Below are 143,631 nucleotides of genomic sequence, written 5' to 3'. Positions count from 1 at the left end.
TCCAGAAAGACCAGGTCAGCAATTCACTGAGTGTTTTCAAACATCAGTGCCACAAGTCACATTTTAATCATATTCCTGTCTTTTATTTATTATTATTATTATTATTATTATTATTATTATTATTATTATTATTATTATTATTATTATTATTATTATTATTATTATTATTATTATTATTATTTTATGTTTTTACCAGAAACCAAAGCAACCCTGACACACATGTTTAAGTTCCAACAAATGAATGCCATAATTTCCTTTTTTTTTTTTTTAGAAAACAAGAAAAATACATTTCATTTCATGAAATTTCTTCTACTTTGTTTTGATCTGTGACAAAACATCCAAATAACATACAAGACTGCTAAACGTGGAACAGTTTGAGTGGTATAAATGCTTCTGTATTTATACCACCATTAGTGCCATTAGTAAAGTCGGCACTATGGTGCCTGAAGCCAATGAAAAGGGAGGACAATCACAAAACCTCAATCAAAACAAAACTCCAAGCTTGTCCAAACCAGGTCACACAAAAGAGCCTGGTTAAGATGGTGTGTAACTGGATATTTCAGCAGATTGGCAGAATAAAAGAAAATAACCTGACTTGACACTTTTTCATGCTACTGGCGTTTAAATTGACTAAGGACAAAACTTTGACACAGCCCATTTGCTGAAAATAGAGGATGAGTTTCCAGCCTTCCATTCCTTGAGTGAAGAGATGTTTGCTTTTCTGACGCTCATAATAGAACCCCCCACACAAGAGACTCGGGTGTCACTGTATTTGTTGGGTTTATGTTGTTGTAATGGAGCGTTGTTGTTTTGTTTTCCTAAACCAAATACAAGAATGAACATAAAGCAAGAGGGCAATCACCATCTAACAAGAGAGATGTGTTTACGAAGATATCATTCTCATAATATTACCTGTTACTTTACCCTTGGGTGGGGTGGGGGGAAGAAGCAAACAAAGGATTTTGCCCCACAGCGAATGACCTTCGACCCCCCTCACACCCGTCGTCATGGTCCTGCCAAGAGGCGGCATTGTTAATGGCTCTCCACTGGTATGCGGAGCATGAACGGAGAGAATCTTGCCAGCATGTTATGAAGAAACATCAGGCACCAGGTCTTAAAAACACCTAGGTGGTCCTGAAAAGGCTTTTGGTGGAGAAAGAAATAGTAAGACGCCGTGGTGGACAGGAGGACGGGAGTTATGTGGGAGGGGAAATGTTTGGCTGTCTGTGTCAACAATAAGAAAATACTTGGCCTCTGCGGCCGGTGGGCCCAGTTGTGATGGGCCCCCAAGGAGGTGGGGACACCTTGGATTGGGTGGGGTATAGCCCTGACATTACACACAAATTAAGGAAACAAGGAGGTCAAATAGAGAGGCAGGGGAGGTTCCTGCCCTGTCACTCATGAAAAGGGTTTTCTGCCTTGGGCTAACCTAATGCAGGGCCTGGATTACAGAGAGGCCCTGATCCGGTAGATGAAAGCACCATGTACCTATTTTGCTGATATGAGGCCAGGTGGATGGTGCAAATTACAGAGTAGGGATAGAAATTGGTTGGTTAATAGCAAACTGAGTCTATTAGGAGATAAATAATTGTTAGGGGGATTGGACTGACTGAAGAGCTGGCATTACTCGACATTAGAAATTTGATATTTCTTGTTGCCTTTTTCTCCTTTGTGTATTATTCTTTCCATCTTTCCCCAATGCCAATTAATCACAAACATGTTCTACCCCATTCACTAATATCCCCAAGCCTGTGGTCAGGTTCTGGACAGTATCATTACCCAGACTACCCAGGGTAGCAACCCGCAAGCCCCGCTCTGACTTGACCCCCTCCTTGACCTCTCTCTAATGTGATAAACATTCCCAATCAATGGAGGAAGCAGGGTGGAAGTGGCTGGGGATGCGAACATGACCTCTCTGGTTGGCTTCAAACAACCAGCGGCTCTCTGTTTACACCTAAATCCTCAGCTCTTTCTTCTGATTGGCTGAGCTCTGCCAAGCGACGGAGGAAGGTCAGGTAGTTCAAACAGGAGAATTTTACAAAGTGGAACCCACTTGTTAATTTGTTCACTGAAAACTGACAAAAGCATCTGTCAGTTTGCTGAGACAGCTTCGCCTGCCTCCATTTTGAATCAGCTCCTTCTTAGAACTATTTACTCCGTAAATACTGGATTATTCATATCTATCTATCTATCTATCTATCTATCTATCTATCTATCTATCTATCTATCTATCTATCTATCTATCTATCTATCTATCTATCTATCTATCTATCTATCTATCTATCTATCTATCTATCTATCTATCTATCTATCTATCTATCTATCTATCTATCTATCTATCTATCTATCTATCTATCTATCTATATTCATGAGTATTAAAGTAAAGCAATAAAATAAATGAATAAAATTGTATTATTCCTTCCTTATTCATGAAATCGGCGCATGTGAATATCCACACACCAAATGTTCTCCCTCAAGAGCTTCTTATGCTTATTGTTATATTTATGAGGTTATCCAAATTCCATTTAAAATTTGTGCTTTAAGTTCAAAGGTCATTCATCATTCACTCCAACAGTGGAATACCCCCTTGAATGCATAGCTAGACTTGATGTCTCTTCAATGCAGTCACTCATCACAAGCCTTGCGCTGACACGCATGTCAAGGGACGTGGACCCACACCATGCGGACAAGATTTTACAACTTTCTACATATCTTCAAACGATATATATCCAGCAGTGTGTCACTTTCCCTCAGGAGTGAGCTGGAGAGGGCTGTGGCGTTCCACACTGATGACTTCATGTAACAGGAGAAGAGAAAGAACGGGTGAGTGAAGGATCTGCTCTAATAGCAGCCTTTCAGCGTTACACGTCCAAGACTCCTCGTCATTTTTTTTTTTTCTCCGAGGGGAAGTGCTGGATCAATTGAACGTCAAAACAAACCGCGGAGCGCGGCCTGTCTACTGTTTATATCTCTTTAGCTACATTTCTGTTCAGTTTTTAACACTAACACAAAATGCTACAATCATTTTTGAGCTGCTGAGCTTCCGAATTTATAATATCCGAAATCAACAACAATGAGTGTGCGCTTAGCTTTTTATAAGTAATTTAAGAGAGTTGACACATTTGACACATTTCCATAGCGGAAGTTATATTTTTACAAGTATTATTTCTTTATTATTATTATTATTTTTTAGGGGCGGGGGAGTTACACAATATAAACTCTGGAAACTAATTCTAATTTTTAAATCCTTTAAGAAACTGTAATCTGATAATTCATAAAGACCATTTATTATAAAAAGAAATAAAACCAGATCAGTGCACTTTTTTTTATGAATAATGGTTCGTGTAACAGATTGAGACAAATAAGGAGGTGCGTCTTCCAGGAACTAGCAAGCTAAACACAAACATTAGAACAGCTTAGATGAAAGCAGATTCATGGGTTGAAATGACCTAGTCAAAGTCAAGACCTAGATCCAGTTGAGAATCCTTGAACCAAATGTGAGAAATTATTTCTTATTACATGTCATAATTAAATAATAGTTTCTGTTTATTACATAGAAAGCAACAAAAATACACTATTTAGTTTTGTCATGAAAAAAGTGCTGTAAATCAATTTATATAAATTTAAACATAGAAATGTATATAATTTTTAATATACCACTCAATTATTTGATTTAAAAAATAATAATAAATCAACTAATCAATGAACATGCAGGTCTTTTATGACAGGGTGATTTCCACCACTACTAATTTTGAGGTATTACTAACAAATGCCATTAATCGTTGGTATTCAAGTTGTTTAGTTTAGGTCTGAGTGACTGTCCACTGTACTGGACAGCATGCATGGAGGGTCTGTAGCTCCTCACATCTTACATTCTCCCTGTGACAGCCTTGTTGCTCTAGCTGACAGCCACACTTACTGCAGGCATTCACAAGTAATGATATGTCAGGGCACTAATTTTACTGAGGCCCTTCCGCTGCCTCCCCTTACAGTTTAGGACATGATCAAACAAGACAGAACGGGACAGTAAGGGTAGCATTAAGGGTTGTGTTCACTGGGGGCCGTTCAAACTGTGTGTGTGTGTGTGTGTGTCTGGATGAGAAGTGGATGTGGGGGGGATTGTATCGGTTTCTCAGATCCCCGTCTCATTTGGCCCCCAGGAAACAGGCAGGTCTGCCGGGCTCAAGTTTTGTCAACGGACATCAATCTCTCTTGTCTGTCAACCCTGTAACTTCCAACCCCTGACCCGAACCCCACCCTCTGATGGCATGGCTTACAAGGCCTCCTGGATGGAGGATTCCTTGTCAGAGGGGTCCAGCTGAGTGGCACTGGAGACAGTAATCTGGTCTGAGATGACGCTCTGTCCCAAAAGGATGGATCTCGTATTCCTCTGGGCTCAGTTTAAACCCCAAAATTTATGCAACATCTTTTCAGTATTCTTTCCTTGAGTCTCTCTTTTCATCTTGGTGTTCTTCTCTTTTCCACCACTTCCCATATTGTACTGATTTCAATAGCAAAATTAGTGTCAATTAGGTCAATGTACAAACAAATCAGCCTTGAAATCATACAAATGAAGTCTGAAGGATGAAACGTGATGAAACAACTGAGTAATATGCATCCCACCTGAAAAGAACAAGTGGATTTCCACTTCATCACTCTCAGAATACAAAAGTTATACATGCACATAAGAAAATGTGTTTCTGCAGTCAAGCAGATTCCAAGTTAAGTAGGGATTGTTTGAAATTAGCACATGCAGTAGATATAAATTAAAATCAAAATTTAGATATGAAACAATTTACAATCATCAGTCATAGCGGCAAAATAGCAATTAAATTTTCCAGCCTCTTGTGTATAAATTATATGCTGCTACAAGTCTTTCAAGTTGAATTACTATATAACTTTTTGCACAGTCCACTCTGGTTTGTCCTCACAAAAAAAAACAAAAAAAAAAAAACATCTTACAGCTACGCTACATAACTTTCAGAAACAAAATACACACACACACACACACACACACACACACACACACACATATATATATATACATATTTATTTATTTATTTATTTTTTTTACAATAATTGATACATGAACACTGGAGAGAGAATTTTTTGCGAATTTTTCTAAACTTCAATAATTGGAAATAAAATCTATACATCCATGTAAGACAAACTTGTAGATATTTTTGGATGACACCTAAGTTAATGAGAAGTTTATTATGACTAAATTTAATGTCCTGCAAGGACATTTTGAAGGAATCTTGAGAAAAACTTTACTTGTGTAGGTGAAAGGTCAAATCTGAGGCATTCTTGTCCTGTGCGCTCTTGAGCACAAAGTGTTTTCATCCATCTTTTTTGTGACAGCGGAACAGTCTGTCAGTGAGTTACTTGTATAAGGAAGAACAGTGTTGTCGCTGAACAAAGAGCACAACCTGTCCTCCACACGTCCACTAAGTCTCACCTAAGGGCTCAGCGTCTAGGATCCGGGGAATCGGGGCTGTGATGTGACCGTGTGTGGGAGAAAGACAAACTGGAGAGAACATGACAAACCACTCGCGGCTCGGTTGACTTGCTGAATCTCCCGGAACCATCAATCCTGGTGAAGCGGTGCCTGGCTCCCTCAGAGCCTCTCTGTCACCTGGCAGCTGAGGTCAACAATTCACACTGCATCCTTATTCCTTGAGCTGCCAGATTTCATCTCTCTCTTTCATCCACTACATTTTGGGGCATTAGCAAGGAGACAGTAACTGCGTTTTTTTGCTGGGGGTTGAGTTAGTTGGGCATGAGGGCAAACAGAAGGCAGACAGGGGTTATGGGGTGAGAGGTGGGAGGCTTTGAGACACTCCAGCTGCAGCTCTCCTCGATCTTCTTCCCTTTATCTTTGTCATTCTTCCCTTCTCCCCGTCTTTCCCCCCAACCCCTTTTCCATCAGCATCCTGGGGTTTTGATTAAAGGGAAAATCTTTTTAATGCCCCCTTCTTGCAGCTCCGCTCACTCCATCTCTGTCTGTCCTCTCCCTCATTTTTCATTTCTCCTCCTGTCCTGTGTGTAGGAGCCTGGCTCGCTTCCATCAGCTTGCCTTTGGAATCTGTGAGCTGAGCCCCGGTATGCGCTCAGCATGCTCAAACCGAATGCTTTGCCCTTACCTCTCCTTTCCCTTTATCCCCTTTTGGATTTGGGAATGCTTGTGCTGAACATTGTTTTCCTACGAAACAGGTGGCGAGCAGTGGTGCTCATATGGGGGCCCTGGCTGAAACCTGCTGGGACGGCAAAGCAGAAAAGGAAATAAATCTCATTTTCGTGTTGCTTTCATCTTCAGTTCCTCTGTTGAAATGGATTCAGATCATGACAAGTAGGTAAACCAGGCACCACATTAAAATGAAGGCTTCAGTCAAAGACAAAAGGCACCTCTATGATGAACGCACATCTTTCTGAAGCGAGAGGCCCTACCCTTATGGTGGGACCAACAACCATCATCAAATCATCATTGGCCGCTTTGATATGCCGCTCGGATGATGGACCATTGTCATAACTCCTTATTCAGCAGCACCTGGGCAGGGCCGCACTTTTAAGCACGTCGGTGCGCTCCGAAAACAAATGTGACCTCATTTCAAGGGAAATTTAGATGAGAAAGAAGACAAGTTGGCAAAGAGGGAAATTCTCAACCTTATATCTGATGGTTTTTCACGTTCTTATTTATGGAAACAAATAAGCTCAACAAGTACACAAATGATATTTAGAGAGCTACTTGTCATCATCTGCAAAATTCAACCACTATAATGGTTATTTTCTCATGTCCTAACAGCACATTTCAACTCAAATAACTTCACTTCAATGTGAAACGCCAATACAATGTTGCCTTAAGAAAATGATGCTCCGTGTCTTTAGGGACATTGTCTCTAAACTGATATTTCCCGAATAGAGTTTCCAAATTTCCTCATGCTTGTAACATGAGGAAATTTGGTAAAGTTCAGGAACACCTTTTCAGGAAAAGTAAATCCTGAGATTTCCGTGAAGAGATGGAGCTGGTTAATTTTAGCTGACAGCTGCAGAGCAAGCTTATTGGCAGAAGGAGATGAGACATGCTGGCACCATCCCACTCTGAACACCCAAACACGCTCTCTGAGTTGTGTGAATGTAACCATAGAGTCCAGCCAACGCGTCCCCTGGGTGCCTCCTCACCTCTGCAGACATGGGTGAAGGAAGGGTTACAGGGGACAGACTCTTCCTTCATCACCTCGGTGCTAGGTTGGAACTGGCGCCCAGAGTGGCAGTGCCCGGCCAAGTCCACATCCAGCTGAGCCAGGGTCCCGGGCTGACCAAGTAGGGGTTGACTGGCTGTTGCAAAACTGACTCCAAACCTGCATGAGCAAACACACGGGGAGCTATGAAAAGGTGTCTGCCTCGCAACAAAGTACACACACAGGTTTTCATACCAGCTCTCTAAAATAATTCTCTCCCTCGGAAAATTGCTGTTTGGAAATGATAGCAACAATGATAGAGTTTGTGGCGTTTGCTCTTGTGTTTGTCTTTCTGAAAATAGACGCGAGCTTCAGAGGTGGAGAGGCGTGGGGATGAGGTTGGTGGACAAACTTGGCGCCTTTGATGCAGCGTTGTTCCGCTGGACCATCCTCCCTGCGGCTTGGCCTCGGCTGCACGACCCTCTTCACAGTCCTTTGGCCCAGCTCCTCCACCGCAGGTGAACTTCTTTAGCATGTGTCAATATTGGTTTAGGATTATTTCTAGAAATCCAGAGGGATAAGTCCCTGCGGAGATTACAGAGCTGACACAAAGTAATGAGGAAGCATTTCAGGAACCATAGAAGAACCATTAATGAATATTTAGTATTTGTATAACAAGCACAAATTATATAACCTAAGCATTCTGTGGGCAGCTAAATCTGGTTGTAGTCACATGGTGTCCAGGGTAACCTCAACCCAAAAGGGTCCGCCATGAAAACAGGAGTAAAAGTGGTGACTTCTTTGCTTACAGATGAGGATGGGATTTACTGAAACAGGCTGAACAGAACTAAGTGTTTCCACCCAGGGATTATCCCTGATAAAAGGCTTCATGTCAGGCTCAGTAGGAACAGCCAAATGAAGTTTGACATTTCTCGTCTGGAGAGAATTATCCAGGACTCCCGCCTAGGTGGTCGATTCATTCACACGCGCACCAAACCCAGAAGATTTCACTCACTCTCCTGTTGCCATTTCCTGGAAAAATGACAGACGTATTAATAGGAGTGTGCTGTGCTGGGGATGAGCTGTGTTTCCATAACCTCCGAATGATTCCCAGGTGGGACACCTTCATGGCAGGCCACAAGTTTGAGCAAGATTTTCTAATTACTGTGCAGCAATCGATGATTAGTCACAAAATCCCGATTAAAGTTGATTTCCTATCGCCATGTCAACTTTGAGGATATAAGTTTTCTTTTTTTGCTTGCGTTGTCCTTCTCTTGTACAAAATCCAAAAAGACACAGGTCCACAGAGGTAGTCAAAGTAAATGAAACTACCTCAGCTCAGTGCTGTGCAGCATTTAATTTTGCTTCCAAAAACACATTTGGATATCATCCTTAAATTAAAGTATTTCTAAATCCCAGTACTGATGATAGAGTCAGTAATTAAAATCAAGGCATTTTAATTACCAATAAGTAGCTTGTTAATCACTAATCACAGCAAAGGTTGTTGGATAATCATTATAAATAAAATCAGAAATGGTTTACATATTTTTCTGTCTCTCCAAACATAATCCACATCTCTGGTTAAAAGTTGAGATCTAAATGAAGTGAAGTCTTTAGATATTTTGTGAAATAATTGAGTTTCATGTATCATTAGTATGTCATTCCCAATCACACAGAGCTATATTAAATAACACACAATAAAATACAATGAAGTATGAATACTTTGTGAAGCATTGTAGATGCATATGTAAGAGAAAAAAAATAATCCTCTTTTATTCTGATTGCCTTGAGAAAATATGGATATTAATATGCTATGTTGATATGAAATAAGCCACTGAATTTTTTAAAAATAAATTACATCAGGACAAGGGTTCACCTCCTGTGTATTTTACATAAAATACAATATTGTTCATATCAAAAGTTCTTAAAAATGGTTAAATTGAGACATACATAGCATAGGTCATTGACTATTTCTGGACTTTTTGTAAAACTAGTTTTAATGATAATAATGTCAATCCATGTTATCTTCATCAAATGAAGCATTTCAGGTTTCCTGTTTAAAATGATAGCACAATATGACACGGATTGTTTGAAAGAATAACTTTTTTTTTTTCTGTTTGACACCAACAGAACAGCCACCAAAACGCTCAGACTGAGGCATTTCTGTGAATGTCTGAGAACGGGTGGCGTTTCATTAAAGAACAGCTTAATTGTTACCTCGCTCTCCCTCCTTACTTTCCTCGTCTGCTGTTCGAAAGATGAGTGGAAAGTCCATAAGCACAATTTGGAAACTGCAACCACAACCAGCAAATGTACAGGACACTCATTCATTGCGCTGCACACACTCAAACACACACACACATTCGGGGTAGAGGGGAAGGAGCAGCAGCAGTGGCAGTAGCAGTAAATTGGTACAGGCATCTGTCAGAAGCCCCATGAGTCACCCACTGGAAAACGTGCAGCTCTCCAAAGCCAGAGTAGATATCCATCAAAAGTGACTGCGGCCAGCACGAGCTCCTGCAAAAACACAGCTTGATATATATATACACACACAATTATGTCACTTACACATATGCCAGCCTGCACACATGACAGCACATGCTAAATGCACATCCACGCATGCACACAGTCGCACAGGAGAGGGGGACTTTTGTGGGGCTGTTGGTAAGATGGTAGCGGGATAACGAGGGGGTGCTTTCCGGAGAAGCAGGGAGGTTTGGGAAGCCATGTGTAACCACTGCAATGCCTTTGAAGGTTTTTAGTTTTAACCAGTTTGGTATGTGAGGTCACCTGACAATATATACACAACATTAAGGACATACTTCCAATAAATCACATTACTCTTTGATATTTTAGTGAGCTCAGGTTGCTAATTGAGAACACAGACAGTACAGCCTGTGGGAAGTATGTGTGCAGCATAGTGTTTCATAACAGAAAGGCTGAAAAAAATGTCTTTTGCACAGGTCAGCAGATTTAGTTCGTTTTTAATCTGAAAGATTTTGACTATTTCTTCAGGACCCTATCCCTTCTTCAAACATATATGAGGTTGCACTTACAGCATAGCTGCTACCGTTGCACATGTTAATGCAGATAACATTTGCATCTCCAGGAAGCTTTGATCTGCTTTGATCTACAACTGCGCTAGTAGGTTGTGCATCTCAGTAATTTAGCATATTGTCGTAAAGTTAATTTATTGCGGTGCTTAAATTCAACAAGTCAAATTTATGATCTGAAAGTCATATAAAAGGTCCAAATTTTGTTTCTCGTAAAATAGTGAAAGCCCAAAAAAGACAAATACAAATTATTTTTCAAGTGGAAATGTTGATCTGCTGAGTGTCGTCCAAGAAGTGTACAGTATAAGAACTCAATAATAAAAAACGACAAAGTGCAAACGCTGATAAAATTTCAAACTGCAACCATTACCTTTCCTTTGTTTTTGTTTTTTTTTTCTAATGTATGCATGATGTCCTGTGTTGTTCCTGTGTGGTCAGGCAGAACGAGGCAGCTTAGATTCCTCAAACGTCACACATTCTGGTGCTGGTGGGCGCAGCGGCTGTAGGCCTCGTCTCACACATGACCTCCCCACAGTCAGCAGGTCAGATTCCAATATTCCTGTCTCAAAGCTGCATGGCGTGCATGCATTTGTCTCCCAGTGACACAGGTTCAAGTTGTTGAACTCTTGTGTGTGTTTTTTTGTGTTATTCTTACCCAGTTAGTCATGGAATGGTTAATGAAGATGTTTTTATTTTATTTTTCCAAAGATGGAAAACACGCTTCTTGTTTCATCAGACAGATGGCTTCCTACCTCATTTCTCCTGCAGTACGTGCACATGCTGCAGCCTTCATGTGGGCGTTTGAGAGGGGATAAATGTGCAATTTGTCTCAAAGGGGTTTGGAAGGCCCACACCTGCAGGAGATCTGCAGAGAGCATCACTGTCATGTGAAAAAGCAAGAACAGAGAGAGGAGAGATGAAACAGAGAGCAGAGGGTCTTCCTCCTCCCTCAGACGTTGTTATTTCAAGCTTTTCTCATCATATGGAGGAAGAGGGGAACAATGCACGACAGACAAGCTCACATGGAGCTCACACAAAAGACCAGCGCTCTTAGCTCTTTAAGGAGGCAGAAGAAAGAGAGAAATCAAAGAGCGGGAGAGTAAGAGGGAGGAGGGACGGGGTGGAAGATATAGACTGCACAGAGATAAAGTAGCTTATCCATACAGGCTTTACTCTTGCCTACTTCTCTAGGAACCAGGATTCAACACATGTATCGACACGACATGACCTAGAGGCATCTTTTAAGGAGTCTCTCTTTAGCATTTGATTTTTTTTTTTTTTCATTTTTACATTAACCAGTTCTTCTCCACAGAGCATACGAGAAACTAGACAGACTGAGAAACTGGATCTTACAAAAAGAATTACTTGCCCACAGCCATAGAAAAATAAACAGACAAGAAATTTTCACTCCAGGGTTATTCTTAGCTAAACTAACTTTTCTCTTTTGTTTAGAATAAAAACATGCCCCTTTCCAGTCACACACATATTTCTCTTTCCAGCCTTAAGGAATGTATCTCCTGGATATCTAATAGCAGCTGTGACAATTGATCAAGCAGTACAGTCACTGCAGTCACGATGACCAACAGTGCAAACATGTAAGCATCTGTGATTGCATGTGCAGTACGCATGTCACACATGTCTTTAGCTGTGGTTACACCGTGCCTGTGTGCAGGTTGTTTGCATGTTGAACTTCTCTGTGCATGTGTTGCTACCACCAGAATATTTGGCCCCAGTCACCCAAGTGTTGGGCCCCAGTCACCAACTTAATGGTCTCACTTAAGAGATGACAGATAGAGCAAGGAATGAGGATGTGGCTCTTTGCTAAAGAAGCTAAAGCTCTCTCAAAGTGCTGCCAGGTTTAATCCTGTCTTGAAAAAGTATTCCAATCTTCCAGGGTACAACTACAATTTTCAGTCCATTTTAAGTAATAAATCAAATCAGAGTTGTGCATGATCATAGTTTTCTTTTAAAAAATACACTTTTTTCACATTTCACTCAAGTTTTAACTGCAACTCCAGTGGCGTCTCTTTCTACCAGCCAAATATACAGAGAAAAGTTCTGACGGTTCTTTTTGGAAAAACAGCTCAACCCAAGTCAAGTGTGATGGAGATTGTCTGTGATGAGCAATTTTCAAGTGCTGCCCCTGATTTTCAGCTGATTTTAGGACTGGACTTTGACTATGCAACTCTAACGCAAACATGATCAAAACCACTCTATTGTGTCTCTGGCTGCAAAATCTTTGTCCGAGTCTAAAGTTTTTGCAGCCTCTAAATATTCTGGCTCTGGTCAAAGCTTTTCTTGTCTGGCCTCTTAGTTTAGGTGTCCTGAGTTTGCAGTAGCATTTTTTAAATGGTTAAAGGTGGGATATAATTTTCGAACCTTTAACCAGCAATTTCCTCACATCTTTATCCTTGAGCATATTTCATTTTCCTTCCACTTTACAATTCTATCAATCTGTCATAAAATCCAAAAGATTATAAATTGAACTGTGTTGCTGCAACGTGTCAGAATTGAGTCTTTTGGTGCGTTTTTGCTTTCACACTGGTGATCTCCTCAGACCTGACAGGTGTCAAAGAAACAGGAGGAGAAACACTTTAAAACACCTTCAGGCCCTTGTGTCCAAAACTACAGGATGAAACATGATAGTAATATAGATGTTCCTCCTGAGAACAAGTTAAAGTGTTACTGCTTCTACATTGGTATTTGATTAAAAAAAAAACATGTAACAATAAGTGTTTTATTTTAAAAAACTAAGTTAAAGCACTTGTCACATTTGTAATTGTTTTCAAGTTTTTAGAGTGGGGGATATTATACATTTTTGATGTTTTGCTTTCCATAAAGAAACACAAGGATATAAAGTTTATATTAGCTGCTTAGTTGCTCAGGTCAGGGTAGAGACTGCAGTCAGATACTTAACAATTATGTTAACAATAAGAGTAATGGGTGGAGCATTTGTCTTTGTTGTTTGGAAAGGTATATGTTTAAAAGTTTCATGTAAGTTAACACATGTTTTATTGATACATGAAACAAGTCTTCAAACTATGCTTTCCTTCATCACTGCTGCCCTTGAGACATCAGAAGCATTCAGTCCAAACATGATGGTGTTGAGATGATTACCTCTGTACCTTCAGTGCTGCAACAATTTAAGGACAATTAGAACCAGTTAGTTGTTGGGTTTGCTATCTGGTACAGCAAATCCAACAACTCCAAGAGCTTTCCCCTTTGTGTTAATTTCAGATTTTAATATCCTGCTTATGATATTATAATTAGTGGCCAAGCTGCATCTGTCAACAAAGAAGTTTAACCTCTAAGGGCTGATTTCTTGCACTACAGCTGGTTTTGACTCTTCTGTAAGGAGCATTACTCTGAGCTTTAATAGCGGTAGAGGCACATTAATTTGCTGTTTCCCCATCCTCACTCTTTCCCTTTCTTGTTTAATTGCTCCTTTTTAGTTCCTGTTATTTTTGAACCTTTGGGCGGTTAAGCTGGGTCAGCAAGTCAATGTGACGAGCCATCAGCCGAAGGGCCGGTGGTTACAGACAAAAGCTTTATGACTCAGGTGCATCCCACCCACAAGCCCACAGCTGATGAGAGCTCATTTGTCTAGCGTGGGTGGGAGGCCTTTTGGACACCAAGAGCTGTTCTTCAGGACGTTGTGATTGGCTCACAGTCAAAGAGGCCCAGTCTGTGATCCCCACCTCGACTCCGGCTGAGGGCTTTTATTGCATGTCATGTACGTATTTCAAATGCCCCTGAACATAGGTAGTTGACCAACTTGGAGCCAGAAGGACTAACTATAAAGGTGCAAAGAAGTGACTGTGGGCAAAGCAATGTTGAGAACAAAATGTTCTTTTGTTTTATCTACGTGGAAATCTTCAAGAAAGGAACAAAATCCTGAAATTCTAGCAAAAAAGCAACAAAACGACTCCGTAGCATCTAAGTATTTTTATCTGGCACGCTCGCCTGTCTCTTCATGCCTCACATGTTAGTCAATATCTGTTAAAATGTAAAGGCAGTTTGGCCTGGAAAAGAAGGGACAGGTAGGCACCATGAGGCCACTCGCTCACGCTTAAACAAGAAGAGACTCGTGTGCTGGAACTACAAACATTGGCGCTTTCCATTTGTAGATTCTGCTGTGTTTTCATGGTTCTGGTGGTGAGATCTAGGCCAGGTTGGACGAATTCCTGAAGGAGCACATCTCCTAGGCCGAGACACTCTGTGCTTTAATGGCCTCGTACCTTCCTCTCACGCTATCTTATTTAGTTTTCCAGCCTGCGAATGTGGAAACTGAATCAATTGGTTGCTCTTCCTTGTGGTTGTTGCTCTGTTTGAGTAGGAGTTGGTAGAAGGATACCAGAGTAGCCAGTAGAGTCTCCACTAACACTGCAGCTCCACATTGAAACAGCCAGAGAGGAGCTCCCACAGTCAGATATAGCTTTAATATGTTTGCACTGGGAAGATAGAAATCATTTAGCCATCACTGGAGGCTGCGTGTACACAAACTGCTGAGGGGAAACGTGCGCAGTCTTGTCTATGTTAATGTCAACGTGTACAAATATCTAAAGGTAATAGGCGCCTACTTTACTGTAGTTCGACTTTATTTTATTTTAATCAGTCTCTTTAATGACCGTTTGTTTGAAATAGAAATACAATTTCACTTACAAGCAATGTGCGACAAATAAAATGGGTTCATTACATTAATTTCAGAAGTGAAACATATATTACTTTGCTATAACCTTTTGCTATGCTAGCAGGGATGACTCCAGAAAGGGGTAAACAAATGGATGTTAGCAGAAAAAGCTATAATAGAGGTGGCTAATGACTTGTCATGAAGGACCAAACTAATTATGTAGTCATAAATTTTGAATTTGAATTGATTAATTTATGCTATATTAATAACATTTTTGTAAATATGCCAGTTAGCTCGAAGGCTATTTTCAGCTGCAATCCCTAGACAGATAATAAAAGTCACCCTAAAGCAATAGCAGTAAAACTACATAACAGTTATTATCCCTAATAACTGAGTAACTGCCGTATTTGATCAACTAACACCGCTCATCAAAAATGATGATGGCGGTGTCAAGCAGAGGCAACGCTTGTCTTCAGTAGAAACAGGGAAGCTGATCATTTGTGAGGAAGCATGGCATCACGAAAAGACAGCCATACAAAAACATTTAAATTTGACTGATGTCCTTTAAATTTGGACATCAGTCATGCAGCGTACACATCAAATATGAGAAAGAAGGTGGTGGCATCATCATGCTGTGGGACGAATTGTTCGATACGGATAGAGAAGCTGGATAAAATGAAATGGCATATAACTGTCTGATCTTAGGCGACAATTCAAATTTGCTGTCTGCAGAGGTTCTGCAGTTTGAGTTTGAACAGTTTTACAAAGAAGTGTGGAAAAAAGAAACCTTTGGTTAACAGAATTGCAGAACTTGTTGACAAACCCCCCGCCCAATAACTTCCAGCTGTAATTCCTGGAAAATGTGTCAAAATGAACCTTTAAACTAAATGCCATACCTCACTTACTTACATGCAGACACACAAGCAAATTGCACATTTACTGTCAGGCTTAAGTTTTCAAATGAAGTATTGGTTAATGACTGGTTATCTTGCGCCATCTGTTGGTCATAAATGCTGACCTCTTCTTACATTTATTGCTTCCCCTGTACAGGTGCTGGTCATAAAATTAGAATATTGTGATAAAGTTCATTATTTTCCATAATGTCATGATAAAAATTAAATTGTCATATATTTTAGATTCATTGCACACCAACTGAAATATTTCAGGTCTTTTATTGTTTTAATTTTGATGATTTTGGCAAACAGCTCATGAAAACCCAAAATCCCTGTCTCAAAAAATTAGAATATTATGAAAAGGTTCTCTGAACGAGCAATAAAAATAATCATCTGAATCAACAAAGTAACTCTAAACACCTGAAAAAGATTCCTGAGGCCTTTAAAAACTCCCAGCCTGGTTCATTACTCAAAACCGCAATCATGGGTCAGACTGCTGACCTGACTGCTGTCCAGAAGGCCATCACTGACATCCTCAAGCAAGAGGGTGAGAAACGGAAAGAAATTTCTGAACGAATCGGCTGTTTGCAGAGTGTTATATCAAGGCACCTCAGTGGGAAGTCAGTAGGAAGGAAAAAGTGTGGCAGAAAACGCTACACAATGAGAAGAGGTGACCGGACCCTGAGGAAGATTGTGGAGAAGGGCCGATTCCAGACCAAATTAAATTTTCATCTCCATAAAACTTTTCAGCAGATGGAAGCATGAAGTGCTCCAAAATCTTCTGATAGCTGCTGCATTGACCTGCCCTTGATAAAACCCAGTGGACCAACACCAGCAGCTGACATGGCACCCAGACCATCACTGACTGTGGGTACTTGATACTGGACTTCTGGCATTTTGGCATTTCCTTCTCCCCAGTCTTCCTCCAGAGTCTGGCACTTTGATTTCCGAATGACATGCAAAGTTTGCTTTCATCCGAAAAAAGTACTTTGGACCACTGAACAACAGTGGTCCAAAGTGCTGCTTCTCTGTAGCCCAGGTCAGGCGCTTCTGCCGCCGTTTCTGGTTCAAAAGTGGCTTGACCTTTGACCTGGGGAATGCGGCACCTGTAGCCCATTTCCTGCACACGCCTGTGCACAGTGGCTCTGGATGTTTCTACTCCAGACTCAGTCCACTGCTTCCCCCAAGGTCTGGAATCGGCCCTTCTCCACAATCTTCCTCAGGGTCCGGTCACCTCTTCTCGTTGTGCAGCGTTTTCTGCCACACTTTTTCCTTCCTACTGACTTCCCACTGAGGTGCCTTGATATAACACTCTGCAAACAGCCGATTCGTTCAGAAATTTCTTTCTGTTTCTCACCCTCTTGCTTGAGGATGTCAGTGATGGCCTTCTGGACAGCAGTCAGGTCAGCAGTCTGACCCATGATTGCGGTTTTGAGTAATGAACCAGGCTGGGAGTTTTTAAAGGCCTCAGGAATCTTTTTCAGGTGTTTAGAGTTACTTTGTTGATTCAGATGATTATTTTTATTGCTCGTTCAGAGAACCTTTTCATAATATTCTAATTTTTTGAGACAGGGATTTTGGGTTTTCAAGAGCTGTTTGCCAAAATCATCAAAATTAAAACAATAAAAGACCTGAAATATTTCAGTTGGTGTGCAATGAATCTAAAATATATGACAATTTAATTTTTATCATGCCATTATGGAAAATAATGAACTTTATCACAATATTCTAATTTTATGACCAGCACCTGTATGTTTCCAAGTGGCTCTGATTAGAATTAAATCCTATTTTTCTTGTGCATGGACACAAAAAACAAGCACACATAGAGGAGCAGCATGAGCTACATGTGACTCTTTATTATAAATGCCTCTGCAAGTTTTCCCTTTTGTCTGTTGAAGTTTTGCATGAAGTAGGGAGAGAAAATGAATGCTGGTTCCTCCCAGCCATCTGCATTTACACCTTTAATAATTCACAGCAAGTTTTCATTTTTCCTAAAACATGCAGCAGGCCCATCGGAAAGTTTTAAATAAAGTAAATGAATGCAAACACAGCCTCGCCCACAAAACGAGGATTTCTCGGAGAGCACTGAAGCCAACATATTGTATTTTGTGTGCTGCATCCAGCAGTAAAGTTCCATATGGCCCGCGTTTATGTTTTCCCACTGAATAGTTTTGGATTAGTTTTCTGTGTTAATGGCAGGAGGAAAGGAATGACAAGAGACGGGGTGGCGGGGGGAAAGGTCAGACCATGAATAGGCCTCTCAAATACTTTGCACCGCTAATAATAAAATGTGTTCTCTCGCCCCATAAAAGCATGTTTTTACTTTGGTGGGTTTACGTATTTTAATAGCCCGTAATAACGTGTCTCATTTTGATTATGAGGAAAATAACTCTGCCTTCTCTCCTTCCCAGTCCCTCCAACTTTCCCTCCATCCATGTGTGCCAAAGGTGCAGAATAAAAAACCCATCTCTCAAGAAGGCTCAGAGAGACGGGCTACGTTGGCAAGTGAAGGTTTCAGACTGAGGAGGACAGATTCAGATCAAGGGCAATGCACCAATATTTTACTGGGGTTTTATGTGTCTGACCAACACTGTAGGAAAAAAAGATGGATGGTTTTCATGTTTTTTTTTTTTTGCTCAATACAAATCTAAACGGTGGCACATATATAGATCCATCCCATTTACTCTGATACCCCTAAATACAATTCGGTGCCACCTTTAGAAGTCACTTAATTATTGAACAATGCTGATCTGTGTTTAGTTTATTTCCAGTTAAAAAATACAGCATTTCTGCAAAGAGGCCAGAAAGAAAAGAAATGTATCATTCCAGGTTGCGAAAAAATGGGTACAGTGACAAGCTGGAATGATACAATGAAGGATAATGGTATAATTATTTGTGTGAGTGATGTTTGTTTACCTTCATACAACATTTTTATCTGATCTAATCTGTACAACTAACCCAGTCTCTGCGGGATTCTCAAAAAAAAATCAACTGAAGAAGATGTAAGAGGAAAAAAAAAAATCCATGCTTCACAGGATCAAATCAAATCTACTCTTGATTTTAAGAAGGATAAATTAAGCTCAACAGGAATCGAATTTTCCATAAATTGGAAGACAACAGTTTAACCTACTTGTTATGCTGAGGTAAAAGTTAAAATTATTCCTTGGGGAATTCTTACTGCAGACTAAAAAATCAAAGTGAAGTATTACTTTGATCCTCTTTTGATGTTGAAAAGACAACATAATGATTGGTGTGGAAGGCATTTTCGTAATTAAGAGCAGTTATGCAGCGACTTTACATCAGTGATGGCAGGATAAGTGGTTGGTCTTCAAAAAGCATGAATGAAAGGATGTGATTCCACGCCTTAGATGAGTGGCGGTCCTCTCTGCCTGGAAGTTTAAAGTAATGAACAAATACAAGATAAATCATAGCTGTGTAATGCTATGTATTGTAATGTAAGATAGGATGGATCCTGATGTTCTGCCAAACACAGGATGTCTGAAACCTGTTGCTAAAATAATCCGGTGCCAGGCTGACCCATTAAGAGAGGAGGAATTTTGTTTTTATAAGGCAACAAGGACTCTCAGTACAAACCTGACAGCTGATGAAACTACTGAAAGTGGTGGGTGTGAGAGGAGATTAACAAGGTATTCTTAGGAAGGCCATAATGGTGCCTATAATCATGTAGATTCAGTATAAATGGAGGCCACTGACTAAGCTTTTAGACTGAATCATGGCTAAATACTGGAATAATGTTAGAAAGATGCACATAAACTCAACTCAACTTTATTTCTACAGAACCAGTTACTGACTAGAAGAGAAAAGAGCCTAAAAGCTTAAGTTCTGGGAACAACTAAGAGGCTATGACAAGGAAAACCCTCTTACCTGGTTGAAGGACATAACATCTTTAAAACAGATGTTATTTTAAAGACGTTAAAGGAGCGGTGCCATTAATAACTTAATAATAAGCCATTGGAAGAACTTTAAATTTGCCAGAGTGCGTCTCTAAACACGAGACAAATTGATGTTTGCTGTTGATTCAGCATTAGTACATAATCTAATATCTCCCAGAGAAGCTTATAAACCATCAGATCTACCTTTGCTTTGCCAGGTTCTGAATACAAATAAATCTGAATATCATCAGCATAGCATCACAACAAATATGGGAGACATATAAAAAGAGAAAACAAGAAATTTTATTCCATAGATGAAAAACCTTAAAAGTCTTGACTAAGGCTTTAAAACCTTTGTTATCCAATATATTGAGCATATAATGATGTGGAAGTGGGGAGGAAAACTCTTTTTAAAAGGAATATTCCTCCAACAGAACTTGGCTCAGAGTGAGGGGTCATCTGCTGTGACCAACTATGAGTTTAAGAAGTTTATGAAGGACTTTTCATATTAAAATGCCAGAAAGTCTCACATACGACACATCCAGCAGCATATATGTAAATGAAGAAAGGCCGCTGATATTTATGGCAATGGTGATGAGGCTACCAGTAGCGGCTGGATGTGGGTTAGGAAAGGAAAGATGTGGAAGGAAAGAAGGGATGGAAGAAGAGCTTTCAGGAGCAAAGGGGACATTGTTAATGGTCCCAGAGTCCCGCAGAGTTGTGGGACAGCCGCGGCTCCATCAACATTTGTTAATGTGTGGGTGCGGATGTGTGTTTTCCCTGTGTGTTCAGAGCTGGCTTTTCCATGCAGTGAAACACTGGCTGTCAACAGAGCTGCTCTCACTTCACGCCCGGCCAGATTTATTAGAGCGAGTAGTTTTCGATTCCACTCAGAATAATAAAGTCTAGCAGGACTCTCTGTTTATGTGTTTATGTATTAATTGCGACATAAAATATGCCTGAACTGTCAACGATGCATAACCCAATAGTTTTTTGTATGTTTTAATTGTGACTGAGCTGCACATTTGGCAGGTGGATAAAAATAAGTTATGGCTGTCAAAATGAACTTTAAACATTTGAAAAAAAAAAAAAAGTTTGGAAAGTTATATATTTGGTTTTCATGAGAGGAAAACATCACCAGGTTTTATCAGCGAGAAAGTGATTATGGCTGCAGAGTCTGACTGATGGGACCCCTGGCGCGTTTGGGTTTGGTTGTTAAGGAGCAGTTTGTCAAACACCGTAAAAATACAGCAGCGTTACTATGTCTGCATCTGACGACAAGGGAGGGGATCCGGGAAACAGGAGGATGTGGTGCTTTAACGCAGCAGGAGAGGGGCTTTCCCTCATGCTGTCATCTCTGAATGAACCTGAAGAGTGAAGCTGCAGCGCGCTGCGCCCCAGAAGCCTGTTCATTCAGAAGATCCACTGCAGTTCGTTAAACAGCATGCCTGCCTTTTACGGCCTGATAGGAGAGGAAGAACGTTGAGAATGTATGTTTTCTTTTCCTCCTCCTGACAGTTTGACCAGCTGGATTTGGTTACCAGCTCGCAACAAGAGATGCCATCTAATTTATTTGGATCCTACAAGGAGCCTCCTAAGTTATTCTCATCTTCTTAGTTTATTAAAGCATCATTCCATGGATGCCTCAGTCGAACGCTGGCATCCTCCACTGTATCTCTTCCAAACAGTTCCCAGACCCTCTTGTGCTGCTCTTGGATCTAAATACATTCAGCTACTTAAAGTGCTCTACGCCCGGCCAAGATTTGTATTTCCTCCAGTTGCCATGTACAAATCTCAACCGAGACATCCTTCTTGGCTGAATGCAGTGTTTACCTGGTGCAAGAAGACAGACGCAGTCGTGCAAATGTCTGCTCACACACGAGCGCGCACACACCTACACACACACACACACACGCACACACACACACACACGGCCGTTTGTTTCTGTATCCCCATGGTAACAATCCAAAGACACGATGCCTTCTCAAGCCTCTTATCTTTATTCACACAAACTCAACTTAAAACCCAAGACTTTTTCCCAAACGTTTAAGGTAGAACCAAATCATGGTTGGAAGTCACTTAAAGCACATTGGACAGACATCTGGTTCCTGCTAGTTGCTGTTCTATGTGACATGAAATGTTGAACTGCTGTTGAACCGTCACTAAAAATACGGAAGAGGAATATCAAAGAAAATAAAGAAACAAAAAAGAACACAGGGTACATGTTTTCTTTCTTACTAAATCATTTTCATTCCTATATTTCTTTATGTCAGTGTTTGTTCACTAATGTTTTCTAATAAACCTCTAAGGCCTTCACAGACCAGCGGTATTTATTCTGAGATTTCAGACTTCATTTACTCATTAGATTATGTCTGAAGACAATTGGCTTCACTTTATTTCAGAGGATTAGAGTAAACGGGCTTAATCAAACCCCAGCTGGTGGTTGCAGATGGCCACTCTCACTATGGCAGATTCTGATGGATATTTCCTCCTCTTAAAACAGAGTTTGTCTTTTTGCAGTTTGCTTTGATGGAAACCATTTTAATCAGATTGAATAGTGAACAAAGCTTGACTGCATTGTTTAATAGTTGGAACGAATTTATTTGACTTTGACCATTTTTATAATGTGATAATTTCCTGTACTGCAGATGAACATGAGTAAAGGTATTTAGAAAATAATGCTAACAATTTAAGGCATTTCTATAAGTATTTTAAAGAATCTCTTTTAAAACCTGTCCTTGTATTTGTTCACCCAGAGATTTAAACTGTAATACCGTACTCAAATTGTTTATAGACTTGACATGAACAATGGCCTAATTCAATCACAGTGGCTCAGAAAAGCAGTGCTGCTTATGTTACTTTGATTAATATTCAGGTGATGATAGCCAGAGCAGCATTACTTAAGATTTGGGAAGGATAAGATGAGAGTAATTTAATTGGTAAATTAAATCATTGAGATAAAAATCAACATTAAATTTGGGTTTGGTTTCTTATTGCTTACAGCAGTTCTTAATAAGTCGTGCTCTGAAAATGACCTTTGCTGAGAGGGAGTCCAGGAGGAGAACAAGCACACACACACACTGACTGAACCGGACAAACAGCAAACACTGTTTAAATTTAGCATATTGCTTTTTTTAATTCCACTTGTGCTTTCTGTTTATCGTAACTTAACTTTTATGGATTTCCAGCATCACCTTGCTCCCCAATGACTTTTGCCTCCACAGGGTGAAGGTGGCCTCTTATGTTTTTCTATCCTTTCCAATGTTTGAGAATTAACCTGACAACAGGAAAATACCCTCTCTGCTCAGCAAACTACAAATATAGTCCATGGAAATGCAGGGAAATGAGGTAAAATGAGGTAAACAGGTGGCACATAGAGGAGCTCTTGTGTTGCGGGAGCATGACACACCTGGGTGGCTGCTGCCGAGTCAGCGCCTCATCACGATCTGGCTTGGCTGAATGTCTGCCTTGGGGGACGTGGTCTTGAAGGAACCATTGTCCGGCTGGTTCTGAGGAGGTGTGCTGTTCCGCATTGGTTGTGTACGGCTGTCACCGCCGAGCAGGTTCATGGAAAGGTCTGGTCAGCTGGGCTCGGTCAGTGAGGACAGGTGAACAGAGGCGCTCATACGCAGAGTCACACTGAAGTTTCAGTATGTCGGTGCTGATTAATACAGCTGGTCTGTGAGGCTGAGAGCATCAGACTGAAACTACCAAGAGGTAAACAAAATATAAAACCAAGGTCAAATGCAATGTTTGATTTCAAAACCTCTGTGTGAAGTTATGAACAGGGATGTTATAAAATTTCAAAGCATGCTATGATGTTCTATCACGGCTAATGAGTCGGTGAGCAAGTAAATAAGTAAGTACCTCATAATAAATGTTGATGACAGTGTAAACATTTCACAACCTTACCAAGACCAGCAGACTGTAATGATCATCAGACAGTTTAATCATGTTCAAATGCTAGATCTATTAACTGTTATGACAAGAAATTTCCGCAGGTGAATACGTGTCAAACATGGCTCTTTAGGTGAATAATCTTGTTCTATTTTTAATGCATGTCGGTAACTTTGAGTTCGATTCCTGCCTCCAGTCAGTGCTAACATTAACATGGAACAATCCCCTCTAAAGCATAAATAGAAAAGTTTTAATGAGCGTGAGATTTATTTTAAGCCACGGTATGACAAACAAGTTCTAAACTCCTCTACATCTGCAGGGACAATGATGCTCTGTTTGTGCTCCTGAATCAGATGAAGAGGGTTGGATGGAGTTACATTGTTTTACAAATGGTCATGTTTTGTTATTTTACAAAGTTTAATATTCTTGAAATTTGAACTTTCAACTCAGTTCCCTTTAGAAGCAATTACACTTGATATTTGTGCCTTTTGACTGATTCACTGAAACTGGTTTTAATAAACATATTACTAAGTAATTTAGCAATTGTTGCATATAATGGTTCACAGTGAATGGAGTCATTATCACAGTGAATGGGATCACCAATATCCCCACATATTGGTGATCCCAGTTATAAGCCTTAGAGAAGCCTTACATTACATGAAGGCTTCTCATTCCTTCATGTATGAAGGAATGACGTCATTTAACCTAATGACGTCATTAGGTTAAAATAAAAACAAATACTGGTTGATCTGTTTCTTCTCCTTCTTTAGTATATTTTTCTTTTGTTAAATAATAAAAATGTTTATAATAACGCTCTTAACGTGTAAAACTAAATGTAGCTGGTCAGTTTCTCAAGTCAGCTGTTGATTACTGCTGCCCCCTAGTGTCCAGAGTAAAAAAGTGGATGCTTGTGTTTTAACGGCCTCGTAAATAGACTGCTGTATTGTTGTACTCATGGAGTGAATCTGCCATTAAAAATCTAAGGTATTTTAGTCATATTGGTGCCACTGATTAGTACAAAGGTATAGTCAGAGATTAAAATATACATATAACATTTGGGCAACTTCTATTTTTCTGTTCTTGCAGAAACATTTAACATGCAATGCTGCTGTCTCTGCTGTAGCAGAAAAATATGCTGCTGTATCACAAGACCTCCAGCAGCATATTTTTCTGCTGAACAAATCTTGAAAACCATGTCATTTTCACCCACGACTTTGTGTTGATCAGAAACACTCCAAACAAAAATACATTAAAGAGGCTAACTGTAATGTTACAGGGGGGTAGCTTTGCAAAACACTACAGCTAGATAAATTACTGCTTCAAATTTGTGTAATTCAATTGAAAAAAGTGCTTGACACACATATTATTTGATTTAAACAAGATTCAGAACCACAAATTTCACTCTGTATTTTCTTGGTTGCATGAAGAAAGGATTTTTGAATGATAACAAGGCAGATATAAACTTAGAAGAAGAAAACAACATCCTGAACAACTTCATTCAAATATCTGTCCTATTTAAAGCATTTTTATGTAATGTTCAGTATAAAACAGGACATCAAATATTATTTTTGTAAATGGAGGAAACAATGCACCACCCAAAATACTTTATACTTAATTATGTTTATCTGTTATGTTTATTGTCTTTCATCTTGGCATGAGGTAATTTTTCCATAGCTGATTGAAAAAAATATTCATATTTTGGCTGCTATTTAAACGCCATCTGATGATTTCTCAACAATGAATGTCACTAGATGGGGTGCTGAGTGGAAATGTTCAGTTGATGTTTCCGTTTTGCTTCGCTTCTCTGATTTGTTTTTCAAAACTCCAGCAGATGCAGACAAAAAAGAGAAAGTGAAAGCTTTGAATAACACAATCGGTTTACATTATTTGTATTGTTTACTCTCTTGTTTAAATAAGTGATGCATATTATATTATGAAACATTTAGTTACATGTGTATAATTATACGCCATCTATACTCTGCAAAGTGTTTCTTTGTCAAGAAAACATAATTTAAAGAGGTTATATTAGAGCACATTTTAAAGATGTTATGCAAATGATTAACTAGGAAAAAAGATCAGGACAGCAAAACTTATCCTTATAAACTCTTAAAAACATTGACAGCTTAGTAATTTTATCTTTGTTGGAAAGAATAAGCACTCAGCTACACTTCGGTATTATGAAGCCACTCCTCTAATGTTTCCTCTCCTTTGTTGTCAGAAATCTTCCACACCTTCCTTCTCTGTTTTCAGAAACAGTGAACAGCCTCTTTACAAATCATCTGGTGAAATTCCACTTCAGATTTTAAATTGTTTTCAAAACTTACCTCCTTTTTGACCTAAAATCTTTTGTCTTCGTCAGTTTCAGTAACAGGTAGGACTTTTCCTTTTTAAGTTTTAAATTGGAGTTTTGTACAGATTGTTCTAACTACATGAAAATATGTTAAGCTGCTGATTAAGACATCACGGTTTCTCTTGCAGTTTCTTGTTTACATCATGGATGACTTTGTTTGCAAGATATTAAATGACTGGGGCCTAAGCGATTGGATAGAAACATTTAGAGGTTAAGTATAGCATTTCTTTAGTGTTTTAAGGAAATGCAACATCTTTATATTGCAAAAGAAATTCAATCTATGTCAATCCACTTAACCAGCTGTTATATAATTTTTTATGCATAAATGTGGCACTTAAAGCTGTAGTTATTACAACAAATACTTTACACCTCATTATACCCTGAAAGTAAAGCAAGATTCTGACATAAATGTGCTTATTAAGCAAGACAATACAATAATCACAGAAAAGTCAGCGTGCAACACACCAGACCTAAAACAGAAAGATTCAAGATGCCAAACGACTTCACATGAATTACATCAACAGTGTCAGGTCTCCTAGACATAAAAGCTTGTGGTTATGAATTGTAGATTACATGAAATACAAAGGGACCATAAAAGGTAAAACAAAAAAGTTGTTTTAGGGATAATAATAGTTGTGGAATCAGTAAATTTGTAAAAATTAATTATGTCTTGATGTAGGATTTTCTGTTTCTATTCATTAAATGTACATAAAGTAGTGCACCTCCCACATTTTAGGAATAAAATGTTGCTATAGCAACAACAGGTTAATTTCTTCCTTTAAAAAAAATGTGGATGCATCATTAGCATGTAAATGACTAAGTGTGAACATCATGGACCATACCAGAAGTATTGTTTACTGGCTGCAAACTATGACATTACAAACAATCTTAGTGTTAAGCGCTGAATGTCGCTGTGTTATCAAAGATGTTACAACAATATCAATGGATTTTGCTGTTAAAAAATCAATTAAATTCAGCGCAAATTCAAATGTAACGTTTGGCCCTGACAAAATCATTGACACGCCCTTTTGGGCAAACAGAAACATCCAATTTCAAATAATATATTTCTTGAACTACTGATGTTGTAAAGACCAACTACGGCCTTTATTATTTTGAGTCTAAGACATTTGTAACCCTGCTCTTTATGAAACATCTTATTCAACTTAAAATTTAATTTTCATCACTTGTTAACAAACCACTTTTTTTAATTAAAGAACACGGCATTGACAAGGAATATCTGTACTGCCTCGAGGATCAAGACATTCAAAATTTGTTTTTCAAAGTGGGACCAAGAGCACATTTCAGAAAGAAACTGAAACTGTTGAAGGTAATTTGCTGCACTACATGACATGCAGGCTTGTTTTAGTAACACCATTCACTTTCTATGCAAATATATTGAATTTCACCCAAACTTTTAGATTGTGCTTATAAGTAAAACTAAATACTTATAAGCACAATTAGTAGTCACAGCACTGACTATAATCTTATGGATTCTTGGACATTTGTAAATGACATCAATGTCCTTGTCTCCAGGAAGGATAAAACAGAAATGAGGAGACATTGCCCTTACTTTACCAATAAGATCAACAGATTGCGCTAAATGTTATGTCATTAACACAAACATTTAGAATTGGATTGAAATTGTAACATTCATGTTTTATCTGTATATCACTACATTATTTCATTTAGATTGAACAGGAGCAGAAAAACACAACTGTTCAGGCTGAGGTAAGTGTGACATTTAATTAAATTTAATTTATCCATGTTAAATGGACAACTGGCAACTTTGTACAGTGTTCTTAATCAAATATGTCATCCGTGGTCTTTGCACATCACACCAACTAAATAAAAGGAGAATGAATGAATTAATCATGAATTTCAACTATCCCTACACTGTTCCTTAATATTGCTCCACTGCAGCTGAGCCTAAACTACATGCTGTCAACGTCTCTCTTTTCAGAACCTGCATAACTTGTAAGTGAAAGGAAATCTAGGCCAAAGAATGTATGAAAGTGAATTATTTTACAGTATTAGTGGATACAATAATAATAATAATAATAATAATAATAATAATAATAATAATAAAACTAGTGTGAGGCTTAAGTAAGAACAAACTAGATCCTTTCATTAGATAGGCATTGATTTCACCCTGTCTCCATGCAGGAACATGAAGGTTTAGAGTGCCACTGTAAACCGAGGCTGTTTGATAAATTACTTGGTCACAACAAGCTTTAGCAAACTTGATCCATTAGCAATAGACCAAGTTTGCACATCAATCACACATCAATTTGCAGCTTTCGTTGACGTCTTGCTGCTAGGCAAATATTCTTCTGTTCACAGGAAATGAAACCTTGTCACTCGTCTTAAGTGCTTTGATCTAAGGGTTTTGGCAGTTGTGAAACTTTGAGGACGATATGCTGCATTGTTACCTGAGAACAAAAGACATTGTATGAGTTGTTAAGGTCACTTCTGCCTTTTAACTAATTATGATCACTGAAGCCTTTTTAAAGCTCCAGTGATCTAGTTTTTAAAAGCATTACTAGAGATACTCTTCACCGTCTACTAAAGGGTGGTTTGTTTACTACAATGCAAGTCATTAAAAAGTGTTTGTCCCATTGAAGACAGTTAAATAAATGTGTTCATTCTCAGGCAGAGCCATCCACAAATGATAGAGGTGAGAATTACAGTTTCTTACATGTTTCTTACATATGTAACTTGTTGCAAAAATAAATCCTAGTCCGAAATCCAATAAACAGATTTTCTCTTTTTTTGTCTGAAGATACAAAAAAAGGAAAGCGAAAGCTGGATCAGGGGGAGTTTCACAAAGGAGAACCAACAGCAAAACGGTTTCGCAGGAGTATGTCAGCGTCTTCGTCTTCGTCATCGTCAGGTAATGCATCTTAAAAATGGCAACAGGCAATTGAAAGAATAAAAGCCTGTCACAACCCAACTTACAAAACAGTAAAACTGAGTTATAAGACACACACATGTTAATTGTCATTTAAATTATTTTGATGGGTGTTTTGATGTATAATTTTGTGGTCATCAATAAATTATAGTTGTAGTTTTATTTAGAAACACATCTATTACAAATAAAAGACGCTTCAAACCACAGAAATTTGAGCAAGTAGGAAGAATGTCATTAGAAAGGAGCATCCTGTCCGGATCGCATGCAGAATTCAATATTAAACAACTCATCACGGGGTTTATGATGCATTCATTATCAAAACAATATTCTTTGCCTCAAAAAATATCACATTATTAAAAAGATTGTGTAATTTTTCTCTTCTTTTTTGCTTTCAGAATTAATGATGCTGTGTGATGTGAAAAATATAATGAGACATGTTCTTGCTAAACTACACAATCAGGAAACAAAGCTGAGTGCTTTCCTACAGTGAGTACATTTGGTGACTTCTTACATAAGTTTTATTTCAAAATCATGAAAAGTTCTGTTTCTTTCTATTGAAATTACCTTATTCATTTTTAGGGGCAATGATTTCCTAAGACTTGCAGGTCTTAAAATGAAAATGACTCACAGCTAACAAAAATTATATAGTTATTTTGTCTCATAGAGTCACTGGCCATTCATTTCAGATTAAGCCTCCCACTGCACAGCAGTGTAGAAGGCACTGCTGTGCAGGTGGTGTGGACAGTACAAACTTTGAGATTTGCATATCAAATAGGAACAGATACGGCATTCAAGAAATTTTAAAATACAGAAAATTTTTAGTTCAAGAAGAAAAAGCATCCATGGTACACAGCATTAATCATACACTTTATTCAACCTACCCTCAACTCCTGAAGAATACAAACATATCTGTAATGTACTTGCTTAAATTCTCATGATTTTATCCACCCTTATAAAAAACTACTTCTATCTGAAGAACTGTTACGTGCCCCACGGCATTATACTTACTCCACCATGTTTAATTTAACTTTTGGAAATGAGGCCAAATGTTCTTGTTTAGCTTAATCAGACTATATCCAAGAATACAGAATCCTGGAATTTTACTTAGATTTTTGTGATTTTTCAATTCAAGCATATTACATTAAAAGGTGAAAAAAGTCAGGCAAAAAAAGAAAGCAAGCTACCACATTAACTTTTATCTTCTTACCGTCCATCCATCTATCCAAATTTGGATGGATGGATGGATGGATGGATGGATGGATGGATGGATGGATGGATGGATGGATGGATGGATGGATGGATGGATGGATGGATGGATGGATGGATGGATGGATTTCACAGAAAGCCCTGAAAACATGCTGCTGGCTATATGCAGAAAAGGCTTAAAAATGTAATGTTTTCAGGTTCAGTTTCTGTTACAGCACAACTTTTAAATACAAACACGCATGTTTGTTAAAGTTATAAATCTGACATCAGTCGTTATATTTTACAAGTGAATAAATTCATATACCTTTAATTTTAATTTTTTCATAGGAATAAAATCAAGGATCTGGAGACCGACAGAAGAGAACTGGTTGGTGTTTTTGGTAAAACTGGAGCTGGAAAGACCAGTTTGATTAACGCTGTCATTGAAGAGAAGAAACTTTTGCCATCTGGAGATGTTGATGCATGTACTTCAGTCATGATTAAGGTGGAGGCCAACATGTGCAACACAAAGTATGAGGCACATATTGAATTCATCCCAAAAGAGGTAAAAGAACTGTAGAAATATTCCCTCCTATTTCACATACTGAAGAATCACGGTTTCTCATATGATGTGAACTAATCAAACTTATTTTTTATGTTTAGGAATGGAAAGATGAGTTGTGGTCAATGAGTCAGTATCTAGGAAATACTCTGAAAAAAGATGATGAGGATGATGATTATCAGGATGTTGTTGAAAAGCTGTCGGCACTCTATGGAGAGGAATGGAAAGGGAGATCTTCTGAACAACTAATGGACCCGAAATATTTCAAAGAAATACCAGAATTTCTTCAATCCACAATAAAGAAACTGTCATGTGAAACAGTAAGAGTGAAATTGTGTATGGATTGTTGAAAGTGTTACTATGGAAAACCAGGACAGACAAAATCAGGAATAACTAGAAATATATAAGTGGTTTCATTTAATCATTTATATGCCACAAATAATAAAAGCGAATGGTATTTTAGTTATATTTTATTAATCTATGAAGTTAAAACACTTGAAAATGGCCAAAAATGACTAATTTATTTGCTTTGAGTTTTCAATTAAAATGTAATTGATCGCCGTTAATTAATTACAGACCCTGCAATTAGCTCAATCAAAAATGTTAATTGAGCGCAACCACTAAATTCTATATTATTTCTGGATTTGGAAGTCTTTTGCCTCCATACTTTCTGAAGAGGGGCACTTCTCAATGAAAATTAACTTTGTCTTGTAAGATTAAATAAACTTAAACTAAACAAGCACTTTTGATTTAAAATAAAATTTCCCCATGTTTCCCATCTTTCCTAGGTTAAAGAGCTATCTGCTAAAATGATTAAATACACAAGAACTGAATCAAATCATGGAGGAGAAAGAGGCATAAAGAGGTGGTATTGGCCTCTTGTGAAGTGTGTGACTGCCAAAGTGCCACATGATTTTCCCCAACACATCACTCTTGTGGATCTTCCTGGAAATGGAGACCGTAACAAGAGCAGAGATACAATGTGGAAAGGGGTAACGTATTGCTACATAAAGAAAACAGAAACATATCAACACATATTATTGATCATTATATCTTTATATCTGTTCCAGATTGTTGGAAACTGCTCTACTGTGTGGATTGTCACTGAAATCAACAGAGCAGCATCAGATAAAGAATCCTGGGAAATCTTGAAGAGTGTCAGTAGTCTCCTAGGAAACGGTGGGGAGTGCAGAGACATTCACTTTATCTGCACAAAATCTGATGTTATTGACTCGACTGATCAGTAAGTGAGATGAGGTTATAAAAGTGAGCAATTAAATTGAATATGTATGTAACTGGAAAACTCAACAGGAGCCTGTGCTCAAAATTCTTCATACTCTTTCCACTAAGCTCTATAAACCTTTAAATTGTGAATAAATAGGATTTGTGATGGACCAGTATTCTGTAGAGAAGCAGAAGTCTTAAGCTGAAGCAACTCTAAGAATCAATATGTCGTTGCCATCAGCTCGTCTGACCTTCAGGGCTCAATCCTAAGAAGAAACAACATAGCAAAGGAAGCAGTGCGCAGACAATTCAACAAGCTAAAAAACATTAAGGTGAGCTTTGCATGTCAAGACAACAACTAAAAGAAATATGTCTAAATAAGTAAATTAATAAAAAGAACAAAATCTGTTTTATCTAGAAACACTTCAGTGATGACTCTTTCAAAGTGTACACAGTGAGCTCCAAGGAGTTTCTGAAACCAAAGGTTCTCAGTGCAGAGAACACTGGTATGTTAAATTTCTCATTTCTCTGAATGCTTTGTTGGTAACTAAGATCCTCTCAGCAATATAGTTGTGACACTGTTGAAATAAAAGTTAATAATGGTTTTGCTTTCACAGAAATCCCCAAGCTTCAAGATTTTTTGCAAAATCTCAATGACAGTCACTCAGAGACGCTGAACTATGTTTCTGGAGCTCATGGGATTCTCTCTTTGATTCATGGAGCCAGGTTAAGAAAAGAGGTAAACTTATACAGAAAAACTTTTTCTCTCTTTTATTTCATTACATTTTTACAGAACATTAATTAAAACAATGTGATCCCTAAAAGGTGATTGCTATTGTAGCCAAAATTTCTGAACTACTGTATCTGGTCTACTTTCACTTTAAAACATTCTTGAAAGAAATGTTCCTGCACAATGATTTACTATCACCTTTCTGTAATCTAAACAGATTGGAAAGAGAGAGCTGGTTAAAAATACAAATGATTTAATGACTCTGGACTGTTACTTCTATTATTAATAAAAGTTGCGTCTTTGAATGATATGGAATAAATTGATGTTATCGCCTCATTTTAATCATTTCAGACCATTTCTGTTTCCCAGCATGTCTTAGGCACACTTGAGTTTATTAACCATCTTTAACCTCTTGACTACATTTTTTGGTAAACCTACTATGTACTTTTATTCCTGTGCTCACAATCCATCCATCCATTTTCTTTACACTCTTGTCCCTTAGTGGGGTTGGGAGGTGCTGGAGCCTATCTCCAGCTAACGTTCTGGGCGAGAGGCGGGGTCACCCTGGACAGGTCGCCAGTCTGTCGCAGGGCAACACAGAGACACACAGAACAAACAACCATGCACACACACACTCACACCTAGGGGCAATTTGGAGAGACCAATTAACCTGACAGTCATGTTTTTGGACTGTGGGAGGAAACCGGAGTACCCGGAGAAAACCCACACATGCACAGGGAGAACATGCAAACTCCATGCAGAAAGACCGGGGCCGGGAATCGAACCCAGAACCTTCTTGCTACAAGGCAACAGCTCTACCAATCCACAATCCATCTCACATTTTTAGCTGGCAATACTGTTATTTGCAAATGTCATTGGGATGAATCTTGGATTGGGTCAGAGCAGAGGCCAGCTGAATTATTCTAAAAACAGATTCTAGGCTTCACAGTAAGTACTAGCATGGTGTTTACTTTTCTTTTTCAGCCTGGAAGAAACAAAGAACTGTGTGAAAAGCTTGAGAGAGACATAGTCCTTCGTCTTGATCCAGTCCAAAGAACAATTCAAAAAGCTTGCCAGGTTTTTGAGACATGCCTGCGTGAAGGGGTTGAAAAATCTATAAGCTCATGTGAAGAAAAGCTGCATAACTTCCTGTTTCCTCGGGTATGTTACATGGCAATAACCATGAAGTTAATTTATATTTGCATGTGTTTTAAATAATGCATTATTTTTAAGGGAAACAAGGGGGGTTATCATGGAACATTGAAGAGTGTTTTCAAAAATGGTGGAGTGTCCAAAACCAGAAAGGGAAAACAAATTAACCTCAACATGAAACTCTCTTCGTTCCTGACTGACAGCATTGATGAGGAATTCAGGAAGACCTTCCCGTAAGAACTTAATAAAAATATAAAATACTATGCAACATTGATGAAAGTGTAAAATTTCTAAATCTACAATTTAAAGATTTATTAAAAGAAAGTAATCATAAAGTATGATTTTTGAATGACTTCAACATATCAAAATGTTACAGAAATGAACAAAAACATGGTCCATTCAATGGTGTCATTGACAAGTTTTCACTTGACACTGAAAGTCTGAAGGAAAAGTACAAAGATGTGAAACTGCAGCTGATTTTTCTGCAGACAGAGGTAAATGATGAGAAAATATTAATCTTCTTCATTAAAAATTAAATCCAACCATTTATCCTCCTGACTACCAGTAGTTCATTTTTGTCCTCTGTAGAGGACATTTCTAAACTTGAATATCTCCCACCCCCTGCATTCTACTGAATTAATTCCTTTTGGTATCTGGAGAGGACATTTGGGGCTTTTCAATGATACCACATGTGAAGGGGTGGGACTTTTGTACGTACCTTTTTCTAATTCATAAAAATGCTGTTCATCAGTAATAACACATTTTATGGGAAGAGACAAAGTAAGTGCATAAAACCTTTTATTACCTTACAAAGACTGTGGTATTTAAAAAAAATGGTGATTGGACAATATTTTTTTTTCTCCTGGTGGTCAGGATTATGATAGATTTTAATAAAAGCAATTCAGTTTCTTTAGTTGCTTTGGACTGCAAAAAATCAAAAGATGACATTGTGGTGAAATTATTTTTGCTACATTTCTCAAAGGAGGAAAGAATGAAGAAGAAGCTCAACAAACGCATCAGAGACCAAAAGAAAATTATGTACAACAACCTGACAGAGACAATTGAGAAGTCTATGCAAGAGTGCTACAAGAGTGAGATTTTCTATCATCACATAATTTATTTTACAGTAAAACATATTTATAATCTTTCTTACCATTTGTTATTTTATCTTTGTGTTGCAGCTGCAGCAGGATACTCGGGTCCTGGTATGCTGGAGAAAATGAGAGAAACGGTCTCAAGACATGTTCATGAATCAAAGGGCACCATGTTTGCCAAGGCTAAAAATGCCATGCTGAGCCACCTGCTGAGTTTACGGGTTTGTCCTTTTATTGAAATTTAAACAGTACCTATGTTGGTCATCCAGAGCAAAATCTGAACTGAAACAAAGTCCTCCACAATTACTCTGACTCTAATAACCTACTCAAGGTTTACAGTAGGAGAAACAGGCCCACAGCATTACAAATCCTGCACCGTACCTAAAAGTGGGTAAGAGGTGCTTGTGTACACAGTGTGGCACTGTGTTAGATTGCACATAATTTATTCAAATTGATTTCATACATCTACGAGTAATTGCAGAGGGCATTGTATGTGCAAACTAGTTTGTCTTGAATCCAGCTTTAGACTTCTACCTAAAAATAAAGATTTTACTTCTAAATTAGGTGGAAATTTTGAAAACAATGAAGGACACATTGAACAACTCCATTGACCTCTCCCTCAGGACAAACTGTCAAGCAATTCCAGGTAAATCAAGACTTATTTGTGTTTAAAATGTGGCCTGAAAGGCATTCTATAAATATTTGATGCTACATCTCATTAAAAACTGCTTTCTTAGATGTTTCAGCAGAGTTAGCAATGGTAAAGAAAATCTACAAGAACCTTAAGAACAGCTCAAATTAGGAAAGCTCATGAAAAAGGTAAAGTATTGAATTTTATTTTCAACCTTCTCTGTAAACATACAGTATGTATTGGTATTGATCAATGGTGTATATGATTTAAATAAAACATCTCCCTGTCTTTCAAATTAACAGCTCATCTGATGCCATGACAAGGATCATCATAAGGAATACTGAAACAACTTTGCTCCAAGATTATTCATTTAAAAACAAATGTATTACTATTACAACTCCTTGCGTGTTCGTTAACCATTTTCTGATAAATGAATGCTTGTATAGAAATCATTATATTAATTATAAAAAGTTTTGGTTTTTTACTCTAAAAGACATGAGTTTTGATTTTTGTAGCAAATGACTTCTGAATGTTAGACTGGAGAAAGAAACATGTCACAAGTGAAGTTTTAGATAAGAAGAGAGAACCTTTCTACTGTGTAATAAAAATAACATAGATATAGATGGTTTTAAGTGTTCCACAAGTGATTATCAAGATTTTCTTCGATCAATGTGGAATAATTTACTCAAGGTTTGACTTGTCGAATTCACATTTTATGCATGTTTGAAATTAGTCTCAATGTCTGAAAATCAATAACATGCACCATTTTTGTGTTTAACAAATAATATTATGAATGTTTTTATATTTTGCTGTTTGTTGTTGGTGCTAAAAGTTGGAAAAAATAATATGAATGGATTTTTTTTTTCACACTGAATGATGGACACACCCAAACAAATCTGATCAAACCCTAAATCTCCATCCTTGAAATTGTTCCTTAAATACTTAGTTCTCACTTATACCTTAAAATATCACACCTCAAAGTATATGCTTGACAATTGTATGGAGAAGGGCTTCAGGGACAGTAGAAATGAGCATCTATCTTTAATGGGACAATTAATCAGATGGAGGTGTAGGGAATTTGTCATTAATAGCTGTGGCAATACATTTTGGAGATAGGTGCTTCACACATGGAATGCAACAACATCCACATAAGAATAATACTTTTACTGAAACAATAAAGAGTTATCTAAACCTGAATATTGTGTAGTTCTTCAGACTTTGTTTTGAGAGCAGTGTTGTGGGTCTGTGTTGTTAGGAATAACACAGCCCACTTTACCATTTTTCAAGGAAAAGCAAGGAAATCTCAATTTCTTTGCTTTTCCTCTTCACATCCATCCATCCATCCATCCAAAGTCCCCTTTCAAAAACTAGAAAAAAAAGTACAAAAATAGGGTATAATTTTCTTAAAATAAGAAAAATTATCTGTCAACAGAACAAGAAAATTTATTTTCAAGATTTTCCAAAACAAGAAAAAATATCTAACCAAGATGTACCTACAAATATCTTAAAATTAGTGTAAGTTTACTTAAAACAAGCCAATTTTACTTATACGAGTAAGATATATTATCTTATTTTAAGAAAAATAATCTCAAGTAAAGAAAATGTTACTTGACATTGAATTTCTTGAAATCAGCATATATGCCTAAAACTAGTTTACTTTTATTGTTGCATAGGATTAAAATATATAGTTTGTCATTGCTTTACTCAAGGTTCTTATGCTAAGGCAAAAAGCCAACAATTGATCCTATCAATACTGGAATAAGAGATGTTATTGGTTTGCTGAAATGAAGACATGAGTTAAATTACTTTTAACCTCTTTATTACATTTAAGTTTCACATAAACACAATAAAACATGACTCCTGGTCAGAATTTAAAGTCTGGATGGGCATCTGATTCTGAAACAATCCCGTAAAATGACAGAACAATGAAGATCTGACACATCTGCCACACTCGTAAGATTCCCTAAGAGTCAAGCAAACCAAACTGTCCAAAGCAAAACAAATCTTGGGATTAGATGTCAACAATAGGAGCTTACTCCGCAATGAATTTCTTCCAATGAGCCATAGCCTTTTATATGTGGAAGTCTTTTCGCAGTTACAGACGGCGTTCTCAAGATATCTGTCAGTAGCACAGAGAGGAGTGGCCACACACATGCATGCTGAAAGGTGTAGTAGCTGTGATGTACATCACGCTATCAGTCCTCCTTTCAGAAGATCAGGGCAGGCATGGTTCCAATGGCCAGTAGAAAGTTGGTTTCACGATCAACACAGAGCTGAAAAGTGGTCTTGTTTGATTGAAGTTGTTGGGTCATCTGCAAATTGGAGCACAGACAGAAAAAAAAAAATCACAAAATAAACCACGTTTTAGGGACTAATCAGTGTAATGATGAATGTCCGACGATCCAACTCGACATGTTTTCACAAACACTGCCTATGTGACTCAGAGAGGGAATGGGGTTTTAATTAACATTTAAAGCTCAATGCATGTTTTCAATGTTTACCCTTGTCGAGAAAAGTCGAGCTCAGCCCACTTCCCCATGCTGGAGATTTTAGTTTAATAGTAACAATAAATAAAGTTATCTTTAAAACTAATTAAACAGGTGACATCAAGACCCAACAGTAGAGTCAGACGGTAATAAAATTAATCTGGTTGTGTGGGTTGTTATTGTGTCCTGCAAACTTTGCTTTAATTCTACTTTTTTCTATTTAATCATAAAAAATCATAGTCAGGCAGAAAGAGAGTCATGTAACAGGAAAAGAGGAACCGAAAGGGGAGCAGAGGTAACCAAGGCATTAGGTCATTAGAACAGACATCAGCAATCCAAGATGGTGATGGATATGAGATCATCTGTCCAAGCAGTCAGTACAGAGGAAACAGGTGCAGAATTCAGACAGGGATCTGAAAGTGCAGCTCAGGAGAAATAAAGTTCATCTGTAGTCTGAGGCTAACTAAAGAACAGTTGACGTCAAGTAAAAACGTCCATGAGGAAAGAAAGTGTGTGGCTGCTGATAAGAATAAAAAGACACCAGACAGGAGGATCGAGGTTCTTTGTTCCGCAGCGTTCGAGTCGAGCACATATTGAGAAGCAAAGTCAACGGAGGGCTGCGTGATGATACCCCGGGACGACTACGCGCTGCACAAGAAAGGGACAAGATCCATTTACCCACAACCCGGGACTCTGATTCGACCGCGGCCCTGCACTCAACCCAAAGGATTACAACGATGCTGCAGTGGACATGGGGAATATACCAAGATCTTTTGTGGATAAAGAACTGAGTTTGTTGAGGATTCTCACCAGTTCAACTTTGGATTTATTCTGAAAGGATCCTGCCAAGACAAAGACAGGACTCCATCCATGGACATTAAAGTATCTGCTGCCAAAGATCGTCTCTGCATCTGGGTTTGAGTCACTGCCTCCCCCCAAAGCCTCTATTTAGATTAAGTCACAGTGTAGGGTTAGAAGTAGGAGTAATTACTGTTGATTCTTAAATAGTTTTAATTTCTTAAATTTTTTTATTGAAATGCTGTATGTCTTTTCCCTTGCTTAAGCTTGCTAATAAAATTACTAAAGTCTAATTTGATGTTGTGGACAGTTAAATTAATTGAGTCATCTAGATTTAATTTCTCTGATCATTGTAAAATCAATGCTTATGGTCCTAGTAACTTAGGGTGGCTTTGTACGTTCTTTAGTTCAGATAAATAATGTCCCTGGGACTTATTCCTAGTCGCTAAAATTATCCAAGTCGGTTACCAAGTGCACGTTAATTGTAGGGGAAGAGCTACCGTTAACAGATGTGGTTTATGAGTTCGGACACCGGCGGGGCTGCTCCGATGTCCGGGTCATGAACTGAAGCGGGGCATAACGTCTGGATGAAGGTAGTTAGAACTTGGACGAATCATCCCCGTTCCCAGCTTAAATAAAAGTTCTCTAAATTCTTATCTGCGGTAATACCCGGGAATTAGAGTCTTTTCGGACCCGTGAGACGGAGAGCTGGTCAGTAGTCAGTCTGCTAGAGTTGGGAGGAGTTAAGGGCGTGGCTGAGTACTGAGAATTAACACCCTCAAAAACCAAAAACATTTTATTAAATGAAAGAAGGACAGATACCACAGAAATAAAAAGACAATTTTATGGGGTGGGTTTTCAAACATCCAAGGATCCACTCCAATGCCCTTGTTTAACATCAGTGCCCCACACTTATATATAGATAAAGCATTATCAACAAAGAGTTATTTGTTCTGCAGAAAACCTAGTTTGGACTTGCTTTCAATTTTTCCAGCTTTCCTTTGTCCTGACCGAGCGTGTCTTTTAAAGAAATGACTCTTTAAAAGACGAGAACATTAAGTTTATATCTTATGTAGATTTTAATCACATAGAATAAAGAAATCAAAAGATGCACAGAACAAATACAACCCAAGTTCTGAGGTGATGACATGAGACAAGACTTGTAGACTATTTCTTTTGATAACCTGAGATTGATCCAAATTAATAATCTAAAACTGAACCATGTATAGGGTGGAAATATTAGCTTTGTGGGATGTGCATACCCAACGCTATGTTTGCATGTGTTAATAAAACACAGAACCTTAGAGCTAAAAGTTGCACGCAAGGGAGAAAATGAGAAGTTGAGAGCAGGTAATTTCCATAAACATTTGCCTCAGGACATCACAATAAGCACCTGATATTACAAGCTTGAAACCTCATGATTTATCACTCCCTATATATCTGGGACAACTAAAAGAGAGGTTGGTTTGATAAACATCCTCTATGCAAAATAGAAACACTAGAAGTGATATTTAATGCCAATTCATGATTTTACACACACACACACACACACACACACACACACACACACGCACACACACACACACACATATATATATATATATATATATATATATATATATATATATATATGTGTGTGTGTGTGTAATGTGGTGTCAAAGAAATTAAATAACGTGTACGCAGCAGCTCATAGTTGGCTTAAGTGCTTAAGTTAAGACAAGTTACAACTGGAAACAGGAAGAAAGCAAGAGAGTCGTTACCTTGCGTGCAAAACAGAGTGCGCTGTCATGGGATGCAGGTATTTAAGAATATGGAAAGTAATGGAAAAATAAGTGAAAAGTTTTGATTTTGTTTTTGATTTTGTGGGATACCTTCAGCTACACTGAACTGCTCACATTACATAAAATTCCATCATGACAATGGAATTTTACACAAATCAGAGGTGTGGAGTGAGGAGATGGAATAAAATAATATGATTGTGTTCAAGAACATGCACAAAATCACTGAATTATGCATAATAATGGACCAAATGACTTGTGGTCAGATTTAACTTATAGACACAGTTTCATTTTCTTTATTTTGAAACTGTAGCTCGAGCTGCGGTTTCCAAGCTAGAGCAGCCCGACCCCCACTGTCACTTCGACACTACTCAGTTAACCACAGGTAAAAGAACCAAAGCACCTCTCCAGTTATATTTTCAAAGAGGAAATAACATTATAACATGATGGAAAGCTGAAACAAGTTGATTTTACATTCTGCCTCTTTTACTATATGTAGCAAGTTTTATAGCTGTAGCCGTTTAAACATGTATGTTCAAGCATACATTCCACACACACATTTTGCTTGTTTTCTCTTTTTCAAAGTCTACTTCCTGTCCTGTCTTTTCATACTCAGCCATGCCTCTCTGTTTGTTACTAAACTTTGTACCTTGCTGCTCTCCAGTTCCACATGTAATGCCCCATTTGTTGCTGCGTGATCACCCTTCGTCTTTGTCACAAAGTCTGCCACATAATTCATATCATACTATTGTATATATTTTTCTTTTTCGGTTTCTTTTCGTTTTGTTCTGACCATCAAAAACAGGTAGGATTTTATTTTTATACTGTAAAAAGTAAGGTGTTCAATGTTGGGTATTTTTTCTTGAACCTAAATAAAGAACCACAGACAACGTATATGAATTTTAAGGCATCTATGGTTCAATCAGCGTAATTTCTTATGTAGGATATTTCTATTGAAACGCAACACGTCCCCCCCCTTCTCTCTCTCTCTCTCTACTTCTCCCTGTCAGAGGAGGGAGATGTGCTACCAGCTCTCCGTCTAACAGGTGAATTGAGTTTCCTAAATCTGCCAGGATTTAAACTCTGTTTAAGCTGGCGTCGAGAAAGATTAGCCTGGTTTCTGACGACCTCCATCCAGATGTCCCACCCTTTTTCACCCTGTGAAGTAGCCAGATTGAGCAGCAGCAATCAACTAGTTTCACAGAGCACACCTGTTCACGGTCGCTCTTTCTCTTTATTATAACTTGCACTTGTTACTGAACCAGGTTGGTTTTAGTGACTCGGGCGAGTCACTAAAACCAACCTGGTTGCTTTTTGGGCCAAAAGCAACCTATAAAACATTTTCCACTTTCTCCTCCCAGAATCAAACTTCATAGCTATTTTACAACCATCAAAGAACTTTAAGGTGACTCATTAATTGAATGTCCACAACATCTTTTAGATTTTCTTAATATTAAGTATTTTATTAGTAAGGCAATTTTGCAAGGGTTAGTACAGCTTAAATCAGTAACAGAAATAATCAAATAAGTAAAATCAATAATCTAGCCTATCTTTCCCTAATGCTGACACTGTGAACTAAAAAAGGGAAACTTTGAGAGAGACGAACGGAGTTTGGCATCTTGAACCCCAGAACTGGCCTGATGATGAAGAAGGTGTTGCAGCAGCAGGAACCTCCCAGTACAGGAAGAGTACTGACTTAGAGCGGCAGGTCTCGGGCCTCATGCGCATAGCAATCCTCAGCTTCTTGTCTTGCAGCTCTGTAGCTCCTTTCTCCTTCTCCCACGATCTTTCTGGTCCATCGAGATGCAGACGAGCTGGTCTCACGGAAGGAACACAGCAGTTCTTCATATTTGCCTTTGTTCTTTGCCTTTGTCTTCATCTTTGTCTTTATCTTCATCTTTGCCTTAGTCTTTGGCTTTGTCTTTGGGGTCCCAAACCCAGCTGGTGAGAGAAGTGCAATTTGAAGCCACATGTTGCGGGGCTAACGGGTTGGTCCCCATGTGCAGAACAGTCTTCGGCTCTGTGGCTCCGGCTCTTCTTCAGCTGCAGAGTTCTTTGTCCATCTCGATCTTGGCTCGAAGCTGCCTGGAGGAGCCAACCAAAGATTCCTCTTTTGCACTCACCTTATAAAGGATTTGTCCACCCTTTTGGTGCATTTGCATTGGCTAGCTTTGTTGCTGTGCCTGTCTCATTGGCCGACTACTTGGACCAATGATCACATATCCATCACCGTCTTGGAGACATTATGACCTGATGACCCCGAGTTGCTCAACAGTCCTCTTACATCCATCCTTTTCTTAGGAAAGTTTAAGTTCAGCAATAAGGCCTTGGTCATCTCTGCTCTCCCATCAGTTCCTCTTTTCCCCTAACCTTTCACCTATCATCTACCTCCAACACAACATCACAGTGACCTTTAATTACAGTTACACATTTTACACCATTTTCAAGTTCAATGTCAAAATCACATTTATAACCTTTTAGTTTCTCTGATTTAGCATTCATTTATAATATTATAATAACCATTACTTATTAGTTACTCTTATTATAATCATAATGTGAGTTATTACAGACATTTCTGAAAAGAAACCAAAAAATAATCCATTATTCTAATTATTTGATACCAAGGATAGGGTTAGAGGGCTCTTTCATAGTTTTCGTTCAAAGTGGCAGCTGTAATGGTAGTCTGCCATGGTGTCAGACTGGCTTCATGTAGCGGGAGAGAGGGTGAGAGCAGTCACGGTTAGCGTCTTGTGCTTGGTTACTTCTTGCTTGTTGCTCCTTGGTCAGTGTTCATAGTTGAGCGTTAGGGCATTATCTCAATTGCTATGTTTACTGTTGTGCAGACAGTGGTGGTTTCTGAAATGAGCAACATGGACAAACACCGAGGGCATTATCTTTTTAGGGATGGCACGAGACCACCGCGGATCGTAGCACAGAGATGGAAGCAAAGCAGAACAAAGAGTTTGTTTTGCTTTTAATATTGGTTAAATTTATTAAGTGAAGTTGCGCAGCCGATAGAAATTCAGAGACCTGTTGAGGAAGGCTGGACCATGGAAACAGATTTTAATCCTAAATCAATCAGCTCCCATCTGATTCCTGTCTGATTCCGATCTGTTCACTACGTTCCAACTTGAACAGATACAGCATTAATAATACAGCACACAGATGTTTTGTTTTGTTTTCTTCATTGTGACATATATGTCACACTGTACACTGGTGCGGTTTTGAAGATTTTTTAAAATGACTACATTTTTAAAGTTAGTGGAGAATCACGTCTGTCAACATGTCCAATGTTTTTACATTTTTCTGATTTTAATTTCCATCTATCCCACTCAGACTTTTTTCATCTTGGTCCTGGTAATGGTCTCTAGAATCTACATGGAGTGAGATTTTTTCCAACTTTCCTTTCTCCTGATCAAGCATGTTTTGACATAGGAAAGGAAGGACTCTAAAAGACTAGCAGGTCAAGTTTATATCCACTTATGTACATTTTAAATACTCAGAATAAAGAAAACAAGAGATGCACAAACGTAAATCCTGAGGTCATGACATAAGAGAAGACTGGTAGACCTTTTTTTTTATAAGCTGAAATTTATCCAAATTAATCTAAAACGAAACCATGTATGAGGTTGGAATTTAAGGTGTGTGCAATGTGCATGTTCCTGCAAAGCAAAATTTGCAAATATTTCCTGGTGCAAAGAAACAAAGGAAAACATAACTTAAAGAGGTTACATAAGAGCACATTTTAAAGAAGTTATGCAAATGATTAACTAGGAAAAAAGATGAGGAAAGCAAAACTTATCCTTATAAACGCTTAAAAACATTGACAGCTTAGTCATTTTATCTTTGTTGTAAAGAATAAGCACTCAGCTACACTTCCGTATTATGAAGCCACTCCTCTAATGTTTTCCCTCCTTTTTTGTCAGAAATCTTCCACACCTGTTCACTGTTTCTGTTTTCAGAAACAGTGAACAGCCTCTTTGCAAATAATCTGGTGAAATTCCACTTCAGATTTGAAATTGTTTTCAAAACTTACCTCCTTTTTGACCTAAAATCTTTTGTCTTCGTCAGTTTCAGTAACAGGTAAGACTTTTCCTTTTAAGTTTTAAATTGGAGTTTTGTACAGATTATTCTAACTACATGAAAATATGTTAAGCTGCTGATTCAGACATCACGGTTTCTCTTGCAGTTTCTTGTTTACGTCATGGATGACTTTGTTTGCAAGATATTAAATGACTGGAGCCTAAGCGAGTGGATAGAAACATTTAGAGGTTAAGTATAGCATTTCTTTACTATAGTGTTTTAAGGAAATGCAACATCTTTATATTGCAAAAGACATTCAATCTATGTCAATCCACTTAACCAGCTGTTATATAATTTTTTATGCATAAATGTGGCACTTAAAGCTGTAGTTATTACAACAAATATTTACACCTCATTATACCCTGAAAGTAAAGCAAGATTCTGACATAAATGTGTTTATTAAGCAAGACAATACAATAATCATAGAAAAGTCAGCGTGCAACACACCAGACCTAAAACAGAAAGATTCAAGATGCCAAACGACTTCACATGAATTACATCAACAGTGTCAGGTCTTCTAGACATTAAAGCTTGTGGTTATGAATTGTAGATTATATGAAATAAAGAGGGACGATAAAAGGTATAACAAAAAAGTTGTTTTAGGGATAATAATAGTTGTGGAATCAGTAATTTTGTAAAAATTAATGATGTCTTGATGTAGGATTTTCTGTTTCTATTCATTAAATGTACTTCTATAAAGTAGTGCACCTCCCACATTTTAGGAATAAAATGTTGCTATAGCAAGAACATGTTAATTTCTTCCTTTAAAAAACAAAAAAAAAAAAAAATGTGGATGCATCATTAGCATTTAAGTGTGAACATCATGGACCATACCAGAAGTATTGTTTACTGGCTGCAAATTATGACATTACAAACAATCTTAGTGTTAAGCGCTGAATGTCGCTGTGTTATCAAAGATGTTACAACAATATCAATGGATTTTACTGTTAAAAAATCAATAAAATTCAGCGCAAATTCAAATGTAACGTTTGACCCTGACAAAATTATTGACACGCCCTTTTGGGCAAACAGAAACATTCAATTTCAAGTCACTGATTTCTTTAAATACTGATGTTGTAAAGACCAACTACAGCCTTTATTATTTTGAGTCCAAGACATTTGTAACCTTGCTCTTTATGAAACATCTTATTCAACTTAAAATTTAATTTTCATCACTTGTTAACAAATCACTTTTTTCATTAAAGAACAAGGCATTGACAAGGAATATCTGTACTGCCTCGAGGGTCAAGACATTGAAAAATTGTTTTCCAAAGTGGGACCAAGAGCACATTTCAGAAATAAACTGAGACTGTTAAAGGTAATTTGCTGCACTACATGACATGCAGGCTTGTTTTAGTAACACCATTCACATTTTATGCAAATATATTGGATTTCACCCAAACCTTTAGATTGTGCTTATAAGTAAAACTAAATACTTATAAGCACAATTAGCAGTCACAACACTGACTATAATCTTATGGATTCTTGGACATTTGCAAATGACATCAATGTCCTCGTCTCCAGGAAGGACAACACAGAAATGAGGAGACATTGCCTATAACTGTACCAGTAAGATCAACAGATTACACTAAATGTTAATTACAGCAATCAATAAAAACACTGAGTTGGATTGAAGTTATAACATTAATGTTTTACCTGTATATCACTACATTATTTTATTTAGATTGAACAGGAGCAGAAAAACACAGCTGTTCAGGCTGAGGTAAGTATGACAGTTTTGTCTGTAGCTAAATTTCAATTATCTATGTTGAATACCTGGCTGTTTTACACAAAGTGGTTTATATTTTGTTTTAAATAATTTTTAAAATAACTCATCTTTCATTAAGTTCTTAATCAAATATGTCATCCAGGGTCTCTGCACATCACACCAACTAAAGACAAGGAGGCTTATATCTTCTCCCCTGGAATGAGTGTAAACTATCCCTACACTGTTCCTTAATATTCCTGCACTTAAGCTGAGCCTAAACTACATGCTGTCACAGCAAACTCCCATTCTTCATAAATAAATGTCTCCAAGCCTTAGACTAGCAGTTCTGAAAGTTTTGAAGACTGACTGTCTTTGGAGGAAGATCAATTTTCATCACCTCCTTTTACATCACAGTTAGTGTTTGTGTTGATGTTGTTGCTTCTGGTCAGCCTCAGGTTTAGAACTTTAACATAGATGAAAATCAGATTGCTTCAACTGTATTTTTTCAGCAAAAATAGAAGCAAAAGATGTCCGTCTTTCCAGAACCTGCATAACTTGTAAGTGAAAGATAAACTCAGTTGGCCAAAAAGTGAATTATTTTACAGCATTAGTGTATGCAAAAATAATAATTAAAAAAAGTGTATTCCTCTGTTCACAGGAAATTAAATCATGTCACTCGTCTCATAATTTAGTTTCCTTCTTTTTAAGTGCTTTGACCTAAGGGTTTTGCAGTTGTGAAACTTTGAGGACAATATGCTGCATTATTAGCTGAGAACAAAAGGACATTGAATATGAGTTGTTGTTACGTCCACCAATGGCTTCTGATTTTCTGTGAAGAAAAAGAAAGTTAAATGCCCTCAGTTTCCCGTGTCCCCAAAAAAAGAAAAACAAAACCCCAAAAGTAGTAACAGAAAGTTGGACCTGGTGAGCCGATCAAACAGAACAAAACAGTACAGCAGGGGGCCAACCCTATAAAGGGCCGTCGGAGCCCCTACTAGTACCGAACTAAACCAAAAAATGACCTAATACAAAAGAAAGACCGAAACCAGGACAACCGGTCCCACCAGGCTAAAATCACAATGAAAAAGCAAACAAACAAAAGCAAACAGCAATACCGCATGGCAGGCTGGAAACGTCAGCTGCGGCCCACAACGACTGGATGCGTCCCCGGTGGTGGTGGAGCGAGCGGAACGGTGGATCACCAACAAGCCGAAACCCAGCCTATTTATAGGCGGACCAACAAATTAACATAATCAAATGACCAAAAATAAAAAAAATATCCAAACTCTTTCAAAATATATTAACAAAAGGTCATTCAACTAAAGTCTATAAGAAAACAAAGAAAACATAGACAAAAACCATCACAATGTGCCCAAAGCACATAACAGTTGTTGAGACTTCTACCTTTTAACTGTAATTATGATTCAGTGATCAGCTTTTAACAATTTTGCTAGAGATACTAAATCTCTCTTTACTGTCTACTAAGGGGTGAATTAGTTGCTGCATTACAAAAGCTTAAAAAGTGTTTTTCCCATTACATTATGTGAAGATAGTTAAATAAATATGTTCATTCTCAGGTACAGCCATCCACAAGTGATGCAGGTGAGAATTACAGTTTCTTACATGTTTCTTACATATGTAACTTGTTGCAAAAGCAAATCCGACTTAGAAATCCACACATTTTCTCTTTTCAAAAAAAGGAAAGCGAAAGCTGGATCAGGAGGAGTTAAACAAAAGGGAACCAACAGCAAAACGGTTTCGCAGGAGTATGTCACCATCCTTGCCAGGTAATTCTTCAAAAGCATGGCAAACAGGCAGTAAAGAGGATGACAGGCTGTCACAATCCAACTTACAAAGCATTAAAATTGAGTTAATTTTACTGCAGATGTTAATTTGCAGATGTCAGTTGCAAATTTAATTATTTTTGTTGGATGACTCATAACTAGTACTGTGATTGTGAATAAATTAGAGGTGTATGTTGTTTAGAAACACATCTAATGCAAAAAAAATAACAGAAACTTCAAACCACAGGAATGTGAGCAAGTTCAGACAGAGATAGCAGGAACAGCATCTTGTTCAGATGATCGCATGCAGAACTCAGTGTTAAACCACTCTCACCTCACAGTTTATGATGCATTTGTTGTCAATATTCAAAACTTTGTCTGATTTATGAAATGTGTTATCACTGTGTGAAAGCCAGGTCAAATGTATTTTTTCTCTTATTTGTTTTAATAACAGAACAAAGGATAAAGTCTGATGTGAAAAATGTAATGACAGATGTTTTGGTTAAACTACTCTATCAAGAAAACACAACGCTGAATTCTTTCCTAAGGTGAGTACATTTGGTGTCTGCTTGAGGAGTTGTTATGATTTCTATTCAGATTACCTTGGTCTTTTGGGCTATGGCTACCAGAACAAGAGCGGGTTCAGTCTATTGGCTGTCCCATACAAAGCAATCATTATCTGTTAAGAGTCTCTTCTCTCATCTGCATCCTACCGCTTCCCCCTTAACTCCTCTTCTTTCTCAAAACACAAAGGCCTGCCCTTTGTGTTTTGATTTAACCTCTAAAATCTTTTTTTTTTTTAATGGACAATTGCAAACCAAACCATGTTCATAAAGAAGGTTCTTCTACCTGTGTCTCTACTAAAGGATGACTTGTTTGCCTGATCACTTTAGGTAAATGTAGTAAATAAGGGGATCAACATCTCTTAAGTAAATCCGGAGGCCAGAGAGCTCATTTGGGCAGCCTCACCATCTGATGGCTGGACTCAAACACAGATGGTATTGCTAAGTAATATGGAAGTCTGAATATACAGAAAACTTTGAGTTTGAGGAAGTGAAACATTTATGGCAAGAATCATACACTTCATTCAACCAAACCCCAACTCCTGAAGGATGCAAACATATTTCTAATGCACAGGCTAAACTGCACTTTACAAACTACAGGTCTGACCACAAACTGTTCTTCAAGTTTTGTGGAGATTTTAGTCTAGTCTGAAGACGCTTTTGTTTTTCAATCCCACTGATCCAGGCATGTGGAAAATACAATTTACTATTGTTGTCATATGGATGTGGTTGAGGTGGTGAGGAGAGACGCAGAGACCCAGGTTATGGTGAAGATGATGATGAATTTAATGATGAAGCTCAATAGTCCAAAACAGGCGGCACGGCGGAGAAGTTAGCACACAGCTAAAGACCGGTAGCACTGACAACAAGACTGAGAAGAGAGCAAAGCTAACCAGGACTATGCAGTTCTACTGGAGAGCTGAGACGTACGTAAGACATTAGACAAGGACATTAGACAACAGGTGGACTTAAATACACAGGGAGGTAATCAAGGGAACAACACACACCTAGGAACAATCAAGGGCTGACAGGACAACACAGAGACTCAGGGAAACAGGACTAAACACAGACAATCTCAAAATAACTATACAGAAAAACACGGATCATGACAATTGCTACATTAACAACACAACAAATATTATCCTGAAATTTCTGAAGCTACGCTTTTGTTATCACCAAGCTATTGGCAGAGTTTCAGTCTTTGTGTCGCTGTTGTTTCATATTTCCCCCAGTTGTTGATGACTGTATTTGCTGTGTAATGAGGGAACAAGTAAAATGCCTCCTCATCCTAACAGATATGTTTCTACAAAATCTTTCAAAATCTTTTCCAACCTCCTTGTATTTACAAAAGACTTCAAAAGTTAATATTCTCAGGTTCAGATTCCTGTTACAATACAGTTCTAAATACAAATACAAATGCTAAAACCTACACATCAATAAATATGTTTTAAAAGTTAATAAATCAACACACCTTTATCTTTTCACAGGGATAAAATCAGGAATCTGGAGACAGACAGAAGAGAACTGGTTGGTGTTTTTGGTCAAACTGGAGCTGGAAAGACCAGTTTGATAAACGCTGTCATTGACGAGAGGAAACTTTTGCCGTCGGGAGATGTCGATGCATGTACTTCAGTCATGATAAAAGTGGAGGCGAACATGTGTAACACAATGTATGAGGCACATATTGAATTTATCACAAAAGAGGTAAAAGAACTTTAGAAATATTCCTTCCTACTTCACATGAAGAACTGAAGAATCACAATGTATTAGAGCTAATCATGATTTTATTTTATGTTTAGGAATGGAAAGATGAGTTGTGGTCAGTGAGTCAGCTTCAAGAGAATACCGCAGATCAGAAAAAAGATGATGAGGATGATGATTATCAGGATGTTGTTGAAAAGCTGTCGGCACTCTATGGAGAGGAATGGAAAGAGAGATCTTCTGAGCAACTAATGGACCCGAAATATTTCAAAGAAATACCAGAATTTCTTCAATCGACAGAAAAGATACTCTCATGTGAAACAGTAAGAGTGAAATTGTGTATGGATTGTTGAAAGTGTTACTATGGAAAACCGGGACAGACAAAATCAGGAATAACTAGAAATATATAAGTGGTTTCATTTAATCATTTATATGCCACAAATAATAAAGACAATGGCAGTTTAGTTATATTTTATTAATATATGAAGTTAAACCACTTGAAAATGGCCACAAATGTTAGGAACTTATGAAACATGGAGAGAAGGTTTGCTGACAACAATGTGTAACCTGAACATTTAATGCCGCTCATCCTCTTTAATAAAAACACCATGGATCTTATTTATAAAGGATTGTGTAGGATCCATTCTAAAAGTATGTATGCGTATGTAAACACCCAATAGGTGTGTATGTAAGCAGCTGGTTGAACACATGACTCTTCAATTTTCCTTTACAAATCACACCTATAGCTAAATATTTGCGCAGAAATTTCGGTAACACTTTATTTGACGGGTATTGAATAAGACCGTCATGACACTGTCATAAACATGACATAACACCTGTCATGAACATCAATAAGTCTTCATGAATATTTATGACTGTTGTCATAATGCGTCGTTCGGTAAATTATGACACTTTTAATACAAAGTTGACAATAGTCAAAATGTCTTCATTATGACAACTTGACATTAATCTAGACAAAATATCTTCGTTATGACAACTTGTCATTAAGCTCGCCAAAAATGTATTCGTTATGACAACTTGTCATTAAGCTCGCCAAAAATGTATTCGTTATGACAACTTGTCATTAACCTCGCCAAAAATGTCTTCGCTATGACAACTTGTCATTAACCTCACAAAAAATGTCTTCATTATGACAACTTGTCATTAACCAAGAAATCATGATCCAACATAATTTTGTCATAATAGTAGGCATAATGATTTAATTATGACACTAGCAAAAGCTTTAACAAAACAATGATTAATATTTCCACTCCCTGGAATAAAGCAAAACAAGAAGGAGAACCAGTAAAGATTTCAATAAGCTTTATTACACTGTCAAATGATTTAATAACAGACTCATTAACAATTTCTCTTATCTCAAGTAAAGTGGAACAAATAGCGACAGTTATGACAAAGTCATTAAGTGTCATTACAGTGTCATTAATATTAACTTTACCCCCAAGTAAAGTGGAACAAATAGCGACAGTTATGACAAAGTCATTAAGAGTCATTACAGTGTCATTAATATTAACTTTACCCCCAAGTAAAGTGGAACAAATAGCAACAGTTATGACAAAGTCATTAAGTGTCATTACAGTGTCATTAATATTAACTTTACCCCCAAGTAAAGTGGAACAAATAGCGACAGTTATGACAAAGTCATTAAGTGTCATTACAGTGTCATTAATATTAACTTTACCCCCAAGTAAAGTGGAACAAATAGCAACAGTTATGACAAAGTCATTAAGAGTCATTACAGTGTCATTAATATTAACTTTACCCCCAAGTAAAGTGGAACAAATAGCAACAGTTATGACAGTCATTAAGTGTCATTACAGTGTCATTAATATTAACTTTACCCCCAAGTAAAGTGGAACAAATAGCGACAGTTATGACAAAGTCATTAAGTGTCATTACAGTGTCATTAATATTAACTTTACCCCCAAGTAAAGTGACATAACTAACAACAGTTATGACAAAGTCATTAAGTGTCATTAAAATTAACTTTTACCCCAAGTAAAGTGACATAAGTAACAACAGTTATGACAAAGTCATTAAGAGTCATTACAGTGTCATTAATATTAACTTTACCCCCAAGTAAAGTGGAACAAATAGCGACAGTTATGACAAAGTCATTAAGTGTCATTACAGTGTCATTAATATTAACTTTACCCCCAAGTAAAGTGGAACAAATAGCGACAGTTATGACAAAGTCATTAAGTGTCATTACAGTGTCATTAATATTAACTTTACCCCCAAGTAAAGTGACATAAGTAACAACAGTTATGACAAAGTCATTAAGTGTCATTAAAATTAAGTTTTACCCCAAGTAAAGTGACATAAGTAACAACAGTTATGACAAAGTCATTAAGTGTCATTACAGTGTCATTAATATTAAATGTTTCTGCAAGTGAAACAAGTAACAATTATGACAAAGTCATTAAGTGTCATTAATATTAACTTTTACCTCAAGTAGATGGAAACTAGTAGCAACAATTATAAAGCTGTAATTTAGTATTACAGTGTCAAATGTTATGCTAACAGAGTCATTGATATTAAGTCTTAACTCAAATGAAGTGAAACATACTGGACTACTTATAACTACCATCATAACTGTAGAACAAACCCTTTGTACATTGGAATAAAACAAAAGATAACTTGTTCTAAGAAAACAGAAGGTTTAACGTCTGGTCAGTATATTGTTACTCTGAAATACTGATTGAAAAACTAAAACAGAATTACTTATTCTTTAACTTAAGAAAATAGGTTCTTTCAACAGTAACATTTTTTGCTTCAGTCATCTCCTTCGTTATATCCTTCCTGTAATGCTCTGAAAATAGGAGATCTTCTTCTTGTCTTCATTTCCTGGAAGCAGCTCTTTGAAGGTGTCAGAAATGCTCAGAAATTACAGTTGTTCTTGCAATAGTTAATCATGGCGAAAGCCTTTTCATGAATTCAAACTTGGTGAATCTCTTCAGTGATGACTCAATTCATTGTGGTCACTTAAAAAAAGAACAAAAACAAAAAACAATGTCATCATATTCCAGCATTTATTTAAATACCATTCCAAAAATGTCCCTTGCTGCACATTGTCAGAATGGTAGACTGGCAGACAAATGCCTAGTTAACATGACTGGTTGTTATAAAGTGCAATACAATTATTTCTTAATACAAGTGGAATAATAACTGGAGCTGAACAAAATTATTCTGATCAAATATTTGTCTGGCAGAAGTTCAGACAGACTGCCACAGTTATTTAGAAAGCATCATTTAATGTATAGTTTTAGGCAAATGACTGTATCTTTTTACTTAATGAGCATTCTAAATTATTTCTAACCAGATACTCTAACTTAGGGTTGTTTGCAAGAAGCTTATAGATAAATAAATAAATAGATTTAACACCAGTTTTTAGTTGTCTAAAACATAACTTATTAACTCAGCTGGTGAATGTTGATTCCTGCTCCCCATTCCCCACTGGCTGTCCCACCCCACTTCACATAGTGAAAATATTAACACAAAAACAACTTACCTAATTTTCTTGGGGAATATTTCATCTGCTTCTTTCTCTTTGGTCAAACAGGGACTTCTTTCTCTGGTGGCTGGTCCTTATTATCATCCTCCACACTCGTAGCATGTCTTCATTAGCCAACTTTGTCCTCCTCACCATGTGTCCTTAGGCTAGCCTGGGTCTTCACGTGGCTAAAGTTGCCAAAGCAAAGAACACAAACTCTGTGTCACATCAGCCAAGTTGCTAAATAATGCACATAAAGGATAACTCTGACTAATATATTAGCTTTTGATTTGCTAGATTAAAATTGGAGGGAAAAACAATTTACCTGTCTTTAAAATATGTTTAATATTAAGGGCTAACGTTACGGTAATGGAGTTTAATAACTTTAGCTGACATTAACTAAGGTAGGATTGGCTTGAATTGCTCATAGCTAACATTAAAGAGAAATAGATGTTATTTTCTAAAAAAAAAAAAAAAAGTAAAGTTAATAAGACACATACCTCATATGTATTAGGTATCAAACTTCAGCTTCTTTTTAAACAGGATGTCTGGCCGTTATAAGTTGTGTTAGGTTTGCCCCACTGCACGCCTGTTCTTGGACTGCTGCCTCTCACTGGTGGACATGGTGTATTGCACTACTTAATTGTGTTTAGAAAAGGGGTCCAACCAACCCCACACACGTAAAACTTTATCATTTGCCACAGTTCTCTACGTTTGCCTCAGTCCTCGCACGCACAAGGGTTAAACAGCCTTAAATAATGTTTCAAATGCTATGTTCGTAAGTGATTTGTAGACATCTTGCTGTAAAACTTTAGGATCAATTCAATCAAGAAAATGATCATGGCAGAGCTATATAATATTACTACATAAAGCTAATTTTTAAAGTAATACTTTTATTAAAAAAAATATGTCAGATCATGATTTCTTGGTTGTCACAACGAAGACATTTTTGGCGAAGTTAATCACAAGTTGTCATGACGAATACATTTTTGGCGAAGTTAATGACAAGTGGTCATAACGAAGACATTTTTGGCGAGGTTAATGACAAGTTGTCATAATGAAGACATTGTGACTAATGTCAACTTTGTATTAAAAGTGTCATAATTTACCGAACGACGCTTTATGACAACAGTCATAAATAGTCATGAAGACTTATTGATGTTCATGACAGGTGTTATGTCATGTTTATGTGGGTGTCATGACGGTCTTATTCAATACCCGTCAAATAAAGTGTTACCGAAATTTCCAACTCCTGCTTTGCAGACACACACCCACATTTAAACAGAAATTGTTGATGCAAAGCAGCTTATGTACTGTATTTATTCATGTCATGATTCAGGCTTTGGTGAGGTGAGATGAGACGCAGGCAGGCCAGGATGAAGGTGAAAATGATTAATTTAATGATAAAGAGTCCACAGGGAAACAGACGTTAGACGAGGGTGATACACGACGAGGATCCGACACAGACAAAGACAACAGGTGGGGTTAAATACACAGGGAAGGTAATCAGGGAACTGGATACAGCTGGGAGCAAACAGGGAAGACAGATTCACAGGGGAAACTGGACTAACACAGAAAAACCCAAAAAACCACACAGAAAACACAGATCCCAACAATTCAAGTACTAATTTGTGGACTAAGTCGATAAATAATGTCACTGTCTGCAGTTCATATTTTTAAATAAGTATATTTTCAAAGAAGTTACAGGAATGATCAGTAATTTGTGAAATATTTGAAAGTTGAAGTATAACAGCACTTTGCACCAATATGTTTCTGGTTGAATAACCTAAACAACAAAGTGAAAACAATAAATATCTTTCTTGTCAAGCGTATCTGTCTATTCAATAATTTAGCAGCAAAAAGGGGTGTTGAATTAAAATGTTCCTTATTTTATATATAATTTTTAATTAAAATGTGATTATTTGCAATTAATTAATTAATTACAGACCTTGCGATTAACTCAATTAAAAATGTTAATTGAGCCCAAAAACTATTTTCTATATTATTTCTGGTTTTGCAAGTCCTTAGCCTCCATACTTTATGGAGAGGAACATTTCTCAATGAAATTTGTAAACTTGTTCTTGCAAATTAAACCAAGCAATTTCCCATGTTTACCTTCTTTCCATTTTTTGCAGGCTAAAGAGCTATCTGCTAAAATGATTAAATACACAAGAACTGAATCAAATCATGGAGGAGAAAGAGGCATAAAGAGGTGGTATTGGCCTCTTGTGAAGTGTGTGACTGTCAAAGTGCCACATGATGATTTTCCCCAACACATCACTCTTGTGGATCTTCCTGGAAATAGAGACCGTAACAAGAGCAGAGATACAATGTGGAAAGGGGTAACGTATTGATATATAAGGAAAACAGAAACATATCAACACATATTATCGATCATTATATCTTTGTATCTGTTCCAGATTGTTAGAGACTGCTCTACTGTGTGGATTGTCACTGAAATCAACAGAGCAGCATCAGATAAAGAATCCTGGGAAATCTTGAAGAGTGTCAGTAGTCTCCTAGGAAACGGTGGGGAGTGCAGAGACATTCACTTTATCTGCACAAAATCTGATGTTATTGACTCGACTGATCAGTAAGTGAGATGAGGTTATAAAAGTGAGCAATTAAATTGAATATGTATGTAACTGGAAAACTCAACAGGAGCCTGTGCTCAAAATTCTTCATACTCTTTCCACTAAGCTCTATAAACCTTTAAATTGTGAATAAATAGGATTTGTGATGGACCAGTATTCTGTAGAGAAGCAGAAGTCTTAAGCTGAAGCAACTCTAAGAATCAATATGTCGTTGCCATCAGCTCGTCTGACCTTCAGGGCTCAATCCTAAGAAGAAACAACATAGCAAAGGAAGTGGTGCGCAGAGAATTCAACAAGCTAAAAAACATTAAGGTGAGCTTTGCATGTCAAGACAACAACTAAAAGAAATATGTCTAAATAAGTAAATTAATAAAAAAGAACAAAATCTGTTTAACCTAGAAACACCTCAGTGATGACTTTTTCCAAGTGCACACAGTGAGCTCCAAGGAGTTTCTGAAACCAAAGTTTCTCAGTGCAGAGAACACTGGTATGTTAAATTTCTAATTTCTCCGAATGCTTTGTTGGTAACTAAGATCCTCTCAGCAATATGGTTGTGACACTGTTGAAATAAAAGTTAATAATGGTTTTGCTTTCACAGAAATCCCCAAGCTTCAGGATGTTTTGCAAAATCTCAATGACAGTCACTCAGAGACGCTGAACTATGTTTCTGGAGCTCATGGGATTCTCTCTTTGATTCATGGAGCCAGCTTGGAAAAAGAGGTAAACTTTTACAAAAAAAAACTTTTTCTCTCTTTTATTTCATTACATTTTTACAGAACATTAATTAAAACAATGTGATCCCTAAAAGGTGATTGCTCTTGTAGCCAAAATTTCTGAACTACTGTATCTGGTCTACTTTCACTTTAAAACATTCTTGAAAGAAATGTTCCTGCACAATGATTTACTATCACCTTTCTGTAATCTAAACAGATTCTAAAGAGAGAGCTGGTTAAAAATACAAATGATTTAATGACTCTGGACTGTTACTTCTATTATTAATAAAAGTTGCGTCTTTGAATGATATGGAATAAGTTGATGTTATTGCCTCCTTTTAATCATTTCAGACCATTTCTGTTTCCCAGCATGTCTTAGGCACACTTGAGTTTATTAACCATCTTTAACCTCTTGACTACATTTTTTGGTAAACCTACTATGTACTTTTATTCCTGTGCTCACAATCCATCCATCCATTTTCTTTACACTCTTGTCCCTTAGTGGGGTTGGGAGGTGCTGGTGCCTATCTCTAGCTAACGTTCTGGGCGAGAGGTGGGGTCACCCTGGACAGGTTGCCAGTCTGTCGCAGGGCAACACAGAGACACACAGGACAAACAACCATGCACACACACACTCACACCTAGGGGCAATTTGGAGAGGTCAATTAACCTGACAGTCATGTTTTTGGACTGTGGGAGGAAACCGGAGTACCCGGAGAAAACCCACACATGCACAGGGACAACATGCAAACTCCATGCAGAAAGACCGGGGCTGGGAATCGAACCCAGAACCTTCTTGCTACAAGGCAACAGCTCTACCAATCCACAATCCATCTCACATTTTTAGCTGGCAATACTGTTATTTGCAAATGTCATTGGGATGAATCTTGGATTGGGTTACTGTTTCACTATGGGTCAGAGCAGAGGCCAGCTCAATTATTCTAAAAACAGATTCTAGGCTTCACAGTAAAGTACTAGCATGATGTTTACTTTTCTTTTTCAGCCTGGAAGAAACAAAGAACTGTGTGAAAAGCTTAAGAGAGACATTGCCCTTCAACTTGAGCCAGTCCAAAGAACAATTCAAAAAGCTTACCAGGTTTTTGAGACATGCCTGCGTGAAGGGGTTGAAAAATCTATAAGCTCATGTGAAACAAAGCTACAATACTTCTTGTTTCCTCGGGTATGTTACCTGGCAATAACCATGAAGTTAATTTAAATTTGCATGTGTTTTAAATAATGCATTATTTTTAAGGGAAACAAGGGGGGTTATCATGGAATATTGAACAGTGTTGTCAACAATGGTGGAGTCTACAAAACCAAAAATGGAAAACAAATTAACCTCAACATGAAACTCTCTTCGATCCTGACTGACAGCATTGATAAGGAATTCAGGAAGACCTTCCCGTAAGAACTTAATAAAAATATAAAATACTATGCAACATTGATGAAAGTGTAAAATTTCTAAATCTACAATTTAAAGATTTATTAAAAGAAAGTAATCATAAAGTATGATTTTTGAATGACTTCAGCATATCAAAATGTTTCAGAAATGAACAAAAATGTGGTCCATTCAATGGTGTCATTGACAAGTTTTCACTTGACACTGAAAGTCTGAAGGAAAAGTACAAAGATGTGAAACTGCAGCTGATTTTTCTGCAGACAGAGGTAAATGATGAGAAAATATTAATCTTGTTCATTAAAAATTAAATCCAACCATTTATCCTCCTGACTACCAGTAGTTCATTTTTGTCCTCCTGGAGGACATTTCTAAACTTGAATATCTCCCACCCCCTGCATTCTACTGAATGAATTCCTTTTGGTATCTGGAGAGGACATTTGGGGCTTTTCAATGATACCACATGTGAAGGGGTGGGACTTTTGTACGTACCTTTTTCTAATTCATAAAAATGCTGTTCATCAGTAATAACACATTTTATGGGAAGAGACAAAGTAAGTGCATAAAACCTTTTATTACCTTACAAAGACTGTGGGATTTAAAAAAAAATGGTGATTGGACAATATTTGTTTTTTCCTGGTGGTCAGGATTATGATAGATTTTAATAAAAGCAATTCAGTTTCTTTAGTTGCTTTGGACTGCAAAAAAACAAAAGATGACATTGTGGTGAAATAATTTTTGTTATACGTCTCAAAGGAGGAAAGAATTAAGAAGAAGCTCAACAAACGCATCAGAGACCAAAAGAAAATAATGTACAACAGCCTGACAGAGACAATTGAGAAGTCTATGCAAGAGTGCTACAAGAGTGAGAATTTCTGTCATCACATAATTTATTTTACAGTAAAACATATTTATAATCTTTCTTAGCATTTGTTATTTTATCTTTGTGTTGCAGCTGCAGCAGGATACTCGGGTCCTGGTATGCTGCAGAAAATGAGAGAAACAGTCTCAAGACATGTTCATGCATCAAAGGGCACCATGTTTGCCAAGGCTAAACACGCCATGCTGAGCCACCTGCTGAGATTACAGGTTTGTCCTTTTATTGAAATTTAAACAGGACCTATGTTGATCATCCAGAGCAAAATCTGAACTGAAACAAAGTCCTCCACAATTACTCTGACTCTAATAACCTACTCAAGGTTTACAGTAGGAGAAACAGCATTACAAATCCTGCACCGTACCTAAAAGTGGGTAAGAGGTGCTTGTGTACACAGTGTGGCACTGTGTTAGATTGCACATAATTTATTAAAATTGATTTCATACATCTACGAGTAATTGCTGAGGGCATTGTATGTGCAAACTAGTTTGTCTTGAATCCAGCTCTAGACTTCTACCTAAAAATAAAGATTTTACTTCTAAATTAGGTGGAAATTTTGAAAACAATGGACACATTGAACAACTCCATTGACCTCTCACTCAGGACAGACGGTCAAGCAATTCCAGGTAAATCAAGACTTATTTGTGTTTAAAATGTGGCCTGAAAGGCATTCTATAAATATTTGATGCTACATCTCATTAAAAACTGCTTTATTAGATGTTTCAGCAGAGTTCGCAGAGGTAAAGAAAATCTACAAGAACCTTAAGAACAGCTCAAATTAGGAAAGCTCATGAAAAGGGTAAAGAATTGAATTTTATTTTCAACCTTCTCTGTAAACATACAGTATGTATTGATATTGATCAATGGTGTATATGATTTGAATAAAACATCTCCCTGTCTTTCAAATTAACAGCTCATCTGATGTCATGACAAGGATCATCATAGGGAATACTGAAACAACTTTGCTCCAAGATTATTAATTTAAAACAAATGTATTACTATTACAACTTCTTGCGTGTTCGTTAACCATTTTCTGATAAATGAATGCTTGTATAGAAATCATTATAGTAATTATAAAAAGTTTTGGTTTTTTACTCTAAAAGACATGAGTTTTGATTTTTGTAGCAAATGACTTCTGAATGTTAGACTGGAGAAAGAAACATGTCACAAGTGAAGTTTTAGATAAGAAGAGAGAACCTTTCTACTGTGTAATAAAAATAACATAGATATAGATAGTTTTAAGTGTTTCACAAGTGATTATCAAGATGTGGAATAATTTACTCAAGGTTTGACTTGTCGAATTCACGTTTTATGCATGTTTGAAATTAGTCTAAATGTCTGAAAATCAATAACATGCACCATTTTTGTGTTTAACAAATAATACTATGAATGTTTTTATATTTTGCTGTTTGTTGTTGGTGCTAAAAGTTGGAAAAAATAATATGAATGGAATTTTTTTTCACACTGAATGATGGACACACCCAAACAAATCTGATCAAACCTTAAATCTCCATCCTTGAAATTGTTCCTTAAATACTTAGTTCTCACTTATACCTTGGGGATTGTGCATGGTTCACACCTCAAAGTATATGCTTGACAATTGTATGAAGAAGGGCTTCAGGGACAATAAATGAGGATCTATCTTTAATGGGACAATTAATCAGATGGAGGTGTAGGGAATTTGTCATTAATAGCTGTGGCAATATATTTTGGAGATAGGTGCCTCAGACATGGAATGCAACAACATCCACATAAGAATAATACTTTTACTGAAACAATAAAGAGTTATCTAAACCTGAATATTGTGTAGTTCTTCAGACTTTGTTTTGAGAGCAGTGTTGTGGGCCTGTGTTGTTAGGAATAACACAGCCCACTTTACTATTTTTCAAGGAAAAGCAAGGAAATCTTCCTCTTCACTGCAAAAAGTCCCCTTTCAAAAACAAGAAAAGAAAGTACAAAAGTAGGGTATAATTTTCTTAAAATAAGAAAAAATTATCTGCCAACAGAAGAAGATAATTTATCTTGTCAAGATTTTCAAAAACAAGAAAAAGGTGTAGTAGCTGTGATGTACATCACACTATCAGTCCTCCTTTCAGAAGATCAGGGCAGGCATGGTTCCAATGGCCAGTAGAAAGTTGGTTTCACGATCAACACAGAGCTGAAAAGTGGTCTTGTTTGATTGAAGTTGTTGGATCATCTGCAAATTGGAGCACAGACAATAAAAAAAATCACAAAACAAACCACGTTTTAGGGACTAATCAGTGTAATGATGAATGTCCGACGATCCAACTCGACATGTTTTCACAAACACTGCCTATGTGACTCAGAGAGGGAATGGGGTTTTAATTAACATTTAAAGCTCAATGCATGTTTTCAATGTTTACCCTCAAAAACAAAAAACATTTTATTAAATGAAAGAAGGACAGATACCACAGAAATAAAAAGACAATTTTATGGGGTGGGTTTTCAAACATCCAAGGATCCACTCCAATGCCCTTGTTTAATATCAGTGCCCCACACTTATATATATATAAAGCATTATCAACAAAGAGTTATTTGTTCTGCAGAAAACCTAGTTTGGACTTGCTTTCAATTTTTCCAGCTTTCCTTTGTCCTGACCGAGCGTGTCTTTTAAAGAAATGACTCTTTAAAAGACGAGAACATTAAGTTTATATCTTATGTAGATTTTAATCACACAGAATAAAGAAATCAAAAGATGCACAGAACAAATACAACCCAAGTTCTGAGGTGATGACATGAGACAAGACTTGTAGACTATTTCTTTTGATAACCTGAGATTGATCCAAATTAATAATCTAAAACTCAACCATGCATAGGGTGGAAATATTATCTTTGTGGGATGTGCATACCCAAAGCTATGTTTGCATGTGTTAATAAAACACAGAACCTTAGAGCTAAAAGTTGCACGCAAGGGAGAGAATGAGAAGTTGAGAGCAGGTAATTTCCATAAACATTTGCCCCAGGACATCACAATAAGCACCTGATATTACAAGCTTGAAACCTCATGATTTATCACTCCCTATATATCTGGGAAAACAAGGAACTGTTTATAAAACAGTTCCTTGTTAATTTGCAACTAAAAGAGTGGTCGTTATAGATACAGTTTCATTTTCTTTATTTTGAAACTGTAGCTCAAGCTGCGGTTTCCAAGCTAGAGCAGCCCGACCCCCACTGTCACTTCTACACTACTGAGTTAACCACAGGTAAAAGAACCAAAGCAACTCTCCAGTTATGTTTTCAAAGAGGAAATAACATTATTACATGATGGAAAGCTGAAAAAAGTTGATTTTACATTCTGCCTCTTTTACTATATGTAGCAAGTTTTATAGCTGTAGACATTTAAAAAAATATGCAACATATTAACTAAAACATACCTGCCAGGGTATTTGTATTTTCACTTTTTTCTATGTAAAAATGACATCTGAAGCGCCGTAGCCCTGAAATTAAACAAGTCTCAGAAGGTAATAAAATTGCTTCGGATGTACCAACTTAGTAATTTGAAACTAGTTGTTACCATACAAGGGAAACAACATGCCTTACTTACATAAATTAAAACAAAGAAAACCCCCTTTTGAATAAAAGTATGGGCCCCAGAGGAACGAATCAGAATTGCTTTTACAGTTCCTCAAAAACGTCTTTGTTTTTTGTTTGTCGTTTCCATTTTTTTTGTCCATTTCCTCTCTCAGGTAAACTCATGTGTTGTTTGTGCTTTGAGTTTTGTGATGTGTTACAATGTGCTCTTGTTGTGACAGTATGCATCTCTCTTGAATAAATGCTGACTATTGGGATGCTGTTACCTCTGTGTGATCTCAGTTTCTTTTGCGCACTGCATTTTCTGAATCTGGGCATGAGAGGATATAACGAGTCAAAAGGTTTTAAAAAGGGTTAATAAGCTTTAAATTTATCCTCTCTTAATAGTGGTTAAAAAGTTTAAAAGGAAAGGAGATAGAAGAACACTAAATGTGTACATTCAACATGGGGGAGAGGAAACAGGCACCGGAGGTAAGACTGATTAAACAGTAGCAAACCAAGAAGCCACAGAAAGTCACAGAGTGTTGAGGAGCACTCGCTCCTCTACCACCACAGAAATAGCAACAAGCATACATCCCACACACACATTTTGCTTGTTTTCTCTTTTTCAAAGTCTACTTCCTGTCCTGTCTTTTCATACTCAGCCACGCCTCTCTGTCTGTTACTAACCTTTGTACCTTGCTGCTCTCCAGTTCCGCATGTAATGCCCCATTTGTTGCTGCGTGATCACCCTTCGTCATTGTCACAAAGTCTGCCACATAATTCATATCATACTATTGTAGATATTTTTCTTTTTCAGTTTTTTTTTTCTGTTTTGTTCTGAACATCAAAAACAGGTAGGATTTTGTTTATACTGTAAAAAGTAAGGAGTTCAATATGAACATATTAGAGATCTACAGACTCTGCAGGACATCTTGAATGCTACACTTGTTTCACTTGATAATTTTTTAACAAAGAAGTAAAGAGGCCTTCTTTTGTTGGGTCATTATGAGTTAAGCTCAAAACCAGAACTTGGTGAATTTTTAAATATTGAAATAACAGTTTTCTAGGAAATAAAATTTTGTTGTGAAAACATTCTTTTTTTTTTTTACTAATTTCAGCAAGCTAAGTGTTTAAACAGAATGAGGTTACCAAAAAACCATTTTGTTTTAATCTAGTCATTTTCAGGTAACTTGTTCTGATTAAATTAAGTTTTAATCTATCAGCATAACTGATGTACTGTTAAAAAAATACATTTAAAATATGCTATTTTTAAAACTTAACCACATGTACAATATTAGATAAAATTAATAGTGTTTTAAATAAGAAAATTCGCTCCAAATTATATCCAAGGTTCAATCAGCATAATTTCTTATGTAGGATATTTCGATTGAAACGCAACACCTCCCCCCCTTCTCTCTCTCTACTTCCCCCTGTCATGTTGAGATTAATTTGTCTAACCCACATGCGCAGAACACACTCTGGAGACGGGTTATGGTTATGGTGATTTATTAAATACAGTGCTAACAGGTATACAAGGTGGTCCGGAACTGGTGCTCGTCTGCGTGGTTCTGGATCTCTGGGTGGAGATAAGACAGGTAAGAGGGGTGCAGTGATCGTGGGATTGCAGTCCAGCCAGAGACCTACTTGCCGGTGAGCCTGTCTGAGCACGGAGAGGTGAACCGCTAGGATCCGGAACTGCAGGCTGGAACAAGGGCGTGAGTATCTCTAGAGGGCGGACAGGTGAGTGGAGGGAGATCTCAGACAGGTGCCGGAAGGGATCCGCTTGACCAGGGATCTGCCGCCGACAGACCTGAGGGCTGGTCTCGGGGACGTGGCCACCAACGGGTAAACTCCGCGGGGTCTCGAGGATCTTAGGTAATCTGACCAGGTTCGTAGAAGTTCGAAGACACTCAGGGCTTCACAGAACGACAACCTAGGAGAAGGCAGCACAAAGGAGGTTACTCGGAGAACAGATGGTCGGAGGTGAGCTACAATGATATTACCATCACAGGCTAACACTCTGGCACTGGAGTGTCGGCGGCTCCATCCTGATAAACCCCTCCAAACGATGGTAAGTGGCAGCAGGTGTGCAGCTCCAGGTTCACGCCCTCCAGAAGGTCCCAGGATGCCCCCTGGTGGAGAAACTAGAGACCCCCCAACCAGCCTTCCCCAGATCCTAACACCCCCTGTCAGAGGAGGGAGATGTGCTACCAGCTCTCTGTCTAACGGGTGAATTGAGTTTCCTAAATCTGCCAGGATCCAGAACTGAAGTAAACTCTGTTTAAGCTGGCGTCGAGAAAGATTAGCCTGGTTTCTGACGACCTCCATCCAGATGTCCCACCCTTTTTCACCCTGTGAAGTAGCCAGATTGAGCAGCAGCAATCAACTAGTTTCACAGAGCACACCTGTTAACGGTTACTCTTTCTCTTTATTACAACTTGCACTTGTTAGTGAACCAGGTTGGTTTTAGTGACTCGGGCGAGTCCCAAGGGTGTTGTTTCAGTTTTGGGCCAAAAGCAACCTATAAAACATTTTCCACTTTTCCCTCCTAGAATCAAACTTCATAGCTACTTTACAACCATCAAAGCACTTTAAGGTGACTCATTAATTGAATGTCCACAACATCTTTTAGATTTTCTTAATATAAAGTATTTTATTAGTAAGGCAATTTTGCAAGGGTTAGTACGGCTTAAATCAGTAACAGAAATAATCAAATAAGTAAAATCAATAATCTAGCCTATCTTTCCCTAATGCTGACACTGTGAACTAAAAAAGGGAAACTTTGAGAGAGACGAACGGAGTTTGGCATCTTGAACCCCAGAACTGGCCTGATGATGAAGAAGATGTTGCAGCAGCAGGAGGCTCCCAGTACAGGAAGAGTACTGACTTAGAGCAGCAGGTCCCGGGCCTCAGGGTAACTTCCTCATGCGCATAGCAATCCTCAGCTTCTTGTCTTGCAGCTCTGTAGCTCCTTTCTCCTTCTCCCATGATCTTTCTGGTCCATCGAGATGTAGACGAGCTGGTCTCACGGAAGGAACACACCAGTTCTTCATCTTTGCCTTTGTTCTTTGCCTTTGTCTTCATCTTTGTCTTTATCTTCATCTTTGCCTTAGTCTTTGGCTTTGTCTTTGGGGTCCCGAACCCAGCTGGTGAGAGAAGTGCAATTTGAAGCCACATGTTGCGGGGCTAACGGGTTGGTCCCCATGTGCAGAACAGTCTTTGGCTCTGTGGCTCCGGCTCTTCTTCAGCTGCAGAGTTCTTTGTCCATCTCGATCTTGGCTCGAAGCTGCCTGGAGGAGCCAACCAAAGATTCCTCTTTTGCACTCACCTTATAAAGGATTTGTCCACCCTTTTGGTGCATTTGCATTGGCTAGCTTTTTTGCTGTGCCTGTCTCATTGGCCGACTACTTGGACCGATGATCACATATCCATCACCGTCTTGGAGACATTATGACCTGATGTCTGTTCTAATGACCCCGAGTTGCTCAACAGTCCTCTTACATCCAACCTTTTCTTAGGAAAGTTTAAGTTCAGCAATAAGGCCTTGGTCATCTCTGCTCTCCCATCACTTCCTCTTTTCCCCTAACCTTTCACCTATCATCTACCTCCAACACAACATCACAGTGACCTTTAATTACAGTTACACATTTTACACCATTTTCAAGTTCAATGTCAAAATCACATTTATAACCTTTTAGTTTCTCTGATTTAGCATTCATTTATAATATTATAATAACCATTACTTATTAGTTACTCTTATTATAATCATAATGTGAGTTATTACAGACATTTCTGAAAAGAAACCAAAAAATAATCCATTATTCTAATTATTTGATACCAAGGATAGGGTTAGAGGGCTCTTTCATTGTTTTCGTTCAAAGTGGCAGCTGTAATGGTGGTCTGCCATGGTGTCAGACTGCCTGGCTTCATGTAGCGGGAGAGAGGGTGAGAGCAGTCACGGTTAGCGTCTTGTGCTTGGTTACTTCTTGCTTGTTGCTCCTTGGTCAGTGTTCATAGTTGAGCGTTAGGGCATTATCTCAATTGTTATGTTTACTGTTGTGCAGACAGTGGTGGTTTGAGCAACATGGACAAACACCCAGGGCGTTATCATTTTAGGGATGGCACAAGACCACCGCGGATCGTAGCACAGAGATGGAAGCAAAGCAGAACAAAGAGTTTGTTTTGCTTTTAATATTGGTTAAATTTATTAAGTGAAGTTGCGCAGCCGATAGAAATTCAGAGACCTGTTGAGGAAGGCTGGACCATGGAAACAGATTTTAATCCTAAATGAATCAGGTCCCATCTGATTCCTGTCTGATTCCGATCTGTTCACTACGTTCCAACTTGAACAGATACAGCATTAATAATACAGCACACAGATGTTTTTTTTTCTTCATTGTGACATATATGTCACACTGTACACTGGTGCGGTTTTGAAGATTTTTTAAAATGACTACATTTTTAAAGTTAGTGGAGAATCACGTCTGTCAACATGTCCAATGTTTTTACATTTTTCTGATTTTAATTTCCATCTATCCCACTCAGACTTTTTTCATCTTGGTCCTGGTAATGGTCTCTAGAATCTACATGGAGTGAGATTTTTTCCAACTTTCCTTTCTCCTGATCAAGCATGTTTTGACATAGGAAAGGAAGGACTCTAAAAGACTAGCAGGTCAAGTTTATATCCACTTCTTTTAAATACTCAGAATAAAGAAAACAGGAGATGCACAAACCAAATATAACGTAAATCCTGAGGTCATGACATAAGAGAAGACTGGTAGACCTTTTTTTTCATAAGCTGAAATTTATCCAAATTAATCTAAAACGAAACCATGTATGAGGTTGGAATTTAAGGTGTGTGCAATGTGCATGTTGATGCAAAGCAAAGTTTGCATATATTTCCTGGTGCAAAGAAACAAAGGAAAACAGAACGAGGTTACATAAGATAACATTTTAAAGAAGTTATGCAAATGATTAACTAGGAAAAAAGATGAGGAAAGCAAAACTTATCATTTTAAACTCTTAAAAACATTGACAGCTTAGTCATTTTATCTTTGTGGTAAAGAATAAGCACTCAGCTACACATTAGAAGCCACTCCTCTAATGTTTTCCCTCCTCTTTTGTCAGAAATCTTCCACACCTTCCTTCTCTGTTTTCAGAAACAGTGAACAGCCTCTTTGCAGATAATCTGGTGAAATTCCACTTCAGATTTTAAATTGTTTTCAAAACTTACCTCCTTTTTGACCTAAAATCTTTTGTCTTCGTCAGTTTCATTAACAGGTAAGACTTTTCCTTTTTAAGTTTTAAATTGGAGTTTTGTACAGATTATTCTAACTACATGAAAATATGTTAAGCTGCTGATTAAGACATCACGCTTTCTCTTTCAGTTTCTTGTTTACGTCATGGATGACTTTGTTTGCAAGATATTAAATGACTGGGGCCTAAGCGAGTGGATAGAAACATTTAGAGGTCAAGTATAGCATTTCTTTACTATAGTGTTTTAAGGAAATGCAACATCTTTATATTGCAAAAGAAATTCAATCTATGTCAATCCACTTAACCAGCTGTTATATCATTTTTTTATGCATAAATGTGGCACTTAAAGCTGTAGTTATTACAACAAATCCTTTACACCTCATTATATATAAAGCAAGATTCTGACATAAATGTGCTTATTAAGCAAGACAATACAATAATCACAGAAAAGTCAGCGTGCAACACACCAGACCTAAAACAGAAAGATTCAAGATGCCAAACGACTTCACATGAATTACATCAACAGTGTCAGGTCTCCTAGACATAAAAGCTTGTGGTTATGAATTGTAGATTATATGAAATACAGAGGGACGATAAAAGGTAAAACAAAAAAGTTGTTTTAGGGATAATAATAGTTGTGGAATCAGTAATTTTGTAAAAATTAATGATGTCTTGATGTAGGATTTTATGTTTCTATTCATTAAATGTACATAAAGTAGTGCACCTCCCACATTTTAGGAATAAAATGTTGCTATAGCAACAGGTTAATTTCTTCCTTTAAAAAAAAATGTGGATGCATCATTAGCATGTAAATGACTAAGTGTGAACATCATGGACCATACCAGAAGTATTGTTTACTGGCTGCAAATTATGACATTACAAACAATCTTAGTGTTAAGCGCTGAATGTCGCTGTGTTATCAAAGATGTTACAACAATACCAATGGATTTTGCTGTTAAAAAATCAATTAAATTCAGCGCAAATTCAAATGTAACGTTTGGCCCTGACAAAATCATTGACATGCCCTTTTGGGCAAACAGAAACTGTAATGGTTCACTAGAGGGACCCAGAAATTCAGCCACGACACAGGAGTGAGCAGAAAACTCAAATATTTATTAAAAAGCAGCTAAAGCCGGACACACTGGATCGTCAGCTGCAGCACTGCGAAGGGGGCGGAGAAGAGAGATCGGTGACTGGAGAGATAGCAATGAAGGGATCTTGTTAGTGTGTATGAAGGGAACACTAACCTGGCTTGGCGGTCCGGTACAGCGGTGATCAGCTGAGGGACGAGGAGACAGCAGATGCTGCGCTGACGCAGGGCGCAGGAGGAAGCGCCTGGAGAGGGGAAGCGCTGATACTGGGCAGCGCACTACTGGGTGAAACAGCAGAAGGGCCAAATCCAGATCCGAATACTTAGTCAGACGAGCTGAGGTCATGCACAGTGGGACAGAGAGCAGAATCCGTGAGCAGAGTCTACGAGACAGGCGTGGATCGAGATCCGAAGGGCAAATAGCAACAGTCCGACAAGGGCGAGGCAAAAGGGGTAGATCCGTGGAACAAAGCGTGGTAGAAACGATGAGGGCGAGACAGGAGTGCTGGAAAACTACTAGCTGAAAGCGTTCGAGAATCTGGCGGCTTGGTAGTGACTGAGAAGGGCTTAAGAAGGGAAACAATCAGGGAGTAACACAGGTGCGGGGAATAACGGGGATGAGGGGTGTGACATGGATAAGCTCAAACAAAAACAAAAACACAGAACACCATGTGAACATCACAGAAACATCCAATTTCAAGTCACTGATTTCTTGAACTACTGATGTTGTAAAGACCAACTACGGCCTTTATTATTTTGAGTCTAAGACATTTGTAACCCTGCTCTTTATGAAACATCTTATTCAACTTTAAAATTTAATTTTCATCACTTATTAACAAACCACTTTTTTCATTAAAGAACAAGGCATTAACAAGAAAAATCTGTACTGCCTCGAGGATCAAGACATTGAAAAATTGTTTTCCAAAGTGGGACCAAGAGCAGATTTCAGAAAGAAACTGAGACTGTTAAAGGTAATTTGCTGCACTACATGACATGCAGGCTTGTTTTAGTAACACCATTCACAATCTATGCAAATATATTGAATTTCACCCAAACTTTTAGATTGTGCTTATAAGTAAAACTAAATATATAATTATAGTCAATATATAATGCATTATACATTATAGTCACAACACTGACGATAATCTTATGGATTCTTGGACATTTGCAAATGACATCAATGTCCTTGTCTCCAGGAAGGACAACACAGAAATGAGGAGACATTGCCTATAACTGTACCAGTAAGATCAACAGATTACACTAAATGTTAATTACAGCAATCAATAAAAACACTGAGTTGGATTGAAATTATAACATTAATGTTTTACCTGTATATCACTACATTATTTTATTTGGATTGAACAGGAGCCGAAAAACACAGCTGTTCAGGCTGAGGTAAGTATGACAGTTTTGTCTGTAGCTAAATTTCAATTATCTATGTTGAATACCTGGCTGTTTTACACAAAGTGGTTTATATTTTGTTTTAAATAATTTTTAAAATAACTCATCTTTCATTAAGTTCTTAATCAAATATGTCATCCAGGGTCTCTGCACATCACACCAACTAAAGACAAGGAGGCTTATATCTTCTCCCCTGGAATGAGTGTAAACTATCCCTACACTGTTCCTTAATATTCCTGCACTTAAGCTGAGCCTAAACTACATGCTGTCACAGCAAACTCCCATTCTTCATAAATAAATGTCTCCAAGCCTTAGACTAGCAGTTCTGAAAGTTTTGAAGACTGACTGTCTTTGGAGGAAGATCAATTTTCATCACCTCCTTTTACATCACAGTTAGTGTTTGTGTTGATGTTGTTGCTTCTGGTCAGCCTCAGGTTTAGAACTTTAACATAGATGAAAATCAGATTGCTTCAACTGTATTTTTTCAGCAAAAATAGAAGCAAAAGATGTCCGTCTTTCCAGAACCTGCATAACTTGTAAGTGAAAGATAAACTCAGTTGGCCAAAAAGTGAATTATTTTACAGCATTAGTGTATGCAAAAATAATAATTAAAAAAAGTGTATTCCTCTGTTCACAGGAAATTAAATCATGTCACTCGTCTCATAATTTAGTTTCCTTCTTTTTAAGTGCTTTGACCTAAGGGTTTTGCAGTTGTGAAACTTTGAGGACAATATGCTGCATTATTAGCTGAGAACAAAAGGACATTGAATATGAGTTGTTGTTACGTCCACCAATGGCTTCTGATTTTCTGTGAAGAAAAAGAAAGTTAAATGCCCTCAGTTTCCCGTGTCCCCAAAAAAAGAAAAACAAAACCCCAAAAGTAGTAACAGAAAGTTGGACCTGGTGAGCCGATCAAACAGAACAAAACAGTACAGCAGGGGGCCAACCCTATAAAGGGCCGTCGGAGCCCCTACTAGTACCGAACTAAACCAAAAAATGACCTAATACAAAAGAAAGACCGAAACCAGGACAACCGGTCCCACCAGGCTAAAATCACAATGAAAAAGCAAACAAACAAAAGCAAACAGCAATACCGCATGGCAGGCTGGAAACGTCAGCTGCGGCCCACAACGACTGGACTTTCGCGCGCTGCGTCAGGACGCGTCCCCGGTGGTGGTGGAGCGAGCTGAACGGTGGATCACCAACAAGCCGAAACCCAGCCTATTTATAGGCGAACCAACAGCATCACAAATTAACATAATCAAATGACCAAAAATAAAAAAAATATCCAAACTCTTTCAAAATATATTAACAAAAGGTCATTCAACTAAAGTCAAGAAAACAAAGAAAAAATAGACAAAAACCATCACAATGTGCCCAAAGCACATAACAGTTGTTGAGACTTCTACCTTTTAACTGTAATTATGATTCAGTGATCAGCTTTTAACAATTTTGCTAGAGATACTAAATCTCTCTTTACTGTCTACTAAGGGGTGAATTAGTTGCTGCATTACAAAAGCTTAAAAAGTGTTTTTCCCATTACATTATGTGAAGATAGTTAAATAAATATGTTCATTCTCAGGTACAGCCATCCACAAGTGATGCAGGTGAGAATTACAGTTTCTTACATATGTAACTTGTTGCAAAAGCAAATCCGACTGAGAAATACGACATTTTCTCTTTTCAAAAAAAGGAAAGCGAAAGCTGGATCAGGAGGAGTTAAACAAAAGGGAACCAACAGCAAAACGGTTTCGCAGGAGTATGTCACCATCCTTGCCAGGTAATTCTTCAAAAGCATGGCAAACAGGCAGTAAAGAGGATGACAGGCTGTCACAATCCAACTTACAAAGCATTAAAATTGAGTTAATTTTACTGCAGATGTTAATTTGCAGATGTCAGTTGCAAATTTAATTATTTTTGTTGGATGACTCATAACTAGTACTGTGATTGTGAATAAATTAGAGGTGTATGTTGTTTAGAAACACATCTAATGCAAAAAAAATAACAGAAACTTCAAACCACAGGAATGTGAGCAAGTTCAGACAGAGATAGCAGGAACAGCATCTTGTTCAGATGATCGCATGCAGAACTCAGTGTTAAACCACTCTCACCTCACAGTTTATGATGCATTTGTTGTCAATATTCAAAACTTTGTCTGATTTATGAAATGTGTTATCACTGTGTGAAAGCCAGGTCAAATGTATTTTTTCTCTTATTTGTTTTAATAACAGAACAAAGGATAAAGTCTGATGTGAAAAATGTAATGACAGATGTTTTGGTTAAACTACACTATCAAGAAAACACACAGCTGAATTCTTTCCTAAGGTGAGTACATTTGGTGTCTGCTTGAGGAGTTGTTATGATTTCTATTCAGATTACCTTGGTCTTTTGGGCTATGGCTACCAGAACAAGAGCGGGATCAGTCTATTGGCTGTCCCATACAAAGCAATCATTATCTGTTAAGAGTCTCTTCTCTCATCTGCATCCTACCGCTTCCCCCTTAACTCCTCGTCTTTCTCAAAACACAAAGGCCTGCTCTTTGTGTTTTGTTTTAACCTCTAAAATCTTTTTTTTTTAATGGACAATTGCAAACCAAACCATGTTCATTAAGAAGGTTCTTCTACCTTTGTCTCTAGTAAAGGATGACTTGTTTGCCTGATCACTTTAGGTAAATGTAGTAAATAAGGGGATCAACATCTCTTAAGGAAATCCGGAGGCCAGAGAGCTCATTTGGGCAGCCTCACCATCTGATGGCTGGACTCAAACACAGATGGTATTGCTAAGTAATATGGAAGTCTGAATATACAGAAAACTTTGAGTTTGAGGAAGTGAAACATTTATGGCAAGAATCATACACTTCATTTAACCAAACCCCAACTCCTGAAGGATGCAAACATATTTCTAATGCACAGGCTAAACTGCACTTTACAAACTACAGGTCTGACCACAAACTGTTCTTCAAGTTTTGTGGAGATTTTAGTCAAGTCTGAAGACGCTTTTGTTTTTCAATCCCACTGATCCAGGCATGTGGAAAATACAATTTACTATTGTTGTCATATGGGTGTGGTTGAGGTGGTGAGGAGAGACGCAGAGACCCAGGTTATGGTGAAGATGATGATGAATTTAATGATGAAGCTCAATAGTCCAAAACAGGCGGCACGGCGGAGAAGTTAGCACACAGCTAAAGACCGGTAGCACTGACAACAAGACTGAGAAGAGAGCGAAGCTAACCAGGACTATGCAGTTCTACTGGATTGCTGAGACGTACTAAGACATTAGACAAGGACCTGACAAGAGACAGAGACAACAGGTGGACTTAAATACACAGGGAGATAATCAAGGGAACAACACACACCTAGGAACAATCAAGGGCTGACAGGACAACACAGAGACTCAGGGAAACAGGACTAAACACAGACAATCTCAAAATAACTATACAGAAAAACACGGATCATGACAATTGCTACATTAACAACACAAAAAATAATATCCTGAAATTTCTGAAGAGTTTCAGTCTTTATGTTGCTGTTGTTTCATATTTCCCCCAGTTGTTGATGACTGTATTTGCTGTGTAATGATGGAACAAGTAAAATGCCTCCTCATCCTAACAGATATGTTTCTACAAAATCTTTCAAAATCTTTTCCAACCTCCTTGTATTTACAAAAGACTTCAAAAGTTAATATTCTCAGGTTCAGATTCCTGTTACAATACAGTTCTAAATACAAATACAAATGCTAAAACCTGCACATCAATAAATATGTTTTAAAAGTTAATAAATCAACACATCTTTATCTTTTCACAGGGATAAAATCAGGAATCTGGAGACAGACAGAAGAGAACTGGTTGGTGTTTTTGGTAAAACTGGAGCTGGAAAGACCAGTTTGATAAACGCTGTCATTGACGAGAGGGAACTTTTGCCGTCGGGAGATGTCAATGCATGTACTTCAGTCATGATAAAAGTGGAGGCGAACATGTGTAACACAATGTATGAGGCACATATTGAATTTATCACAAAAGAGGTAAAGGAACTATATAAATATTCCTTCCTATTTCACATGAAGAACTGAAGAATCACAATGTATTAGAGCTAATCATGATTTTATTTTACGTTTAGGAATGGAAAGATGAGTTGTGGTCAGTGAGTCAGCTTCAAGAGAATACCACAGATCAGAAAAAAGATGATGAGGATGATGATTATCAGGATGTTGCTGATAAGCTATCGGCACTCTATGGAGAGGAATGGAAAGAGAGATCTTCTGAACAACTAATGGATCCGAAATATTTTAAAGAAATACCAGAATTTCTTCAATCGACAGAAAAGATACTCTCATGTGAAACAGTAAGAGTGAAATTGTGAATGGATTGTTGAAAGTGTTACTATGGAAAACCGGGACAGACAAAATCAGGAATAACTAGAAATATATAAGTGGTTTCATTTAATCATTTATATGCCACAAATAATAAGGAAAGACAATGGCAGTTTAGTTATATTTTATTAATATATGAAGTTAAACCACTTGAAAATGGCCACAAATGTTGTTAGGAATGTATGAAACATGGAGAGAAGGTTTGCTGACAACAATGTGCAACCTGAACATCTAATGCTGCCCATCCTCTTTAATAAAAACACAATGGATCTTATTTATAAAGGATTGTGTAGGATCCATTCTAAAAGTATGTATGCGTATGTAAACACCCGATAGGTGTGTATGTAAGCAGCTGGTTGAACACATGACTCTTCAATTTTCCTTTACAAATCACACCCAAAGCTAAATATTTGCGCAGAAGTTTCCATCTCCTGCTTTGCAAGACACACACCCACATTTAAACAGAAATTGTTTATGCACAGCAGCTCATGTACTATATTTCTGTGTTTATTCAAGTACTAATTTGTGGACTAAGTCGATAAATAATGTCACTGTCTGCAGTTCATATTTTTAAATAAGTATATTTTCAAAGAAGTTACAGGAATGATCAGGAATTTGTGAAATATTTGAAAGTTGAAGTATAACAGCACTTTGCACCAATATGTTTCTGGTTGAATAACCTAAACAACAAAGTGAAAACAATAAATATCTTTCTTGTCAAGCGTATCTGTCTATTCAATAATTTAGCAGCAAAAAGGGGTGTTGAATTAAAAATGTTCCTTATAGTTTTCAATTAAAATGTGATTATTTGCAATTAATTAATTACAGACCTTGCGATTAACTCAATTAAAAATGTTAATTGAGCCCAACAACCATTTTCCATATTATTTCTGGTTTTGCAAGTCCTTAGCCTCCATACTTTATGGAGAGGAACATTTCTCAATGAAATTTGTAAACTTATTCTTGCAAATTAAACCAATTTCCCATGTTTACCTTCTTTCCATTTTTTGCAGGCTAAAGAGCTATCTGCTAAAATGATTAAATACACAAGAACTGAATCAAATCATGGAGGAGAAAGAGGCATAAAGAGGTGGTATTGGCCTCTTGTGAAGTGTGTGACTGTCAAAGTGCCACATGATTTTCCCCAACACATCACTCTTGTGGATCTTCCTGGAAATGGAGACCGTAACAAGAGCAGAGATACAATGTGGAAAGGGGTAACGTATTGCTATATAAAGAAAACAGAAACATATCAACACATATTATCGATCATTATATCTTTATATCTGTTCCAGATTGTTGGAAACTGCTCTACTGTGTGGATTGTCACTGAAATCAACAGAGCAGCAACAGAGAAAGAATCCTGGGAAATCTTGAAGAGTGTCAGTAGTCTCCTAGGAAACGGTGGGGAGTGCAGAGACATTCACTTTATCTGCACAAAATCTGATGTTATTGACTCGACTGATCAGTAAGTGAGATGAGGTCATAAAAGTGAGCAATTAAATTGAATATTTAAGACATGCTCTTAAAAATTAGTAATTGGGAAACACAACTGGAGTCTCGTTCACAAATCTTCATCCTCTAAACTATAAAGGTTGAACTTGTCAATAAATAGGATTTGTGATGGATCAGGATTATGTGTAGAATCAAAATTCTTCAGCTGAAGCAACTCTAAGGATCAATATGTCTTTTTCCATCAGCTCAGCTGATCTTCAGGCCGAAATCCTCAGAAGAAACATTAAAGTAAAGGACGCGGTGCACAACGAATTCAACAAGCTACACAAGATTAAGGTGAGCTTCGCATGTCAAGACAACAACTAAAAGAAATATGTCTAAATAAGTAAATAAATAAAAAGAACAAAATCTGTTTTATCTAGAAACACTTCGGTGATGACTCTTTCAAAGTGTACACAGTGAGCTCCAAGGAGTTTCTGAAACCAAAGGTTCTCAGTGCAGAGAACACTGGTATGTTAAATTTCTCATTTCTCTGAGCACTTTGTTGGTAACTCTCACCACTCTGACTGTGACACTGTTGAAATAAGAGTTAATAATGGTTTTGCTTTCACAGAAATCCCCAAGCTTCAAGATTTTTTGCAAAATCTCAATGACAGTCACTCAGAGACGCTGAACTATGTTTCTGGAGCTGATGGGATTCTCTCTTTGATTCATGGAGCCAGGTTAAGAAAAGAGGTGAGTTTCCTCAAACTTCAAGGTCTCTCCATGACCTTTCACCTCCACATCACTGATGTTTCTGCACATCATCACTTCTTCACAGACTGAGACCCAAGTTTTTTGTCTCTCTCATTTCTACCATTAGATTGGAAGTTTAAAGTTGAGTAGGCTATCTCACCTCCAGTATCAGCTGCAACACAAATTTTCTATCTATTTTCAAAGCCAGTTCACTTTTTAATATGTAATGCTCTTAATTGCCATTTTCTGCATGTCATTTGATATTTCTTTTTATTTATTAATTTAATTATTGTGCAGCTCTTTCAAACTATTCCAGCTTCCTCCCACAGTCAAAAAATATGACCATCAGGTTGATTGATCTCTCTAAATTTTCCTTAGGTGTTAGGGTGTGTGTATATATATGCATGATTGTTTGTCCAGTCTGTGTCTTTGTTGGAAGATGGATGGATTATTGTGCAGCATCATTTAAGATCTTGAAAGACGTTTTTGAATAACCTGTTTATTTCTTCTTCTTCTTCTTTTTCTTCTTCTTCTTGTTCTTCTTCTTCTTCTTTTTATTATTATTATTATTATTATTATTATTATTATTATTATTATTATTAAAACAAGTTTCAGAGGCAAGATTAATTACTCTGTCATAAACAGCTACCAGTTTTTACAGCATGTGCTAACAAGGAGTTGTCTTTTTCAGCCTGGACTACACACAGAAGTATGTGAAAAGCTTGAGAGAAACATGGCCCTTCAACTTGGTCCAGTCCAAAGAGAAATGGGAAGAGCTTGCCTGGTTTTTGAGAAACACCTGTGTCAAGGGGTTGAACGAGCTAAATTCTCATGTGAAAAAAAGCTGCATAACTTCCTATATCCTCGGGTATGGTGCTTGGCAGTAACCACAGAGTTAATTTAAATTTTCTGTTGTGCTTGAAATGATGCCTTGTTTTTAAGGGAAAGAGTGGTAGTGGTTATCACAGAACATTAAAGTGTGTTTTCAAAAGTGGTGGAGTCTACAAACCCAAAAAGGGAAAACAAATAAACCTCAACATGAAACTCTCTTCGTTCCTGACTGACAGCATTGATGAGGAATTCAGGAAAACCTTCCCGTAAGAACTTAATACGCATGAAAAGTATTGTTCAACTCTGATGAAAGTGTAAAATTTGTACATCCACAATACAAGGGTATATTAAAAGAAAATTATGATAAAGTACCATTTGTGAATGACTTCAACATATCAAAATGTTTCAGAAATGAACGAAAATGTGGCCCATTCAATGGTGCCATTGACAAGTTTTCACTTAAAACTGAAAGTCTGAAGGAAAAGTACAAAGATGTGAAACTGCAGCTGATTTTTCTCCAGACTGAGGTAAATGATAGAGAAAAGATGTATAGCACATACATCTTTCATTTAGCATTGGAACAGTTTATGAGATTTAAAAAAAAAGCTATTTTCTCTTTAGTTTTTTTCATGGTAAAATTCCTTTTCTTACTTGTCTCACAGGAGGAAAAAATTAAGAAAAAGCTGAACAAAAAGATTAAAGATCAAAAGAAAATAATGTACAACAGCCTGACAGAGACAATTGAGGAGACCATGCAAGAGTGCTACAAGAGTGAGAATTTCTATCATTACAAAAACTTTATTTTACAGTAAAACATATTTAAAAACTTTCTTACCAATTGTGATTGATCTCTGTGTTGCAGCTGCAGCAGGATACTCGGGTCCTGGTATGCTGCAGAAAATGAGAGAAACAGTCTCAAGACATGTTCTTGTATCAAAGGGCACCATGTTTGCACAGGCTAAAAACGTCATGCTGAACCACCTGCTGAGCTTAAGGGTTTGTCCTTATTTTGATATTGAAACAGCATCTATGCTGCCCAGCAAGAGCTAAATCTGAACTATCTGTGTAAAAAGTATATCAGAAACAAAGTCCTCCATGATGCCATGCAATCTAATAAGGTACCCACAGTACTCAGTAGAATAAAATGGCCCACAGCATTAGAAATCTTAACCTAACAGGGCATGAGGTACTATTTTCTAGCTATCGTTTGTTGTATTTCACATTAACCTGGAGTGTTTGCAGCTTGGAAAGCTCAATTTCTATATGACCAATTTACACACTTCCAGTCAGAAACCTTAATGTGGTTTTTCTGGCAATAAATTTGTAGTAAAAGATCCTAGACAACATGTCTGACTGAAAGTCCTGCTTTTTCATAAGACCAGATACATCGATAAGTGTGGCAGTCTTAGATTATGGTATTGCACAAAACAAAGTGTATTAAAACTTTTAATAAATTGAGTTTATTAAAACTTTGTTTTGTGCAAAAAATCTTTTATATTCTTTAGAAGAATCTAAATTTTTTTTTATTCTTTTAGATTCTTTAGCAAAAAGAATCTAAAAAGGAAATCTATTGATTTCCCCCTGCAATTACTCATACATATATGAGTAATTGCAGAGGGTGCTGCATGTGTAAATTAGTTTGTCTTTAATCCAGCTTTAGACTTCTACCTAAAAATAAAGATTTTAATGTTAAATTAGGTGGAAATTTTGAAAACAATGGACGACACATTGAACAACTCCATTGACCTCTCACTCAGATCAGACGGTCATTCGATTCCAGGTAAATCAAGACTTATTTGTGTTTAAAATGTGGCCTGAAAGACATTCTGTAAATATTTGATGTTACATTTAATCAAAACCTGCTTTGTTAGATGTTTCAGCAGAGTTCGCAGTGGTAAAGACAATCTACAATGACCTTAAGAATGACTCAAATTAGGAAATCTCGTGAAAAGGGTAAAGTATTGAATTTTATTTTCAGCATTACTGATCAATGGTGTATATGATTTGAATAAAACATCTTCCTGTCTTTCAAATTGACAGCTCATCTGAAGTCATGACAAGGACCACCATAAGGAATACTGAAACAACTTTGCTCCAAGATTATTAATTTAAAACAAAATTTAGTAATTATTATAGTAATTAATGATTTCTTAAAAAGCCATAGTTGTAAAAAATTTAAAAACGTCTGTTTTTTTTACTTTGGAAGACTTGACACTTGTTTTAGTAAATGACTGTTTGTTAAACTGGAGAAAGAAACATGTCACAAGTGAAGCTTTAGATAAGACTGAATCTTATTACTGTATAATAAACATGAAGCATTTCAAATGTTTCACAGACGATTATCAAAGTTTTCTTTAATCAATGTAGAATCACTTATTCAAGGTTTCAGATTGTATGCATGTTCTATACAAAGCTAGTTTTAGCATGCCTGAAAACCAATAAAATGCACCACTTTTGTGTTTAACAAATAAAGATTTTAATTCGTTTCAAACTGTGTTAAAAATAGACAGTTTTGGTTGTACATGTTTTTATATTTAGCTGTTTCTTGCTTTGGTAAAAGTTGTAATAAATAATATGAATTGTTTTGTTTTTTTTTCACACTGTATGACGGACACAAACAAGCCTTACTCCTCCCTAAGATAAAATCCATCTTTTGAAAACAAACCTAACAATAAAAGAAAGTGCCACACCTCTAAGTGTATGCTTAAACGTCGTATGAAGAAGGGTTTCTGGGTTAGTAATCATGAGTGTCTTCTTCAGAATCTTCACCATGTGGATTTTCAGCCTCATCCTCCCACAGGAAACTTTATAAACTTTATATTGGGACAAAAGATAAGATGGAGGTGTAGGGAATTTTGTCACTAATAGCCGTAGTGATACATTTTGGAAATAGGTGCCTCACACATGCAATGCAACATATAAGATTAATACGGTTACTGGTACAATGAAGAGGTATCTAAACCTGAATAATGTGCAATTCTTCAGACTTTGTTCTGGGACCAGGGGTGGGTCTGGTTATGAAGTCATCTGGGTCTGTGTTGTCTGGAATAAAACACACAGCAGCACACTTCATCTTTTTTAGCTAAAAGGAAATCAAGAGACGATCCAGCTTTTCCCCTTAGTGGCACCAGAACCTGCTGCAAAAAGCTGTTGTATTTCAATATGTGCGCAGCAGTCGTTCTTTACTCTGCTTCACTCTCACCTCTGCATCACGATCTACTCAGCTTGGATGCAGTGTGCAATAAAGAGCGGCGTTAAGTGAAGTTGCGCAGCCGATAGAAATTCAGAGACCTATTGAGGAAGGCTGGACCATGGAAACAGATTTTAATCCTAAATGAATCAGCTCCCATCTGATTCCTGTCTGATTCCGATCTGTTCACTATGTTCCAACTTGAACAGATACAGCATTAATTATACAGCACACAGATGTTTTTTTTTTTGTCACTGGTGCGGTTTTGAAGATTTTTTAAAATGACTACATTTTTAAAGTTAGTGGAGAATCACGTCTGTCAACATGTCCAATGTTTTTACATTTTTCTGATTTTAATTTCCATCTATCCCACTCAGATTTTTTTCATCTTGGTCCTGGTAATGCACTCTAGAATCTACATGGAGTGAGATTTTTTCCAACTTTCCTTTCTCCTGATCAAGCATGTTTTGACATAGGAAAGGAAGGACTCTAAAAGACTAGCAGGTCAAGTTTATATCCACTTATGTACATTTTAAATACTCAGAATAAAGAAAACAGGAGATGCACAAACCAAATATAACGTAAATCCTGAGGTGATGACATAAGAGAAGACTTGTAGACCTTTTTTTTATAAGCTGAAATTTATCCAAATTAATCTAAAACGAAACCATGTATGAGGTTGGAATTTAAGGTGTGTGCAATGTGCATGTTTCTGCAAAGCAAAGTTTGCATATATTTCCTGGTGCAAAGAAACAAAGGAAAACAGAACCACAGGGTTAAAAGTTGCACGTAAGGGTGAGAGTCAGGGATAAAGCATTTGCCCCAGGACATTACAATAAGTATCTGATGATACCAGCCTGAAACGTCTTGATTTACCGCTCCATGGAATAAAAAGGAACCGCTCATAAAACACTTCCTTATTAATTTCTAATTAAAAGAGTAGTCGTTATGATAAACATCCTCTATACAATGCATCAGAGGGAGAATCAAGAACACTAGAAATTACATTTAATGTCACTTAATGATCTCATTCTGGATTGCGTTACTGTTTATGAAAAGACAAACTAGTTTTTTGTAGTTTTTTTATATGTTTTTTGATAGAAGTGGATAGAAAACAGCTCTAGTCTTCGCATATATATATATATATATGTATAATGTTTTATGTGTGTGTGTGTGTATATATATATATATATATATATATATATATATATATATATATATATAATAGCACATTTCAAATGTGCTATTTTGAGCTCTTAAAACGTTTATTCTATCTGCATTTATTTATCAGCGCCAGCTAACTGGGAAAATGTAATAATAACTGTAATCCTGCGTAGTAACCGTTCTTCCTAACGATCAGATTTTTTCACTTTCAGTTTCGGTTCTTGGAAATGGATACCTTTGTATGTGACAGACTAAACCGGTGGGGTCTCAGTGAGTTTATTGAAATATATATATATATATATATATATATATATATATATATATATATATATATATATATATATATATATATATATATATAATTATTTATCGAATGTAATGTGTCGTCAAAGAAATTAAATAACGTGTACGCAGCAGCCCATAGTTGGCTTAAGACAAGTTACAACTGGAAACAGGAAGAAAACAAGAAACAAGACAGTCGCTACCTTGCGTGCAAAACAGAGAGTACGTTGTCATGGGACGCAGGTATTTAAGAATATGCTCCTGGAAAAAGCTTGGAAAGTAAATCAAGCAAGTTTTGATTTTGTGGGATGGCTTCAGCTACAATGAATTGCTGATATTAAATCATCTGATAGATTATTTTTATCATGACATATAAATGAGATTTTACACAAATCAGAGGTGTGAAGTGAAGAGATGGAATAAAAAAATGTGAATGTGTTCAAAACGTGCGTAAAATCACTATTATCTATAAGTGATGGAACAAATGGCTTGCAGTCAGATTTCACTTCCAGATACAGTTTTCCTCCAGAGGTATAATGTTTTATGATCAGATAGCAGGTCCAGACAAAGTACCACCAAGGGACCCAAAGGTCCTTAGTCAGCAGGGAGACATACAGACATCTTCAGTGATTTTCTATAGATTTACAGAGGACTTACTGCGAGGACAATGATCACAGGGTCGCTTGGTTTGCAAAAGCGGAAATACAATTTAAGGAGTTGTTTTTGCGAAAGGATTGTGGCTTCTCTCTAGGTCAAACTGACCTGACTCCTTTCCTTCGCAAATGGAACCAAAAAATTACTTGGAAAGGATGGCTGTTGGATAGATAAGAACAACAATCTGAGATAAATTGGTCTATTCAGCAATTCTGAAATGGAGCAGATGCTGAGTTCGTGAGGTCTCCAATATTTTTAAAGGTTGTCCAACACATAGTATAAGGCATGCCAGAATCCTTACATAAATCATTGGTCGAAACTTTCCAACTTACACCAGTGAAGATGGGACTGTATAAAAAGGGTGATGTTAAGAATACGGGGAATTTTTTGTTGAGACTTTGTAAGATTTTTGAGTATTGAACTGATAAAACTGTAATGAGGAATCCGTGGTAGTGTAATAAATCTCTATGGCCTAACAGCAAGAACTACGTCTCCATGCGTTATTTATATTTTAAGAGTTTAGCCACCTTTCAATTCTCCAATAGGTTCTTACCGTATTTGTTATATAGTTATCTTTGATCCCATTTGTTTGTTTTTTAAATCACGTGTTCTGTATTCTTCAATTTCTTTATTTTGAAACTGTAGCTCGGTTTCCAAGCTAGAGCCGCCCAACCCCCGCCGTCATTCCTCCACCCAGATCCCAAACAAGCCGACGCAATAAGCAAACACCTGGTGAAACTGCGCATCTGCTGAGCTCGTTATACCAGCTGCTTCTCAGTGCAACGCTGGTAAACGAATCAAAGCAACACTCCAGTTATGTTTTTAAAGAGGAAATAACATTATTTTAAAAAAGTTGATTTCACACCCTGCCCCTTTAACTGAGATATGTAACAAGTTTTAAAGCGGCACCAAGACATTTAAGGAGATGTGCAATGTTTTAACTAAAAGCATACCTGCCAGGGTCTTTGTATCTTTTCTTTATTTGTAAAATGTTTTCTAATGACTGCTTCTGCCATTTTACATTCAGCCGCTTTTCTCCCCTGATCGCCCCCATGAGTTTTCCTTCAGACCACACCCACTTCAATGTTTTCTTTGCTCTGTCAGTAATCTGGCTCTCTGTGAGAAAACGTGCAACATTTCATGTTATCTTCTTCAAAAGGTCCGTTTTGAACTTTTTTCCCGCAATTTTCCTGGATTTTTTTCCCTCTGTATTTTTGCAATTTTCTTCTCCTCCCTTCCTGCGTGACTTCTTTGCATTACCTTCAGAAACAGGTGAGCATTTCAAATGTGCTATTTTGAGCTCTTAAAACGTTTATTCTATCTGCATTTATTTATCAGCACCAGTTTACCGGGAAAATGTAATAATAACTGTAATCCTGCGTAGTAAACGTTCTTCCTAACGATCAGATATTTTCACTTTCAGTTTCGGTTCTTGGAAATGGATACCTTTGTATGTGACAAACTAAACCAGTGGGGTCTCAGCGAGTATATTGAAATATTTCAAGGTAAAGTATGACAAATCCTGACTACTAATGAGGAAAGCTCTTTTGTTCATTGTATTTGGTTTACCAACATAACTTTAGCTATAGTAATAATAAAACCAATTATTTCTCCTGACTGGACATAATTTTAAAACCAATCACATCTGTTGTTGAGCAAGTGAATGCGCATAAATTTTTGTTCAAACAATAGAGCTTTGTTGTCAAACTTCTCCTTAATGTGTTTTAAAGGGTCTAACCTTTGTTTCTCCATTAGATGGCACTGTAAAATCTACAGAACATTTGAATGGTTTTAATTAAAAAAGTCAGCTCTTGAGGGCCAAATTTTACTTTCATAGTATAAATGTTTACACAAGGGCAGCATTATGTAAAAATACCTAGATTTAAGATAAGATGAGATATTCCTTTATTAATCCACAGTGGGGAAAGTTACATTGTTACAGAGGACAGAGCATAACCAATATAAAAATCTATATATCCAAAAAAAATACAAGTGAATATAGAAATACTGAAATAGTATTGTATGAAATATAAATTAATTAATTAATTAATTCCAGGTTTATTGCTTGTAGTGGAGAGTAGTGAACTACTGAGAGCAACGGGTGTTGTGCAGTCTGACGGCGGCTGGAAGGAAAGATACGGTATCTTTCCTTCACCCACTTAGGGTGCCGCAGCCTGGCACTGGGAGCTGCTCAGTGCTGTCAGAGAGTAAATATGAAGCATGACTTTTGTGAAAAGTTTGAGGAGAAATTAAACAAACTAATGTGCCAGTTAAAGTCATTTTCAGGCTTGTGATGTTACAAAATAGACTATAGGTACAGGGAAAAGTAGCATAATTTATTAGTGACCCTCTGCCTTTTCTTTCTGTAGTAAGCCATCAACTTTTACCATCATAAAAACACGATTTACTGAAAATACAAAAGCTCTATCCTTATTTTATAAAAACAGTTTTCTCATACAATCACTTACTGGAAAAAAAATGGTCTCTTATTCATAAATAACATTGCTTATAACATTTCCTCTCTTGCATGAAATAGATTTTTGCCTCTCTTTAAAATTATATTTCTAAGGTTGTGGTTAACAGAGTCTCATTAGTCTCATTTGATTACAGATCAAGGGGTTGACACAGAGAGCCTTTATTGTCTTGAGGATGAGGATATTGACAAGCTGATTACAAAAGTGGGACCGAGAGCTCGGTTCAAGAAAAGACTCAAGCAGTTAAAGGTAATGCCATACATTATTAATCATTTAGTACCACGTCTATAGATTTAAACACATTGTATATGTAACATTTTATTTTCATTTTAGGAAGAAGAAAACAGTAATAGTGACAAAGAAATTTGTCCTAAACCAGTAAGGCAAACCTCTTCTCACAATAAATGTCAAATATTACATCCATTAACTATCAATATTAAATGATCTTAGACTAGATTAGGAATACCCTTTATTTTCCTGAAGTAAGGAGTTCAGCAGGTGTAACAGCAGCAAACTGACAGGAAATTGAGGCATGTTGGTTCACATAAAGATAAATAGTATAAAAATATTTAAAAACAAATTTAAGAATAATATAATGCACAGTAAAGACAAATTTACCACATAAAATACTGCACAGTCATCAAAAATAACATCCTGTTATCATATGTGCAACTGAGCAGGATAATTTTTAAAACTGTGTGTGTTTGTGTGGGGGTGTGTGTGTGTGTGTGCGTGTGTGTGCGTGTGTGTGTGTGTGTGTGCGTGTGTGTGTGTGTGTTTGTGCAGTAAAAGACAACAGACCAAACAGCAAACAATAAGAATGTGAAAAAAACAGCACAATTTTTTCTAAAACTGTGTTTGCCTAACAAAAATAATTATTTTACCTTAGTGCCAAGAGCAGAATGAAGATCCAGTTGATTTGACAAAGGTAAGTGTAGGACTACTCTGGTTTCTACTTTTCTATTTCTTCTTCTTTCTTTTTTTTTTACAAACAAAAATCTGAAAATCATCTCTTGTATTTGTATGTGGGCCTCCTTACTCTGACACCCCTGAATAAATCTAGGACAGGCACTTGCCTTCTGAAGTAACTTAATCCTTCCTAGACATATTGGTCCTCTTTTTTTAAATAAATTACCCCTGTGACAGCTGACTTTATGTAAGAGTAATGACACCTTTTATTGATGCTAATCAAATAAAATATCCAGCCAAAAAGCTAGTAAATATATTTTATTTAAATATACAAAATCTAAAAAAATTATTTTTGTGTGCATCCTCAGATTTTACCCTCCACCAGTAATACAGGTGGGAAATATAATGTCTTAATCTATGTCTCATATTTTTCATTGTTTTTGAGAGACCCAACTAATCTGTTTTTTTTTTTTTTTGTAAAAAGAAAAGCGAAAACTTGACCTTCAGGAAGAATCTAGCATAAAGAAACCAAAGCTACAGCGTAAAAGATCTCAATTCACAGGTATTGATATGTTTTGATCAATGGTGTCAAAATAATGTTGATGTAGAAATATGATGCATTTTTAGGTAAGCATAGAATATTTTGTCAGTGTACTACAATAAATAAAATCTATTTTGATAAAATTATGTGTAAAATATTTTACCAATATTTTACCAATATTGGTAAAATATTGAAGAAGTGAGAGTAGCAATAAAATGAACCAATGTTGTTGCTAAGCCTTTGTATTGTTTTCACTAACAGAATCAATGATAATGAATGATGTGAAAAACATAATGACACATGTTCATGATAAGCTACAAAATCAAGAGACCACAGATCTTAATGAATTCCTGATGTAAGTATAATTTTCTATTTTTCCGTCATGCCTTACAAACAAATAATCACAAGTTTGAGCTCAAATTTTCCCTGTTTATGTGGTTGTTTTTCTCTCTTTTCTCAGTTTTGTAGGTCTGTTTGATTTTGTTTTAATTAAAGACACAATTTGTCACAAAAAATTCCTACCTCTTGTCATTATTTGGCTTCTCTGGTAATTCCACAGAAATTCATTAAACAAAATGTGTTCATATCATGATGGCAGTGTTTGTGAAGAGTAATTGATGTGAAATGAAGTCTGGTGGATGGTGATTTCATAGTATAAAGTTCATGGTACTGGTGCTTCTAGGTCTTCAGGAATACAGGCAAACTATGGCGATGTGATCTACAAAGGTGTACCATTATGACACAGCCTGGGTTAAGTTTTTAGATAATTCTTTGTACAGGTGGAAGTAATTTAATTTTTTCTTAATTTTCAACAGGACCAAAATTAGAGATTTGGAAACAGACAAAAGGGAGCTGGTTGGTGTTTTTGGTAAAACTGGAGCTGGAAAGACCTCATTGATTAATGCAGTCATTGGTGTGAAGAAACTTTTGCCATCTGGAGATGTAGATGCATGTACCTCGGTCATGATCAAAGTGGAGGCGAACGGTCTCAACTCGAATTATGAAGCAGAGATCGAGTTCATCAACAAAGAGGTGAACAGAACCATCAAGCTGTTTGTTCACATTATAACCTGGAGTATTGCAGGGTTACACACTTAAAACCAAACACAATATTTCCTTTTCAGGAGTGGGAAGATGAGTTGGGGACCGTAGATCGCTTTCTTGAGGATGACGAAGAGCAGGAGAACCATGACGATGATGAAGAGAACGATGGCTATCATGACCTTATTGAGAAGCTTACAGCAATTTATGGAGAGGAATGGAAACAAAAATCATCACAACAGCTCATGGATAACAGATACTTCAGAGAGATTCCAGAATTTCTTCAGTCCACAAAGAAGATTTTAATTTGTGAATCGGTGAGATGTGACTTTTAGGTCTGGACAGATACTGATAATACTACAAATCATAACTGGTCAGGCGTCATGTATTAGGTTGTGGTTTTGAACGATAGACTTTTGGCATCACCTGGCCCTCTAAATTGACCCAGTCGAAAACATTTGGGGTCATTCATATAAAGTATACTGACAGGTATACAAAAAGTGGAGATAGTCTATGAATCATACTCATGTTTTAAAATCAAATCAAAATGAGAATCTGTAGCAAAACTTGATAAATTATGTTTGAAATGTTGCCAGTTCTTTGTTAGCTACTTAGTACAAAGAACAGGTTTCAGGGTGGAGACACACCATGTGTGCTTCACCTTTCATTTCATGGACTGCTTTACTTTGCTCCATCAGGCTATAGAGCTATCAGCAAAAATGTTGAAGTACACCAAGCAAGGAGAAGACAAAGATATAAAAAGGTGGTACTGGCCTCTTGTGAAGTGTGTCACTGTCAAAGTACCACAAAATCCTTTTCTCCAGCATGTCACACTTGTGGACCTTCCTGGAAATGGAGACCGTAACAAGAGTCGAGACTCAATGTGGAAAAAGGTAATTTGTACCTTCATACCATGGTATTCACTCTTTCAACTTTTAGATTTTAGAAATATTGTTAAAGCATTCATTTTCACTCCACCATTGTCACCTCAGGTTGTTGGAAACTGTTCTACGGTGTGGATCGTATCTGAAATCAACCGAGCAGCATCTGATAGAGAATCCTGGGAGATCCTGAAAAGTGCCAGTAATTTCCTTGGAAATGGTGGCGAGTGTCGATACATTCACTTCATCTGCACCAAGTCTGATGTTTTAGGAGATTTACATGATCCGTAAGTTTGCTGATACACTAAAGGTGGAAAATTTAAAGAGTCAATTCAGACATCAGTGAAGATGGGTCAAAGATCCAATAGTTGTACTTAGAAACAGTATTAAAAAAACCCAATCACACTAGCAATGCTGTGAAGTACATTGTTATCTGTTGGGAATGATTGTCAGGAACATTGAGCTAAACATCCACCAAAAGTGATTAGCTGGTTTATGAGTGTAGATAAATGACTCTGTCACAGGTTTTCAGTAAACTGAAAGTAGAACAGACGTTTATAGTTTAAAATAAAAATATGGCTGGCTAAAGGAACACACAGATACTGTAGGGTAACTATAAGGTCCCCAGTAAGTAAAATAAATGTGTGTGTTACATATGTTTTTTAATCCTTTTATTGATGATTTTAAAAGAAAAACTTATTCACCAAGCATTCATGTCCACCGGAACTTAAAGTTCATTTTTGAAATGTTGCAAATAACTCAGAACTGATTGTTAAAAAATAAAAAAGATCAAATACTTTTTAAGGTGCCTCATTTATATTTGTAGTAATTGCTACATTTCATGACGTGATTTCTGTCATAAAGTTTTCACTGGTGAATGTTTTCTTTTAGTTCACCAGCTGATGCTCAGGCCAAAATCCTAAATAGAAACTTAAGAGCCAAGGAAGCGGTGGGCAAAGAATTCAACAAGCTAAACAAGATAAAGGTGAGCTTTGAACAGCATATGATTTTCAAATTGATCATCTACAATTAAGTAACATGAACAAATCAAATTCCCCACAGAAATATTTTAGTAATGAGTGTTTCAAAGTCTTCACAGTGAGCTCTGCAGAGTTTCTGAAACCAAAATACCTAAAGCCGGAGGACACTGGTAGGCTACAACTTAAAATGGAAGATTCCTCAGTAATGCAGCCTCAGTTTTATGCTAATATGACCTTATTGTGTTTTCAAAGAAATTCCTGAGCTTCAAGATTTTTTGCAAAATCTAAACGACTCTCACTCAGTGACGCTAAACTACGTTTCTGGAGCTCAAGGGATTCTGTCTTTGATTCAAGGGGCCAGCTTGAAAAAAGTGGTAAGGCTGAGAAAAGAAGAATCTTAATTTTTCCAGTTATCTTTAATATCAAACGAAGACGCACTTTTTGTGATACAGATTTGCAGATCTTTGTTTTACTTGACAGCCTCTGTATATTCTTGGTTCAGAATATACTTTTCTTATAATTCCTTCCCTTTTGATAAAAAAAAGACCAGATTAAAGCTGCCATATATAACTTTAAGAATTTTTTTTCACATATTTGTTGAAACTGTCACTGTGTGATGACAGTACAATATAAGACAGAAAATATGTGAAAACATTTAGCTACTCTGCCTTCTCCCACTGCTCACTAGAAGCCAACTAGAAACAACCAAGCAGAGTCAAGAGGAGGGCTTTACCGCTGTCAATCATTCCTGTGTCCATGCTGCTCACCCTCCCTGCTATTTGTTATGATATAGTTTCTCCCCATCAGCAGAGCCTGTCATTAATGCTAAGGATAGTTAGTATGTAAAATCCTGTAACGTTGAGTCATTTCTCCCTCTTTAGCACATTTAGCAGCGTGTCCACAAGGTTGATTGACAGCACTAAGATGCTTTTTCTGGCTCTGGTTAGTTCTTTTGATTGGTAGCGGTGTATTGCTTTAGATGGCAAGAACAGCACAGGTAGGAAGTGGAGGAGCTCGATCTTTTCATAGATTTGCCTCATATAGTCATGATAATTTGGCAATAGTTTTAACAAATATGTATAAAACATATTTTTTAAATAAAAGTTACACACTGCAGCTTTTAATAACACTAACCTCAATGTCTAAAAAGATCCTTGCTTCTTACTGATCTGTTAGCAGTTCTATATCTGAAGTTTGTTCCAGTTTCTTGACCTAATGTTTGATTAAAATTAGCTAACCAGGATCCAGTGAACTTCAAATGACTCAGTTAATGATGTTTTAAATGAATAATGTGTATTTCTTTTAGGCTGACTGTTACAAAGTTGTGTGTGACGACCTTGAGACAAACCTGATCTGTCAACTTGATGGAATCAGAGATGAAATGCGGGACATCTACAGCACCTTTATAAAATGTCTTGATGAAGGAGTTGAAACTTCCAAAAGTTCTTGTAAAAATACCCTGAAATTCTTCTTATATCCTACAGTACGTAATCTGATAGTTTTATGAATCTATGTTCTAACCAGTTTCTATTTTTGTCCTTTTACTTATTTCTTTTTAATATCTGTTTTTTTTTTCCAGAGAAAGAGTGGAAGTGCCCAATACTACATCCTGAAGAGTGTCGTCAAAAATGGTGGCATCCACAAACCAAAAAAGGGGAAAGAAATAAATTTCAACATGAAATTAACTTCATTCTTGAATAAAAGCATCGATGAGGAATTCAGAAAAACCTTCCCGTAAGAACTTTATAAAAACAGTTGCTTTACTGAAACTTAGGATCTTCTATAAATAATTCAAATGTGGTAAAATTTTTCAGCAATGAAGGAAATTGTGGTCCATTCAATGGAGTGATCAATAAGTTTTCACTTGACACTGAAAAACTAAAACCAAAGTACACGGATGCAGGACTGCAGCTGACTTTTCTCAAGACAGAGGTATGAGAAAACATTTATACTGAATCCAACTGCTCTAAATCATGTAATAGGACAATTCATTGACTCTCTGGGTTTGACTCTTGACTGTTTTTTCCTTAGGAGGAAAAGATTAAGACAAAACTGAACAAAATGATTCGTGACAACAAAAAAGTCATCTACATGAGTCTAACAAAAACAGTTGAGGAAATCATGAAAGAGTGCTATGAAAGTAATAGCTGGTTTTTTTCATCAAAACAATAAATGCTACTAATTTATGTTATTGTTTGGACATTAATTAACTTCTCTTTTTTTGTAGAAGCAGCAGAGTTTCGAGGAAAGAACACACTGCAGAACATAAGGGAAACAATACATGTCTATGTGCACAATTTCCAGAACAGCATGTTTGAGAAAGCCAAAAATGTCATGTTGGATCTTCTCCTCAAACTGATGGTTTGTTTCATTTTATGCATAAAAATTTCATGATTACATTTAACAGACAATGTCTTTTAAAAGCATCCACATCCATTCAGCTTTGTGATATTTTATCAGATTACAACCACTAAGAATGAATGATTCATTTATTTGTAGACTAGCACAAATGAATCATTGTCAATTGGAAGGAAAATTATGTTTCGGATATTATTCTTGCATTCATTCCCTTGAGGTTATACTGAGGTAATAATATGTTTTAGAATACTTTTCTACCAAGTTTATTTTTCTAGAGATTAAATATTTTGTCTATTTTCTTTGGAAAATGCCTCAAACTCTGTCAGACTGAATTGTCTGTGAATATCAGTTTTAAAGTCTTGCCACCGGCTCTCAGTTGGATTTACATCTGCACACTGACTTTGAGCGTTCCTCTGTACCTCTGGCTGCATGTTGAGTGTTGTCCTGTTGGATGGCGAGGTTCAGTCTTCTGCAGGCTCTTTTGAGTTGTTTTCCCAGGATTTCCTGTATTTGGCTACATTCAATCTAAACTAAACTACTTCTATATGACTGCTGAAAAGAAGCATTCCAACATTCATAAGCATTTGTAAATTCGTATCAATAAATTCTTACTAATTGTTATGATGATAAATTAGGCGGATATCCTGGGTCTTCTGGAAAAAGACATGATGGAATCGATTGAACTGTCCCTCAAGACTGAAGACTGTACAATCCCAGGTAAAATTACCACATGATCCTCTCTTGGCAGTTTTAGGCTAAAAATAATCTTTGGTTTAAGATATTTCTTCTGACACCAATTTTGGATCTTAAGTGTCTGAAGTGATCCAACCAGAGTTTTAGCTTTTATCTAGTGGAGGAGGTTAAAGATGGCCGTCCAACCTCAAAATATTTGAGCTCATTAAATTGTCTAAAAACCAGGTGAAAAACTCTAGTCATTTGGTGGAATACCAATAGATATTTTAATTGATATTTATTAAAATTCAGTAACTAAGACTTTAAATAATTTAATGCTTGGAGTTATTTGCTAAAATTGAAGCAAACAAAGTAAATTATTTTCATGTCTCATCTTTTGAGAAATACTTATTTAATTTCCTATTAAATTCAAACATCTTTGATTGAAAATACTTTTGAATATAAATCTGTCAAGGGTATGAATTATTTTTGGACAAAACTGGAAATATGTCACTAACATTCCTGTCATCAAACATTTAATGACAAACGTTACTTCCTTAGATGTGTCAACGGAGCTTGGAATGGTTCAGAAACTCTGGGAGGAGCTGAACAGCAGCACGGACACATAAATATCCTGAAATGGACACGACGTTTTAATCAAATCACATCCCATAGAAATGGCAGCGACTGTGAACTCTTTTTCCAGATAAGTTGGCAAAGATTTATGATACTTTGTATTTTCTTTCATTTAAAACATTCAGACCTGGAATTATCCTCTTAGCATCATTGCAATGACTCAATATTCTGACATTTGTGTGTCTTTGTTTCTGCTTTATCACAAGATGTAACATGTGGCTCTGATTGGCCGCATGAAATCCTCTTTGTACAGATTTGATGGACTGATTTTGTTGGCGCCTGTGTTGTAGACATGATTTATATGTTCTTTAAAACTGCCAGCATTCCCATTTATTTTAAGCGAGTTGTTGGCAAGTTAATACTAAGAAATAATATAAATATATTTTCATAATAATGACAGGTCAGAATCTTTATTCCTCTCAAAAAGATTGTTTTTGTTATCATGTGTATTTTCTGAACATTAATAAATAATGTTTGAAATGTATGTGTATAAATGTGTTATTTGCTAACATAGCAACTAATATTTCTTGTCACCTTTCATATCCTTCAACAAATATAAATGATATAAATGCCAATTTATACATTTTTGGCAAAAAAATATGCATTTGTAAATTGTGTGATAAATGAATATTTTTGAACAGTTGGGCTTTCTTAATTGTACCTGTTCTGCTGTGTTTTTTTTGTTGTTTTTTTTTCATTTAAAAAAATGTAATCATCTGTTGTAATGTAGAAATTGGATGAAAATTTAATAAAAACGTGAATCTTATCATTTCTAGAATTGTTTGTTTTTAGGACCCACAAATTCCAAACAAATGAGCACAATTGAAGTTATAAAGCACTTTTTGTTTGTTTAGCATGTCCTGTCAGCAAAGTGGCACAATTGTTGTCTGAGTGTCAAGGTGAAGCCCAACAGATTTACTTTCACAAGCGGGGCATTAAGGCTTTCATCATAATGCTTGATGTGCATATACAACTTTATTAGAAATTTATTTGGGTTTATTTAAAATTTAGTGGACACCGATGTGAAGGAATGGGGAGAAGGTGGTGTTGAGGAAAATAAATATTCTTAGTGTTTAATACAGTTATATCTTACGACGTGAAAATAGTGGACTAAGCAAGATTCCTTTGGATAGCATCTTAGAGGGCTTTAAATTAGTCCTGCAGAAAATAATGTTATCAGGAAGGAACCAGGCACACAGGCCTGTCTCAAATGAGCAGCAGCGAGGAGACATCTCAAGTCATCTCCATCAGAGAAACACTAAAACTTACGGACAAACAACACATAATACTAACAACAATAATTGCAATTTAATTAGTAGAATACCATTTAAACATGACTTAACTAATTTGTAGTTTTATATTAATTACTTGGAGTCTCTAACCTAGGTCAAGCGGTAATATCACTTAGTTACATATAATCAAAACTAGCATAATGTTAATTGGAAAATGTTTAGAATGAATGTGTTTATATTGAAAATGCTCAGGTATATTCTATAAGTGTTTTATTCTTAAAATCTGCACTTTGATCTAAAGAGGATGCAGAAGTTCTGAACCACTTTGCGTAGCAGGCTTCCTGTCAATTTAAAATTACTGCACTGATCTGGATCGTGGCTTCTCTCTAGGTCAAACTGACCTGACTCCTTTCCTTCGCAAATGGAACCAAAAAATTACTTGGAAAGGATGGCTGTTGGATAGATAAGAACAACAATCTGAGATAAATTGGTCTATTCAGCAATTCTGAAATGGAGCAGATGCTGAGTTCGTGAGGTCTCCAATATTTTTAAAGGTTGTCCAACACATACTTAGTATAAGGCATGACAGAATCCTTACATAAATCATTGGTCGAAACTTTACAACTTACACCAGTAAAAATGGGAGTGTATAAAAAGGGTGATGTTAAGAATACGTGGAGATTTTTTGTTGAGACTTTGGAAGATTTTTGAGTATTGAACTGATGAAAGTGTAATGAGGAATCCGTGGTAATGTAATAAATCTCCAGCTCTATGGCCTAACAGCAAGAACTACGTCTCCATGCTTATTTATATTTAAGAGTTTAGCCACCTTTCAATTCTCCAATAGGTTCTTACCGTATTTGTTATATAGTTATCTTTGATTCCATTTGTTTTTGTTTTTAAATCACGTATTCTGTATTCTTCAATTTCTTTATTTTGAAACTGTAGCTCGGTTTCCAAGTTAGAGCAGCCCAACCCCCGCCGTCACTCCTCCTCCCAGATCCCAAACAAGCCGACGCAATAAGCAAACACCTGGTGAAACTGCGCATCTGCTGAGCTCGTTATATCAGCTACTTCTCAGTGCAACGCTGGTAAACGAATCAAAGCAACACTCCAGTTATGTTTTTAAAGAGGAAATAACATTATTTTTAAAAAAAGTTGATTTCACATCCTGCCCCTTTAACTGAGATATGTAACAAGTTTTAAAGCGGTACCAAGACATTTAAAGAGATGTGCAATGTTTTAACTAAAAGCATACCTGCCAGGGTCTTTGCATCTTTTCTTTATTTGTAAAATGTTTTCTAATGACTGCTTCTGCCATTTTACATTCAGCCGCTTTTCTCCCCTGATCGCCCCCATGAGTTTTCCTTCAGACCACACCCACTTCAATGTTTTCTTTGCTCTGTCAGTAATCTGTCTCTCTGTGAGAAAACGTGCAACATTTCATGTTATCTTCTTCAAAAGGTCAGTTTTGAATTTTTTTCACGCAATTTTCCTGGATTTTTTTCCCTCTGTATTTTTGCAATTTTCTTCTCCTCCCTTCCTGCGTGACTTCTTTGCATTACCTTCAGAAACAGGTGAGCATTTCAAATGTGCTATTTTGAGCTCTTAAAACGTTTATTCTATCTGCATTTATTTATCAGCACCAGTTTACCGGGAAAATGTAATAATAACTGTAATCCTGCGTAGTAAACGTTCTTCCTAACGATCAGATATTTTCACTTTCAGTTTCGGTTCTTGGAAATGGATACCTTTGTATGTGACAAACTAAACCAGTGGGGTCTCAGCGAGTATATTGAAATATTTCAAGGTAAAGTATGACAAATCCTGACTACTAATGAGGAAAGCTCTTTTGTTCATTGTATTTGGTTTACCAACATAACTTTAGCTATAGTAATAATAAAACCAATTTGTTCTCCTGACTGGACATAATTTTAAAACCAATCACATCTGTTGTTGAGCAAGTGAATGCGCATAAATTTTTGTTCAAACAATAGAGTTTTGTTGTCAAACTTCTCCTTAATGTGTTTTAAAGGGTCTAAGCCAGGGGTGTCGAACGTATGGCCCGCGGGCCGGAACCGGCCCGCCGAACGATTTAGTCCGGCCCAGGGGCTAAATGCATTATCATTATTCATGAAAAAACATATACAATACTTCGTTTAATTGAAAATCTGCAGTTCCTATACTGTCCACGAGGGGCGCTGTGTTTTATTCAGAGCACACAACAAGATGCAACACTGCAGCGGAACTAACAGCAGATGGCAGCACTGAGCTTCAGGTTCTGTAAACAAGTTCGATTCTATGCTTTACCAGCTTTTTATTTTGGCCCTGGCAACCTCATATTTCTCGTGTATGCTAACATACATACATGTTATGTATGCAAGTTTTTCTATATGTATGCATTTTAGGCATCAACAAATGTACTTAACCAAATGTCTGTTTAAAACAGCTGACACTTAAGATTTCAAATGTGTGAAGCCAGATAATTTGTTCAAATTGCTTCCCAGATGTTGAAAATTGATTTTAAAACTTTTCTTAATTTTTGTCTGTTGTATTTTGTGATGCAGGACAGTGTTTTTAAGTTCCAAAAACTGTGAATAAATGTTTTGCAACATTGTACAATCACTGAGATCAGTTCTTATGCATAATGCACTTAAATAAATGCTTAACTGAGTAAAAGTATTGTTGAAATTGCAGATACCTTTCTTAAAAACTGAGATTGTTCATAATATATTTTGTAAAAGTGAAATTTGTTTAATATAAAAATCAACAACAAGTCCACTTTTATTGGTTCTATTTAATCTTGCAATGAGTTTACTTGTGTGGCCCCCTGCAGGTCAGATTAAGCTGTATGCGGCCCCTAAACCAAAATGAGTTTGACACCCCTGGTCTAACCTTTGTTTCTCCATTAGATGGCACTGTAAAATCTACTGAACATTTGAATGGTTTTAATTAAAAAAGTCAGCTCTTGAGGGCCAAATTTTACTTTCATAGTATAAATGTTTACACAAGGGCAGCATTATGTAAAAATACCTAGATTTAAGATAAGATGAGATATTCCTTTATTAATCCCACAGTGGGGAAAGTTACATTGTTACAGAGGACAGAGCATAACCAATATAAAAATCTATATATATAAAAAAAATACAAGTGAATATAGAAATACTGAAACAGTATTGTATGAAATATAAATAAATAAATTAATTAATTCCAGGTTTATTGCTTGTAGTGGAGAGTAGTGAACTACTGAGAGCAACGGGTGTTGTGCAGTCTGACGGCGGCTGGAAGGAAAGATACGGTATCTTTCCTTCACCCACTTAGGGTGCCGCAGCCTGGCACTGGGAGCTGCTCAGTGCTGTCAGAGAGTAAATATGAAGCATGACTTTTGTGAAAAGTTTGAGGAGAAATTAAACAAACTAATGTGCCAGTTAAAGTCATTTTCAGGCTTGTGATGTTACAAAATAGACTATAGGTACAGGGGAGAAAAAGTAGCATAATTTATTAGTGTCCCTCTGCCTTTTCTTTCTGTAGTAAGCCATCAACTTTTACCATCATAAAAACACGATTTACTGAAAATACAAAAGCTCTATCCTTATTTTATAAAATCAGTTTTCTCATACAATCACTTAATGGAAAAAATGGTCTCTTATTCATAAATAACATTGCTTATAACATTTCCTCTCTTGCATGAAATATATTTTTGCCTCTCTTTAAAATTATATTTCTAAGGTTGTGGTTAACAGAGTCTCATTTGATTACAGATCAAGGGGTTGACACAGAGAGCCTTTATTGTCTTGAGGATGAGGATATTGACAAGCTGATTACAAAAGTGGGACCGAGAGCTTGGTTCAAGAAAAGACTCAAGCAGTTAAAGGTAATGCCATACATTATTAATCATTTAGTACCACGTCTATAGATTTAAACACATTGTATATGTAACATTTTATTTTCATTTTAGGAAGAAGAAAACAGTAATAGTGACAAAGAAATTTGTCCTAAACCAGTAAGGCAAACCTCTTCTCACAATAAATGTCAAATATTACATCCATTAACTATCAATATTAAATGATCTTAGACTAGATTAGGAATACCCTTCATTTTCCTGAAGTAGGGAGTTCAGCAGGTGTAACAGCAGCAAACTGACAGGAAATTGAGGCATGTTGGTTCACATAAAGATAAATAGTATACAAATATTTAAAAACAAATTTAAGAATATAATGCACAGTAAAGACAAATTTACCACATAAAATACTGCGCAGTCATCAAAAATAACATCTTGTTATCATATGTGCAACTGAGCAGGATAATTTTTAAAACTGTGTGTGTGTGTGTGTGTGTGTGCGTGGGTGTGTGTGTGTGTGTGTGTGTGTGTGTGTGTTTGTGCAGTAAAAGACAACAGACCAAACAGCAAACAATAAGAATGTGAAAAAAACAGCACCATTTTTTCTAAAACTGTGTTTGCCTAACAAAAATAATTATTTTACCTTAGTGCCAAGAGCAGAATGAAGATCCAATTGATTTGACAAAGGTAAGTGTAGGACTACTCTGGTTTCTACTTTTCTATTTCTTCTTCTTTCTTTTTTTTTTTTTACAAACAAAAATCTGAAAATTATCTCTTGTATTTGTATGTGGGCCTCCTTACTCTGACACCCCTGAATAAATCTAGGACAGGCACTTGCCTTCTGAAGTAACTTAATCCTTCCTAGACATATTGGTCCTCTTTTTTAAAGTATATTACCCCTGTGACAGCTGACTTTATGTAAGAGTAATGACACCTTTTATTGATGCTAGTCAAATAAAATATCCAGCCAAAAAGCTAGTAAACATATTTTATTTAAATATACAAAATCTAAAAAAGTAATTTTTGTGTGCATCCTCAGATTTTACCCTCCACCAGTAATACAGGTGGGAAATATAATGTCTTAATCTATGTCTCATATTTTTCATTGTTTTTGAGAGACCCAACTAATCTTTTTTTTTTTTTTTGTAAAAAGAAAAGCGAAAACTTGACCTTCAGGAAGAATCTAGCATAAAGAAACCAAAGCTACAGCGTAAAAGATCTCACTTCACAGGTATTGATATGTTTTGATCAATGGTGTCAAAATAATGTTGATGTAGAAATATGATGCATTTTTAGGTAAGCATAGAATATTTTGTCAGTGTACTACAATAAATAAAATCTATTTTGATAAAATTATGTGTAGTTTGAACTTACTTGGTAAAATATTGAAGAAGTGAGAGTAGCAATAAAATGAACCAATGTTGTTGCTAAGCCTTTATATTGTTTTCACTAACAGAATCAATGATACTGAATGATGTGAAAAGCATAATGACACATGTTCATGATAAGCTACAAAATAAAGAGACCACAGATCTTAATGAATTCCTGATGTAAGTATAATTTTCTATTTTTCCGTCATGCCTTACAAATAATTACAAGTTTGAGCTCAAATTTTCCCTGTTTATGTGGTTGTTTTTCTCTCTTTTCTGAGTTTTGGTCTGTTTAATTTTGTTTTAATTAAAGACACAATTTGTCACAAAAAATTCGTACCTCTTGTCATCATTTGGCTTCTCTGGTAATTCCACAGAAATTCATGAAACAAAATGTGTTCATATCATGATGGCAGTGTTTGTGAAGAGTAATTGATGTGAAATGAAGTCTGGTGGATGGTGATTTCATAGTATAAAGTTCATGGTACTGGTGCTTCTAGGTCTTCAGGAATACGGGCAAACTATGGCGATGTGATCTACAAAGGTGTACCATTATGACACAGCCTGGGTTAAGTTTTTAGATAATTCTGTGTACAGGTGGAAGTAATTTAATTTTTTCTTAATTTTCAACAGGACCAAAATTAGAGATTTGGAAACAGACAAAAGGGAGCTGGTTGGTGTTTTTGGTAAAACTGGAGCTGGAAAGACCTCATTGATTAATGCAGTCATTGGTGTGAAGAAACTTTTGCCATCTGGAGATGTAGATGCATGTACCTCGGTCATGATCAAAGTGGAGGCGAACGGTCTCAACTCGAATTATGAAGCAGAGATCGAGTTCATCAACAAAGAGGTGAACACAACCATCAAGCTGTTTGTTCATATTATAACCTGGAGTATTGCAGGGTTACACACTTAAAACCAAACACAATATTTCCTTTTCAGGAGTGGGAAGATGAGTTGGGGACCGTAGATTGCTTTCTTGAGGATGACGAAGAGCAGGACAACCATGACGATGATGAAGAGAACGATGACTATCATGACCTTATTGAGAAGCTTACAGCAATTTATGGAGAGGAATGGAAACAAAAATCATCACAACAGCTCATGGATAACAGATACTTCAGAGAGATTCCAGAGTTTCTTCAGTCCACAAAGAAGATTTTAACTTGTGAATCGGTGAGATGTGATTTTTAGGTCTGGAAAGATGGTGATAACTGTAAGAGCACACTAGGAGGACCCGAAATCAGCCACGAGACAGGAGTGAGCAGAAAACTTTGGATCTTTATTAGCGTAAGCTAAGAGCGGCACACTGGTTAGACAGCTGTGCAGGCTAGGAGATTGGGCATGGGGGCCGGGGGAGAAGCGCTGATGCAGGGCAGCGTACTCACAACGTAGCATCAGAGTAAGATCCAAGTTCTTGGTCAGCCGGGCCGAGGTCATACACAAAGGGGTAGAGTGCAGAGTCCGAGGGAGTAGGCGTGAGCGGCGTAGAAGAGCAGGCTAGGTCGAGATCCGGGTAGGCAAACAGCAGTCCGACAAGGGCAAGGCAAAAGGGGCAAATCCAGAGGACAAGAGCGAGGCAGTAACACAGAGGGCGTGAATAGAGAGCTAGAAACTACTTGCTGAGAGCGTTCGATAATCTGGGAGTGGGTATGTTCCTGAGGGAGGCTTGAGAAGGGACGCAATCAGGGAGCGACACAGCTGCAGGGAATCAGGGAGATGAGGGACATGACATGGATGGTCTCAAAACAAAAACACATGACACCATGACAGTACCCTCTCCTCAAGGTCCTGCTCCTGAAGGACCACCAGGCTGGTCGGGGTGAACACGGTGGAAATCCCTGATGAGGGCCTTGTCCACAATGTGGCGGGACGGAACCCACGAGCGCTCCTCTGGCCCATAACCCTCCCAATCCACCAGGTAATGGATGGCACGACCCCATCGTCTGGACCTGAGAAGACGCCTCACTGTGTAGACAGGCCCCCCAGCGAAGAATCGGGCGGGAGGAGGGGGTCTGGAGGAGGGCACGAATCGGGAAATGGAGACAGGGTTGATCCGTGAGACATGGAAGGTGGGATGGACCCTCAGGGAAGCAGGTAGCCGAAGACGGACAGCCACCGGGTTAACCACCTTGGAGATAGGAAACGGTCCGACGAAACGTGGAGCCAGCTTCCTGTTCACCATCCGAAGCGGAAGGTCCTTGGTTGACAGCCATACCTTTTGTCCAACCAGATAAGCAGGGGCCGGGATCCTGTGTCGGTTGACAAATCTAGAATACATGGCAGAAGTAGTTAAGAGTGCCCTGTGGGCCTTTCTCCATACCTTAAGGCACCTCCTGGCTGAGGCATGGGCAGAGGGAACCATGGCAGACCGCTCCTGCAAGGAGAAAATGGGTGGTTGGAAACCATAAACAGTATGGAAGGGAGACAGCCCAGTGGCACTGGAGGGGAGAGAATTGATAGCATGCTCCACCCAAGGCAGATTCTGTGCCCACTTGGTAGGGTCCTGTTCACAGAGCATGCGAAGCTTGATCTCCACCTCTTGGTTGAGATGTTCAGTCTGGCCATCAGTTTGTGGATGGAAACCAGAGGAAAGGCTCACCTTGATTCCAAGCTGTCCACAAAACTCCCTCCAGAAACGTGAGACAAATTGAGGACCACGGTCGGAGACGATGTCTACAGAAAGCCCATGAAGACGGAACACCTCCCTGGCGAAGATCACACTCAACTCCTTGGAGGAGGGCAACTTCACTAGGGGAACCAGGTGAGTCATTTTGGAGAATCGATCGACTATAGTGAGTATGGTGGTGTACCTGTCGGAGGTGGGTAAGCCAGTGATGAAGTCCAATGAAATATGAGACCAAGGCCAGTGGGGAATGGGTAGAGGGTGAAGAAGCCCAGCAGGGGGTCGGCGAGACGGCTTAGCCTGGGAGCAGACCCGGCAGGCAGAGACAAACTCCTTGACGTCCTTGGCCATGTTCCTCCACCAGAAGCATGCCTGGACCACCTTTAGGGTTCTGGCAACACCAGGGTGACAAAACAACTTAGATACATGGCAAAGCTTGAGTACCTCAGCTATAAGGTGGTCAGGGACGAATAGACGGCGGGGAGGACAGCCTGGAGGGACCCGTTGTTGTTGGTTAGCCTCCCGGACCCGGTTCTCGACTTCTAGTAGAGTTACTGCCAGTCGAACAGCCTTTGGAAGAATAAAATCTCCAGAAGTCAAAGGTTCACTCAAGGTTTCATAAATCCTGGACAACACATCAGGCTTCACATTCTTGGAGCCTGGCTTGTAGGACAAAGAGAACACAAAGCGAGAGAAGAAAAGGGCCCACCTGGCTTGCCTGGTGTTGAGTCTTTTGGCAGTCTTGAGGTATTGGAGGTTCTTATGGTCAGTCCACACTAGGAAGGGTTCCTTAGCTCCCTCTAGCCAATGTCTCCATTCCTCCAATGCCAGTTTAACGGCCAGTAATTCCCGGTCCCCTACGTCGTAGTTGCGCTCAGCAGAGGAGAGGCCTCTGGAAAAGAAGGCGCAAGGATGAATCTTACCATCCTCATACCTCTGGCTGAGGATTGCGCCGACCCCAGACTCAGAGGCATCAACCTCCACAATGAATTGACGACTCAGGTCTGGAGAATGGAGAACAGGTGCAGAAGAGAACAGGTGTTTGAGTCTTCGAAAAGCTTCCTCCGCTTTAGGATTCCACTGAAAACAAGACTTGGAAGAGGTTAGGGCATGAAGTGGTGAGGTAATAGTACTGTAGTTGCGAATGAAACGCCGATAAAAGTTAGCAAAACCTAGAAACCTTTGGAGCTGCTTACGGTCTTGCGGAGTTGGCCAGTTTAGAACAGCGGAAACCTTGCGGTCCTCCATGGATAGCTGGTTGGGGGAGACCAGAAACCCTAAGAAGGTAGTCTGAGACACATGGAATTCACATTTCTCAGGTTTGACAAACAATTTATTCTGCAAAAGACGAAGAAGCACAGAACGAGCATGGGTGATATGTGAGGGAAGATCCTTAGAGAAAACAAGGATATCATCAAGGTAAACAAAAACAAAGAGGCCAATCATGTCTCTAAGAACATCATTCACAAGGGCCTGAAAGACTGCGGGTGCATTAGTCAAACCAAAAGGCATCACTAAGTATTCATAGTGCCCAGTATGGGTGTTGAAGGCCGTCTTCCACTCGTCCCCCTCCCGAATGCGCACCAGATGGTACGCATTCCTCAGATCCAACTTTGTGAAGATGGTAGAACCTTGGATGCATTCAAATGCAGTGTTTGTGAGTGGGAGGGGATAACGATTCTTGATGGTGATATCATTGAGTCCTCTATAGTCAATACAAGGACGAAGTGAACCATCCTTCTTTCCTACAAAGAAAAACCCTGCGCCGGCAGGGGAAGATGAAGGACGAATGAGTCCTGCCTGGAGGGCCTCCCCAATGTAGTCGCGCATGGCTCGATCCTCTGGGACAGACAGCGGATAGAGACGACCCTTGGGAGGAGAGGTGCCAGGAAGCAGGTTAATGGCACAATCATAGGGGCGATGTGGTGGCAGAGAAGTAGCATGATGTTTACTGAAGACCTCTTTGAGGTCATGGTAGTCCTCGGGGATCCCTGAAAGTACTGGGTCCAAGACTGGGAGACCCTGGAGAACTGGCCCAGGATGATTGGCAGCTTGAAGACAGGAGGAAAGACAACGAGGGCTCCATCCGAGAACCAAACCCTGTTCCAAGTCTATTTGTGGGTTGTGCAGTCTCAACCAGGTGGCACCAAGAATTACAGGGATTTTAGGAGAGTTGATGATCAGAAAGGAGATGGATTCCTGATGATTCCCTCCCACGGTCAGTCGGACTGGCTCTGTCTCCAGCTTGACCTGGTGTAAAACATGACCATCAATAGCCTGGACCTCAGACTTGCGCGTACTTTGTTTTAAATTCAAATGGAGAGTACGAGCTAGCTCAGCATCCATAAATTCAGCGTCAGCTCCAGAATCAACAAAAGTGACCCTGCATAGAAATTTCAGCTTTAATGGTAATTAATGAAGATGCGGTTGTAGTGCACTGACTTAGTAGAGCACTACTGACCGCAGGAACTAACCTCTTGGAGGGACACTGGCAGAGTTGATGATCCTCACTGCCACAGTAGAAACATAGGCCTTTCTTGAGCCTACGATCTCTCTCCTCAGGTGTCAGCCTGGAGCGACCAATCTGCATAGGCTCAGGTTGGTCCTGGGGGGGAGAGGAAGAAGGTTTGGGAAATTGAGACCTCATCACGAGCCTAGAGGGGGCCCCCATCTGTGGATAGGGTCGTTCAGAAGCCTTCTCAAGCCTTCTTTCATGCATCCGCTGGTCAATCCGGGACGCCAAGGATTCCAGATCAGCCAGATCTTTAGGGGGGGCACCGGTAGAGAGTTTGTCCTTAATGCCATCACTCAAACCCAGGTAAAAGGCGTCACATAAGGCTTCATCATTCCAATCACTATCAGCAGAAAGGGTGTGGAAGTCAATGATGTACTCATTAATGCGTCTCTTGCCCTGTTTGATTCTCCACAGCCTTCTAGCTGCCTCTCTCTCTGGGGGGCAGGGATCAAAAACACGTACAAGTTCCCTGGAGAAATCATCGAAACTGTAGCAGAGGAACATGTCCTTCTGCCACTCTGGTTAGACAGCTGTACAGGCTAGGAGATTGGGCATGGGGGCCGGGGGAGAAGCGCTGATGCAGGGCAGCGTACTCACAACGTAGCATCAGAGTAAGATCCAAGTTCTTGGTCAGCCGGGCCGAGGTCATACACAAAGGGGTAGAGAGCAGAGTCCGAGGGAGTAGGTGTGAGCGGCGTAGAAGAACAGGCTAGGTCGAGATCCGGGTAGGCAAACAGCAGTCCGACAAGGGCAAGGCAAAAGGGGCAAATCCAGAGGACAAGAGCGAGGCAGTAACACAGAGGGCGTGAATAGAGAGCTAGAAACTACTTGCTGAGAGCGTTCGATAATCTGGCAGTGGGTAGGTTCCTGAGGGAGGCTTAAGAAGGGATGCAATCAGGGACCGACACAGCTGCATGGAATCAGGGAGATGAGGGACATGACATGGATGGTCTCAAAACAAAAACACCGGGCACATGACACCATGACAGATAATACTACAAATCATAACTGGCCAGGCGTCATGTATTAGGTTGTGGTTTTGAACGATAGACTTTTGGCGTCACCTGCCCCTCTAAATTGACCCAGTCGGAAACATTTGGGGTCATTCATATAAAGTATACTGACAGGTATACAAAAAGTGGAGATAGTCTATGAATCATGCTCATGTTTTAAAATCAAATCAAAATGAGAATCTGTAGGAAAACTTGATAAATGATGTTTGAAATGTTGCCAGTTCTTTGTTAGCTACTTAGTACAAAGAACACATTTGGTTTCAGGGTGGAGACACACCTGTGTGCGTCACCTTTCATTTCATGGACTGCTTTACTTTGCTCCATCAGGCTATACAGCTATCAGCAAAAATGTTGAAGTACACCAAGCAAGGAGAAGACAAAGATATAAAAAGGTGGTACTGGCCTCTTGTGAAGTGTGTCACTGTCAAAGTACCCCAAAATAATTTTCTCCAGCATGTCACACTTGTGGACCTTCCTGGAAATGGAGACCGTAACAAGAGCCGAGACTCAATGTGGAAAAAGGTAATTTGTACCTTCATACCATGGTATTCACTCTTTCAACTTTTAGATTTTAGAAATATGTTTAAAGCATTCGTTCTCGTTGTAACAACGTCACCTCAGATTGTTGGAAACTGTTCTACGGTGTGGATCGTATCTGAAATCAACCGAGCAGCATCTGATAGAGAATCCTGGGAGATCCTGAAAAGTGCCAGTAATTTCCTTGGAAATGGTGGCGAGTGTCGATACATTCACTTCATCTGCACCAAGTCTGATGTTTTAGGAGATTTACATGATCCGTAAGTTTGCTGATACACTAAAGGTGGAAAATTTGAAGAGTCAGTTCAGACATCAGTGAAGATGGGTCAAAGATCCAATAGTTGTTATCTTTTGGGAATGATTGTCAGGAACATTGAGCTAAACATCCACCAAAAGTGATTAGCTGATTTATGTTTGTAGATAAATGACTGTCACAGGTTTTCAGTAAACTGAAAGTAGAACAGACGTTTATAGTTTAAAATAAAAATGTGGCTGAACACACAGATACTGTAGGGTAACTATAAGGTCCCCAGTAAGTAAAATAAATGTGTGTGTTACATATATGGATGCTGAAAATGTTTTTTTTAATACTTTTATTTATGATTTTAAAAGGAAAACTTATTCACCAAGCATTCATGTCCACCGGAACTTAAAGTTCATTTTTGAAATGTTGCAAATAACTCAGAACTGATTTGTTAAAAAAAAAAAAGTTCAAATACTTTTCAAGGTGCCTCATTTATATTTGTAGTGGTTGCTACATTTCATGACGTGATTTCTGTCATAACGTTTTCACTGGTGAATGTTTTCTTTTAGTTCACCAGCTGATGCTCAGGCCAAAATCCTAAATAGAAACTTAAGAGCCAAGGAAGCAGTGGGCAAAGAATTCAACAAGCTAAACAAGATAAAGGTGAGCTTTGAACATTATATGATTTTCAAAGTGATCGTCTACAATTAACAATTAAATAACATGAACAAATTCAATTCCCCACAGAAATATTTTAGTAATGAGTGTTTCAAAGTCTTCACAGTGAGCTCTGCAGAGTTTCTGAAACCAAAATACCTAAAGCCGGAGGACACTGGTAGGCTACAACTTAAAATGGAAGATTCCTCAGTAATGCAGCCTCAGTTTTATGCTAATATGACCTTATTGTGTTTTCAAAGAAATTCCCGAGCTTCAAGATTTTTTGCAAAATCTAAACGACTCTCACTCAGTGACACTAAACTACGTTTCTGGAGCTCAAGGGATTCTGTCTTTGATTCAAGGGGCCAGCTTGAAAAAAGTGGTAAGGCTGAGAAAAGAAGAATCTTAATTTTTCCAGTTATCTTTAATATCCAACGAAGACGCACTTTTTGTGTTACGGAGATTTGCAGAACTTTGTTTTACTTGACACAGCCTCTGTATATTCTTGGCTCAGAATATACTTTTCTTATAATTCCTTCCCTTTTGATAAAAAAGACCAGATTAAAGCTGCAATATATAACTTTAAGAATTTTTTTTTACATATTTGTTGAAACTGTCACTGTGTGTTCACAGTACAATATGAGACAGAAAATATGTGAAAACATCTAGCTCCTCTGCCTTCTCCCACTGCACACTAGAAGCCAACTAGAAACAACCAAGCAGAGTCAAGAGGAGGGCTTTAGCGCTGTTAATCATTCCTGTGTCCATGCTGCTCACCCTTCCTGCTATTTGTTATGATATAGTTTCTCCCCATCAGCAGAGCCTGTCATTAATGCTAAGGATAGTTAGTATGTAAAATCCTGTAACGTTGAGTCATTTCTCCTCGATCTTTTCATAGATCTGTCTCATATAGTAATGATGATCTGGCAATAGTTTTAAGAAATATGTATAAAACTTTTTTTAATAAAAGTTTCATACTGCAGCTTTTAATAACAGTAACCTCAATGTCTTAAAAGATCCTTGCTTCTTACTGATCTGTTAGCAATTCTATATTTGAACTTTGTTCCAGTTTCTTGACCTAATGTTTGATTAAAACTAGCTAACCAGGATGCAGTGAACTTCAAATGACTCAGTTAATGATGTTTTAAATGAATAATGTGTGTTTCTTTTAGGCTGACTGTTATAAAGTTGTGTGTGACGATCTTGAGACAAACCTGATCTGTCAACTTGATGGAATCAGAGATGAAATGCGGGAGATCTACAGCACCTTTGTAAAATGTCTTGATGAAGGAGTTGAAACTTCCAAAAGTTCTTGTAAAAATACCCTGAAATTCTTCTTATATCCTACAGTACGTAATCTGATAGTTTTATGAATCTATGTTCTAACCAGTTTCTATTTTTGTCTTTTTACTTATTTCTTTTTAATATCTGTTTTTTTCCCAGAGAAAGAATGGAAGTGCCCAATACTACATACTCAATGGAGTGATCAATAAGTTTTCACTTGACACTGAAAAACTAAAACCAAAGTACACGGATGCAGGACTGCAGCTGACTTTTCTCAAGACAGAGGTATGAGAAAACATTTATACTGAATCCAACTGCTCTAAATCATGTAATATGACAATTCATTGACTCTCTGGGTTTGACTCTTGACTGTTTTTTCCTTAGGAGGAAAAGATTAAGACAAAACTGAACAAAATGATTCGTGACAACAAAAAAGTCATCTACATGAGTCTAACAACAACAGTTGAGGAAATCATGAAAGAGTGCTATGAAAGTAATAGCTGGTTTTTTCATCAAAACAATAGATGCTACTAATTTGTGTTATTGTTTGGACATTAATTAACTTCTTTTTTTTCTTTTTTTTGCAGAAGCAGCAGAGTTTCGAGGAAAGAACACACTGCAGAACATAAGGGAAACAATACATGCGTATGTGCACAATTTCCAGAACAGCATGTTTGAGAAAGCCAAAAATGTCATGTTGGATCTTCTCCTCAAACTGATGGTTTGTTTCATTTTATGCATTAAAATTTCATGATTACATTTAACAGACAATGTCTTTTAAAAGCATCCACATCCATTCAGCTTTGTGATATTTTATCAGATTACAACCACTAAGAATGAATGATTCATTTATTTGTAGACTAGCACAAATGAATCATTGTCAATTGGAAGGAAAATTATGTTTCGGATATTGTTCTTGCATTCATTCCCTTGAGGTTATACTGAGGTAATAATATGTTTTAGAATACTTTTCTACCAAGTTTATTTTTCTAGAGATTAAATATTTTGTCTATTTTCTTTGGAAAATGCCTCAAACTCTGTCAGATTGAATTGTCTGTGAATATCAGTTTTAAAGTCTTGACACCGGCTCTCAGTTGGATTTACATCTGCACACTGACTTTGAGCATTCCTCTGTACCTCTGGCTGCATGTTGAGTGTTGTCATGTTGGATGGTGAGGTTCAGTCTTCTGCAGAGTCTTTTGAGTTGTTTCCCAGGATTTCCTGTATTTGGCTACATTCAATCTAAACTAAACTACTTCTATATGACTGCTGAAAAGAGGCATTCCAACATTCATAAGCATTTGTAAATTCGTATCAATAAATTCTTACTAATTGTTATGATGATAAATTAGGCGGATATCCTGGGTCTTCTGGAAAAAGACATGATGGAATCGATTGAACTGTCCCTCAAGACTGAAGACTGTACAATCCCAGGTAAAATTACCACATGATCCTCTCTTGGCAGTTTTAGGTTAAAAATTTCTCTTCTGACTGGAAACAAAATTGGTGACTGAAGTGATCCAACCAGAGTTTTAGCTTTTATCTAGTGGAGGAGGTTAAAGATGGCCGTCCAACCTCAAAACATTTGAGCTCATTAAATTGTCTAAAAACCAGGTGAAAAACTCTAGTCATTTGGTGGAATACCAATAGATATTTTGATTAATATTTATTAAAATTCAGTAACTAAGACTTTAAATAATTTAATGCTTGGAGTTATTTGCTAAAATTGAAGCAAACAAAGTAAATTATTTTCATGTCAAATCTTTTGAGAAATACGTATTTAATTTCCTATTAAATTCAAACATCTTTGATGATTGAAAATACTTTTGAATATAAATATGTCAAGGATATGAATTATTTTTGGACAAAACTGGAAATATGTCACTAACATTCCTGTCATCAAACATTTAATGACAAACGTTACTTCCTTAGATGTGTCAACGGAGCTTGGAATGGTTCAGAAACTCTGGGAGGAGCTGAACAGCAGCACGGACACATAAATATCCTGAAATGGACACGACGTTTTAATCAAATCACATCCCATAGAAATGGCAGCGACTGTGAACTCTTTTTCCAGATAAGTTGGCAAAGATTTATGATACTTTGTATTTTCTTTCATTTAAAACATTCAGACCTGGAATTATCCTCTTAGCATCATTGCAATGACTCAATATTCTGACATTTGTATGTCTTTGTTTCTGCTTTATCACAAGATGTAACATGTGGCTCTGATTGGCCGCATGAAATCCTCTTTGTACAGATTTGATGTACTGATTTTGTTGGCGCCTGTGTTGTAGACATGATTTATATGTTCTTTAAAACTGCCAGCATTCCCATATATTTTAAGCGAGTTGTTGGCAGGTTAATACTAAGCAATAATATCAATATATTTTCATAATGACAGGTCAGAACCTTTATTCCTCACAAAAAGATTGTTTTTGTTACCATGTGTTTTTTCTGAATGTTAATAAATAATGTTTGAAATTTATGTGTATAAATGTGTTATTTGCTAACACAGCAACTAAAGTTTCTTGTCATCTTTCATATCGTTCAACTAATATAAATTATATAAATGCCAATTTATACATTTTTGGCAAAAAATATGCATTTGTAAATTGTGTGATAAATGAATATTTTGAACAGTTGGGCTTTCTTAATTATACCTGTTCTGCTGTGTTTTTTGTTGTTGTTTTTTTTCATTTAAAAAAATATAATCATCTGTTGTAATGTAGAAATTGGATGAAAATTTAATAAAAACGTGAATCTTATCATTTCTAGAATTGTTTGTTTTTAGGACCCACAAATTCCAAACAAATGAGCACAATTGAAGTTATAAAGCACTTTTTGTTTGTTTAGCATGTCCTGTCAGCAAAGTGGCACAATTGTTGTCTGAGTGTCAAGGTGAAGCCCAACAGATTTACTTTCACAAGCGGGGCATTAAGGCTTTCATCATAATGCTTGATGTGCATATACAACTTTATTAGAAATTTATTTGGGTTTATTTAAAATTTAGTGGACACCGATGTGAAGGAAAGGGGGGAAGGTGGTGTTTAGGAAAATAAATATTCTTAGTGTTTAATACAGTTATATCTTACGACGTGAAAATAGTGGACTAAGCAAGATTCCTTTGGATAGCATCTTAGAGGGCTTTAAATTAGTCCTGCAGAAAATAATGTTATCAGAAAGGAACCAGGCACACAGGCCTGTCTCAAATGAGCAGCAGCGAGGAGACATCTCAAGTCATCTCCCTCAGAGAAACACTAAAACTTACGGACAAACAACACATAATACTAACAACAATAATTGCAATTTAATTAGTAGAATACCATTTAAACATGACTTAAAGTAGTCTAATTTGTAGTTTTATATTAATTACTTGGAGTCTCTAACCTAGGTCAAGCGGTAATATGACTTAGTTACATATAATCAAAACTACCATAATGTTAATTGGAAAATGTTTAGAATGAATGTGTTTATATTGAAAATGCTCAGGTATATTCTATAAGTGTTTTATTCTTAAAATCTGCACTTTGATCTAAAGAGGATGCAGAAGTTCTGAACCACTTTGCGTAGCAGGCTTCCTGTCAATTTAAAATTACTGCACTGATCTGTATTTGTAGGAATTTGCCCCACAGGGAAATAAAACAGGTTTAAGACAGGTTATCTTTTGGTCGAATTCTGGTAAAAGACTAGAGGCTTTGTTCCAATCAGGAATTAGGAGTAAAATCACATTTCAAACTGGCATGAGAAGAGCTTGTTCTGAATTACCTTTGGTCTCCCTTGTCTAGATAGAGAAGCGCCGTAGCCCTGAAATTGACTGACATAAATTACTGACATAAATTTGTTATAAAAGTATTACTGATTGCACTTTAAAAATTAGGTAACTTTATGTTATTAAAGGTAAAGTTTAAACAGTAATGATTTATTGGTTAATGTCAAGTTGTCATAACAAAGACATTTTGAATAATGTCAACTTTGTATTAAAAGTATCATAATTTACCGAATGATGCTTTATGACAACAGTCATAAATATTCATGAAGACTTATTGATGTTCATGACAGGTGTTATGTCATGTTTATGAAAGTGTCATGACAGTCTTATTCAACCCCCTTCAAATAAAGTGTTACCTTTTCTCTTTTTCAAAGTCTACTTCCTGTCCTGTCTTTTCATACTCAGCCACGCCTCTTTGTCTGTTACTAACCTTTGTACCTTGCTGCTCTCCAGTTCCGCATGTAATGCCCCATTTGTTGCTGCGTGATCACCCTTCGTCTTTGTCACAAAGTCTGCCACATAATTCATATCATACTATTGTAGATATTTTTCTTTTTCGGTTTCTTTTCATTTTGTTCTGACCATCAAAAACAGGTAGGATTTTATTTTTATACTGTAAAAAGTAAGGAGTTCAATATGAACATATTAGAGATCTACAGACTCTACAGGACATCTTGAATGCTACACCTGTTTCACTTGATAATTTTTTAACAAAGAAGTAAAGAAGCCTTCTTTTGTTGGGTCATTATGAGCTTAGCTCAAAACCAGAACTCGGTGAATTTTTAAATATTTAAATAACAGTTGCAAAAGATTTCTAGGAAATAAAATTTTGTTGTGAAAACATTCTTTATTTAATTAGACTAATTTCAGCAAGCTAAGTGTTTAAGCAGAATGAGGTTACCAAAAGACCATTTTGTTTTAATCTGGTAATTTTCAGGTAACTTGTTCTGATTAAATTAAGTTTTAATCTATCAGCATAACTGATGTACTGTTAAAAAAATAAATTTAAAATATGCTATTTTTAAAACTTAACCACATACAATATTAAATAAAATTAATAGTGTTTTAAATAAGAAAATTCGCTCCAAATTATATCCATGGTTCAATCAGCGTAATCTCTTATGTAGGATATTTCTATTGAAACATTATACATTGAAACATTTTTGTCTCCTAGTTTTAAAATTGAATTAAAATAATTTAGCTTGTAGTTCTGTATAATTTAAAACACAGCTAACCTCCCTGTGGACTGAGCAGGCATTCACATGGGGTCGTGGCTGTTGTGTGAGTTTAACCTTTTGGCCATCTTAATACGATTTAAACAGCTGGTGTAAAACTGAATGCAACATAAAATATCTGTAAAACACATAATCTAATTTGTAATATCTCCTAGTTGTTAACATGTCTTGATTGAAATAGCCTAATTGTAGTTTTCAGATTAATAACTTATTCTGCCCTATTGACCTTTATGTTACCTGTAGTTACAGCAGATTGTTTGCTAAGATCTTCTGATCTGTGAAAAGCCATAAAACAACATGAGTTCAGGCCAGTGGAGGAGAAGCTCTACTTCCACTATGTTTAGATGAAGGAGACAACTGGTGTTTGATCTTGAAAACAAATTGTAGGGAGTTTCTAACTTTTAAGAGGGTCAGAGACTGTTCCTAGTTGGATGAGCGAATGTACACCTTATTTGAATAAATTAAAGAGAAGAATACGCCTGTACTATAAAAAATTTGTGCACGTAAATGAATCTCTGTCTTAGTGTGTTTGAAGTATCTGTGTTGTCAATGTGATTTTATAGTTTTAAATGTTGGAATAAACTGAAAACGTATGACGTGGAGCGCCATACATTTTCAAAAGCCTCTATGTGGAAAAACATTTTCAAAAGCCTCTATGTGGAAAAACATTTTCAAAAGCCTCTATGTGGAAAAACATTTTCAAAAGCCTCTATGTGAAAAAACATTTTCAAAAGCCTCTATGTGGAAAAACATTTTCAAAAGCCTCTATGTGGAAAAACATTTTCAAAAGCCTCTATGTGGAAAAACATTTTCAAAAGCCTCTATGTGGCTTTTGTTTTGATTCCATGCATGGAAACAAAACCCTCTATGTGGCTTTTGTTTCTATGCATGGAACCAATGAATCCAGAAGCACAAGAGAATATAACGAGCCAGAAGTTAATGATTTTATTCTCTACAGTACCTAATGTAATGGTAAACCCTGACTATATTGCAGCTTCTCTTTTTCATCATGGATGATTTTGTTCGTGACAAACTACGTCAATGGGGACTAAGTGCCTGGATATACAGATTTAGAGGTAAAGCATTTGTGTACTTGTTGCAAGCACTGTAATTTATTCATAATGTCTGATCTACAAACAGTCAAAAAGACATCCATGTTACAAATGTCACTGCTGTTTTTCATTTTTAATTTGATAAGCTACAGTAAATAAAAGGAAGCATGACAACCAGTAAATAGTTAAAATAAGTACAGCACACATGTTAGTCTTTCACCTGTTGATTCTTAGCAGTTAAACAGAAGTTGTGCATCATCACCTACATGGTGTTTTAATCAATGTGTTTATTATTTATGTTAGACAAGGTTTCTCTTTAGAACAATGTTCTTATTAAGAATTAATGACAATATATTTTATTACAGATCAAGAAATCGACACTGAAAGCTTCTTTGGACTGGAAGATGAAGACATCAAGGACTTGATTCCAAAAGTTGGACCAAGGGTTCGATTCAAGAGGAGACTCAAGTCTTTGAGGGTAAAAGCTAACACTCAAAAGTTAATGCAAATTTTTCGGCTATGAAATTACACACAATCAACAGTATTGAGAATATAACTTTTCACACTAACTGTTTTCTGGTTTGTACAAATATGCTTCACAGCAACAACACAAGCAAAACCAGGAGACAGAGTTTGTCCCTTCAGAAGTAAGTTTTTTGTTTGATATTTTGCGAGATAGTACATATTAAATCTATGGTTTTGCTTTGCATAGCCCTTTATTTCCTAACACGATGGTTTTGCTTGCTTTGCAAATAGGAGATGGAAACCTCGAGCAACTTGAATGAAGTAAGAACAGTGAGACTTTTTTATTCATTTTTCCCACATTAATCTATATTTATTTTATTGGAATACAAACAAATGTGTATTTTTTCATCTTTTTGAGAGAAATAAATATTTATTGAAGTCAATAAAATCTTGGATTTAGTCAAATATCGTTTTTTTTCTCTTAGTTTTCAGCTTCAACAAGTGGTACAGGTCAGTAACAATACTATCAATTTATACAGTGATTTTTAATAAGACAACTTGATAAGTAAACCCAAATACAATGTATTTTTCTAACTAGCAAAGAGAAAGCTGGAACCTGAGTTTGAGTCCAGTGCAGAGAAACCAGCAGCAAAGCAACATTGTGGAGCAGTGCCATTTTCAGGTAATTCAACATTCATTTTCTTCCTTAGCCACAAAGACAATAGCACACATGTTAAACCAAACACAGAACATCTTTGGTAAAACAAGAGCAATGGCAGAGGATTTATAACCCTGCTAATGTTTATTTTTAATGACAGAAGCAAGGATATTGTCTGATGTTAAAAAGATAATGGTGCACATCCATAGCAAACTGTTCCAACAGGACAACAACAAGCTCAATAATTTCCTGAAGTAAGTATCTTTCTTTTGTTCTTACAGCAATCTCACAAAATGGTTTCCAAACAGGCTTGCATTTTAATTATTAGTTATTATGAGCTAGCCATAACTAGAACTCTAAAAGATGTTGACTGTGTAATTACTTGAACTTGAGTGGCCTAAGCGGCAAAACTAACAAAAATATTTTGATAAGTTTTTCGTAGAGCCACATATTGGCAAATGGTGTAAAAATAATTATTTATATATACAAACATCTGCATGGACATAAAACAGACTAGGATTAAACATGCAACTAACTTGTCATCGTCTTGAGTCATCAAAAATAGCTGAAATAAATAAAATATTGTTATTTTGAGAGTCCTCAGCTCATAGTGGGGGAACAGGAAGCCTATCATGCTTCACTGCATAGTGACACACTATAGGCTTAGTTATGTAAGAACTTGTAATAACAAGAATGACTGAATTTTATTGCAAATGAGAATCTAAATAGACATGGAAGTCAGTACAGATTAATATCTATACATAATGTGGATACATTTAGAAGAGATACTTTCAGTCGCTGAATGAAGAAAGCTAAATATATTAACATTTATTCAGAATGTATGTCACATACATAATGTATTAACTTTTACTAATATGTCATCTTTAGATTTATTATTGTTCTATATCATACTGGCATCTAAAATTTATTTTTGCTCTTAACAGGAATGAAATCACTAACCTGAGCATAGACAAGAGGGAGATGGTTGGTGTCTTTGGTAAAACTGGAGCTGGAAAGAGTTCTTTGATTAATGCTGTTATTGGTCAAAAAAACCTTCTGCCCATTGGAGATCTCAACGCTTGTACCTCAGTCATGATTAAAGTCGAAGCAAACATGGAAGACAAATATAAGGCAGAGATTGAGTTTATCACTAAAGAGGTAAACGGGACTATAAAAAAGATTTATCCTTATTTGAGTATGCAGTGTGTGTAATAATTTAAGTGTATTGAACTAAATAATCTAGACATTTGAAGGAACTATTTTTCTGGTAGCATCTCAATGTACATAAGGTCTTTCTGAATTCCTCATCAATGCTATTAGCCAAGGGTGACATAAGCTTCATGTTTAAATTAATTTCCTGCTTCTTTTTGGGTTTGTAGATCCCACCGTTTTGGACTACACATTTGCATACTCAAACATTGCATACTCAAACATCTTTGGTTAAACAAAAGCTAAACCAAACTGAACAAATACTGTTTCTGCTTTTGTAGGAATGGCAAGATGAGGTGTGGTCAATGTGGCAATATCTTTGTGATCATAAGGATCAAGAAAACGATGATGAAGATGGTTGTCAAGATGATAGTGATGATAATGAAGATGATGATTATGAAAACAAGTTGTCAGCACTTTATGGGAAGGACAGGAAACAAACAAAACCAGATGAATTTATGGATCCCAAAAACTTCAGAGAGATCCCAGAGTTTCTTCAATCCAAAACAAAAACCTTGACCTTTCACTCAGTAAGGGAGATATATTCTGCTTGTAACACTCTGTTTCATATGAATATATAATAGATCTTAGTACTATCAAATATAATATATTAAATAAAAATAATAGTCTCTTTTTATTTCCCATATAGCCTATTATATTATTTTTTATTTCTATGATAATTTTTCACAAATTAAACATATGGAGAACCCAGGCACTTGGAGTCCTATGCACAGTGCATCATGCATATGGACAGAGTGACGACACTGCAAGTTACCATGAGATAGTCGGAACATACATAAAGCAAGAGCTTTGCTTTTTGGCTTCTTTCTCCATTACATTAAGGGAGACAAAGCTGAAGCTGCCAACACAACCACAAAATCTTCAACAAACAAAACAGATAAATTAAGGTTCCCAAATTGGGAACCTTAATAACCTTAATAACCACTTCATGATTATGCCTTCAGATCTTGTCCAAGAAAATCTCAAATGAAGACAAGGGGCAGTCCTGGTGTAGTCCAACATACATTGGGGAACATTTTTGACACCATGCCAAGGTGGCAAGCAGGGTTCTTGCTTTGAGCACATAACATTTTACACCTACCCACATAAGATCCTCCACAAAATTCTCCAGGGATTGTTATCCTTCTCCAGATTCACTAAGCACATGTTGATTGCACAACCAAATTCCCACAAGACATTTGGTGATTCTCAGTCAAATTATTTATCCTTATTTGAGTATGCAGTGTGTGTTACACACAAGAAACCAAACTGAACAAATATGGTTTGTTCAGTTTGTTTTCTTTTGCAAAGAAATCATAACCATCATGTTTTTTTTCAGGCTGAAATGCTCTCTGAAGGAATTGCTAAGTACACAAAAAATGATCCAAACCAAGGAGAAGGCAAAAAGCTTAAGAGGTTGTATTGGCCTTTAGTGAAGTGTGTGACTGTCAAAGTGCCAAACATTCCTCTTCTTCAGCATGTTACTCTGGTGGACCTTCCTGGAAATGGAGACCGTAACAAGAGCAGAGATCAAATGTGGAAGGAGGTAAATTTTTGTAGAAAATTGTGATGAGTGAAACTTGTAACATGTTAGCACTTTACTTAAAAACTACTTGCAATTAAACAATATGTGAAATTTCAGATTGTTGGAAAATGTTCCACCGTTTGGATTGTGGCTGACATCACCCGATCAGCATCGGAAATGGAAAGCTGGCAGATTCTGAAAAGTACTGCTAGTCTCATGGGAAACGGTGGCGAGTGCCAGAACATTCACTTTATCTGCACCAAGTCTGACGTTTTTGAAGATTTTCGACAACAGTAAGTGAAGAAAGTTGCTAAAATTGACCACAATAAAGTTTCATACTTGCGCTTTTGCCTTGTAGCAAGAAGGTCCAGAGCTTGACCTGGGGTACTTTATGTATGGAGTTTGCCTATGGGTGTGTAGGTTCTCTGGGAACTCTGACATCCTCCCACCACCCCAAAACATGACTGTTAGGTGAAATTAGTTTCTCCAAACTGCTCTTAGAGTGTTAGTGTGCACACATAGTTGTTTGTCCCATGTGTCTCTGTATTGAAGTTCCCAAACTTAAATGTCCATGTACATGTCCATTTCCATACAATAATATTTTATCTTTCAGCACAGCAGAGGACCGTCTGAACCTCATACTTGACAGAAACATGAAGACCAAGGTAGCAGTCAAAGAGGAATTCAAAAAGCTAGACAATGTGAAGGTGAGCCGAGTTTATAGAAAATAAAACATTGTCCATATCTAGAACAAAACTTAATAATCAATCAATTTTCTACAGAAACACTTCAGTGAAGATAATTTTGAAGTGTTCACAGTGAGCTCTAAGGAGTTTCTGGTAGGAGAACTGAAAGAACACTCTGGTATGTTCAGTCCTCTTGAAAATCTGATTTAATACCAATTAAATCCAAATGTATGCACTGAAACACATGTAGCACCATTCTCATTAATAGAGGTTGTGCACAAGGTATGACAAATTTAACAAGTTATAAACTAATGAAAGAATCTTAATTCACTGACAAGTTTTTAGGTGTGAAGGAGTCATTTTGGTGCTGGAGTGAAACCTTTGAACTTTTGGCATCAAATAGACTTTTTCAACTTGGAATATGTTTTCTTGTGTGCATAAATGAAGTATATCAATGACCATTGCCAGCTTTCACAGTATGTTTGAAAACTACAGAATTACAGCAATCTTAATGTAAAGTCATGATATAAATATGATTTTGTTTCTACAGAAATACCCAAGCTTCAGAAAGTTTTGCAAGATCTGAATGACTGTCACTCAGAGACGTCAAACTATGTTTCTGGAGCTTATGGGATTCTTTCTTTAATTCAAGGGACCAATTTAAGAGGAATGGTAAGGCTGCAGAAGAAAACTCCTCATTATGGCACTAATATTTTCTGAAAGTAAGATTTCAGGAGAAACAAATAGATTGCATATTTAAAAAATGAAGTGCTAAACTGCCAAACTTCCTCAAACTGGATGATTGCTCACCCTTTGGACACAGACAATGAACATGTGATTTTTCTAAACTTAAACACTATTGCATCATGGAAGTGTGAAACTTGACACTTGAGGGGGACCTTTGTCCTCAAGAAAGGCTGTCCATCCATTCTCAAAAGCAGAGTTTTTTGAACATCATGTCACCATGGGAGAGTCTGAGGATGTTCATGAGAACCAACATTTATTAAAATGATAACCTTAATGTTTTTAACTGGAATAACTATTGTTTTTTGTTTCCTTGCTTTAGGTTGGCAAAACTGAAGATGTCTATGATGAACTTGAGAAAAACAAAAACTCTCAGCTTGAACTAATCAAAAAATCACTGGATGAGACGTACTCAGATTTTGAAAAATGTTTGAATGAAGGTGTTGAAAAAAGCAAAAGTTGCTGTGAAAATACTTTGAAGACTGTCCTGTATCCTCGAGTACGGATTGTGACAGTAAACATAAAAAGCTATTTATTTTCCGCAATTTGTGATTGAAATACTTAGTTTTTTTTTTTTGTTTTTTTTGTTTTGTCTTGTTTTTTTTTTTGTCAGCGGTCCGGCCGTGCCTTCTGGCCGACATTGCAATGTGTCGTCCAAAATGGTGGGATCTACAAACCCAAAAAGAAGCAGGAAATTAATTTAAACATGAAGCTTACGTCACCCTTGGCTAATAGCATTGATGAGAAATTCAGAAAGACCTTCCCGTAAGAACTTATGTGCCTTGAGATGCTACCATAAAAGTAGTTCCTTCAAATGTCTAGATTATTTAGTTCAATACACTTAAATTATTACAATCTGTCAAATGTTTCAGAACTAAAGGAAAAAATGGCCCATTCAATGGTGTGATCAACAAGTTTTCACTTGACACTGAAAAGCTAAAAAGTAAATACAGTGGTGTGGACCTGCTGCTGAACTTTCTGAAGACAGAGGTAAGCTAAAGCTGAATGCTCAATATTTAGCTTATTTAAATATTAAATTTGCTTAGATGAATATCTGTAAAATTTAATCAAAAATGTTTGTTTTTGAGAGATTTAATGATAACCAAAAGAAATTGAGTAATTAAAACTATGTAAAATACTCCTGTGTAATAAAAATATTTTTTTTCTGATTTTCTTAGGAAGAAAAGATTCAGTCAGAGTTGAACAAAGTGATTCGTGATCGCAAGAAAACAGTGTACAACAGTTTGACAAAAACAATTGAGGAAAGCATGCAAGAGTGCTACAAGAGTACGGACATTAATATGACGTAAAACTTTTCATTAAAATGCCTCATGTTATAATTGCACAAATATTTAACCTAGTTTTTTGCTATTGCTTTTTTTTTCTTTGGTGTGGTGGGGGGCTTGTGACTACAGAGGCTGCTGGTTTTTCAAAAACTGACACATTGAAAAACATAAGGGAAACAATTCAAACCCATGTCAAAAAATCAAAGGACACCATGTTTGACAAGGCTAAAGATGTTATGTTGACTGAACTCAAGAGCTTGGAGGTTTGTTTAAAATATTATTTAAAGAGGGATTTCATGCCAATTTTAGTCATGCACTCAAATTGTAACAATTACTTTGCTAAACAATTTTGCTGACTTAAGGACGATATCCTGGAATCGGTGAAAAGTACCATGGAGGAATGTTTGGAGCTCTCATTCAGGACTGACGACCACTCCATTCCAGGTGAATCAGCCAACCTCTATCTATTTTTTTTATCAATCTGTATATATGTGGGTTTCTAAGATAATAAATGTCTATTTAAAAATACTTAGATGTTTCAACTGAGCTTGGAATAGTGGAGAAACTATATGATGAACTGAAGAGAAACACAAAGGATGCTGTAAATTAGGTAAAGTTTCCAGATATTACTATTAATGCTTTTTCAGGAGTTAAGGATGCAAGTATTTATAATAAAGTTATATAAATGCATTTCTTTTCACAGCTGCACTTATTCAATGTTACAAGTATTCTGTTACACGTGGGTCCTGATTTTCTGACTGCACTGCAAAGATGAAGATTTTTTCTAATTGAAAAAGTCCAAGATCATCATCATCATGCCACAAAGCTCAAGAGATTGAGAAGTTTATCAGAAGATGGCTCAAAGTGTAACTATGCTAATGAATATGTAATTTTTTAGCATGAGATATTCAAAAACAAATGTATTTCTTTTTTGTGTTTAATGTTAGGTTAAACGGTATTTATCTTTATTAGCCTTTTTATTTTGCTCTATAGTTAATTTCATAGTAAGGCCAGAAATATCCAGCAATTTTTCACTCAAAAGCAGATGTTCATATCCTTTCACTAGGTACAGTTGTTCTTGTTGAATTAAAATATTTTCAGTTCAGAAAAACTGAGAACATTTAATAAAAAAAGTTAACAGATTGAGCACATTTTGTTTTTTAATAAGACAACTCTCTAAGAGCCTATTTGGACCTACAATATTTAGGTTTGTCTTTTTAACTTTATTTTATTAAAATGCTGCATGCATCATGAGTCACTGATTGTGCGAAGAGAAAATAATGGTCTGGTGATAAAGCAACCAATGCATGTTGTGGGATTATATTTAGACTTTTATTACAATATGTTAATCAGCAGGTATTGAAGCTTATATTAACTAACTGATTATGATCTGCTACAATAATATCACAGCACAGCTCTGCTGTTTGTGGGATATTATGTGCTCACATTCCTGTCCTGGTCAAGTTGACCGAGCCAAGAATTAGGATTCATAACTGAAACTGTTGAAAGTAACCAAAATCATTAGTTATGGGAGCAGGCGGTGCCGTAATATTGTTGTGCAGTTTAAGTTGTGGCTTAAATCTATATAAATGCAGGTAATCGGAATGTATTCCAGATCTGACTGAGCTCTTCTATGCATTTTTTCTGTTTGGATCTCCGAAGATATCTTTGCATTTTATTAAAGTTTGGTTGATTCTAACTTGCTGGCTTTCCTTTGATTTCTCACATCACAAACCTACCCTAATCCTAACCCGCCTGGCATTTGTCGTTATACTGTCACTCAAATTATATGAGATGGCAATTTTGTAGGTGTTGAGCAGAAACATAACATTTCTGTGGTGGCTTTGTGTTTTAAATTGATAACGTTTCATTTCCTGATGCAGGTATGTAATCAATACACATGCATCAGGATATAAATACTGTTGGGAAACCAGAATGCTCCAAAAACTCTGGAGTGTCTGAGTGTCATTCAAATTTCTCAGAGTCATGCAAAAATTTCTAAACCATGGGTATTTCTGTTGGAACAAAATCATATTTATATCATAACTTTACATTAAGAGTGCTGTAATTCTGTCGCTTTCAAACATAATATGAAAGCTGGCGAAGGTTAAAAATTCCAAGTTGAAAAACGTTTGTACTTTTTCGCCTACGGAGCCACTCCCAAATAAAGGGTTTTGTCGTTCCTACGTCTCCTCCTGGCTGATACATGATGAGCATTGACTGAATATAATCTCACGTAGTCGTTTCCATTGGTCGCTGCCATGATTTTTAATGACTTATTGTTTGAGCCTGCTATTTCACATGTGATTTTAATTTATTCTCTTATTTAAATTAGTCCTGCAGAAAATAATGTTATCAGGAAGGAACCAGGCACACAGGCCTGTCTCAAATGAGCAGCAGCGAGGAGACATCTCAAGTCATCTCCCTCAGATAAACTGTCAGAGTTGACACCTATTAAACACAGCAAATAACACAGGAAAGACAAGAGAAAGTTAGATTCTTAATACTCGCGAGGAGAACAGACGGAGATGTGCTTTCAGTTACAAGTCTCCTACCGCTCTGAAGCACATTTGCCTGCCCCTCTCTTTTTATTGTCTTTAGGATCCCTAATTACAGAGAGCGCTGTAACTCTAAAGTCACACACAGTCACAGCGCCAAGATTATCGCTAACTAACAACACAATTTATCTCGCACTAGCTTATCTAGTTCCTGACCCAGGATCAAACAGGACAAGTTGTGAATCTTCACGGCGATGGTTTTATAGCTATCTAAGAGGTCAAAGCAGGCCGTTCTGTGAAGAGCTGCTGTCACTGCTCTTCTTCAGAGAGGCCTCCTCTGAGGAAGGAAGCAGAGTGATTGACAATACAGAAACATTTCTAAAAACATATGACTAAAACAAATAAGAGTACATAAACTAACAACATATAAAACAGTATAACAAATAGTTGATAATACAATTTACCTAACATTCCCCCCTGTTTATCAAATATTTGTTCTAAGTCTCACAACCCTTATAAACAGCCACTTCAAACGATTTTCAGCGGAGAGTTCATTTTTAAGAACGCAAATATTTTTTACACTCAAGGGTTGTACTCAGTTCAAAAACTAGGATCTAAATACATGTGAGGGGAATCCTCAGCAGAGGATTCTGTTTCAGACTCAGCTTGTTTTGCCAACAAAGGATACATCTGTGCCATCCGGTCCTCCATGGGCAAAATTGCTGTGGTGATGATACGGTTAAACAAAGAACGCAGGCAAAAAGTACAACGGCATTCACACAAGGTTAGAATGGCAGCAAAGACTGCCACCGATACTAAAGCAGAGGACACAAGGGTTCGGTATCTTCCAACAACCTCCAACCATGCATCCCACATAGAGGTGTTTGCTCCAGAGGCTTCCTTCATTTTGCCATTCAGGGTTCGGTGCCCCGTAATGGCCTCCGCCAGGCTCCCATCGGCTGCTGCGTTGGTTGGCAGGTATATACAACATCTTTCTCCAAAGATAACACACACCCACCCTTTTCTCAGCTAGCAATATGTCAAGAGCTATACAGTTTTGAAAAGCCATCAGTGAAGTAGCGGCCAGCTGCTCATGAACCGCCTCGAACTCAGCCTGTGTCCAGTTACCTAGTTTGGCACGTTGTAATGAATGAAATTGATCCCGTCTATGCCCCTGTTTACAGTACACCACCAACAAATTGTAGATTCAAAACCTGATCGGTCAAAATTGGTGAGGGACTCGGATGGCATGGATGTATGTAGACTCATTACGTTCCCATGACAGCTCTCGTTTCTGGAAATGGTAAGACAGAACATGTGTTAGATCGGTTTCTGACATAGGATAAACAGATACAGGCAATAAAGAAACTAGAGCACAGAAACCCGTAACCTTTCAGGGTAACTTATCAAAAAGCCTGTCATAATCGCTCCACCACCAGACATCTGCACGAGAGACAAGGTTAAAATCAGTGTTTACAGAGAAGATGGTAGTACACATTGTATCAGAAAGATTTCCTAATCTCTTCCCACTTTCTGTTATGTTGATGCATGTGAAATTTCCTATAGCTATGTCTTTTACCCTAAAGAAAATGTTTTTTTTCATCAGCTATAATAAGAATAAATATTGAATCATAAATCCTGCAGGTGCTATTAGGATTACTTTTACTCATCACTTCCAATAAGCGTTGCTTTCTACTGTTTGCTGGGGTTACACATAGTAAAAGTCTTAGTTCCATACATACTTTACAAACTTGCTTGACTAATTTAGCAGCCTGCTCTACCTTTAATAACCAGTTACTATTTAGTCCAGGATGAAAACATAAAATAAAAACAATATTTTTATTCGCCATTTCAGTAATGTGTAAATTCGTTCGGCTCCTAAGGATGCTCCAGGGTTGTGGACAATCTTCACCAGTTTTGAGACGGTCAAACTATTCGGTTTGGCCCCCTTTGTACGCTGGCCTTTGCCCTGTAGGTCAGTGAGCCTCCGGAACTTACCTTTTTTTTTTTTTTTGAGCTGAAATGACCTTTTTGCAATGTGACAGGTGAACCCAAGTTGACCTTTCTGCTATTTTTACAGCTGTGGGAGTAGTCAGCAACACCTGGTACGGCCCGTCGCACTTAGGAGAATACGCCGAGATGAGAGTATAGGCAAAAATAAATTGTTTTTGTTTTTCTAAATTGGCTTCTCATATAATCAGCTTAAGTAGCTTCTTCATCTATTTACCATTGATTATTAAACTGTGGCAATCTATACAGCCTTCCAAATAATGTTTAAAAGGTGTAAGTTTTGATGTACTTGTAATGTTAATGTATAATTTTACCAAGTCTAAACATGGGCCTACCAGTTCCTCCAATACACTTTTTAGTCTGCTTTTCACAGTACCATTTGTTCTTTCCACCAACCCTGTACGTAGTATAAGACTGATGTCCTTGTCCGACCATTCCCCCTGTCGAGACATGCGACACACCATGGCTCGATACTGCAGCCCATTTATATAGATTTTTTGGTAAAATAGGTTTATTTTCAGAGCTTTTGTAGATATCATCCATTATTGTTGCTCCTTTCTTTTTCCATAAGTCTTTTTCATTTTGTGGACTCGCTTGTTGCATTTCACGTAGAACTTTTGATCATAGGATTGAGTTTTCTTCTAAACGTAACACTGTTACTGTTCCTGCCGCTGCTTGTTTTGCCATCTTATCAGCGAACGCATTCCCCAGGAACACTTTGTCCCTGCAGTGTGTGCCGCACATTTGCAGATTGCTAGTTGCTTTGGGAGTTGTACAGCTTCAAGTAATTCTTTTAACAATTCTGCATGTGTCACTGGTTTTCCTGTTGATGATATCATACCTCTATGTTGCCAATATTGTGCAAAAGTATGAACAGTTGCAAACGCATACTGACTGTCAGTATAAATCGTTACTGTTTTATCTTTCATAAGTTTGCAAGCTGTGGTAAATGCGATTAATTCTGCAGCTTGGGCTGAGTAATGTGAAGGGAGCTTTTCAGCTTTTAGCATTGTCTTATCAGTTACCACTGCATACCAAGTTTGAGTTTTCCCTAGTTCATCTTTTTTCGAGGAACCATCTACAAAAAGTGTTTCACCTCTGTCTAATGGTAGATCTTTTAAATTGCTTCTTCTTCTAGCTGTTTGTTTTGTTAAAAAGGTTTATCTGCACTAATAGTGCTGATACCGCGTGTGGTACTTTTAGCGTTAATGGATGGAATAGTACAATAGAAGCGCTAACTTCAACAGCCATGGAAGCAGCAATAACAGCCCTCACACAGTGAGGCAACGCACACTATCTAGTTTAGAGGAGTAATATGCGACCGGTCTCATTTTATCACCATGTTGTTGTGCCAGTACCGAGGTCATGAAATGACCTTTGCAGTCCACCATCTGAACAAAAGGTTTTTGATAATTTGGTAAAGCTAGGGCAGAGGTTGACACAAGGGCCTGCTTTATTCTGCAAAATGCCTCGTCCTCTACGGCTGACCATTTCAATGGAGAGGACATTTTGAGATCTTCACTATACATTAATTTGTTTAAAGGTGCCACAATTTCCGCATAATTAGGCACCCAACTTCGACAGTAATTGGTCAAACCTAAAAATGACATCATGTGTTTGTTTTTTTATTGTTTGTGGTTTTGGCACTTGGAGAATCGCTGATTTTCTATCCTCCATGATGGTACGCCCCTCTGCACCCAAATTATGACCCAGATAGTTTACTTTTGTCTTGCATAGCTGTAGTTTATTTTTATTGACCTTATGACCCTCTTCAAATAAATGTGTCAGAAGCGCCAAAGTGTCTTGCAGACAGGTTTCCCTGTCCGGAGACGCTAATAAAACATCATCAACATATAATAAAATTTGGCTCCCTCTTGGAGGTTGAAATGTCGACATGCTCGCACTCATAACTTGTGCAAAAATTGTAGGCTTTCACAATAGCCTTGGGGCAATCTGGTATGTGATATCCCCCTTTTTACACATGGCATTGCCCATGTGTCACAATTAATAATTACTGAAGATCTTTTGTTAAGTTCAGCAACGTGAAACATTTCTATTTTATTTCTGTTTAGCTAAAAAAAATGACCATATTTAATTTAAATCAAATCTGAAATCCGTCAATTCAAAATTTGTCCTTTATAATTTAATGACCATCATTCAAATCCAGATTAAAATCTTGTAGACTGAAGTCTAGAAAGTATTGCTTTTACTCATAATCATTTTTAGAGTAACTAATTTCATCCACCAGGTTTGCATAAAGTTTCATAGTTTCACTTAACCTTACATTTCAGACGAGGTAACAACGTAAGTTTTTTTAGATTTTATATTAAATAGTCAATAATTTCATCCGTTACTCAATTCTTTAGCACAGTTTGTCTTTATAGAATTAATTTGTCATTCATAAAAGCATCAATAAAAATCACACAAAAACCAAACCAATTTCAATCAATTTTGAGATTCTTTATAACTCTAAATTAAATTCGAGTTAAATTCAAATACCAATTATTTTCAGTATCTAGAGGTGTATAATCTATTTCCACAGTAGTATTTCTTAAAATTAATTATTTGTCACTTGTGAGGTTTAAACCTAATTTTGGTAACGTTAAAATATATATATATATTTTTTTTATTTTTATTTATGTATTTATTTTTTTATTTTTTGCACCGGTATCGCACAGAAATTCAATTTCTTTTATGATTCTACTTAACGTATCCCAAGCTGCACATATGTCCACCATTTCATCAATTTGCTCTGGTGGTTTGTCTTTCTGGGGTGTGATAAACTCTGATCATGCTGAGGATTACTCCTGTTTGAGGTCTCCTCACTCCACCACCCCTCCTCTTGTCCTGTGCAGCAATCTTTGAAGGGCAGTTTTTTGCCCAGTGGCCAGTACCGCCACAAATCCAGCAGCCATTTGGACAGCGTGGATTTTGTGGGGTATCATTTTTGGTTCGTCGCCTAGTGCGACCTCCTCTGTCTCTGCTTTTTCTGCGGCCTTTCATCGGGCCGTTGAAAAAGGCAGAGGTTCCTAAACTTCCAAATTCACCCAGCTGAAAAATATCCGATCCTTGGTTAGGTTTTTCAAGGATTTTTTCAGCATGAATTGCCCACGTGGTTAATTGTGAGACAGGGACAGTTTCAATTTCAACCAGGTGTTTTCTTATCCATCCCCCAATTTCGCCCGTCAGCAAAGCATTTTTCAGTTGCTGCTGATATGCACTTGTGTCATCTTCATTAAAAGTTATCCCACTATGCATTTTAAACTCTTTTTCAAAACGCAAACGGAAATCATCTACTTTTTCTCCAGCTATTTGTTTTATCCCTGCCAAGTGGCGGTAATTTGCTTTTTTGCGAAAATTTCTTTTGACTCTTTGACATAATGGATCCCATTGTGCTTTGAATGCTTCACTCAGTTCTGGATTAGCTCCTATAGGGTATTTTATTGGGCCTAATCGACCATTTTGATCAGTTATTTTTCCCGTATAATTCCCTCTTACTTTTGCCCAGTCTTTCCCTAGTGAGAGCATTGCAGCTTCCCCTGCTTCTATCCCATTTAATCTATAGGAATGAATTAGGCTAGTCATGTCTTCTACCCATATATTGGGATCCTCTGCTGCAGGTGTTATTCCTTCCACAGCCTTCCTGGCTTCTTCTTCTAAGGTCCAGGGTCTGAAACCATATAAGTCTTGTGCCCCTTCGTCTAGTGAGGGGTACAGTCGTGCTGCTGGGATTGCAGTGGCTGATACTGGGGTAGACGGAGCTGCTGCAGTGCAGCTCCGTCTGCCCCAGGGCTGGCTGCATGAGCTTGTGCTCCCTGCACCGTTACAGCATTCCGTGTGCTTTCTTTCATTCTTACAAATAAGTTCTCGGATTCTTTTAACCATAATCTAGCACTACTCAACTCCTCCTCCTTTTTCGCCTTTTTTTTCTTCCTCTTTTTCCCATTACGCTGTTCTCCAAAGTTTTCACTACAATTTTCCATTGTTCAAATTTTAATTTCCACTCTACTCCATATTTCTTCTTCCATTTTGTCATGTATACAGTGCTACCAGGAAATCTGGACAGCATGTACTTCTCATCCCCTTCGGGACCCTCAGCGAGTGAGGAATTACAAAAATTCGTGTTTCCCATCATTTAAAGTACTTGCAATTTTAATTTGAAAAATTATGAATTTATTTTCCTTTGATTTGCTATTTTAGCTTCAAAAATGTATTTATTTAAATTTGGTCCAGGTTCGTTGACTCCTAGGGAGTCCTATGAACTGGAGTTTGTTTCAGTAGGCCAGCAATTAAAAATACCTTGTTGTGGTATTCTCCACTTCAACTCTTTCAAGTGGGAGAATCTTGCCTTTGCATCCACAAGAGGTTTGCTGCTTACAACCCTACTGTTTTATATGAGGTAAAATACCGAGTGGTATTTAAACCTCCAATCACTCGCACTTTCACACTTATTGTCACGGAAATTAAGCGCCTGTCATCGCCGGACTCCGCAGTCCGTTAACACGGGTATTAGCCAGGCCCCGCAGCCTAACAGGACAAGGTCTCCAACCTTGCAGCACCAGGCTCCGTCCGCCTGTTTCGCGAAAATTTTGCGCTAGGACTTTCGCTGTCCTACGCGGATTTTGTGCATTAATTAGTTACCTGTTAGAGTCTAGAATTTACAGGGTTTTATATACGCGCAATGACCCCCAGTCACTCGCCACTTTTAACCAAGAATCACTCACCCCTGTTGCCTTTCCTTGGAGTCTCGTCAACCTTCAGATCCCAGCAGGCAGGCAGAGTGTCAGCCCTTGAACAGGTTCTGAAAAGCTTCCACTAGGAAGCTTGCCGTGCACGGTCTCTACTGGCATCTGCCTTACCCGCTGGAATCCTTCCGGTATGTTGAGATCCGGCTCGAAGGACCAAATTATGTCACAGTTGACACCTATTAAACACAGCAAATAACACAGGAAAGACAAGAGAAAGTTAGATTCTTAATACTCACGAGGAGAACAGACGGAGATGTGCTTTCAGTTACAAATCTCCTACCGCTCTGAAGCACATTTGCCTGCCCCTCTCTTTTTATTGTCTTTAGGATCCCTAATCACAGAGAGCGCCTTAACTCTAAAAGGAGGGGGAAAGACACTTCATCACACAGTCACAGCGCCAAGATTATCGCTAACTAACAACACAATTTATCTCGCACTAGCTTTATCTAGTTCCTGACCCAGGATCAAACAGGACAAGTTGTGAATCTTCACGGCGATGGTTTTATAGCTATCTAAGAGGTCAAAGCAGGCCGTTCTGTGAAGAGCTGCTGTCACTGCTCTTCTTCAGAGAGGCCTCCTCTGAGGAAGGAAGCAGAGTGGTTAACAATATAGAAACATTTCTAAAAACATATGACTAAACAAATAAGAGTACATAAACTAACAACATATAAAACAGTATAACAAATAGTTGATAATAATACAATTTACCTAACAGAAACACTAAAACTTATGGACAAACAACACATAATACTAACAACAATAATTGCAATTTAATTAGTAGAATACCATTTAAACATGACTTAAAGTAGTCTAATTTGTAGTTTTATATTAATTACTTGGAGTCTCTAACCTAGGTCAAGCGGTAATATCACTTAGTTACATATAACCAAAACTAGCATAATATTAATTGGAAAATGTTTAGAATGAATGTGTTTATATTGAAAATGCTCAGGTATATTCTATAAGTGTTTTATTCTTAAAATCTGCACTTTGATCTAAAGAGGATGCAGAAGTTCTGAACCACTTTGCGTAGCAGACTTCCTGTCAATTTAAAATTACTGCACTGATCTGTATTTGTAGGAATTTGCCCCACAGGAAAATAAAATAGGTTTAAGACAGGTTATCTTTTGGTCAAACTCTGGTAAAAGACTAGAGGCTTTGTTCCAATCAGGAATTAGGAGTAAAATCACAAACTGGCATGAGAAGAGCTTGCTCTGAATGACCTTTGGTCTCCCTTGTCTAGATAGAGAAGCGCCGTAGCCCTGAAATTAAACAAGTCTCAGAAGGTAATAAAATTGCTTTGGACGTACCAACTTAGTAATTTGAAACTAGCCATGCAAGGGAAACAACATGCCTTAATTGCATAAATTAAATCAAAGAAAACCCCCTTTTGAATAAAAGTATGGGCGCCAGAGGAACGAATCAAATTTGCTTTTGCAGTTCTCCAAAAATGTCTTTACTTTTTGTTTGTCGTTTCCATTTTTTGTCCATTTCCTCTGTCAGGTAAATTCATATGTTGTTTCTGCTTTGAGTTTTGTGATATGCTGCTCTTGTGGTGATAGTATGCATCTCTCTTGAATAAATGCTGATTATTGGGATGCTGTTACCTCTGTGTGATCTCAGTTTCTTTTGTGCACTGCATTTTCTGAATGAATTAGAATTAGATTAGTTAAATCAGTGAACAGACTAATAGAATCTATGGTCCAGAGGCCTTTTTCGAAGAGTTCTAACATTTTGCATGTTGGCCCATTCCACACACTTAAGCGCTGATTCCAGTTGTGTGGTGAATGTGTTATGTACGATTTCTGCTATTTAGTACTTACTATACAGATTTTAATTTGGAAGTGTTCAGTTTTGGTTTGATGAGGATTATTTACATTACAGGAGTCTTATGGGCCAGATGTTGTTACGTAACAGGCGTGACATTGAGCTAGGGAATTGAAGAGACCTGATCAATCTCTTTCTTTCCTCAAACACTACTACCTGTACTGTTACTTTAAGAGAGCATCTTGGCAGCCTAGCCTGAGGCGCAGCCCTCAGTTGGCGCTAGGCTGCCTGAGGAGAGGTAGGAAATTTTCTTTGCTCTTGGTTAAGTTCATGTTTTCTGAAATTTATAAAATAATTAAAAGCACATGCAGCTGTGAATGTTTGTTTTAATACATAAATTTCTTTTGACAAGTTCAGGACATTATTTTTGTAAATGTTAGAGCAGATATTGTTATGATTTCTCCATGTGCTTATCTGCTTGGAGAATTCCAACTCCTGTCCATGGAAGAGCTGCATGTTAAAGGGATTTTTGTGTTTCTATTTGTGCAGGTATGCGTATTTGGTTCTTTTGTTCTACAATGTTTAAGCTGGTTGTATTAAGTACTCAAATCATCTGGGTTATGCAATGATCTCAGAGTTTCCTTTATTTTTACTTTATTTTTATTTTTTTTGTATTATTGTGAATTTATTTCTTGGAACAATACTACGGTACCCTGAGTTGGCGCTAGGCTGCCTGAGAAGAGGGGAATTCCGACTCCTGTGCATGGAAGCGCAAGAAATGCATGTTAAAGGACTTTTTGTATTTCTATTTGGGCAGGCCTCTGCCAACATTAAAGATCAACCAGAAACTCCAGTGGTCTGACTCCCTTCTTCATCTGAACACAACGCAGAACACATCAAGGTTAACCGACTGTATAACACTAGATTATTAGTAAAGAACACTTCTAGTATACACCGGTTACATGAGGAACAAACTAGATTTGCTTTTGCAACTCTCCAAAGACGTTTTTCTCCTTCTTTCTTTCTTCCTTTCTTTATTTCTTTCCTTCTTTCTTTCTTTCTTTCTTTCTTTCTTTCTTTCTTTCTTTCTTTCTTTCTTTCTTTCTTTCTTTCTTTCTTCCTTTCTATTTGTCTCAGGTAAATGAATGTCTGTTTTAGTGTGTTTGAAGTATCTGTGTTGTCAATGTGATTTTATACTTTTAAGTGTTAGAATAAACTCTGAAAATGTATGACGTGGAGCGTTAACTGTCATCTCTATGGCTTTTGCTTCCACGCATGGAATCAATGAATCCGGGAGCACAAGAGAATATAACGAGCCAGAAGTTAATGATGTTATTCTCTACAGTACCTAATGTAATGTGAAACCCTGACTATATTGCAGCTTCTCTTTTTCATCATGGATGATTTTGTTCGTGACAAACTACGTCAATGGAGACTAAGTGCCTGGATATACAGATTTAAAGGTAAAGCATTTGTGTTCTTGTTGCAAGCACTGTAATTTATTCATAATGTCTGATCTAGTCAAAAAGACATCCATGTTACAAATGTCACTGCTGTTTTTCATTTTTAATTTGATAAGCTACAGTAAATAAAAGGAAGTGTAACAACCAGTAAATAGTTAAAATAAGTACAGCACACATGTTAGTCTTTCACCTGTTGATTCTTAGCAGTTAAACAGAAGTTGCGCATCATCACCTGCATGGTGTTTTAATCAATGTGTTTATTATTTATGTTAGACAAGGTTTCTCTTTAGAACAATGTTCTTATTAGTAATTAATGACAATATATTTTATTACAGATCAAGAAATCGACACTGAAAGCTTCTTTGGACTGGAAGATGAAGACATCAAGGACTTGATTCCAAAAGTTGGACCAAGGGTTCGATTCAAGAGGAGACTCAAGTCTTTGAGGGTAAAAGCTAACACTCAAAAGTTAATGCAAATGCTTCGGCTATATGAGATTACACACAATCAACAGTATTGAGAATATAACTTTTCACACTAACTGTTTTCTGGTTTGTACAAATATGCTTCACAGCAACAACACAAGCAAAACCAGGAGACAGAGTTTGTCCCTTCAGAAGTAAGTTTTTTGTTTGATATTTTGTGAGATAGTACATATTAAATCTATGGTTTTGCTTTGCTTTATTTCCTAACACGATGGTTTTGCTTGCTTTGTGAATAGGAGATGGAAACCTTGAGCTACTTGAATGAAGTAAGAACAGTGAGACTTTTTTATTCATTTTTCCAACATTAATCTATATTTATTTTATTGGAATACAAACAAATGTGTATTTTTTCATCTTTTTGAGAGAAATGAATATTTATTGAAGTCAATAAAATCTTGGATTTAGTCAAATATCAGTTTTTTTCTCTTAGTTTTCAGCTTCAACAAGTGGTACAGGTCAGTAACAATACTATCAATTTATACAGTAATTTTTAATAAGACAACTTGATAAGTAAACCCAAATACAATGTATTTTTCTAACTAGCAAAGATAAAGCTGGAACCTGAGTTTGAGTCCAGTGCAGAGAAACCAGCAGCAAAGCAACATTGTGGAGCAGTGCCATTTTCAGGTATTGCAACATTCATTTTCTTCCTTAGCCACAAAGACAATAGCACACATGTTAAACCAAACACAGAACATCTTTGGTAAAACAAGAGCAATGGCAGAGGATTTATAACCCTGCTAATGTTTATTTTTAATGACAGAAGCAAGGATATTGTCTGATGTTAAAAAGATAATGGTGCACATCCATAGCAAACTGTTCCAACAGGACAACAACAAGCTCAATAATTTCCTGAAGTAAGTATCTTTCTTTTGTTCATGCAGCAATCTCACAAAACGGTTTCCAAACAGGCTTGCATTTTAATTATTAGTTATTATGAGTTAACCATAACTAGAACTCTAAAAGATGTAGACTGTGTAATTTCTTGAACTTGAGTGGCCTAAGCGGCAAAACTAACACAAATATTTTGAAAAGTTTTTCGTAGAGCCACATATTGGCAAATGGTGTAAAAATAATTATTTATATATACAAACATCTGCATGGACATAAAACAGACTAGGATTAAACATGCAACTAAGTTGTCACCGTCTTGAGTCATCACAAATAGCTGAAATAAATAAAATATTGTTATTTTGAGAGTCCTCAGCTCATAGTGGGGGAACAGGAAGCCTATCATGCTTCACTGCATAGTGACACACTATAGGCTTAGTTATGTAAGAACTTGTAATGACAAGAATGACTGAATTTTATTGCAAATGAGAATCTAAATAGACATGGAAGTCAGTACAGATTAATATCTATACATAATGTGGATACATTTAGAAGAGATACTTCCAGTCGCTGAAGCACACAACCAATGAAGGAAGCTAAATATACTGCTCAAAAAAATAAAGGGAACATTTCACTTTAATTTTGTGTGTGGCTCCAAATCCAGGCCTCCATTGGTTAATAATAATAATTTGATTTTCATTGATGATTTTTGTGTGATTTTGTTGTCAGCACATTCAACTTTGTACAGAACAAAGTATTCAATGAGAATATTTCATTCATTCAGATCTAGGATGTGTTATTTGAGTGTTCCCTTTATTTTTTTGAGCAGTGTATATTAACATGTATTCAGAATTGATTTAATGTCACATACATAATGTATTAACTTTTACTAATATGTCATCTTTAGATTTATTATTGTTCTATATCATACTGGCATCTAAAATTTATTTTTGCTCTTAACAGGAATGAAATCACTAAACTGAGCATAGACAAGAGGGAGATGGTTGGTGTCTTTGGTAAAACTGGAGCTGGAAAGAGTTCTTTGATTAATGCTGTTATTGGTCAAGCAAACCTTCTGCCCATTGGAGATCTCAACGCTTGTACCTCAGTCATGATTAAAGTCGAAGCAAACATGGGAGACAAATATGAGGCAGAGATTGAATTTATCACTAAAGAGGTAAACAGGACTATAAAAAAAGGATTTATCCTTATTTGAGTATGCAGTGTGTGTAATAATTTAAGTGTATTGAACTAAATAATCTAGACATTTGAAGGAACTACTTTTATGGTAGCATCTCAATGTACATAAGTTCTTACGGGAAGGTCTTTCTGAATTCCTCATCAATGCTATTAGCAAAGGGTGACGTAAGCTTCATGTTTATTGCATACTCAAACATTGCATACTCAAACATCTTTGGTTAAACAAAAGCCAAACCAAACTGAACAAATATTGTTTCTGCTTTTGTAGGAATGGCAAGATGAGGTGTGGTCAATGTGGCAATATCTTTGTGATCATATGGATCAAGAAAACGATGATGAAGATGGTTGTCAAGATGATAGTGATGATAATGAAGATGATGATTATGAAAACAAGTTGTCAGCACTTTATGGGAAGGACAGGAAACAAACAAAACCAGATGAATTTATGGATCCCAAAAACTTCAGAGAGATCCCAGAGTTTCTTGAATCCAAAACAAAAACCTTGACCTTTCACTCAGTAAGGGAGATATATTCTGCTTGTAATGCTGTGTTTCATATGAATATATAATAGATCTTAGTACTATCAAATATAATATATTAAATAAAAATAATAGTCTCTTTTTATTTCCCATATAGCCTAATATATTATTTTTTATTTCTATGATAATTTTTCACAAATTAAACATATGGAGAACCCAGGCACTTGGAGTCCTATGCACAGTGCATCATGCATATGGACAGAGTGACGACACTGCAAGTTACCATGAGATAGTCGGAACATACATAAAGCAAGAGCTTTATGTATGTTCCCAAACTGGGAACCTTAATAACCTTAATAACCACTTCATGATTATGCCTTCAGATCTTGTCCAAGAAAATCTCAAATGAAGACAAGTGGCAGTCCTGGTGTAGTCCAACATACATTGGGGAACATTTTTGACACCATGCCAAGGTGGCAAGCAGGGTTCTTGCTTTGAGCACATAAAATTTTACACCTACCCACATAAGATCCTCCACAAAATTCTCCAGGGATTGTTATCCTTCTCCAGATGCACTAAACACATGTTGATTGCACAACCAAATTCCCACAAGACATTTGGTGATTCTCAGTCAAATTATTTGAGTATGCAGTGTGTGTTACACACAAGAAACCAAACTGAACAAATATGGTTTGTTCAGTTTGTTTTCTTTTGCAAAGAAATCATAACCATCATGTTTTTTTGTTTTTTTTTGTCAGGCTGAAATGCTCTCTGAAGGAATTGCTAAGTACACAAAAAATGATCCAAAACAAGGAGAAGGCAAAAAGCTTAAGAGGTTGTATTGGCCTTTAGTGAAGTGTGTGACTGTCAAAGTGCCAAACATTCCTCTTCTTCAGCATGTTACTCTGGTGGACCTTCCTGGAAATGGAGACCGTAACAAGAGCAGAGATCAAATGTGGAAGGAGGTAAATTTTTGTAGAAAATTGTGATGAGTGAAACTTGTAACATGTTAGCACTTTACTTAAAAACTACTTGCAATTAAACAATATGTGAAATTTCAGATTGTTGGAAAATGTTCCACCGTTTGGATTGTGGCTGATCTCACCCGATCAGCATCGGAAATAGAAAGCTGGCAGATTCTGAAAAGTACTGCTAGTCTCATGGGAAATGGTGGCGAGTGCCAGAACATTCACTTTATCTGCACCAAGTCTGACGTTTTTGAAGATTTTCGACAACAGTAAGTGAAGAAAGAAAGTTGCTAAAATTGACCACAATAAAGTTTCATATTTGCGCTTTTGCCTTGTAGCAAGAAGGTCCAGAGTTTGACCTGGGGTACTTTATGTATGGAGTTTGCCTGTGTGTGTGTGGGTTCTCTCTGGGAACTCTGGCATCCTCCCACCACCCCAAAACATGACTGTTAGGTGAAATTAGTTTCTCCAAACTGCTCTTAGAGTGTTAGTGTGCACACATAGTTGTTTGTCCCATGTGTCTCTGTATTGAAGTTCCCAAACTTAAATGTCCATGTACATGTCCATTTCCATACAATAATATTTTATCTTTCAGCACAACAGAGGACCGTCTGAACCTCATACTTGACAGAAACATGAAGACCAAGGTAGCAGTCAAAGAGGAATTCAACAAGCTAGACAATGTGAAGGTGAGCCAAGTTTATAGAAAATAAAACATTGTCCATATCTAGAACAAAACTTAATAATCAATCAATTTTCTACAGAAACACTTCAGTGAAGATAATTTTGAAGTGTTCACAGTGAGCTCTAAGGAGTTTCTGGTAGGAGAACTGAAAGAACACTCTGGTATGTTCCATCCTCTTGAAAATCTGATTTAATACCAATTAAATCCAAATGTAGGCGCTGAAACACATGTAGCACCATTCTCATTAATAGAGGTTGCACACAAGGTATGACAAATTTAACAAGTTATAAACTAATGAAAGAATCTTAATTCACTGACAAGTTTTTAGGTGTGAAGGAGTCATTTTGGTGCTGGTGTGAAACCTTTGAACTTTTGGCATCAAATAGACTTTTTCAACTTGGAATTTGTTTTCTTGTGTGCATAAATGAAGTATATCAATGACCATTGCCAGCTTTCACATTATGTTTGAAAACTACAGAATTACAGCAATCTTAATGTAAAGTCATGATATAAATATGATTTTGTTTCTACAGAAATACCCAAGCTTCAGAAAGTTTTGCAAGATCTGAATGACTGTCACTCAGAGACGTTAAACTATGTTTCTGGAGCTTATGGGATTCTTGCTTTAATTCAAGGGACCAGTTTAAGAGGAATGGTAAGGCTGCAGAAGAAAACTCCTCATTATGGCACTAATATTTTCTGAAAGTAAGATTTCAGGAGAAATTGCATATTTAAAAAAATGAAAGCGCTAAACTGCCAAACTTCCTCAAACTGGATGATTGCTGACCCTTTGGACACAGACAATGAACGTGTGATATTTTTAAACTTAAACACTATTGCATCATGGAAGTGTGAAACTTGACACTTGAGGGGGAACATTGTCCACAAGAAAGGCTGTCCATCCATTCTCAAAAGCAGAGTTTTTTGAACGCCAGTCACCATGGGAGAGTCTGAGGATGTTCATGAGAACGAACATTTATTAAAATGATAACCTTAATGTTTTTAACTGGAATAACTATTGTTTTTTGTTTCCTTGCTTTAGGTTGGCAAAACTGAAGATGTCTATGATGAACTTGAGAAAAACAAAAACTCTCAGCTTGAACTAATCAAAAAATCACTGGATGAGACGTACTCAGATTTTGAAAAATGTTTGAATGAAGGTGTTGAAAAAAGCAAAAGTTGCTGTGAAAAAACTTTGAAGACTGTCCTGTATCCTCGAGTACGGATTGTGACAGTAAACATAAAAAGCTATTTATTTTCCGCTATTTGTGATTGAAATACTTAGTTTGTTTGTTTTTTTTTTTGTTTTGTTTTGTTTTTTTTTGTCAGCGGTCCGGCCGTGCCTTCTGGCCGACATTGCAATGTGTCGTCCAAAATCGTGGGATCTACAAACCCAGAAAGAAGCAGGCAATTAATTTAAACATGAAGCTTACGTCACCCTTGGCTAATAGCATTGATGAGGAATTCAGAAAGACCTTCCCGTAAGAACTTATGTGCATTGAGATGCTACCATAAAAGTAGTTCCTTCAAATGTCTAGATTATTTAGTTCAATACACTTAAATTATTACAATCTGTCAAATGTTTCAGAACTAAAGGAAAAAATGGCCCATTCAATGGTGTGATCAACAAGTTTTCACTTGACACTGAAAAGCTAAAAAGTAAATACAGTGGTGTGGACCTGCTGCTGAACTTTCTGAAGACAGAGGTAAGCTAAAGCTGAATGCTCAATGTTTAGCTTATTTAAATATTAAATTAGCTTAGATGAATATCTGTAAAATTTAATCAAAAATGTTTGTTTTTAAGAGATTTAATGATAACCAAAAGAAATTGAGTAATTAAAACTATGTAAAATACTCCTGTGTAATAAAAATATTCTTTTTTCTGATTTTCTTAGGAAGAAAAGATTCAGTCAGAGTTGAACAAAGTGATTCGTGATCGCAAGAAAACAGTGTACAACAGTTTGACAAAAACAATTGAGGAAAGCATGAAACCATGCTACAAGAGTACGGACATTAATATGACGTAAAACTTTTCATTAAAATGCCTCATGTTTATAATTGCACAAATATTTAACCTAGTTTTTTGCTATTGCTTTTTTTTTCTTTGGTGTGGTGGGGATCTTGTGGCTACAGAGGCTGCTGGTTTTTCAAAAGCTGGCACATTGAACAACATAAGGGAAACAATTGAAACCCATGTCAAAAAATCAAAGGACACCATGTTTGACAAGGCTAAAGATGTTATGTTGACTGAACTCAAGAGCTTGGAGGTTTGTTTAAAATATTATTTAAAGAGGGATTTCATGCCAATTTTAGCCATGCACTCAAATTGTAACAATTACTTTGCTAAACAATTTTGCTGACTTAAGGACGATATCGTGGAATCGGTGAAAAGTACCATGGAGGAATGTTTGGAGCTCTCATTCAGGACTGACGACCACTCCATTCCAGGTGAATCAGCCAACCTCTATTTTTTATCAATCTGTATATATGTGGGTTTCTAAGATAATAAATGTCTATTTAAAAATACTTAGATGTTTCAACTGAGCTTGGAATAGTGGAGAAACTATATGATGAACTGAAGAGAAACCCAAAGGATGCTGTAAATTAGGTAAAGTTTCCAGATATTACTATTAACGCTTTTTCAGGAGTTAAGGATGCAAGTATTTATAATAAAGTTATATAAATGCATTTCTTTTCACAGCTGCACTTATTCAATGTTACAAGTATTCTGTTACACGTGGGTCCTGATTTTCTGACTGCACTGCAAAGATGAAGATTTTTCCTAATTGAAAAAGTCCAAGATCATCATCATCATGCCACAAAGCTCAAGAGATTGAGAAGTTTATCAGAAGATGGCTCAAAGTGTAGCAATGCTAATGAATATGTATTTTTTTAGCAAGAGATATTCAAAAACAAATGTATTTCTTTTTTGTGTTCAATGTTAGGTTAAACGGTATTTATCTTTATTAGCCTTTTTATTTTGCTCTATAGTTAATTTCATAGTAAGGCCACAAATATCCAGCAATTTTTCACTCAAAAGCAGATGTTCATATCCTTTCACTAGGTACAGTTGTTCTTGTTGAATTAAAATATTTTCAGATCAGAAAAACTGAGAACATTTTATAAAAAAAAGTTAACTAATTGAGCACATTTTGTTTTTTAATAAGACAACTCTCTAAGAGCCTATTTGGACCTACAATATTTAGTTTTGTCTTTTTAACTTTATTTTTATTAAAATGCTGCATGCATCATGAGTCACTGATTGTGCGAAGAGAAAATAATGGTCTGGTGATAAAGCAACCAATGCATGTTGTGGGATTATATTTAGACTTTTATTACAATATGTTAATCAGCAGGTATTGAAGCTTATATTAACTAACTGATTATGATCTGCTACAATAATATCACAGCACAGCTCTGCTGTTTGTGGGATATTATGTGCTCACATTCCTGTCCTGGTCAAGTTGACCGAGCCAAGAATTAGGATTCATAACTGAAACTGTTGAAAGTAACCAAAATCATTAGTTATGGGAGCAGGCGGTGCCGTAATATTGTTGTGCAGTTTAAGTGTGGCTTAAATCTATATAAATGCAGGTAATCAGAATGTATTCCAGATCTGACTGAGCTCTTCTATGCATTTTTTCTGTTTGGATCTCCGAAGATATCTTTGCATTTTATTAAAGTTTGGTTGATTCTAACTTGCTGGCTTGCCTTTGATTTCTCACATCACAAACCTACCCTAACCCTAACCCACCTGGCATTTGTCGTTATACTGTCACTCAAATTATATGAAATGGCAATTTTGTAGGTGTTGAGCAGAAACATAACATTTCTGTGGTGGATTTGTGTTTCAAATTGATAACGTTTCATTTCCTGATGCAGGTATGTAATCAATACACATGTGTCAGGATATAAATACTGTTGGGAAACCAGAATGCTCCAAAAACTCTGGAGTGTCTGAGAGTCATTCAAATTTCTCAGAGTCATGCAAAAATTTCTAAACAATGGGTATTTCTGTTGAAACAAAATCATATTTATATCATAACTTTACATTAAGAGTGCTGTAATTCTGTCGCTTTCAAACATAATATGAAAGCTGGCGAAAGTTAAAAATTCCAAGTTGAAAAACGTTTGTACTTTTTCGCCTACGGAGCCACTCCCAAATAAAGGGTTTTGTCGTTCCTACGTCTCCTCCTGGCTGATACATGATGAGCGTTGACTGAATATAATCTCATGCAGTCGTTCCCATTGGTCGCTGCCATGATTTTTAATGACTTATTGTTTGAGCCTGCTATTTCACATGTGATTTTAATTTCTTTTCTTATTCAATGGAAACACCTGAATTGTGACATTGCGTTTTTTCAACATCATAAGAATATAGAGAAACATTTGCACACATGCGGAAAGGAAATGCAGTTTCTGTTTCAATCCTGTGATCAGATATAACAGAAGTGAGGCAGGCTAGATTTCCCCAAAATATGTCAATCTCCTTATTAACTTAATTTGCCTGAAGTGGCCAGGCAAACAAACCAAGCTTTACTATAGACGGAGGTAAAAGAGTATTTCATATGAACCTTGTTTGGTTTGCAAATGAGGTTCAAAGAGACTTAAACAAAGGAGCTGATTTTAGAGGGAGAGGGGGAAGCTGTTGGAGAGAAGATGCTGTTTTTATCACATATGAGTTATATTACATAAAAGCAAAATATTAAAAACTGACTGTCA

At 37.0% G+C, this 143,631-nt stretch overlaps 7 protein-coding genes across 10 annotated transcripts; all 7 read left to right on the top strand.

The window, feature by feature from the left end:
• Positions 1-25,759: 25,759 nt before the first annotated feature.
• On the top strand, positions 25,760-61,172 carry LOC106915755 (nuclear GTPase SLIP-GC-like). 2 transcript variants are annotated; one of them, XM_088008355.1, is made up of 22 exons: positions 25,760-25,915; positions 26,023-26,104; positions 27,109-27,221; positions 27,584-27,622; positions 28,544-28,568; positions 28,674-28,784; positions 29,198-29,288; positions 30,336-30,552; positions 30,651-30,869; positions 31,338-31,541; positions 31,620-31,792; positions 32,015-32,105; positions 32,192-32,279; positions 32,391-32,512; positions 33,488-33,664; positions 33,737-33,888; positions 34,032-34,149; positions 34,638-34,746; positions 34,837-34,970; positions 35,314-35,395; positions 35,487-35,568; positions 60,286-61,172. In XM_088008355.1, the coding sequence occupies exons 2-21, from the start codon at positions 26,038-26,040 to the stop codon at positions 35,549-35,551; spliced, it is 2,397 nt and encodes a 798-aa protein (XP_087864481.1). In that variant the 5' UTR covers positions 25,760-25,915; positions 26,023-26,037; the 3' UTR covers positions 35,552-35,568; positions 60,286-61,172. The 2 variants fall into 2 exon arrangements, with proteins under 2 accessions (XP_087864481.1, XP_087864480.1); XM_088008354.1 differs by lacking the exon at positions 60,286-61,172 and adding an exon at positions 35,683-36,577.
• Positions 44,383-61,172, top strand: LOC106912943 (nuclear GTPase SLIP-GC-like). Of its 2 annotated transcripts, XM_088008352.1 has the most exons (23): positions 44,383-44,525; positions 44,632-44,713; positions 45,731-45,843; positions 46,050-46,094; positions 46,210-46,248; positions 47,811-47,835; positions 47,934-48,020; positions 48,472-48,565; positions 50,068-50,284; positions 50,380-50,604; positions 55,928-56,134; positions 56,213-56,385; positions 56,608-56,698; positions 56,786-56,873; positions 56,985-57,106; positions 58,103-58,279; positions 58,352-58,503; positions 58,647-58,764; positions 59,252-59,360; positions 59,451-59,584; positions 59,920-59,998; positions 60,090-60,171; positions 60,286-61,172. In XM_088008352.1, exons 2-22 carry the CDS (start codon positions 44,647-44,649, stop codon positions 60,152-60,154), a joined length of 2,427 nt encoding a protein of 808 aa, XP_087864478.1. In that variant the 5' UTR covers positions 44,383-44,525; positions 44,632-44,646; the 3' UTR covers positions 60,155-60,171; positions 60,286-61,172. The 2 variants fall into 2 exon arrangements, with proteins under 2 accessions (XP_087864478.1, XP_087864479.1); XM_088008353.1 differs by lacking the exon at positions 46,050-46,094.
• A 2,072-nt stretch (positions 61,173-63,244) lies between these two features.
• LOC106912842 (nuclear GTPase SLIP-GC-like) lies at positions 63,245-80,733 on the top strand. Of its 2 annotated transcripts, XM_088008350.1 has the most exons (24): positions 63,245-63,760; positions 68,034-68,186; positions 68,294-68,375; positions 70,111-70,223; positions 70,449-70,493; positions 70,609-70,647; positions 72,236-72,260; positions 72,347-72,433; positions 72,885-72,978; positions 74,457-74,673; positions 74,769-74,993; positions 76,035-76,238; positions 76,317-76,489; positions 76,722-76,812; positions 76,899-76,986; positions 77,090-77,211; positions 77,903-78,079; positions 78,154-78,308; positions 78,452-78,569; positions 78,705-78,813; positions 78,905-79,038; positions 79,741-79,822; positions 79,914-79,995; positions 80,083-80,733. In XM_088008350.1, the coding sequence occupies exons 3-23, from the start codon at positions 68,309-68,311 to the stop codon at positions 79,976-79,978; spliced, it is 2,430 nt and encodes an 809-aa protein (XP_087864476.1). In that variant the 5' UTR covers positions 63,245-63,760; positions 68,034-68,186; positions 68,294-68,308; the 3' UTR covers positions 79,979-79,995; positions 80,083-80,733. The 2 variants fall into 2 exon arrangements, with proteins under 2 accessions (XP_087864476.1, XP_087864477.1); XM_088008351.1 differs by lacking the exon at positions 63,245-63,760 and having other exon boundaries at positions 67,300-68,186; positions 70,618-70,647.
• A 3,517-nt stretch (positions 80,734-84,250) lies between these two features.
• On the top strand, positions 84,251-94,590 carry LOC106929360 (nuclear GTPase SLIP-GC-like). Its single transcript, XM_088008349.1, has 22 exons — positions 84,251-84,604; positions 84,756-84,837; positions 85,943-86,055; positions 86,140-86,184; positions 86,696-86,734; positions 87,084-87,108; positions 87,200-87,277; positions 87,518-87,611; positions 88,072-88,288; positions 88,381-88,614; positions 88,996-89,190; positions 89,290-89,465; positions 90,070-90,163; positions 90,241-90,328; positions 90,411-90,532; positions 91,465-91,641; positions 91,738-91,892; positions 91,973-92,090; positions 92,190-92,298; positions 92,386-92,519; positions 93,152-93,233; positions 93,750-94,590. The coding sequence occupies exons 2-22, from the start codon at positions 84,771-84,773 to the stop codon at positions 93,815-93,817; spliced, it is 2,430 nt and encodes an 809-aa protein (XP_087864475.1). The 5' UTR covers positions 84,251-84,604; positions 84,756-84,770; the 3' UTR covers positions 93,818-94,590.
• Positions 94,591-96,235: 1,645 nt separating this feature from the next.
• On the top strand, positions 96,236-111,911 carry LOC148158029 (nuclear GTPase SLIP-GC-like). Its single transcript, XM_088008348.1, has 21 exons — positions 96,236-96,633; positions 96,785-96,866; positions 98,818-98,930; positions 99,015-99,059; positions 99,546-99,584; positions 99,937-99,961; positions 100,051-100,128; positions 100,354-100,447; positions 100,901-101,117; positions 101,210-101,443; positions 106,749-106,943; positions 107,043-107,218; positions 107,772-107,865; positions 107,950-108,037; positions 108,120-108,241; positions 109,032-109,208; positions 109,303-109,428; positions 109,528-109,636; positions 109,731-109,864; positions 110,496-110,577; positions 111,076-111,911. Exons 2-21 carry the CDS (start codon positions 96,800-96,802, stop codon positions 111,141-111,143), a joined length of 2,283 nt encoding a protein of 760 aa, XP_087864474.1. The 5' UTR covers positions 96,236-96,633; positions 96,785-96,799; the 3' UTR covers positions 111,144-111,911.
• A 1,433-nt stretch (positions 111,912-113,344) lies between these two features.
• On the top strand, positions 113,345-123,474 carry LOC148158028 (nuclear GTPase SLIP-GC-like). The gene is made up of 23 exons (XM_088008346.1): positions 113,345-113,509; positions 115,145-115,226; positions 115,568-115,680; positions 115,805-115,849; positions 115,959-115,988; positions 116,153-116,177; positions 116,266-116,349; positions 116,486-116,579; positions 117,270-117,483; positions 117,816-118,064; positions 118,874-119,080; positions 119,177-119,352; positions 119,673-119,766; positions 119,842-119,923; positions 120,296-120,417; positions 120,812-120,988; positions 121,103-121,254; positions 121,362-121,479; positions 121,668-121,776; positions 121,905-122,038; positions 122,138-122,219; positions 122,309-122,385; positions 122,479-123,474. Exons 2-22 carry the CDS (start codon positions 115,160-115,162, stop codon positions 122,383-122,385), a joined length of 2,451 nt encoding a protein of 816 aa, XP_087864472.1. The 5' UTR covers positions 113,345-113,509; positions 115,145-115,159; the 3' UTR covers positions 122,479-123,474.
• A 1,589-nt stretch (positions 123,475-125,063) lies between these two features.
• Positions 125,064-142,607, top strand: LOC106929358 (nuclear GTPase SLIP-GC-like). Its single transcript, XM_088007889.1, has 26 exons — positions 125,064-125,108; positions 125,192-125,251; positions 126,157-126,244; positions 126,354-126,418; positions 132,275-132,317; positions 134,597-134,709; positions 134,836-134,880; positions 134,983-135,012; positions 135,177-135,201; positions 135,290-135,373; positions 135,510-135,603; positions 136,541-136,754; positions 137,046-137,294; positions 138,015-138,221; positions 138,318-138,493; positions 138,820-138,913; positions 138,989-139,070; positions 139,443-139,564; positions 139,952-140,128; positions 140,239-140,390; positions 140,498-140,615; positions 140,805-140,913; positions 141,043-141,176; positions 141,276-141,357; positions 141,441-141,517; positions 141,611-142,607. Exons 1-25 carry the CDS (start codon positions 125,064-125,066, stop codon positions 141,515-141,517), a joined length of 2,685 nt encoding a protein of 894 aa, XP_087864015.1. The 3' UTR covers positions 141,611-142,607.
• The last annotated feature ends 1,024 nt before the right edge of the window (positions 142,608-143,631 follow it).

Source organism: Poecilia mexicana, unplaced genomic scaffold (assembly GCF_051168715.1).
Source record: "Poecilia mexicana isolate PSO_F unplaced genomic scaffold, ASM5116871v1 scaffold_8, whole genome shotgun sequence".
Lineage (NCBI taxonomy): Eukaryota > Metazoa > Chordata > Actinopteri > Cyprinodontiformes > Poeciliidae > Poecilia > Poecilia mexicana.
The sequence above is the reverse complement of the archived record's forward strand: the minus strand, read 5'-3'. Positions and strand labels throughout refer to the sequence as shown.

Coding starts and splice junctions, on each gene's coding strand:
- LOC106912842 (XM_088008350.1), top strand. CDS start 68,309: ATGGATGACTTTGTTTGCAAGATATTAAATGACTGGGGCCTAAGCGAG. Junction 70,648..72,235: donor ACACAGCTGTTCAGGCTGAG/GTAAGTATGACA, acceptor GTTCATTCTCAG/GTACAGCCATCCACAAGTGA. Junction 78,570..78,704: donor TGATTTTTCTCCAGACTGAG/GTAAATGATAGA, acceptor CTTGTCTCACAG/GAGGAAAAAATTAAGAAAAA.
- LOC106929358 (XM_088007889.1), top strand. CDS start 125,064: ATGGCAGCAAAGACTGCCACCGATACTAAAGCAGAGGACACAAGG. Junction 125,109..125,191: donor CTAAAGCAGAGGACACAAGG/GTTCGGTATCTT, acceptor TTTGCCATTCAG/GGTTCGGTGCCCCGTAATGG. Junction 136,755..137,045: donor TTGAATTTATCACTAAAGAG/GTAAACAGGACT, acceptor CTGCTTTTGTAG/GAATGGCAAGATGAGGTGTG.
- LOC106915755 (XM_088008355.1), top strand. CDS start 26,038: ATGGATGACTTTGTTTGCAAGATATTAAATGACTGGGGCCTAAGCGAT. Junction 27,222..27,583: donor AGAAACTGAAACTGTTGAAG/GTAATTTGCTGC, acceptor TATTTCATTTAG/ATTGAACAGGAGCAGAAAAA. Junction 28,785..29,197: donor TTCGTCTTCGTCATCGTCAG/GTAATGCATCTT, acceptor TTTTGCTTTCAG/AATTAATGATGCTGTGTGAT.
- LOC106912943 (XM_088008352.1), top strand. CDS start 44,647: ATGGATGACTTTGTTTGCAAGATATTAAATGACTGGAGCCTAAGCGAG. Junction 50,285..50,379: donor TTGAATTTATCACAAAAGAG/GTAAAAGAACTT, acceptor TTTTATGTTTAG/GAATGGAAAGATGAGTTGTG. Junction 56,874..56,984: donor TCTCAGTGCAGAGAACACTG/GTATGTTAAATT, acceptor TTGCTTTCACAG/AAATCCCCAAGCTTCAGGAT.
- LOC148158028 (XM_088008346.1), top strand. CDS start 115,160: ATGGATGATTTTGTTCGTGACAAACTACGTCAATGGGGACTAAGTGCC. Junction 119,081..119,176: donor GAGATCAAATGTGGAAGGAG/GTAAATTTTTGT, acceptor GTGAAATTTCAG/ATTGTTGGAAAATGTTCCAC. Junction 122,220..122,308: donor TGACGACCACTCCATTCCAG/GTGAATCAGCCA, acceptor AAAAATACTTAG/ATGTTTCAACTGAGCTTGGA.
- LOC106929360 (XM_088008349.1), top strand. CDS start 84,771: ATGGATACCTTTGTATGTGACAAACTAAACCAGTGGGGTCTCAGCGAG. Junction 84,838..85,942: donor GTATATTGAAATATTTCAAG/GTAAAGTATGAC, acceptor ATTTGATTACAG/ATCAAGGGGTTGACACAGAG. Junction 91,642..91,737: donor AATTCTTCTTATATCCTACA/GTACGTAATCTG, acceptor TTTTTTTTCCAG/AGAAAGAGTGGAAGTGCCCA.
- LOC148158029 (XM_088008348.1), top strand. CDS start 96,800: ATGGATACCTTTGTATGTGACAAACTAAACCAGTGGGGTCTCAGCGAG. Junction 99,585..99,936: donor ATCCAATTGATTTGACAAAG/GTAAGTGTAGGA, acceptor GTGCATCCTCAG/ATTTTACCCTCCACCAGTAA. Junction 109,865..110,495: donor ATCTTCTCCTCAAACTGATG/GTTTGTTTCATT, acceptor ATGATAAATTAG/GCGGATATCCTGGGTCTTCT.